General features: G+C 32.5%; 9 protein-coding genes, 1 long non-coding RNA gene and 1 pseudogene across 24 annotated transcripts; 8 read left to right on the forward strand and 3 right to left on the reverse strand.

The window, feature by feature from the left end:
* Positions 1 to 29,283: 29,283 nt before the first annotated feature.
* On the forward strand, positions 29,284 to 34,463 carry LOC107957358 (putative disease resistance protein At3g14460). Of its 5 annotated transcripts, none has more exons than XM_016892870.2 (3): positions 29,317 to 33,297; positions 33,547 to 33,939; positions 34,055 to 34,463. In XM_016892870.2, exon 1 carries the CDS (start codon positions 29,451 to 29,453, stop codon positions 33,231 to 33,233), a length of 3,783 nt encoding a protein of 1,260 aa, XP_016748359.2. In that variant the 5' UTR covers positions 29,317 to 29,450; the 3' UTR covers positions 33,234 to 33,297; positions 33,547 to 33,939; positions 34,055 to 34,463. The 5 variants fall into 5 exon arrangements, with proteins under 5 accessions (XP_016748356.2, XP_016748359.2, XP_016748358.2 ...); XM_016892869.2 differs by having other exon boundaries at positions 33,820 to 33,939; XM_016892871.2 differs by having other exon boundaries at positions 29,317 to 32,352; positions 32,434 to 33,297; positions 33,820 to 34,463.
* On the forward strand, positions 33,852 to 40,254 carry LOC121203384 (putative disease resistance RPP13-like protein 1; annotated as a pseudogene).
* On the forward strand, positions 40,248 to 41,827 carry LOC107960583 (putative disease resistance protein At3g14460). Its single transcript, XM_041111950.1, has 2 exons — positions 40,248 to 41,038; positions 41,131 to 41,827. The coding sequence occupies exons 1-2, from the start codon at positions 40,248 to 40,250 to the stop codon at positions 41,825 to 41,827; spliced, it is 1,488 nt and encodes a 495-aa protein (XP_040967884.1).
* A 207-nt stretch (positions 41,828 to 42,034) lies between these two features.
* LOC121203394 (uncharacterized) lies at positions 42,035 to 44,993 on the forward strand. 2 transcript variants are annotated; one of them, XR_005926638.1, is made up of 5 exons: positions 42,035 to 42,994; positions 43,094 to 43,321; positions 43,494 to 44,320; positions 44,415 to 44,471; positions 44,590 to 44,993. It is a non-coding gene; the product is annotated as an uncharacterized lncRNA (long non-coding RNA). The 2 variants fall into 2 exon arrangements; XR_005926637.1 differs by having other exon boundaries at positions 42,035 to 43,321.
* A 293-nt stretch (positions 44,994 to 45,286) lies between these two features.
* On the forward strand, positions 45,287 to 49,742 carry LOC107957360 (thioredoxin-like 3-2, chloroplastic). Of its 6 annotated transcripts, XM_041112364.1 has the most exons (7): positions 45,684 to 45,822; positions 46,492 to 46,690; positions 46,869 to 46,943; positions 48,216 to 48,282; positions 48,952 to 49,057; positions 49,166 to 49,209; positions 49,298 to 49,742. In XM_041112364.1, exons 2-7 carry the CDS (start codon positions 46,557 to 46,559, stop codon positions 49,400 to 49,402), a joined length of 531 nt encoding a protein of 176 aa, XP_040968298.1. In that variant the 5' UTR covers positions 45,684 to 45,822; positions 46,492 to 46,556; the 3' UTR covers positions 49,403 to 49,742. The 6 variants fall into 6 exon arrangements, with proteins under 6 accessions (XP_016748361.2, XP_016748365.2, XP_016748362.2 ...); XM_016892872.2 differs by lacking the exon at positions 46,492 to 46,690 and having other exon boundaries at positions 45,287 to 45,822; XM_016892876.2 differs by lacking the exon at positions 46,492 to 46,690 and having other exon boundaries at positions 45,287 to 45,822; positions 48,952 to 48,969; positions 49,298 to 49,500.
* Positions 49,743 to 50,667: 925 nt separating this feature from the next.
* LOC107957361 (OVARIAN TUMOR DOMAIN-containing deubiquitinating enzyme 9) lies at positions 50,668 to 57,495 on the reverse strand. 2 transcript variants are annotated; one of them, XM_041112365.1, is made up of 12 exons: positions 57,364 to 57,495; positions 56,001 to 56,383; positions 55,685 to 55,920; positions 55,010 to 55,083; positions 54,493 to 54,547; positions 53,625 to 53,699; positions 53,435 to 53,508; positions 53,294 to 53,342; positions 52,360 to 52,444; positions 51,602 to 51,658; positions 51,069 to 51,086; positions 50,668 to 50,972 (listed from the first exon to the last, which is right to left on the reverse strand). In XM_041112365.1, exons 2-12 carry the CDS (start codon positions 56,314 to 56,316, stop codon positions 50,923 to 50,925), a joined length of 1,089 nt encoding a protein of 362 aa, XP_040968299.1. In that variant the 5' UTR covers positions 56,317 to 56,383; positions 57,364 to 57,495; the 3' UTR covers positions 50,668 to 50,922. The 2 variants fall into 2 exon arrangements, with proteins under 2 accessions (XP_040968299.1, XP_040968300.1); XM_041112366.1 differs by lacking the exon at positions 51,069 to 51,086.
* Positions 57,496 to 64,479: 6,984 nt separating this feature from the next.
* Positions 64,480 to 68,091, reverse strand: LOC107957362 (coiled-coil domain-containing protein 12). Its single transcript, XM_016892878.2, has 4 exons — positions 67,733 to 68,091; positions 65,381 to 65,513; positions 65,188 to 65,302; positions 64,480 to 64,865 (listed from the first exon to the last, which is right to left on the reverse strand). Exons 1-4 carry the CDS (start codon positions 67,882 to 67,884, stop codon positions 64,810 to 64,812), a joined length of 456 nt encoding a protein of 151 aa, XP_016748367.1. The 5' UTR covers positions 67,885 to 68,091; the 3' UTR covers positions 64,480 to 64,809.
* A 2,921-nt stretch (positions 68,092 to 71,012) lies between these two features.
* LOC107957363 (serine/threonine-protein kinase PCRK1) lies at positions 71,013 to 74,304 on the reverse strand. 2 transcript variants are annotated; one of them, XM_016892879.2, is made up of 5 exons: positions 73,979 to 74,304; positions 73,020 to 73,434; positions 72,486 to 72,746; positions 72,275 to 72,397; positions 71,013 to 71,738 (listed from the first exon to the last, which is right to left on the reverse strand). In XM_016892879.2, the coding sequence occupies exons 2-5, from the start codon at positions 73,407 to 73,409 to the stop codon at positions 71,232 to 71,234; spliced, it is 1,281 nt and encodes a 426-aa protein (XP_016748368.1). In that variant the 5' UTR covers positions 73,410 to 73,434; positions 73,979 to 74,304; the 3' UTR covers positions 71,013 to 71,231. The 2 variants fall into 2 exon arrangements, with proteins under 2 accessions (XP_016748368.1, XP_016748369.1); XM_016892880.2 differs by having other exon boundaries at positions 73,847 to 73,990.
* A 5,304-nt stretch (positions 74,305 to 79,608) lies between these two features.
* On the forward strand, positions 79,609 to 82,030 carry LOC107957364 (lysM domain receptor-like kinase 3). 2 transcript variants are annotated; one of them, XM_016892882.2, is made up of 3 exons: positions 79,658 to 80,191; positions 80,489 to 81,092; positions 81,717 to 82,014. In XM_016892882.2, exons 1-3 carry the CDS (start codon positions 79,825 to 79,827, stop codon positions 81,868 to 81,870), a joined length of 1,125 nt encoding a protein of 374 aa, XP_016748371.1. In that variant the 5' UTR covers positions 79,658 to 79,824; the 3' UTR covers positions 81,871 to 82,014. The 2 variants fall into 2 exon arrangements, with proteins under 2 accessions (XP_016748370.1, XP_016748371.1); XM_016892881.2 differs by having other exon boundaries at positions 79,609 to 81,092; positions 81,717 to 82,030.
* A 29,645-nt stretch (positions 82,031 to 111,675) lies between these two features.
* On the forward strand, positions 111,676 to 114,383 carry LOC107957366 (uncharacterized). The gene is made up of 2 exons (XM_016892883.2): positions 111,676 to 111,857; positions 113,769 to 114,383. The coding sequence occupies exons 1-2, from the start codon at positions 111,791 to 111,793 to the stop codon at positions 114,266 to 114,268; spliced, it is 567 nt and encodes a 188-aa protein (XP_016748372.1). The 5' UTR covers positions 111,676 to 111,790; the 3' UTR covers positions 114,269 to 114,383.
* Positions 114,384 to 116,805: 2,422 nt separating this feature from the next.
* LOC107957367 (ATPase GET3B) lies at positions 116,806 to 122,646 on the forward strand. 2 transcript variants are annotated; one of them, XM_016892884.2, is made up of 12 exons: positions 116,806 to 117,259; positions 118,350 to 118,561; positions 118,656 to 118,718; positions 118,908 to 119,018; positions 119,206 to 119,280; positions 119,367 to 119,435; positions 119,522 to 119,587; positions 120,282 to 120,356; positions 120,467 to 120,565; positions 121,240 to 121,374; positions 122,030 to 122,179; positions 122,404 to 122,646. In XM_016892884.2, the coding sequence occupies exons 1-11, from the start codon at positions 117,070 to 117,072 to the stop codon at positions 122,165 to 122,167; spliced, it is 1,233 nt and encodes a 410-aa protein (XP_016748373.2). In that variant the 5' UTR covers positions 116,806 to 117,069; the 3' UTR covers positions 122,168 to 122,179; positions 122,404 to 122,646. The 2 variants fall into 2 exon arrangements, with proteins under 2 accessions (XP_016748373.2, XP_040968302.1); XM_041112368.1 differs by having other exon boundaries at positions 116,834 to 117,259; positions 118,374 to 118,561.
* Positions 122,647 to 144,179: the final 21,533 nt, after the last annotated feature.

Genomic DNA, 144,179 nt, shown 5'->3' on the forward strand with positions numbered 1-144,179 from the left:
ATATGGGGCCGAAGAATTTCGAGCAGTAGTTGATGATGATTCTGAACGGGCTGAATTTTGGTTAGAAAACACTACTCGGGTTCTGGAAGAATTATCTTGTACACCAGAAGAATGTCTGAAATGTGCCGTCTCACTGCTAAAAGACACAGGTTACCATTGGTGGAATACTAAAGCTTCAGTTGTTTCGAAAGAAGAAATTACATGGGAATTCTTTCAGACCGAGTTTAGAAAAAAATATATCAGCCAGAGGTTTCTCGATCAGAAAAGAAAAGAATTTCTTGAGTTGAAACAGGGTAATAGATCAGTATCTGAATATGAAAGAGAATTTGTTCGATTGAGTAAATATACTCGAGAATGGGTACAATCAGAAGCTGAAATGTGCAAACGATTCGAAGAAGGGTTAAATGAAGACATTAAACTACTGATCGGAATTCTTGAAATTCGAGAGTTTGCTACATTGGCAGAGAGAGCTTATAAAGCAGAAGAATTAAGCAAAGAAAAGAAACAGGCTGAGAGGGAAGCTCGAATTTTTAGTAAAAGGCTAATGGGAAAATCCCAGTTTTCTGCTTCAAAGAAATTGAAGAAGTATCTGAATCGTTCTACTTCAGCCATTGGGTATTCGGGCAGAGAGCGAGGTTCTCAACGCACTAATCCAAGACCTTCTACTCCATCAGTGACCAGTGTTGGTAGTGTTGGCACTTCTAAGCTGAGATGCCAGTACTGTAATAAAGCTCATTTTGGTGAATGTCGATTAAAGAGCGGGGCTTGTTACCGATGTGGTTCTTTTGACCATTTCCTCAGAGATTGTTCAGAAAGAGGTGAAAAAGAAGCTGAATAGATATCGAAGCTGAGTAATCCAGTTTCGAGAGGTAGACCACCTCGACCATCTGGTAATGTCAGTGGTAGCCGAGGAGCTACGAAAGATATTGCAGGCAGGTCTGAAGCACGAGCACCTGCTAGGACATATGCCATTCGTGCTAGAGAAGATGCCTCAGCACCTGATATTATTACTGGTACATTTTTTTTACTTGATACTGATATTACTGCATTAATTGATCCTGGTTCTACGCATTCATATATATGTGTTAAACTTGCAATTGTTAAAAATTTACCTGTTGAACCTACTGAATTTGTGGTTAAAGTCTCGAACCCCCTAGGCCAGTCTGTGTTGGTAGATAAAATTTGTAAAAATTGTCCACTGATGGTAAAAGGTTATTGTTTCCCGGCTGATTTGATGTTACTACCATTTGATGAATTTGACGTGATATTGGGCATGGATTGGTTAACCCAGCATGATGCGGTAGTAAATTGTAGACAAAAATATATTGTGCTAAAATGTCAGAATGGTGAGTTGCTCCGGGTTAAATCTGATCAGACAGAGGCGTTATCTGATGTGATTTCAGTAATGGCAGCACAAAGGTATGTCAAAAAAAGGTATGATGCTTACTTGGCTTATGTACTTGACACCAAGGTATCTGAGTCAAAGATACAGGCAGTTCCAATGGTATGTGAATTTTCCGATGTGTTTCCAGAGGAATTACCAGGATTGCCACCAGAAAGAAAAGTGGAATTTTCTATAGATTTGATTCCGGGAACTACTCCGATCTCTATAGCTCCATATCGTATGGCTCCTACAGAATTAAATGAGTTAAAGACACAGTTGCAAAAACTTGTTGACAGAGGTTTTGTCTGACCGAGTCATTCACCTTGGGGTGCTCCGGTTCTATTTGTGAAAAAGAAAGATGGGTCTTTGAGATTGTGTATCGACTACCGGTAGCTTAATAAAGTAACCATAAAGAATAAGTACCCGTTACCCTGAATTGATGATTTATTTGATCAGCTGAAAGGTGCTACTGTGTTTTCAAATATTGATCTTCGATCGGGTTATTATCAGTTACGGGTAAAGGAGTCAGATGTGCCAAAAACAGCCTTTAGAACCAGGTACGGGCATTATGAGTTTCTAGTTATGCCGTTTGGGCTAACTAATACACCTGCAGTGTTCATGGATTTGATGAACCGGATATTCAGACCGTACTTAGACAGATTTGTAGTAGTATTCATTGATGATGTTTTGGTTTATTCTCGGGATGAAGAAGAACATGCAGAACATTTGAGAATTGTGTTGCAAATTCTGCGAGAGAAGCAGTTCTATGCTAAATTCAGTAAATGTGAATTTTGGCTTCGAGAAGTGGGTTTTCTAGAACATATTGTATCTGCCAAAGGCATCAAGGTAGATCCAAGTAAAATCTCAGCAATTGTCAATTGGAGTCCACCGAAGAATGTATCTGAAGTTAGAAGTTTCTTGGGTTTAGCTGGCTATTATCGGAGATTTGTACAGGGATTCTCTATGATAGCTTCTCCAATGACTCGATTATTGCAGAAAGATGTAAAGTTCGAGTGGACTGATGAATGTCAACAAAGTTTCAACCGATTGAAAGACCTATTAACGAAAGCACCTGTATTAGTGCAGCCTGAACCGGGTAAGGAATTTGTTATTTACAGTGATGCCTCATTAAATGGTTTAGGTTGTGTTTTGATGCAAGAAGGTAAAGTAATAGCCTATGCTTCAAGACAACTTAAACCACATGAAAGAAATTACCCAGTACATGATCTTGAATTAGCTGCTATTGTATTTGCGCTGAAGATATGGTGGCATTACTTGTACAGTGAGAAATGTCATATTTATACTGATCATAAAAGCTTGAAATATTTGATGACATAGAAAGATTTGAATTTGAGACAGCGCAGGTGGCTTGAACTGATAAAGGACTATGATTTGATTATTGATTACCATCCGGGTAAGGCTAATGTTGTAGCTGATGCTTTGAGCCGGAAATCTCTGTTTGCTTTACGAGCTATGAATACCCGGTTATCATTGACTGATGATGGTTCAATCTTAGCAGAATTAAGAGCTAAACCGATATTTTTATAGCAAATATGTGAAGCTCAGAAGAATAATGAGAAGTTACAAGTTAAACGGGCATAGTGTGAGTCAGGTAATGATTCTGAATTTCAGATTGGTTCTGATGGTTGTTTATTATTCAGAGGTAGGGTATGTGTACCTCAAAATTCAGAGCTCATACAGAAGATTCTACGCGAGGCTCACAACAGTACTATGTCTGTACATCCAGGGAGTAATAAAATGTATAATGATCTGAAAAAGATGTACTGGTGGTCGGGAATGAAACGTGATATCTCTGAGTTTGTATCAAGGTGTTTAATATGTCAGCAAGTTAAAGCTGAACATCAGGTACCTTCGGGGTTACTTCAGCCAATTACTATACCGGAATGGAAATGGGAAAGAATCACTATGGATTTTGTATCGGGGTTACCTTTGTCTCCGAGGAAAAAGATGCTATTTGGGTGATTGTAGACCGATTGACAAAGTCAGCTCACTTTATTCCGGTACGTATGGATTATTCTTTAGATAAACTAGTTGAACTGTACATATCGGAGATTGTCAGGCTACATGGAGTGCCTGTCTCCATTATATCAGATAGAGATCCCCGATTTACGTCTCGTTTCTGGGACAAATTGCAAGAAGCCTTGGGTACTCTGTTATATTTCAGCACTGCATTTCATCCTCAAACAGATGGTCAATCTGAGCGTGTAATTCAAGTATTGGAAGATATGCTCCGATGTTGTATACTAGAGTTTGAAGGTAATTGGGAGAGGTATCTACCTTTGATTGAATTTGCTTACAATAACAGTTATCAGTCCAGTATTAAAATGGCTCCTTATGAAGCTTTGTATGGTAGAAAATATAGAACACCGTTATATTGGACAGAGCTTAGTGAAAGGAAGATACATGGGATTGATTTGATTCGGGAAACAGAAGAAAAAGTAAAGGTTATTCGAGATAGTCTAAAAGCAGCTTCCGATCGTCAAAAATCATATGCCGACCTTAAACGAAAATAGATTGAATTTCAAGTCGGTGACAAGGTATTCCTGAAAATGTCTCCTTGGAAGAAAGTCTTCCGATTTGGTCGAAAGGGTAAACTGAGTCCAAGATTTATCGGGCCATATGAAATCATAAAAAGAATTGGACCGGTCGCTTATCGATTGGCATTATCACCGAAACTTGATAGAATCCATAATGTTTTTCATGTATCTATGTTACGACGATATCGATCAGATTCTTCCCATGTTATTTCTCCGACAGAAGTGGAGATTCAACTGGATATGACTTACAGTGAAGAACCGGTCAAGATATTGGCACGAGAGACAAAAGAGCTTAGAAATAAAAAGATAAATTTGGTGAAAGTATTGTGGCAAAAGCACGGGATTCAGGAAGCGACATGGGAACTGGAGGAGGCAATGAGGAAACAATACCCAAATCTCTTTACTGGTAAGATTTTCGAGGACGAAAATCCTTAAAGGGGGGAGAGTTGTAATGGCCTAAATTCAAAATTATCGGAACAGTGGTTTCGTAACCACAAATCCGATTTAAAGAGAAATTTATTTCAATATTTTTGCATGAAATTTGATATGATAGGAAAATCGTATGAAAATTTGATAGAAAAATTTTACCGATTTAGTGATTAGATAGAAAAAGAAATTATTGAAGAAATTGGGTAAAAACAAGTTATCGAGACCTCTATCTCGTAAAACCGAGTCAAAAATAATTTTATAAATATTTATGAAATGTTATTAATGTGGTATTAAAATTTCGTTAGGAAATTTTAATGTTTGGGTAGTCAATTAAATGAAAAGGACTAAATTGTAATAGGTGTAAAAGTTGCTAGAATGATTAAATAGCTTAAAATTCTAATGAGAAAGGATTTAAAAGGCAATTAGACCCAAAAGTTATTTGGGCTGGACGGCAAGGGTATGAAATCAGCAGAAAAATTGATAAATTAAGGGTAAGATTGGAATATTGCAAAATTAACTAAATAAAACTAGGACTAAATAGGAAATATCTAGATTTCTCTTCATTTCTCTTCAATTCCAGCAGCTAAAAACGCCATAGGAGGGTTCTCTAAGCTGGTATTTCATAATTTTTGCACCAAATTCGGAAGATTCAAATACGAAGCTAGATCGAGGAAAGGAAAAAGTTCGGGATTAGTAGATTTTTATTGTTTACAAACAAGTATCAAGGTAAGTTCGTGTAACTTGAATTATATTCTTAAATGCTTGAGATTGTATGTTATTGATGTGAATATGATTTGAGTGCTCATTGTATGAAAATTAATGAAACATTGATATATTTGATAAAATGGGAAGAAATCTCGGTTGAATGAAAGGAAAATTCGATGGATCTCTGAAAAGGAATTGACGGTAAAAAGGATCTAGCCCGGACGGGTGATCCTATCCTGATATAGCCCTCCCGAAGAATATGTGTAAAATGGATTTAGCCCGGATGGGTAATCCGAATTAGGGTCTGAATTTAGCCTGGACTGGTAATTCAGATCCAAGCTCATTAGAGTAATTGTCGTTGCAGGGGATTTAGCCTGGACTGGTAATCCCGACAATACTCTATGAGTTTATATTACAGGGGATTTAGCCTGGACTGGTAATCCCGCTGCAAGGTTGAGGTTCGCGGGAGTGTGCTCTCTGAAATGGAAATGTGCACACATGAATATGAATTGGCGGACCCGGAATTGTACACTAAAAGTGTACCTCTGAAAATCCATCGAAATTCTGATAAATTCAACGGGATAAATTTGGAAAATAATAAGGGAATGAAAATCATGGTATTGATGAGTACATCAATCACGGTATATATTATTGGTACATGGAAATTATTGTACTAACTTGAATGTTGAGTTTGTGCATATTAGGGTAATAATGCATTGAATGGATATATGAATGTTTATTGTATTGTATTGAAAATATTAGGTAAGTATAATTCTTGTTACATGAGCTTACTAAGCTCGAAGTGCTTACCCCGTTTCCTTTTTCCCTGTTTTGTAGTGTTAAGAGCTCGGAGGTCGGATTTGGTCGGAGACACATCACACTGTCAACCTCAGGATTTCGGTATATAAAGAAACTTTATTTTGGAAATCAATGGCATGTATAAGCTAACAAAGTAAATGTTAACGTGAAATGAATGTAAAGTTAGCCATTAGTATGGTTAACAAACCTGTGATGACGTTATCTTATAAATATGCATGAATTTATCTTGAAAATATGTTGAATTGATTTGGTTGATGTGGATTGGTCTCGATTTAATATTGCAGAGAAGGTTAGATATTTATAAAGGGCTATATTGAATGTAAAAAAAAATTAATTCGTAAACTCCGGTAATGCCTCGTACCCTATTCCGGCAATGAATACGAGTAGGGATATTACACCTACATATATGTCATGTCATTGCATTCATAAAAAATAAACCATATCAAATTATTTGATAGATTTAATGGAAAAAGTTTGAACTAATGAGTGAAAATACACATTCCAAAATAGAAAAACTAGAAATGACCAAATTATAATAGAAAAACTAAATTTGTTAAAACTAAATAGTACAAGAACTTTATGTAGAAATTGACCAAATATGTATTGGTACATATTACAAATTGGGGAGGGGATGTTTGAACTCTAGTGTTAGAATATAACACCAAAAAACTTAACCATTAATTACTTCCTTATACTATTGGATATATATATATACACATAAATTGAATAGAGCTGGGTACTAGGTCCGGGATGAAAATATTTCCAATTCAGCTCAAAAGTACTGCAATTAATCAATAAAATATGTCATTGAATTATAACATTAAATAAATATTTTTTAATATTTCAAAAAAAAAAGATTTTAATATTTTGAAACTTTTCAAACAATAAATATGTTGTCCCTGGGTTTGGTGTTGAACAGAAGTATTTTAAGATGAAATAAAAAGTTAGGATATTATATATAGATGGTAATAAGTCCTCTACTGAAAACCAAAAATAAAAAGAAAATGTTTATGCTTCAATAGATTTAATAATTCGATTACTTTTGTATTTATATTTTTTCGATTCATATAATCATATTTAATGTATTATATATTATCATATTTTCTATTTTTTTTATTTTTCATGCCAATATTTTAATTAAATTTTCAACAAAAGATAAATAAGACTTTCACTGCATTTTGCATTGAAGTATACTTAAGGGGGGCGGCACAGGTCAGCCCTATATACTTAGAAATTTCACTATTTCAATTTTTATAAATTATAAAAATTTAAGTTAGTATATAATAAAATCATAGTTTAATTTCTTGAAATAATAAAATTTAAATTTAAATTTTTAAAAAATATATATAAAAATATAGACTATTAAAATGTTAAAATTGCATTTTAACTTGTACACAAATACAAAACTAAAAAGTTAAAAAGAAAGTATTTAAAAGATGATTTTATATTTGATATATCATGGGTGTATAAATTTGTACACTATTAGTGAATAGAGATGATTATTGGCCAGGTTAAGTTTGGGCCTACCTATACAATATTAATACATTTTATGGCTATCCAAGTTAAGTCTTATCTTAAATATAGGTCTTAAATTTTGTTAAACCTCTTTAAATTTGTAAATGACTAACTCAATTCCACTCTAAGTTTACTCAAATTATTTTTATAAAAAAAATACTATAAAAATAATAGATTAGGAAGAAGAAAAACTCCTCTAAAGAACTTTTCCACCTATTTATATATAGCCTTAGACAAGTGTTATTTGATTTCAGAGTTTTCCTTAATAGTTTATCGATTCTGAGAGTCAATGACGAAGCCAAAGGGTGCAGGTAAGGGCCCCAGCCCCCCCTAAAATGGAAATGTTTTCATTTAGTCCCTTTTATAATTTATAAAATTTTAAATTAGTAATTATAAAATTACATTTTGTCCCCTAAAAATAATAAAAAAAGTAATTTAATCCTTTAAAAATTATAAAGATATAGTCTATTAAAATGGTAAAATTGTATTTTTACTATCGTAAAAATATACAACTTAATTTCGTCTCCCTAAAATATATTTTTTTGGCTCTGCCACTGCTGAGAGTAAAATTAATGAAAATAAAAATAAAAAATAAAAAATATGAGATTATTCTACCAAGTTGATTCCTAACCAAAATATTTACAACGTAACTAGCATAGTAACTCAAACAAACATGGCGTTCAATACCCTTGGCGTTGTCTCCAGTCATTATTGTCCCTTTACAATCACCAAAATTTTCCTTTTTGCATAATAACGCATTCTGATATAAGTCTCTACTTTCAACCCTGACCACTACTATACGCCCATTCCATACGTCAAATGAGACAATTGGGCGAATAACACTTCGCCAAATAGATTATTTTATGACTACCTGCCAAAAATCTAGAACTCGCCAAAACTGGGATATTACATTATTAATCTGGAATCAATAATTTATAGGCTTCTCTCGAAGCCACTATGTTCAATTTTTTTAGTCCATTTAACATATGTCTATGTTCATTTAATGTCAAGATTACACTTACAAGCACCATACCTACAAGATTATGTGCAGTAACAATATATGTCTATATCATTACAAATGTAAAATCAAAGAAGTTAAACATGCATTATTCAAGTTTTATGTCCATTAATCACAACCTTTTCAAAAGTAGCAATTAACTCAATTACCCACTAATGAAGATCAGACAATGGCAAACATTAAACATGAATAACACTTGAATGAATAAATCTCACATTGCAACATGCATCCTTAGCAAAGTACCAATAATCTCATATTAGAGTTCCATAATTATTCTAGCTAATGAACTTTTGCCCATAATTGTTAAATTAACAACAATTAAATAAAACTCAACCATGGTTCAAAATAGCAAAGAAATGAAATAGAAATCAAAGAGAAAAATGAAGAGATATTGAGCCAAATAAGGGGGTTTTCCTCAAGTCTAGAGGTGATCATGGGCCGGGCCGGGCCAGGTCCAGACAAAATTTTAGGCCCATCTACTAGGCTCGGGCCCGACCCGACCCGAAATATGGGCCTAAAAATTTGTCCAAGCACGGCCGAAATAAAATTGCTAAGCCCGAGCCCGACCCATATTAATTTTTTTTCTTATTTCATTAAATAAAAAAATTTAAAAATATAATAAATCAAATATATTTAAAAACATAAAAACAAATATTAAAATAAATAAAAATGATACTAAAACAATTATTAAAACAATACACAAATTGACAATATAATAAAAAATGGTTATATTGAAATTTTAAAATGATTAAAAATAAAATAAAAAATATATTAATATATAATTCAGGCCGGGCTGGTCCGGGCAAAAAAACTCTTACCTAAGGGCCAGCCCGTTTTCTAAACGGGCCTTGTTTTTTTTGCCCAAGCCCATTTTTCGGGCCTATATTTTTACCCAAACCCTCCCATTTTTCGGGCAGGCCTTCGGGCCGGGCTGAGCCGCCCGGCCCATGATCAGCTTTACTCAAGTCTTCCTTCTCTCTTTCTTCCTCTTCTTATCTTCTTCTTTTCTGGCTTGCTTTCTTTTGAAAATTGATGTTCCTTTTTGTACCAGGTGACTCCCCTATTATATTTTTTGAAAATGGGGTATTTATATCCCCATTGTAGGCTAGGTCAACTCCTTTTCCTAATCCACTTTTGGTCTCTTAGGAGTGTTTAGGCCTTTACATTTTTTGCATAGCCCATTCTTTTTAATTCTTAGTTATCAACAGCACTTGATTAAGAGAGGGGGTTAAGCCCAAAAGCTGATATGGCATTTTTTAAATATGATGTCTCGAATTTGTTCCTATCAAACTCAATGTTGTGGTTTTGCTGCAGCATTGAGGCTTCAATTGGTGAAATTTAGTATATTCTTTTCTCCACATTTCCAATGTTCTACTAGCTACCTTCAAGGATAAAAACTCAAATTTTCAATACCTCATTTGGTAGAAATTCATTATTAAAATAAAAAGTTCAAAAATTAGCTACTTAATATAAACATAATTAAAATAACTACAAAAACACTTTAAACACTTTAAACCACTCTTATCTTGATTGAAATATAAGCTTAAAAATAATAAAATAACTCTATATCTTAGAGTTATCACATTTCTATCAAAAATAGTGGAGAGTCTTACTACAAGCATAAAATGAATGGATGATCAAATCGCTTTCATTGTAATACCCCTAACCCGTATTCATTGTCGGAATAGGGTACGAGGTATTACCGGAGTTTACGATTTTTTTTATTCAATATAGCCCCTTTATAAATATCTAAACTTCTCTGCAATATTAAATCGAGACCAATCCACATCAACCAAACGAATTCAACATATTTTCAAGATAAATTCATGCATATTTATAAGATAACGTCATCACATACCCAAAACCAGGTTTGTTAACCATACTAATGGCTAACTTTACATTCATTTCACGTTAACATTTACTTTATTAGCTTATACATGCCATTGATTTCCAAAATAAAGTTTCTTTATATACTGAAATCCTGAGGTTGATAGTGTGATGTGTCTCCGACTAAATCCGACCTCCGAGCTCTTAACACTACAAAACAGGGGAAAAGGAAACAGGGTAAGCACTTTGTGCTTAGTAAGCTCATGTAACAAGAATTATACTTACCTAATATTTTCAATACAATACAATAAACATTCATATATCCATTCAATGCATTATTACCCTAACATGCACAAACTCAACATTCAAGTTAGTACAATAATTTCCATGTACCAATAATATATACTATGATTGATGAGCTCATCAATACCATGATTACCATTTCCTTATATATATATATATATTCATATTTATCCCCTTGAATTTCTTGGAATTTTCAATGGATTTTCAGAGGTACACTTTTAGTGTACATTTCCGGGTCCGTCAATTCATATTCATGTGCGCACATTTCCATTTCAGAGAGTACACTCCCGCGAACCTCATCCTTACAGCGGGATTACCAGTCCAGGCTAAATCTCCTGTAATATAAACTCATAGAGTATTGTCGGGATTACCAGTCCAGGCTAAATCCCCTGCAACGACAATTACTCTAATGAGCTTGGATCTGAATTACCAGTCCAGGCTAAATTCAGACCCTAATTCGGATTACCCATCCGAGCTAAATCCATTTTACACATATTCTTCGGGAGGGCTATATCAGATAGGATCACCAGTCCGGGCTAGATCCTTTTTACCGTCAATTCCTTTTCAGAGATCCATCGAAATTTTCTTTCATTCAACCGGGATTTCTTCCCATTTTTATCAAATATATCAATGTTTCATAAATTTTCATACAATGAACTTTCAAATCATATTCACATCAATAACATACATTTCCAGCATTTAAGAATATAATTCAAGTTACACGAACTTACTTTGATACTTGTTCGTGTACAAAAATCTACTAATCCTGAATTTTTTCCTTTCCTCGATCTAGCTTCGTATTTGAATCTTCTGGATCTAAATAAATAAATTTAATTATCAATTTAATACATTTCATGCTCATATGCTATAATTTCTATAATTTCATTATTATTATTTATAGTTTATTCAAAGTTGTTTATTTGAGTCATAGTAACTAAATTATTTATAACTAGAGCTAGACTCATATATCTTCTTACCATAAAATTTTCAGAATTTTTGGTTTAGCCAATAAGTACAGTTTATTCTTTAAAGTCACCCCCCTATTCTGCTGTCTGACAGTTCTGACCCTTCTTCACTAAAAATTAATTATCTCTTCACACAGAATTTGGATGATGTTCCTGTTTATTTCTCTTGAAAACAGACTCATTCAGGATTCTATACATATAAATTTAAGCCCCTAATTATTTTTATTCAATTTTTTATGACTTTTAAAATTCAGAACAGGGGAACTCGAATTCATTCTGATCTTGTCTCACAAAATTTATTATATCTCAAAATTTACAAATCCATTGCTTATACCGTTTATTCTATGAGAAACTAGACTCAATAAGCTTTAATTCCATATTTTGTTATTCTTTGAGAAACTAGACTCAATAAGCTTTAATTCCATATTTTGTTCATCTTCTAATTCTATTTCTAAAATTTATGGTGATTTTTCAAAGTTAGTCTACTGCTGCTGTCCAAAACTGTTTTAATGTAAGTTGTTTATTACCATTTTTCCCCTAAGCTTTTAATAAATAATAATTTCGTCCCTACTCAATTAGCCTATCAATTGAGCTGATTTTTCTCAATTAACATTTTATTCTATCACCTTAAACTAGTTTACAACCTTTGGGAATCAAAATTTCAGCAATAGACTTTAATTCCAAACATTTTCACAATTAGGTCCTAAAAATTAATTTCTATTGAACTTACCTAATAAAATCATCTCATAAACAAATTAAAGCTTCAATTTCATTCTATTTCATCATAAACTTACAGCACTCAACCATGGTGACTTTCAATTTCATCCATGAAATCAAAAACTAATGAATTTAATAGTAGGACCTAGTTGTAAAAGTCTTAGAAACACAAAAATTACAAGAAAAAGGTAAGGATTAACTCACTTGGTGCAAAAATTATGGAATACCAACTTAGAGAACCCTCCTATGGCATTTTTAGCTGCTGGAATTGAAGAGAAATGAAGAAAAATCTAGATATTTCCTATTTAGTCCTAGCTTTATTTAGCTAATTTTGCAATATTCCAATTTTGCCCTTAATTTATCAATTTTCCTGCTGATTTCATGCCCTTTCCGTCCAGCCCAAATAAATTTTGGGTCTAATTACCTTTTAAATCCTCTCTCATTAGACACTTAAGCTATTTAATCATCCCATCCACTTTTACACCTTTTACAATTTAGTCATTATTTAATTAACTATCCAAACATTAAAATTTCCTAACGAAATTTTAATACCATATTACTAACATTTCGTAAATATTTATAAAATTATTTATTACTCGGTTTTACAAGATAGAGGTCCCGATACCTTATTTTACCCAATTTCTTGAATAATTTCTTTTTCTAACTAACCACTAAATCGGTAAAATTTTTCTATCAATATTTTCATACGATTTACCTATCATATTATTTTTCATGCAAAAATATTGAAATAAATTTCTCTTTAAATCGGATTTATGGTTACGAAACCACTGTTCCGATAACCTTGAATTTAGGCCATTACATTCATGATGGCTCAAATTGATCATCTAGGTGGAAGCAACCAAACTTCTTCCAATGACACTCAACACCAAACCTTTCAAGAAGTTGGTGAAATCAAAGTTGTTGAAGAAAGACTTATCAACTCAAGGATCTTATCAAAGATCAAGTTGAAACTGTTGCTCTGCATTGATATACATATTCAAAGCCATACATTTAGTGGATTTTATCATTTGAAGATGCTTGAAAATTATCAACCTCCAAAATTCCAACAGTTTAATGGTAAAGAAAATCTACGTCAACATGTTGTTCACTTCGTGGAAACCTGTAATAGTGTCTATATTGATGATTATCTCATAGTTAACAATTTGTTCGATCAATAAAAGAAAATGTCTTCGGTTGGTACACTAATCTTAAGCCTAGAATGGTTGACAGGTAAGAATAACTTGAACGACAATTTCTCAATCGATTCTATAACACTCGTCGCATTGTCAGCTTGATTGAGCTCACAAGCTCAAAATAGAGGAAACATGAGCCAGTCATTGATTACATCTATCATTAGAGGAATCAAAGTCTACAATGCAAAAAGAAATTATCATAATACTTTGCCATTGAGATGTGCATACAAGGCATGATTTGGGGCTTGCGCTATATTCTCTAAGGCATCAAAACGAAGTCCTTTGAAGAATTAGCTACTCAAGCTTACGACATAAAGTTAAATATGATAAATGCTAAAATCAAGAAGCACTTGAGCAAGTAGTTCACAAAGGGGGAATTTTAACTAATAATGAAGTTGTCGATCAGTCCATGGCTATAATGTGAAGCTTATTTAAGCTCAATTTGGAAGTACAACAAGAGTCAGATTGAAGGAGAGATAAGAAAAGAAAACTATCATTTCCTTATGCTGATGTTCCAAACATGCTCGAAGAACTTTTAATAGCTAAGTGAATTGATTTCCAAGAAAGAAAAGACTTGAAGAAGGCGATCGAGTAATTGATCCCAACTATTGCAAAAACCACTGATTGATTAGTCATCCTCTCAAGAAGTTCTCTATGCTGAAAAACAAAATTATGCCACTCCACTAAGAAAGGAAAATCGAGTTAGAAAAAGAGGTATCATCATCAAACTTGATAACATGTTGTAGGCCAAATTTGACCTCATGCATAAAACCCACACCCATTTTAAACCTATTTAACCCATTACATTAAAACCCAATACAATTACCCCAAAAACTAAAAGCCCAATCAGCCAAACCCAACAACACCTAACCCTAGCCCAAACAACACAAAACAAAAAAAAGAAAAGAAAAATCAGAATTTTCAAACCCTAGGTGCGCCGCATTAGGGCCTTCTGCCCTCAACCACCCTCTGCCACCATTACTGTGGCCATCATCTCTTTGCACTTGCAAAAAATAAAGAAAGAAGTGACAGCAATAATAAAAATTTCTTGTAAAATGGCTATATAAAAGCCTAGAAATCGGTTTGTACAAAAAAAAAGATTTTTGGAAATAAAAAAAAATTATAGTAAGCATTGAATATAAAGAAAAAAGATAGATTCAAATATCAAACGGAAATCTCCATAACAAATTCGGAGAAGAAGATCTACAAAGAAAAGGTTGCCTTTTTTCTTTTTATCTTATTTTCTTTTTTTTCCAAGCTATTCATAAACGCATGTATATTTTCTCTATTTTTCCTCAAAAAAAATCAGTAGAATATAAAGAATAAATATATATATACCTTTTTGAAATTTCCGGCCACCGTGCGCGGTGGCCGGCGACGAACGACAGCGAAGGTGCGGAGACTCACTTGGCCAAATTCTGGGTTTACCCAGAGAGAGGGGAGAGCCTTCAAACTTTTTTTTAAAAAACACCAAAAAATGAAAATTTTAGAAAAAAAATTGAATTTTATAAGCTTCATGAAACGACGCCGTTTTGGACTTGAACCCCAGTGCCAAAACGACGTCGTTTTATCCCTTTGCCCATGCACAGACCCGATTCGACCTAACCCGCCTTAAAATCCGTGTGTTTTCAAAAGAGGGGCTAATTGCGCTTTTAGCCCCTCCGCTTTTTATCGCTTTGAAATTAAATTTTTTTCATTATTTATAATTTAGCCCTGTAATTTATTTTGCTCTGCAATTTGGTCCCCCGAGCTGTGCTGCGTTTTGAGGGGAAGGAATAATTTCTGTTTTGGTCCTTCCAGATTACGCGTGTGTTGCATTTTGATCCTTTTCCCTTTATTTCTTTTAAATTTGCCCCAAAATTCTGTTTTTAGTTCAATTTTAGTCCTTTCTTGTTTATTTTTGTTTCTTTATTAAATATTATTATTATTTCTAATATTATTATTATTATTATTATTATATATTAGTGTATATTTTTTATTGTATATGTATATGTATATATATTTATATATAGTATTATTTTTTATTACTTTATTTTAATATTTTTATTATATTTGCTTTTTTTTTGTATTTCAATATGATCATTATTATTATTATTATTATATATTAATGTATATTTTTTATTGTATATGTATATGTATATATATTTATATATAGTATTATTTTTTATTATTTTATTTTAATACTTTTATTATATTTGCTTTTTTTGCATTTCAACATGATTACTATTATTATTATCATTATTATATATTAGTGTATATTTTTTATTATATATGTATATGTATATATATTTATATATAGTATTATTTTTTATTACTTTGTTTTAATATTTTTATTATATTGGCTTTTTGTATTTCATTATTATTATTATTATTTTATTTATTATTATTATTATTATTATATATTAGTGTATACTTTTATTATATACGTATATGTATATTTATATATAGTATTATTTTTTATTACTTTATTTTAATATTTTTATTATATATGTATGTATACGTATATATATTTATACATAGTACTATTTTTAATTACTTTATTTTAACGCTATTATTATATTATATTTGTTTTTTTTTGTATTTCATTATTATTGCTAGTTTTATTATCATTATCATCATTATTAACATATACATACACATGTGAATCTTTCATGTACATATTAGTATTTTCTATTATTATTACAAATATATTATTTCTTTGATTATATTATTAGAACATTATTTTTATTATAATTTCTTTATTGTAAGTATTATTGTATTTTTATTCTAATATTGTATTTTAATATTTTTTATTAATTGTATCGTTGTTTGCATTATTTACAAATATCTATTGCAAATGATATTATTTTTTTTAATTTCAATAAATAAGGTAACGTATCGATTTCAACACTAAGCCGCTGATTTCATCGCTATGTTGGGTGGATATCATTGGCTCATGTTAAAAACGAGATGTCCTTCTAAAAAACCAAAACTTTCAAATTCTCGTATTTCAATTGGATCGCGATTAAATATTAAATTAAACTTATATTTTTGAGAATTAAGACAACGTGTGTTTAACAATATACCAATTTTGGGCGTCGCGAGGGTCCTAATACCTTCCTCATGCATAACTGACTCCCGAACACTGTTTTTCTTTAGATTTTTGCATAAACCCAAATTCGGCCTTCATTTTTGTTCAAAAATAAATTTTCTTTAAAAAAAGAGGATTTATTAGGTGTCCGATCACACCTAGAAAAAAGATCGGTGGTGACTCATTTTCTCTTTAAAATCGAAATTCTGTTATCAAATTTTTAAATAATCACCTCAAGTAGCGACCAAAGCGAAATTTTTACGTCGCAACAGCTGGCGACTCCACTGGGGACCTCTTTTTTTGAGAGTCGAGTCTAGAATTAAATGCGTGTTGTCAAAATTTTCAAAATTCCTTGTCAAATTAATATTTAGTCGTGATCCTTAAATTTTGTTTTTGAAAAGTCATGTATTTGCATCATGGCGTAAATATTCTTCTAACTTGTTTTGTCTTGTTGTTTTTCAGCTCTAAGTTTGTATGGTTTTAGTTTTTTAGTTTAGTTTTTAAATAAAACGTAAAGGTTTGTGAGTTTCTCTCCACACACCGTGCACTTGCATTTTTGCATAACATGAGCTCTCTACCCGGGTTCTGTCCATTTACGTGGAAGTAAACGCTATGCCTTCGTGAGTTAACTCGTCCCTCCGCATAGGCTAGTGAATACTTCCGGGTTACATACGATTTATGCTTTCGTGAGTTAACTTGTCCCTCCGTATAGGCATAAGTAAATGTAATCCCTCGAATTGAACTCGATAGCTTATGATGGGCTACGACCGAGGCTTCATACTAGTCTTAGTAGACAATAGTACGAACAATTCGAGTACTTGTCTAAGACCGAAACCGCATATAGTGAACCATATGAGCCACCTATTTAGAGCCATGCCGAACTTCTATCCGTTAATAGTCACCAAAATAAGTACACGAGAGAAACGCCTCTTACCTTTCATTTCTTTTACATTTATACTTTGCAAAGGAATCGGGTCTATTGGACCAGGTAACTTAATTTGTTAGAGTCTCCATAGTTTTTTCTCTGTTCATATTTATTGTGATTACTAACTAAGGTTGTTTATTTTTATTTTTATGTTTCATCATGCATCATAGGCATCTTGATTAGGAAGGTGTTGATTAGAGATTGGTTTCTAAAAACGGGTTTCTGATGGAGGAGTCAATTACGCAAGGAACCGAGAAAAATGTCGTGGTTCGAGACTGGTTTTTGAAAACTCAGAAAGCGAAAAGGGACAGTTTAACGGAATGATGTATCTCCAATCTTCCCGAGCAACTAACTTCAAATGCTCGTCAGAATAACCTCGAGGATTTGACTCAGATTTAGAAACAGTGGGATTCAGACACTAGGGGCATCTTCACCGAAAAGTATGGGGATATAGCACACTTGATCGTCGTCAACATAGACGAACAACTGATTCAAGCCATGGTTCGATTCTGGGATCCAGCTTACTAGTGTTTCACTTTCAATCAGGAAGATATGACTCCGACCATAGAAGAGTATGCTGCCTTGTTTCACATTGACAATATACAATTCAGCAAGATATATGCGAAAGAGCCCAAACCAATGACCTTCAAGAAAAAGTTAGTGAGGTTAACGGGAATGACTGATATGTGGGCTGAAAAATAAATAAAGAAAAAGAACGAAGTTAGTTGTGTTCCGTGGTTTTCTCTACGAGACTTAGTTCAAAACCATCCAGATATTGTGAAGAGGATGGATCTGTTTGCTTTGGTCATTTATGGATTAATTGTCTTCCTAAAGGTTCTTGTGCATGTAGAAGTTGTGGTAGTGGATTTCTTCGAAAGATTAAAGCAAGGGATCAACCCCGTCCCGACTATCTTGGTGGAGACTTTTAGATCTCTAAGTTGTTGTAGGAGGAAAGGGGAATGACGTTTTATCGGATGCACGTAGTTACTTAATGTCTGGATTCTAAGCTATTTCTGGAAAGTGGAGCATACACCTTTCCACATGTTTTCAAAAACATTTGCCTCATTGAAAGCTTACCTTGAGAAAGAGTGGCCAAAGGATGTCACCGAACAGCATTGGGTTTCAGTTTTTCAGAACCTTCATACCGAAGATATAACCTAGAGAGCACCATGGATCCGTCCTTCAGTTCTATTATACAAATGTGGAAGCCAAGATTGGATGCCTTTACTAGGATTATGGAGAGGAATGGGATACGCTCCGTTAATGTTCAAAGGCAGTTTGCCTTTATTGATGAAGGCTACATGAAAAGAGTCCGAGATACTGCAAAGTCTTGGAAAGGAATTCACCTAACGGAATTAGCCCTTTATGCTGATACTATCACTCAGGATTATGACTTATGGAGAAAACGACGAGTGAATAGTCAACAAATCTCACCGACGAGTTACACTTTCCAGAATCCCTTCTCAGAAGAAATGCCATCTGAGCTAGAAGTAGCAAGACATGAATTTGAACATGAAAAAGCTAAGCTGTTACGAGATATCAATTCTTTTCAAGTGGAAAACTACCAGTTAAAGATCGATGTTCAAATTAAAAAATCTAAAACCGGGAAAGCTCAAAGAGAGGCTGAGATCGTAAGAAACAATTTAAGGGATCTTCATTTAGAAAATAAGAAATTAAGAAGCACTATAAAAACAGTAGGCTGGGCAAATCATTGGTAGAATGGAAGGAAGAATTAAGCAACATCAAAGGTGGGATGAAATTCTGGAAAGGGAAAGCAAAGAAAGAAGAGGAAAAAGCTACGCGTGCTATGATAGAGTTAAGGAAGAAGAATGTTGAGTATGAAACTGTGTCTGCAGAATTTGTAACTAGTCAGTCTGAAAGTTAAAAACTAAGAAAGAAAATACGAGATTTAGAAAATACATTGCAAGCTCAACAGCAACAGTTGGATAATCTCCTAAAAGCCCTGGAAGAAAAGAATAGTCAGTACGACAGAGACACTCACGCCTACGAAAGAGCTTTCCAAGAAAACGAAATGCAACTCGACTTTTTGATCAATGAAATTCGCAATGCGGTTATGCAAGCCGTGCAATCATCAGATGAAACCGAAGCTCTTAGTTACCAATTCCCTCAGAGTCAAAGATCAAGCATATCAAAATTCTTAGAACGAGTGAAGAAACAAAGCGATGTGGCTAGAAAATTTATGTAACTGTTGAATCAAAGATAGTGAAACATTTTGTAATATATTCTTTTGATTAATGAAATGCCTAAGTAGGGGCCATCTTGGAATCAACACCAAATTCTTGCACATTCATTCATGAATAACATTCATTTGTCATTCATCCATTCATCTGTTCCTTGCATGTACATATCACCATAATCATTCACTGAGGCTAGAACCGTATAATCCGCAGTTGCGACACTCAAAGTTTGGAATCACGCCATTCTTATAGAATGCGCCAAAAAGCTAGAATTATGGAAGTCGAGTTCAATGAGAGAATTGAAAGGATGGAAATGACCTAAAGAGAATTGCAAGAGCAGTTGACCAAGTCACAACAGGAAGCAAGAGATCTAATGTTAAGATCTCGAGAGGAATCGCTTGAGCAAAGAGATCAAATGACCAAAATGATGGAGATGATAATAGCTTTGGTCAAAAGAAAGGGACCTATGTAGAGCCCTAACACTATGGAGCCTCAGTCGAGAGTTAATCATGATCAGGATCCGCTTTATCGCCTAGGATTCACTCCACCTCATGCACATGTAATGCAAAGAGAATGTCCTCAAGGAGAACCTGCAAGCTTGGAGCAACGACCCGTACCCCCTACTCATCTAGGGCAAGGTATATTCGTATCAAACCTAGGAGCTAATCCTATTGATCCCAATGTTCCAGATTTGGATGATCCGGTAGAAATAGCCAGGTTGAAAATGGATGATCGTGATGCCCAGGACAAGTATAGGAGCTTGGAAGAAAGGTTCAAGGCGATAGAAGGTGCTGAAACCTTCTCTGCACTAAGTGTCAAAGAGCTTAGTTTGGTGCCTGATCTGGTTCTGCCTCCAAAATTTAAAATGCCAGATTTTGAAAAATATGATGGAACGAAATGTCCAAAGGCGCATCTCGTCATGTTTTACCGGAAGATGACTGGTTACGTAAATAAAGATAAATTGATAATACACTGTTTCTAAGACAGCTTGGTCGGATCAGCCCTTCGATGATATAATCAACTTAGTAGAAAAAGGATCCGATCATGGAAAGACTTGGCGTCAGCATTTTGTGAACAATACAAGCATGTATCTGACATGGTGCCTGATTGGTTAACTCTGCAGATGATGGAAAAGAAGCCGACGGAGATTTTTAGGCAATACGCGCAAAGGTGGAGGGATATCTCGGCTCAAGCAGAACCCCTATTGACTAAAACTGAAATAACGGTCCTCTTCAACTACACTTTGAAAGCACCATTTTATGATAAGTTGGTAGGAAGTGCCACGAAAGAATTCGCAGATATTGTAATATCCGGGGAACTTATAGAAAATGCCATTAAAAGTGGAATGATGGAAGGCCCCGAAAGCTCGAAAAGGGCAGCACCCATAAAGAAAAAAAAGCAGAAACCCATATTGTGGGAATTGGGAGCCACCACACTTCTAATCTTTACCCAACCCAATCACGACCTCGATATCACCTGCCTCCAAACTTCTATTATCCTCCCCAAAACCCTTACTATCAAGCACCTCCTCCTTACCCCGTCTACGCCACAGATAACCAAAGACTATTTGCCATGTTCCCACCAAATACCAGGCCTGCTCAAAACCAACCCAAAAATGAACAAAGACCGGCAAAACCCAATTATGAAAAACCTCAATTCACCTCTATCCCTGTGTCATATGGAGAGCTGTACCCAAAAATTTTGGAAAATCAATTAATATCCCCACATTATATAGCACCCCTGAAGCCTTCATACCCAAAATGGTACGATCCTAATGCCAGTTGCATGTACCACGTCGGAAACCAGGGGCATTTTACAAAAAATTATCTAGCCTTTAAAAGGAGGGTTTAAGGTCTTATCGATGCAGGTTTTTTACGACTGGAAATTCGCTCCCTAACCACACTGAAGGGAACATGAGCGCGGTGACAAAAGAAGACAGGTGGCGTGCCAAAAGTTGTGTTTCTGAAATAAAGACATCGCTGCAAAAGATTTGGGAGGTAATGGTTAAAAAGGGGCTGTTCTGTCACCACAACAGAATTTTCAAAGAAGGAAATACAAAAGTCAGTGTTTTTTGATTTTCATGGAATCGAAGGGCTTGACATCCAGTCTTGTGAAGAATTCAGAAAACTACTTCAAGACATGATGGACAACAAGGAAGTCGAGATCTTTAACAAAATGAAAGAGGTCAATGAAAAAGAAGTATGCGCTTCTGATAATCAATCATCAGGTCTCCCTTATAGTGCCTATCGACCATTGGTGATTTACTATCTCAACAAAAATTTCATAGAGTATGAGGCAAAGTACTCGTCAATTGAAAAATTCTGTTGCGCTTTGGTTTGGGTAGTTCGGAGGCTCAGGCAATATATGTTGTATCATACGACATGGTTAATTTTGAAGCTGGACCCAATAAAGTACATGATGGAATCATCTACACTCTCAGAAAGAATGACACGATGGCAAATCCTACTGTCAGAGTACGACATCATCTATGTGAGCCAAAAGTCGATAAAATAGAGTACAATAGCTGACTTCTTAGCAACTCGAACAACGGAGGAATACGAGCCATTGAGATTTGATTTCCCTAGTGAAGACTTGATGTGCATTACGGGAAAAGAATGTGAGTCATCCAAAGAGAAGTCATGGAAGATGAGCTTTGATGGTGCATCGAATACATTGGAGCATAGAATTGGAGTAGTCTTAGTATCACCAGAAGGGAACCATTATCCGTTCACTGCCAGACTGAATTTCTTTTGTACCAATAACATAGCGGAATATGAGGCCTGTATCATTGGACTTCATGCAGCTATTGAACGAAATGTCGAAATCCTAGAGGTGTACGAGGACTCAGCATTGGTAATATACCAAATCCGTGGAGATTGGGAAGTGAAAGATTCGAAATTAGTTAAATACAGCAATCCAATGGCAGGACTAATTAAAGAATTCAAAGAAATAACTTTTAATTACTTCCCACAAGAAGAAAACCAATTGGCTGATGCCTTGGCCACTTTGGCTTCAATGTTCAAAGCGAACAGAGAAACATAAATAATGTCTCTTCAAATGAGCATATATGAAGTCCCTGCACATTGTTTCAGCATTAAAAAAGAGCCAGATGGACGACCATGGTTCCATGATATCTTAGAATATGTCAATAATCAAAAGTATCCCGAACAAGCAAATGAGAATGATAAAAAAACAATCAGAAGAATGGCAGTAGGATTTGTTCTTGATGGGGACATTCTGTACAAAAGAGGAAAAGATCAAGTGCTCTTGAGATGTGTTGATGCTGTTGAAGCCAGAAAAATACTTGAAAATGTCCATGAGGAAATTTGTGGGACATATGCCAATGGTTTCACTATGGCCAGGAAGATTATGAGACTCGGTTATTACTGGCTGGCGATGGAAAGTGACTGCATTAGTTTTGTATGAAAATGCCACAAATGTCAAATTTATGGTGATAAAATTCATGTAGCCCATTTCGCCCCTTCATGTCATGGCTTCTTCGTGGCCTTTTTCTATGTGGGGCATGGATGTTATAGGGCCAATTTCACCAAAAGCTTCTAATGGACACCGATTTATTTTTGTAGTGATAGATTACTTCACGAAATGGATAGAAGCCGCTTCATTTGCTAATGTGACGAAGACTGCAATTTGCAGGTTCTTAAAAAAGGAAATCATTTGTCGATATGGTTTGCCTGAAAGAATCATTTCAAATAACGCCTTGAATTTGAACAACAAGATGATGAAGGAAGTGTGTGAACAATTTCAAATAAAGCATCATAACTCATCACCCTATCGCCCGAAAATGAATGGAGCAGTTGAAGCGGCCAATAAGAATATTAAGAAGATTATTGGGAAAATGACCAAGACATATAAAGACTGGCATGAGAAGCGACCATTCGCTTTGTATGCATATCGCACATCTGTCCGGACATCTACGAGAGCAACTCATTTCTCTCTGGTCTATGGAATGGAAGCTGTGCTACCTATTGAAGTTGAGATCCCCTCTCTACAAGTCTTAATGGAGTCGAAACTACAGGAAGCAGAGTGGGTTCGAGCTCGATATGACCAGTTAAACCTTATTGAAGAAAAACGTTTGAAGGCAATCTGTCATGGACAGATGTACCAGAAAAGAATAATCGCGGCCCATGACAAGAAAGTACAGCCAAAAGAATTCCACGAATGAGAACTCATGCTGAGAAAAATTCTTCCAATACAAAAAGACTTCCGAGGAAAATGGGCACCAAATTGGGAAGGACCATATGTCGTAAAGAAGGCTTTCTCAGGTGGGGCTTTGATTCTCACTGAGATGGATGGGAAAGAGTTACCTAACCCAGTGAACTCAGATGCTGTAAAGAAATATTATGCCTAAAAAAAGGAACAAGGTGAAAACCCGAAAAGGGCGTATTGATAAACAAAAAGGATTAGGATGAAAACCTGAGAGGGCGTCCTAATGAAGCAAACCTGGGCTTAAAGAGCAAGGCGATTTGAACGGTGGGTCAAACGGCAAGGCTATAGTATTTGAAGCATCTCTGAAAGCTCGAAATCTTCTACGTAAGAAGCCATGCTCGAAAAGATTCTTGATTAAGTAACGTGGAAGAGATCATGCGTTGAATATCTAGAGCATTTGTATTTACTGAATGTGATCCCCTTTTCTTTATGACACTTTTTTTACTATCCTTGGTTAACCTTTTTGTTTGTTAACTTCGAAATAAATAAATGAGAGGTATCTTTTTTGTACCTACTGACCATTTTCATGCATCTCATTGTATGGTTTATTTGAATAATAAATAGTAAAATGACATACTCTAAACAAAAAAAAGGTTGAGCATTACCCGGATGAGAATTCGATAAGTACGAGGCCTCAAAGCAAGGACAAAGTTCAACAGGGGGCAAAAGAGTGATATCTAAGAAACACAGATTACTCGTAAAGCTGGAGAATAGGTACAAAGCCTGAAGAGAAAGTCAAGAATCGAAGCAATGAATGCAGATCATCACAAAAATCGTGACGAAAAGAGATATGTGACAAACAAATCCAAGGCACATAGCATAATCATGTAGGCATACAAACATTTAAGACAAGCATGTGCATATTATGATAACATCATGCATGACGTATACAGGTACTCTAGCAGAGCAAGAGGTTTTGATGATATTTATACTGGATCAAGGAAAAAGATGCCTAAAGTTCCACCAAATGATATGGTTTGGTATCCTGATATTTTTATTTCTGTTTTTCAAAAAAATCAACTCATATTGCGAAAGGTGAGTTGGACCTCGGATCACACGCCGAGGTATTTTCAATTTCTGTTTTTCAAGAAAATCAACTCATATTGCGAGAGGTGAGTTGAGCCTCGGGTCACACGCTGAGGTATCTTTAATTCCTATTTTTCAATAAATCAACTCATATTGCGAGAGGTGAGTTGAGCCTCGGGTCACACGCTGAGGTATTTTTAGTTTCTATTTTTCAAAAAAAAATCAACTCATATTGCGAGAGGTGAGTTGAGCCTCGGGTCACACGCTGAGGTATTTTTAGTCTCTGTTTTTCAAAAAATCAACTCATATTGTAAAAGGTGAGTTGAACCTTGGGTCACACACTGAGGTATTTTCAATTTTTTTTTACTTTTTTTCAAAAATTAACTCATAATCCGAGAGATGAGTTGAACGTCAATTTGTATGCCGAGCTATTTTCGATGTTTGTTTTTATAAAGAATAAAGATTAGAGCTAATCGAATATATAGATTTTACTTCCCTAAAGTTGCAGTGAAGCAGGTTGAAATTACAAGTCTTATCTCTATGAAGTTGTAGCGGAACCCTGAAGTTGTAGTGGAGCGGACCGAAGGTATTAGACCTTATCTCCCTGAAGTTGCAGTGGAGCAGCAAAGTAGATCGAAGCTAGGAACCTCATACCCCTGAAGAAGCGAGCAAAGTGAAGCTACGAGTCATATCTTTGAAGTAGCGGTAAGGTGGATCAAAGCTATAAGATGTGGTGGACTGGAACGAAGCTACCTAAAGAAGAGGAGTGCCAAAGAAGTTAATACTTAATAAGACCGGGCAAAATTGGCCTTTTTTTATGTCTTTACTCTATTCCCGTTACACGACAATGAGCAAAGAGGGGCAGCTGTTGTATGGCCAATTTTGACCTCATGCATAAAACCCACACCCATTTTAAACCCATTTAACTTATTACATTAAAACCCAATACAATTACCCCAAAAACTAAAAGCCCAATCAGCCAAACCCAACAACACCTAACCTTAGCCCAAACAATACAAAACAAAAAAAAGAAAAGAAAAATCAGAATTTTCAAACCCTAGGTGCGCCGCACCTAGGGCCTTCTGCCCTCAACCACCCTCTGCCACCACCACTGTGGCCACCATCCCTTTGCACCTGCAAAAAATAAAGAAAGAAGTGACAGCAATAATAAAAATTTCTTGTAAAATGGCTATATAAAAGCCTAGAAATCGGTTTGTAAAAAAAAGGATTTTTGGAAATAAAAAAAAATTTATAGTAAGCATTGAATATAAAGAAAAAAGATAGATTCAAATATCAAACGGAAATCTCCATAACAAATTCGGAGAAGAAGCAAGATCTACAAAGAAAAGGTTGCCTTTTTTTCTTTTTATCTTATTTTCTTTTTTTTCCAAGCTATTCATAAACGCATGTATATTTTCCCAATTTTTCCTCAAAAAAAAAATCAGTAGAATATAAAGAATAAAAAAATATATATAACTTTTTGAAATTTTCGGGCACCGACGGAGGTGCGGTGGCCCACCTGACTGAATTCTGGGTTTATCCAGAGAGAGAGGGGAGAGCTTTCAAACTTTTTTTTAAAAAAACACCAAAAAATGAAAATTTTAGAAAAAAATTGAATTTTATAAGCTTCATGAAACGACGCCGTTTTGGACTTGAACCCCAGTGCCAAAACGACGTCGTTTTATCCCTTTGCCCATGCACCGACCCGATTCGACCCATCCCGCCTTAGGATCCGCTTGTTAATTGCGCTTTTAGCCCCTCCACTTTTTATCGCTTTGAAATTAGATTTTTTCATTATTTATAATTTAGCCCTGTAATTTATTTTGCTCTGCAATTTGGTCCCCCGTGCTGCGTTGCGTTTTGAGGGGAAGGAGTAATTTTTGTTTTGGTCCTTCCAGATTACGCGCGTGTTGCATTTTGATCCTTTTCCCTTTATTTCTTTTAAATTTGCCCCAAAACTCTGTTTTTAGTTCAGTTTTAGTCCTTTTTTGTTTATTTTCGTTTCTTTATTAAATATTATTATTATTTCTAATATTATTAATATTATCACTATTATTATTATTATTATTATATATTAGTGTATATTTTTTTATTGTATATGTATATGTATATGTATATGTATATATATTTATATATAGTATTATTTTTTTACTTTATTTTAATATTTTTATTATATTTGCTTTTTTTTGTATTTCAATATGATCACTATTATTATTATTATTATTATTATATATTAATGTATATTTTTTATTGTATATGTATATGTATATATATTTATATATAGTATTATTTTTTATTACTTTATTTTAATACTTTTATTATATTTACTTTTTTTGTATTTCAATATGATTACTATTATTATTATCATTATTATATATTATAGTATATTTTTTTATTATATATGTATATGTATATATATTTATATATAGTATTATTTTTTATTATTTTGTTTTAATATTTTTATTATATTGGCTTTTTGTATTTCAATATTATTACTATTATTATTATTATTATTATATATTAGTGTATACTTTTTATTATATACGTATACGTAAATGTATATTTATATATAATATTTTTATTATTATTTTATTTTAATATTTTTATTATATTTGCTTTTTGTATTTCAATATTATTACTATTATCATTATTATTATTAATATTAGTGTATATTTTTATTATATATGTATGTATACGTATATATATTTATACATAATACTATTTTTAATTACTTTATTTTAACGTTATTATTATTTTTTTTTGTATTTCATTATTATTGCTAGTTTTATTATCATTATCATCATTATTAACATATACATACACATGTGAATCTTTCATGTACATATTAGTATTTTCTATTATTATTACAAATATATTATTTCTTTGATTATATTATTAGAACATTATTTTTATTATAATTTATTTATTGTGAGTATTATTGTATTTTTATTCTAATATTGTATTTTAATATTTTTATTAATTGTATCATTGTTTGCATTATTTACAAATTTCTATTGCAAATGATATTATTATTTTTTTAATTTCAATAAATAAGGCAACGTATCGATTTCAACACTAAGTCGCTGATTTCATCTCTATGTTAGGTGGATATCTTTGGCTCGTGTTAAAAACGAGATGTCCTTCTAAAAAACCAAAAATTTTAATTTCTCGTATTTCAATTGGATCGCGATTAAATATTAAATTAAACTTGTATTTTTGAGAATTAAGACAACGCATGTTTAACAAGATACCAATTTTGGGCGTCGTGAGAGTGCTAATACCTTCCTCGTGCGTAACCGACTCTCGAACCCTATTTTTCTCTGGATTTTCGCGTATACCCAAATTTGGCCTTCATTTTTGTTCAAAAATAAATTTTCTTTTAAAAAAAAAAGAAGATTTATTAGGTGTCCGATCACACTTAGAAAAAAGATCGGTGACAACTCCTTTTCTCTTTAAAACCTGAATTCTGTTCCCAAATTTTTAAATAATCGCCTCAACTAGCGACCAAAGCGAAATTTTTACGTCGCAACACAACCATTATGATTTCTCAATAAAGCGTAGAGCCAAAAAATTTTCTTTTTCAATCCTATTACACTGGTTCCAAACGTAAGGAAGGTAGTGGATTCCATCCATTTTTACTATTGAGTTTTGACATGGTTAATAGGGTAATTATATAGTAAAAATTCATTTTCACAATTTTAATAGTTTATATATTCATAAATTTTAAAAGACTAAATCAAATTTTTATCATTTGGGAGGTAAATTGTAATTTTACTATTATTAATTTAAAATTTTATAAATTATAAAAGATTTAAATAGAAAATTTTCTATTTTAGGGTGTACCTCATGCTAACCTAACAATATTTAAAAATTAAAAAAGTCCTAAAAGCAAATAAATTTTTTATACTTATTTAACAATCGAAAGAATTTTTATATTTATTCAAAATTTTTAAAATAATTATTTTGTTTCATTTTTTTCTATACATGGAAATCCACGTTTGCAATAAGGACAACTAAACGCGCCGCATCATATCACCTTACTTTAGTCGCGACACTAAACGGTTGGGTAGCATTTTTGTAAACACATGAAACATTAGTGGCATATTTGTAGGTTTTAAAAGGTTGATTGCAAACATTCATGATAAAAAAAATAGTGGCATCTAGTGTAATTTTTTTTATTTCAAAATGTTATTTAAATAATTTTTTTAAAAATAATTAATAATGTTAATAATTAAATTTGAATTCTAAAATTTAAAAAATAAAAAATTAAATTTTTAAAAATAAAAATATAAAAACTAATTCTAAATTTGTAAGGAGTGTATTACTTATAAAAATATTTTTCCTTAAAAAAAGGGAAAAAAAACACACAGTAAAAAGGAAACCCAATTTAACATATTATTTATTATATGTTACCGACAAACTTACGAAAATAATTATTCTCGGTTACCAACAAACTTGCCTGCTGAAAACCGTTAATCAAGCAATCAGAAGTTTAACAATTATCAACAAATTAACACTTTATTTCTCCATCTTTCATCTTCTGCTTCAATTCTTACCTTCGAGTACCAGACATGGCGGGGGCCTCAGTTGGTGGAGCTTTTCTCTCGGCAGCTCTTCAGGTTCTGTTCGATAGAATGGCTTCTCAAGGATTCCTGGATTTCATTAGGGGAAAGAAACTGGAAAAGGGATTGGTGAAGAAACTGAAGCCAACGTTGATGTCTGTTAAGGCTGTGCTGGATGATGCTGAAGACAAACAGATTACCAATCCAAATGTCAAAGATTGGGTTTCTGAGCTTAAAGATGCTGTTTATGACGCAGAGGACCTGGTCGATGAAATTGCTACTGAAGCACTTCGAACCAGGTTGGAAGCTGAGGATGAAATTGCTTCAACGAAGGTAATTCGCGTTGTTTCGTCTTTCAATCCTTTCAGTAGAGGCATGGAATCTAAGCTAGAAGATGTTCTTGAGAGGTTAGAATCTCTAGTCAAGCAAAAAGAAATTCTGGGTTTGAAAGAATATTGTAGAGGGGAGAAGGCATTTCAGAGACCTCCTGCAACTTCTTTAGTGGATGAATCTGGTGTTTATGGTAGAGGCAATGAAAAAGAAGCAATAATGAAGTTGTTGTGCTTAGAAAATGCTAACGGAAATCAGCTGGATGTGATACCTATAGTGGGCATGGGCGGGGTTGGTAAAACCACCCTAGCACAATTGGTCTACAATGACAAGAGAGTGGATGAATGGTTTGACATCAAAGCATGGGTGTGTGTTTCTGAGGAATTTGATGCTTTCAGGGTAACCAAAACCATTCTTGAAGAGATCACTTCTATCTGTGATAGTAGTCAGAATCTAAATCAGCTTCAACTTAAACTAAAAGAGAAGCTGTTAGGAAAGAAGTTCCTATTTGTATTGGATGATGTTTGGAATGAGAAATATGTTGATTGGGAAGAGTTGAGAAGTCCTTTCTGTTTCGGGGCAAAAAACAGCAAGATTGTTGTAACTACTCGCAATGAAAGTGTAGCATCCATTATGAGGACAGTTCCACCTTATCATCTTAATATCTTATCCGATGAAGATTGCTGGGAGTTATTTGCAAAACATGCATTTGTTGATACAAGCCCGAGCATGCATCCAAATTTGACAGCAACCGGTGAAGCAATGGTCAAAAGATGCAGAGGCCTCCCCCTTGCAGCAAAAGCACTTGGAGGTCTTCTACGGTGTAACCTGGATGTTGATGAATGGAATAAAATATCAACCAGCAACCTGTGGGACATTACAGATGGTATCCTTCCTGCACTAAGGTTAAGTTATTATTATCTTCCTTCACATTTGAAGCGTTGCTTTGCATATTGTTCACTTTTTCCAAAAGACTATGAGTTCAAGAAAGAAGAACTCGTCCGATTGTGGATGGCTGAAGATCTTTTATTGAATTTCAAGTCAAAAGAAGAGATGGAAGAACAAGGTAAAGAGTACTTCAAAGATTTAGCATCAAGATCTTTTTTTCACCAGTTAAGCTTAGATAAATCTTGTTTTGTCATGCACGATCTAATTAGTGATTTAGCTAAATCTGTAGCTGGGGAGTTCTTCTGCAGATTGGAAGGTTGTGATAATTTATGTGAAATAAATCAGAAGGCACGTCATTTATCCAATGTCCAAGAAAATTATGATGTGAGAAAGAAATTTGAGACTTTACCTAAAGCCAAAGGGCTGCGCTCATTCCTAAGCTTAAAGTCTTTGCCTTGGCATTCTTATGTTACCAACAAGGTAATGCATGATTTGTTGTCGAAATCGAGGTTGCGGGTACTTTCTTTGGCTAAATATTGTAATATCAATGAAATTCCCAAAGAAATTAGTAAGTTGAAGCATCTGCGAAGTTTGGATCTGTCAGGATCTTCAATTAAAAGTTTGCCTAATTCTTTAAGTACGTTGTATAATCTGCAAATGTTAACTTTGTTTCGTTGTAGCAACCTTGTTGAACTGCCTAAAGATATGGGGAGATTGATCAACATGTATTATCTCAATATCAGGGGAACAATGTTAGCGAGGATGCCAAAAGGAATGGGCAAGTTGAAAGATCTTCGAACATTAACAAATTTTGTTTTAGGTGAGCAAAATGGTTCAAGCATCGAAGAGTTGGGAAAGCTCAAGCACCTACATGGAAAACTTGCCATTTCAGGTCTAAAAAATGTTGCATGTGCTAGGGATGCCAAAAGTGTCAATTTGAAGGACAAGATGAATCTTAAGGAGCTGGAATTTATATGGAAGAAGCATACTTATGGTAGTGAAGTACTTGGACAATTTGAGGCTGATAAAGAAGTTCTTCAACAACTGGAGCCTCATACAAACTTGGAGCATCTTGTAATTGGTTTTTATAGAGGCACAAGATTTCCAGAATGGGTGGGACATTCTTCATTCTTAAATGTAGTATCTGTGCACTTAAGAGGTTGCAAATTTTGCCACTCCATGCCACCGCTTGGGCAATTATCATCATTGAAATCTCTCTCCATTTCTGAATTTAGTGCGGTAGTAAAAGTCGGTGATGAGTTCTATGGGAGTGATCATGCTTTGACTAAACCATTTGGTTCTCTTGAAAATCTGAGATTTGAGGATATGCCGGAGTGGGAAGAGTGGTTTTGTTTCAAAGTTGAAGCTTTCTGCCTTCTCCAAGAGCTTAGCATAATAGATTGTCCCAAGCTAACTAAGAATCTACCGAAACACCTCCAGTCTTTAACGAAACTGGAGATTAGAAATTGCGAGAATCTTCAAAGCTTGCTTCCAAGGACAACAAGAATTCGCCAACTTAATTTACGGAGATGTGATGCACTGCGATTGGAGCCATTGCCTTGTGGGCTTCAAAAGTTGCAAATTCGAGATTTGAATATTGATGATTCCATGTTGGAGAAGATGGTGCAACACTGCAGTCATCTAAAAAAGTTAGCTATGTTGGATTGTTCTAAACTCAAAATCCTTCCTGAAGGTAAGGTACCTATCACTCTGAAAGAATTGAACATTGAAAGGTGTCCTGTCTTGGATTGTTCTAAGATCCTCTTGTATACAGCTCTTGAATCCTTGATGATAGAAGGCAAGTGTCATAAACTGGAGTCTTTCCCATTAGGATCAATGCCTATGCTAAATTATGTTTCTATTTGGGAATGTGAAGACTTGAAGTCAATCTGTGCATCAAATGGCTCTCACCAGCGTCTCTCACGTCTCAATTATCTGCATATCTACCATTGCACTAATTTTACATCTTTGGAAATTGAAGATGAATTATCTGCCACCAATTTGACCTCGCTTACACTTTGGCATTGCATGACTTTAAAGTCATTGCCTGAGCAAATGCGCTCCCTTTTCCCATCCCTTGATCATCTGTCAATACGATATTGTCCAGAGATAGAGTCATTTCCAGAAGAGGGTTTATCCTCCAAATTAAAAACTATTGAAATCGGAAGAACTGACAAGCTAATTGCTAGCATGATGAGGAGAGCATGGGGTTTGCGAACACTCCCTTCACTTAGAGGTTTTGAACTCTCAGGTGCAGAATTAGAGATGGAGTCTTTTCCAGAGGAACATATGTTGCCATCTTCTATAACATCTCTCACCATCTCTGATCTTCCAGATCTAAAGTTTTTGGACAATAAGGCCTTTCAACACTTCACCTCTCTTTGTGAGTTGATTATCGACAGCTGTCCAAAGCTCCAATCCATGCCGGAAAAGAGTCTTCTTACCTCTCTTTCTTATTTGTCCATTAACAATTGCCCCTTGCTGAGAAAACGTTTCAAAAAGAAGAAAGGCAAAGATTGGCCCAAGGTTTCCCACATCCCTGTCATTCACAATCATGGAGAGCTCATCATATAGCAAGACTCAGAAGCTGTGTGTCATAAATGTATCCCTGTGCCATTATTAAAGCAGCCAAACTCAGGTACACCATTTTCTTTTCTTTTCACTACTTATTGTAGTGTTTTACTTAATTATTTTTCCTTTTAGAAATTCTTAACCATTGAATACTGTATTCTCATCCTAGTTAACTTTTTTTGACTTTGTTATACTATTTGCTGTGAATTGCACGTGTTGTTTATTTTTACATTTCTTTTCTCCCACAAACACAGTTTTGTTGTCAGTATTGCAATAACTATCTTATTGTTGTAGTAATTTCATGATTTTGTTTCAGAATTTGATCAGTTCAGCTTCATGCTGTTAAAAAATTTTCCGCTTTACTATAATTACCTGATCAAGAGGTTCCCAATATCTAGTGGCAGCAGCTGTTGTGTTTTGATCTGCCTCCAAAAATGCACTGCTTTCTGTGAATAATTGTAATTCAAAGAGATCCAACAATAGCTTTTATCATCCGGCAAGTGTGACTAGGATGATCACGTCTTGTTGGCAGCCTCCAGGCGTTGATATGTTGATTTTTAATTCGGATGTCTTTTCCATTGGTAATCAGGGCATGCAGATTGTGGTGGGTTCTCACGAACCATGAGGGGGTTTTCTTTGCAGTGTTCTCGTACCCCTTTGGGATTTGCAATGCTGATGAAGCTGAAGTTGGGGCAATCAGGGCATCAAGGTTGATTGATGCTTAATTTTCCTGCAAATTGTTTTCTAGCCAGCCTGCACCCTTCGTTTGCAAATTTAATTCATGATTCCCCTGCAAATGAAGTTCCATTTACATGACAATGCAGGATCTCAAGTTTCAGTCCCAGAAGTACCTGCAAAAAAAATTTCAATGCTTCGAAGGTTTGGCATCAAGCTCTGTGTTCGAAGAGGTGCAATGATGAAGTGGTTAAATTTCAACTTTACAAAGAATAAGGATTTCCGAGCAAAGGCTTACATTGTTCGTACACATTGATTGGGATTTATACTAATCCGAGCACTGTTCGTTTTTCTTGAAGTAATTATTTTTGACACTGGAATCCATTGTATATTGAGATGATAGGTTATGATCAAGCATTTGGATGGCAAAGAAAACAACTACTAACCATTGGTGTCTATGTGTTGCAATTGGATATTCCAATTTTGTATTTATATAAATTATGATATATTAATCATTTGTATCATATAAATATAATGGCATTCCGTACTCTTCTTTTCTTCAAGGTGTCATTTCATATGCTACGTTCTAATTATTTTCATATCATTTCATCTTTTGTGGACACATTATAATTTTTGTGTAGTTTCCAATCAAGTTTCTGTTACAAAATATGATGAATTAATATATCAATCAATTTTTTTTGCTTTTACTTTCTTGACTTTGCTGCAAAATTCAAGCAAATTTGTTGCTTTCTTTTTCATTAATTTATATATAAAAACAAAGTCAAATAAATTCATAGCTTTAACACCGAAAGCAAGTAAAACACAATGGCTTACAACTATTAACTTTATTTCTCTTAATTTAAAGTGAAGTCGGGTTAACCCTGCTATTTCTTTTACTTTATATTCTCCACATTCATAAACTTCGAATAATGATATATAAATAGTATAGTAAATTTGAAAAGTAGTAAAAAATTAATATGATTAGCGAAAATAATTCTCTCAAATGATAAAGTATTGTGTATTTTTTAGGACCCTTACAAAGATTAAAGAGGTCCTGAAAAAAGAAAGTAATGATATTTTATTTATGAACATTTCTATGTAATTCTTTGATTAAAAGTTAAAATATATTGTATTCTTTTATCAGAACAAGTTTTTATACTCTTTATACATTTGAAACTTATTCCAATATTTATATTTTCAAGAATTTAATTTTTTTATTTTTTGAATTTAAAATTTTAAGTTTAATACTTAATACCATTAAAATTCTTCTTCTAAGTTTGATGGTGTGATATCTTGAAATTTAAAAAAAATCTACTCTATAATTATGTAATAAAAAAAACATATTTAACAAAGAATTTTCAGGATGTTAACATTTTTAAATTTACATTAACATTTTAATTAAAATTAACTAATAATATGATAAAAGTTGAGATTATGAAGAAAAAATTTTAAATATAGAGATTCATCTCAAATTTCATGTAAATTGGATCACAGGTCATTTTACAAGTCCCGTTTGCAGTGATGAAGTTCTTTCATCTTTATTGAAATTAAAGTATTTCAAGTTAAAGCATTCCCCCTCTCATCTTCATCTCATATTCTCACTCTTGCTCTCCTCTTTTCTATTTGCTTTCACTTTCACTTACTTTCTTCTGTTTCAAATCCTTCATCTCTGCAACTTTCTTCACTTTGAGTTTACGCACTTTCTTTTCCATTATTTGCAATTACTTCCTTTTCATCTTCCTTTAAACCTTTCTTTGCAAAAAAAAAAAATGGCTATGGTGGGTGAAGCTTTTCTCTCTGCTTCCATTGAGGTGCTGCTTGATAGGATTGTTTCTGGAGATGTTCTGAGACTTATCAAAGGAAATTGCTGAAGAAACTGAAGCCAACCTTGATGTCGGTGAAAGCAGTGTTGGATGATGCTGAAAATAAGCAGATTACCAACCCAAGTGTCAAAAGTTGGACTGATGAACTCAAAGATGCTGTTTATGATGCCGAGGACCTCCTGGACGAGATCTCTACTGAAGCTCTTCGGAACAAGATCGAACCCGAATATCAAACTACTGCTATGAAGAAGGTTAGTAGCTTTCTCTCTTCTTCCAATCCTTTCAAAGATGGGATGCAGTCCAAGTTGGAAGAGATCCTTGGGAGACTAGACTACCTACTCAACCAAAAACAGATTCTGGGTCTGAAAGAAAACTATAAAGGAGAAAAGGCATTTCAAAGAAGGCCTGCAACTTCTTTGGTTGACGAGTCTGATGTTTATGGCAGAGATGATGAAAAAGAAGAAATAATGAAGTTGTTGGATCCTCAAAATCTGTCTGAAAATCAGATAGCTGTGGTTCCCATTGTGGGTATGGGCTGGCTTGGCAAAACCACCCTTGTCCAATTGATCTACAACGACCCCAGAGTGGATAAATGGTTTGACCGCAAAGCATGGGTGTGTGTTTCAGAGGAATTTGATGCTTTCAATGTAACCAAAACCATTCTTGAAGAGATGAAATGTAGCTGTGATGGAAACCAGAACTTAAATCAGCTTCAACTTAAACTCAAAGAGCAGCTGTCGGGAAAGAAATATCTAATCATTTTGGATGATGTTTGGAACAAGAATTATTTTCATTGGAAAGAGCTTGCAAGTCCCTTCACTTCTGGGGCCAAGAATAGCAAGATTATTGTAACAACACGTGATGAAAACGTTGCAGCAATCATGAGGAACGTGATAAGAACTCAAAGAGAATACAATAGAGAAACGTAGAAGAGGGAAGAATTAAGAAGAGAAAATGAGAGAGAGAGAGTGAGAGATATCAAAGAAACTGCTCAATATTTTTCATAACCGTTTCCCACACACAATTTATGCTTTAAAAGAAGATAGCAGCTAAAGAGGACGTGGCACCAGCAGTTGTGCAAAATGCCCCGTTTCAATAAAACTATACGCACCGTTTCACTAAACAATCCAAACAGAAATTAACGTCGTTTTCCTAATCATTATTTTACCCCATAACAAATACCGCCACCAAGAGGAAATCCTTGTCCTCAAGGATGGAATTGAGGAAACTTTGTCTGTAGCATGGACAGAGACTCCCATGTAGCGTCTTCTGGAAAAGAGTCGACCCATTCCACTAAGACCTCTGTCACTGCTTGATTACCCTTTTTTACAATCCTTCTGTCCACAATCCGCACAGGTTCCTTTTGCATGGCGCCATGATGATCATGTAAAGGTAGCTGAGTTTGAGCTGGCTTAGAACCGATATGTTTCTTCAATTGCGACACATGGAAGGTAGGGTGTATGCGAGAACCCGGAGGTAACTGTAGAGTGTAAGCTACAGCTCCTACTTTCTTGAGCACCGAAAAAGGTCCAAAATACTTGGGGGATAATTTCTGATTAAGCACCTTGCGCACTGTTTGCTGTCTGTAAGGTTGTAGGCGTAAGTACACGAGATCACCAACACTGAAACTCCTTTCTGAGCGAAGTCTGTCAGCAAAATGCTTCATACGAGCACAAGCCCTCTTCAAATGGAAATGCAACAACTTCCTGGCAGCCTCATTTGCCTGCAGACTGCGGTCTACTACAGCTACGAATGAGACCCCAGCTAAGTAAGGCATATGGGTGGGGGGTGGTTGGCCGTAAAGTGCTTCATATGGAGTAAGTTGGATAGAAGAATGAAAAGAAGAATTGTACCACCATTCAGCAAGAGGAAGCCACTGAGACCACTGCGAGGGTGTTTCACCAGTCATACATCATAAGTAATTTTCGAGGCACCTATTCAAGACCTCCGTCTGACCATCTGTTTGAGGGTGGTAGGCCGTGGACAATAAGAGTTTGGTTCCCACCTGTCGAAATAACTCCTGCCAGAAGGTGCTAACAAAAATTTTGTCCCTATCGGAGATGATGGCGTCGGGCATACCATGAAGCTTATAGACATTGTTGAGGAATTCTTGAGCCACTTCCTTTGCTGTATAGGGATGTGATAGAGCCACAAAATGTCCATATTTAGTCAGATGATCTACCACCACTAATATAGAATTTTTCCTGTTCGAATTCGGTAAGCCCTCAATAAAGTCTAAACTAATGACAGACCATGCTCGGTCGGGAACTGGTAACGGCTGTAAAAGTCCCGGATAAGCTACTGTTTCACCCTTGCAGCGCTGACAAACTAGGCATTCTCGAATCCATTGTTTAACATTAGTGGTAAGACCTTTCCAATATAACAACCCAGTTAAATGCTTCCTAGTGGCATGTATTCCTGAGTGTCCGCCTACAGCACTCGCATGGAAGTGCTTAAACAATTCATGTCGAAGCTGACAGTCCTTTCCAACAATAATTTTCCCTCGCCTGCGCAAAAAGCGGCCATCCCATGAAAATTTTTGGTGGAGTGCCTGAATGTTGAACCTCTTGCATTATTCTTTTAAGCTTATCATCAGCCTCATATGAACGTTGCACTTGAACTAACAAGTCCGAGATAACAGAACTCGTTGACAACTGAAAGAGTTGGCCCTGGTCTCGTTGAGGTTGTCTAGATAGTGCATCAGCGGCTCCATTATTAATTCCCATCCTGTATGAAACCTCAAAGTCGTAGCCCAGCATCTTAGCCACCCAACGTTGCTGAAAATGAGTGACAGCCACTTGATTCGACAGAAATCGTAGACTCTGATGATCCGTACGTATCTTGAAATGCCGTCCTACCAAGTAAGCATGCCATTTTCTCACGGCTAACAAAACAGCCAACATTTCTTTCTCATAAATTGATAAAGCCTGGTGCCGAATTCCTAAGGCTTTACTGAAATATACCACTGGTCTCCCTTGCTGTTGCAACACAGCTCCAACCCCCGTCGCACAAGCATCAGAATCAACAGTAAATTCGAGCTGGAAATTTGGAAGCACTAAAACCCTTGATAAGAACTCAAAGATAATACAATAGAGAAACGTAGAAGATGGAAGAATTAAGAAGAGAAGATGAGAGAGAGAGAGAGATCAAAGAAACTGCTCAATATTTTTCATGACCGTTTCCCACACAATCTATGCTTTAAAAGAATATAGTAGCTAAAGAGGACGTGGCACCAGCAGTTGTGCAAAACGCCCCGTTTCAATAAAACTATACGCACCGTTTCACTAAACAATCCAAACAGAAATTAACGTCGTTTTCCTAATCATTATTTTACCCCATAACAGAACGTTCCAACTTATCGTTTAGATGTGTTATCAGATGATGATTGTTGGAAGTTATTTGCAAAGCATGCATTTGATGGTTCAAGCCCCACCAAGCATCCAGATCTGATGGCAATCGGGGAAGCAATTGTTAAAGATGTGGCGGTCTCCCTTTGGCTGCAAAAGCTCTTGGAGGCCTTCTGCGTTGCAAACCAGATGCTAATGAGTGGAAGAAAATTTTACATAGCAATTTTTGGGACATTCCAAATGATGCAACTAATATTCTTCCAGTGTTAACATTGAGTTACCATTATCTTCCTTCGCATTTGAAGCGATGTTTTGCTTATTGTTCAATTTTCCCTAAAGATTACGAATTTGAAAAGGAAGAACTTATTCAATTATGGATGGCTGAAGGTCTTTTAGAGCTTCCCAAAGACAATGGAGATCTGGAAGAACGGGGTACCAAGTACTTCAAAGATTAAAGATTGAGGTCATTCTTTCAACAATCTAAAGGAAAGAAATCTTGTTTTGTCATGCATGATCTAATTAGTGACTTGGCTAAATCTGTAACCGGAGAGTTCATTTGCAGATTGGAAGGTAGTGGCGGTGGTTCTTGTGTAATAACCGAAAGGACCCGTCATTTGTCTAATGTCCAAGAAGAATATGATGTGCGACAAAAATTTCAGAGTTTAGCTAAAGCAAAGGGTCTGCGTACTTTCTTAAATACAAAGCCAGTCTGGTACTGCTCATTTGTCAGTGATGTGCTAATGCATGATTTGATGGTGAAATCAAGCTTACGAGTGCTTTCATTGGCTGAGTATAGAAATATCAAGAATTTTCCAGAAGATATTGGTAATCTAAAGCATCTACGAAATTTGAATCTCTCAAGAACTAAAATTAAAAAGTTGCCAAACTCTTTGTGTACATTGTATAATTTGCAAGCATTAAAATTGCGTGGATGCAGAGACCTTGATGAGCTGCCGAGAGACATGGAGAGATTGATCAACATGCTATATCTTGATATCAAGGGAACAAAGTTAGCAAGGATGCCAGAAGAAATGGGTAGGTTGAAAGATCTTCAAATAGTAACAGATTTTGTTTTAGGCTGTCAAACTTGATCAAGAATTAATGAGTTGGGAAAACTCAAGCATTTACGTGGAAGACTTTCCATTTCAGGACTAAAAAATGTTGCAAGTGCCATGAATGCCAAAGATGCCAATTTGAAGGATAAGGTGGACCTTAAAAAGTTGAAGTTGAGATGGGGTAAAGATGATGATATTGATGGTGATTCAAGGCATGATAGAGAAGTACTTGAACAACTAGAGCCTCATACAAATTTGGAGCATCTTGTTATTCAAAGTTATAAAGGTACGAGATTTCCGGAATGGGTGGGGCATTCTTCCTTCTCAAATATAGTATCTTTGGGGTTACATGATTGTGAATTTTGCATATCCTTACCGCCGTTTGGCCAATTATCATCTTTGAATTCTCTCTCCATTTCCGGTTTGAGTGGAGTGTTAATAGTTGGTGATGAGTTCTACGGGAATGGACAAGCTTCAACTAAACCATTTCAATCTCTTGAAATGCTAAGCTTTAAGAATATGGCCGAGTGGGAGGAATGGTATTGTTGGAGTGATGATGCTTTCCCTCTTCTACAAGAGCTATCCATTAGAGATTGTCCAAAACTAACTAAGTCTCTTCCCAAACACCTCCCTTGTTTGAAGAAACTGGAGATTGAAGATTGTGAGAAGCTTGGAGGCTTTCTTCCAACGGCACCAAGCATTTTGGAACTTGAGTTACAGAAATGCAAAGCATTGCAGTTGGAGCCATTGGCTTGTGGGCTTCGGGAGTTGGACATCGATTACTCGGATATGGATAATTCCGTATTGGAACAAATGTTGCAACGATGCACACTTCTTGAAAAGTTATGTTTGTCGGGTTGTTCAGAAATTAGATCCCTTCCTGAAGTTAGGGTGCCCATCACACTGAAGTGATTTAGCATCTTTTCATGTGAAAACTTGGAATCTTTCCCATTAGGATCGTTGCCTATGGTAAAGCATGTTAATATTTGGGGATGTGAAGACTTGAAGTTATCAGTGCAGCTTCAGAGGGCTCTCACCACCAGCATCTCCATTATTTGGATATACGGTTTTGCCAAAATTTGATATCTTTTCAAATTGAAGATGGATTATCTGTCACCAGTTTGACCCGACTTTGGCTTTTTAGTTGCGGAAGTTTAAAGTCATTGCCAGAGCAAATGCAGTCCGTCTTTCCATCCCTGGAGGTTTTGGAAATAGATGATTGTCCAGAAATAGAGAGGGTTCCAAAAGAGGGTTTGCCCTCCAAATTAAAAGAAATTAGAATCTCATGGAGTGATAAACTAATTGAGAACTTGATTAGGAAAAGGGAATGGAGTTTGCATACACTCCCTTCTCTTACATCTTTAAATATTTGGGATTCAGAAGTAGAAATGGAGTGTTTTCCAGATGAACATCTGCTTCCCTCTTCTCTTACATCTCTCGATATCTCTAGTCTTCGAAATCTAAAGAGTTTAGGGTATAAGGGGTTTCAACACCTCACCTCTCTTTGCAATTTGTCAATCTACAATTGTCCCAAGCTCCAATCCATGCCGCCAAACATGCTCCCTCCCTCTCTTTCTCGTTTGTGCATTAAAAATTGTCCTTCGCTGAAGGAACATTGTGAAAAGGATAAAGGTAAAGATTGGGCCAACATTTCCCACATCCCTGTCATTGTAATTGATGAACAAGTCATCATATAGAAGGGGCAGTGACTGAGAAAATAAATGTTCTGGCGCAGGTATTTCCATTCATTTTTTACTTTCATGACAAATGTATTTTTATTTTTATTTTAAAAAGAATTAGATCTGCAAAATATGTTGAACTTAAGGAAACATGTTTTGATAGTCATCCAAATGAAGGCTTTTTGTTTGGACATTAATTGGATCATCTTAGAATCCAAAAGGTAATGAAGGTTATTATTATTATGCTTTTAAGGGAAGTTGGGATCATAAATGTGGGTGATTGGATAATTTCCAATCGCAGCTTTGCGTGAATGAGCTTCAACTTGGTTGTAAAATGTAAAGGGATTTTTAGTTGAATCATTTTGGCTTTCAACTACTGCCCATGTTTACTCCCACCTTATTTTATTTCTCTTAAATGTTTTTGAACACACTCTTAACATACAGCAGGCTCAAATTTCTTCTGACAATCTTGTGTTAGCTACCATGATCCGCAATCATGCCATCAACCTCAAATTCCCCATATTCAGAAATAGAGATGGGAGTGTTTTCCAGATGAACATCTGCTTCCCTCTTCACTTATATCTCTCAGGATCTCTGATCTTCCAAATCTAAAGAGTTTGAAGTATAAGGGGTTTCAACCAGGGATTTAAATAGCGGTCCGTTACCGAAATAGCGGCCGTTATATAGCGGTAGCGGCACCGTCCGAAACCGTTACTGCCGAAACCCGCTATACCTGCAGTACACAATAAGTAATGTAAAATTCACGACCGCGATACCTGCAATGACCGCAATAGCATCCGTTATGTCCGCAACCGCGATAAACGCACTGCGACCGAAAACGCGACTGCAATGACCGCAATAGCATCCGTTATGTCCGCAACCGCGATAAACGCAATGCGACCGAAAACGCGACCGCGACCGCAATTTAAATCCCTGGTTTCAACACCTCACCTCCTTTTGCAATTTGTATATCTCACTGCCCCAACCTCCACTCCATGCCGCCAAACATGTTCCCTCCCTCTCTTTCTCGTTTGTACATTAAGAGATGTCCATTGCTGAAGGAACGTCGTGAAAAGGAGAAAGGTAAAGACTGGCCCAATATTTCCCACCTCCCTTTATTTGAATTGACGGTCAACTCATTATATAGAAGGGGCAGTGACTGAGAAAACAAATGTCCTGACGCAGGTATTCCATTCATTTTCATTGACCCTCATCCTTTCTTTTTCTTCACTAATTTATTTCTTGATTCCTTTACTTTCATTACAAAAGTACTTTTTTCTACAGACAGAAACTTAAGAAATGAATAAGTAGATGGAACTTGGGATCATAAATGTGGGTGATTTGTGGGTTAATTTCCATTTCCATCTTTCTGTAAATTGGAGTTCATGGATTCTGATTTGACTGCATTTTGAGGGACTATTTCGCGATATGCACAAGGTAAAAAGGTCGAGATTTTGCTCAGAATCATCATGGCCATAAAGATATGGATAGCTAGCTACCTGATTCAATTTGGTAATTTTCATGCAATACATTTTGTGTATGTCAATTAAAAGCACTTTTTCTTCACCATTTTTAAACAATTTCTTGTTTTTGTCAACCTTGTATGCATTGCTAGGTTAGCTTGAACTTTGTATGGTTGGGATAATAAATATTGATGCTTCTCTCATTAGTTTCCATAATACAGAAACAGAGTCATTTGCGAAATGGAAGACCTGCAATCAATGATCATCAATGGTTGTGCATTGTGTTCTTGAGCTGATAAAGAAGCTTTGAAATCAGTACATCAATGGTTCCTCGGATTTTTGAGCACTATAAAGGTCAATAACAACAAGAACTGCGGTTAGTTTCCAGGCATGCAACACACAGGAAAATGCCAACATATCCAACAGAATGCATGAAAACAGATATTGAAATGCTTTTCTGATGCATATTGTTTTTCCTTTCAGCAATCTTGTGTTAGCTACTCTGATCCACAATCATGACAGGCATCAACCTCAAATTTCTTGGAATCTTCCTGAAGACTTTCTATCAATGCGTTTCTTGTAGTGTTCTAAGCTAAAAAGTTGAAGTCCTTTGTTTCAACTTTTATAATGGATTAGAAATTTTCTGTCAATAATTGATTATCATATATCATAACATGATCTTCTCATTCACAATCACCTCTTTGTTAACTCCTAACATTATTCTCTTCTTTACGTGAAATATGCTATTTAGTATGTTTTTCCTTTTGAATTCATATGGCATACAAAGGTTGAGTTGTGCATTTTTCCCCCTTTACTCAAAAAATGCAAATTAGACCCTAAATTCATATGGTGCATTTTCTCTATAATCTAACGTGTAAGGACTAATTTGCTCATTTTTTCAGTAGAGGAAACAAACTACAAAACTTAGATTTAGGTTGGGAGAGACTGATGAACTTGGTCTCAAAGCTTCAGGTCTTTTCTCTTTCAAATGCTTACATGTTCATACTACCTATATTACTTGGGCTCAAGTATGAAACTGTGAATACAGGTACGTGTCTGACACGGGTATGCTCTATTATTTTCCTCAGATTTTCATATATTAGAGAATCATTGAAGGATCATATTCCCGTATTTGTGTACAGATATGCATCTAATGTTGGACATGGTTTCTTGAAGAACGGAAGCAACTTAGATTTGAGGTATATCTCATCACTTGCTTCCTGGTGATTGAAGACATCGATGCAAATTTCAGTGTATTAGTACTATTTATTTGAGTTCCGTATTGGATCTAACATGAAAGTTTGCTTCGTCTTGAAGGTTTTGCGCCATGAAAATGTCAACTGGTCTTCTGCTGGCTTCAGCAGGGGGTTGAATGTCTTTGTAACAAGTTGGTCGAATTTTTGGATTGTGAAAGCAACATGGAGGATGATCTTATATTGTTAACTCTTCACATCGGTTTATGATTCGAAGATTGTTCTTTTCAGAACTGTCCAAGGTCCATAACAATCACCATCCACCTTCAAAAGACCATGCCAGTGCCAAGCAAGTCTTTTTCGAACATTAAAGAGCTATTTTATTCGGGCTCAAATGTAATTGTCGGACATGAATACATGCCCAATCAAGAAAAAAGGTGGAAGAAAGTCCATTTCAAACACATTGTATTGCAGACTTTGAAACTGAATTGCTAATGTGATTGAATTTCAGATGTCTATTCTGGGTTCTTATTCCATACACACAATTTTGCTAGCAATTTCAGTCTCTGTTTAATTGTTAATTTCTTGTTAGCTTACGCCTAAATTAGTCTCCAAAAAGTAGTTGACATGGTTGGAGGTTTTAAGAACATACGAACCCATAACATACATCTACATCTCCAGACTGAAATGCCCAGTCTCGGATGTGGATTTGTTATATGTACTATATCAATATATTCAAGTTTGGGGTTTTTTCTTCATTTATTTGAAGAATATTGAAGAATATATTTATACGGATAAAAACAGCTGCTCACCAACAGAAACAGACAAAAGAAAAGCCCAATCTGACAGCAGGAAAACAGTGCAATTCAATGTTGATTAATGTCTGCCCAATCTAACATTGGACCCCACGACCTCTAAAGCCTGTTTAAAATATCATTTCCTGAAAAATCCTGAAACAGGGTTTTAAATTTTATAGATTCACAAATAAAACAAACAATTCCTTTCTTGCAATGACTTCTCAATCATTCACCTTAAGCTTCTCTCCATCTCTTAAGACTCTGATAAATTCCAATTTTTCAGGAGACTGTTTACCTTGTTTCTCAGTATCCTTCTCGAAAAAAACCCCTTGTTCAAGCTTTGGGTTTTGTTTGAAGAGAAAAATATTGGGTTTTAATGAGAAAATTAATGGGTTTGGAGGGAACTTTGGGATCTTTAGTGCTTGGAGAGAAGAGGGGCAATTGGAGGAGTTGGATGATGCGCCATTGACAGTTGAATTACAGCAAATTTGCAGTGAGAGTCAGTTCGATAGAGTCATTGCAGAAGCTCAACAACTTGAGGAGTCTTTGATTATACTGTGGTATGTATATTTCTGGGTTGTTTATAATATGGTTTCTTGGGTTTGTTTTGATTTGGTACGAATTTGTCTACTTTTTGTTGTTTGTTGAATCGGAGAAAGTCAAATTTTCCCAGGAAAATGTCGATGCTTGAAAGTTTTTGTTGAGAATCTGATTTATTCATTAAATCAATTCTTATTCCCATTTAATGTGAGTATTTAGATAAATCTTTTCCCAACCCATAAACTTCATCCGCCATATTTAAACTTATGGTATCTCTAGTTCCAAACATGGATTTTTCCCATTTAATGAGATTGATCAACATTATGTGGTTTGTTTACAAAGAAAGTGAAGGGGAAATAACTAGATTGCTCCCACCCTTCATTTTTGAATTGCCCTGTGATCCTTAAAATACATAGAAGTACATTAAAAAGTTGAATATAGATGCATGCATACCTTTGTACAACTACACATACCCTTATTGGACACTTGCACTCCAGTCCGTGTAATATAAAAAATAGATTAAAGTTGGAGATATTCTGCCATTCCTGTCCTGGTAACGTGGCTTAATGTAGATGAGACTGAAAAACAAGTAGAGCTTTTTGGTTGTTTGCTATTGATTCAAGTTGGCTGGAAAATTTTATTGCTATATTCAACCTTAAATTCTCATCTATGATGTTACTTACACCTAGATGAAGAATACGTTAACTTGGACTCAGTGTGAACGTTAGATACAGGTATATGTTCAACTTTCTTTATGCTTCAAGTTTTTTCCATGTATTTGAAGGATCCTTGTTGGCTCATATTCCTTACCAATATCCATAGGTGTCAAATATGGGTGTTCAAAACAGATAATTTAAGAAAGATAAAGAGTTGGAACAGTGTAGGAAGGTATTATTGTTTCAAAGCTTAATTGTTATTTTGAAAAATACCAATACAGAATGTTGAGTTGAATTAATGTACAAAAAGCTTCTCCTCTTTGCAGAATGCAGATCAACATATTTTAGCACTTGATTTTCTTAGTAATGTATCAAGTTTGATCGTAAAACAAAGTGATTTGAACTTGTAGGATGGCAAGCTGGTGCAGAAAGTGTATATATTTGAAACCAAAATTGGAAAAGTTGGCAGCTGATTACTATCCAAGGTCAGCTAAATTCCATTTTAAATCAGCAACACTATTAATCTGATCTATCGCAACGAACCTAGTGTAGCTTCCTTGTTTCTCAAATCATTTTGGTGTATGTTACTTGAACCCTATTTTTCATGAAATATCTTTGTCCAATGTACATTCAAACGTGGATATGGGGATATAGCTCTCCAAGGACATTCTAAAAACCCTCCAAATATGTGGAAAAACCTAGAAAAATGCTGAACATATCCATATAGGACATTTTATATCCGACACTTGCCCCCGAGTTTGAGTAACATAGATTCAGGTATAGTTACTATTCTGTTCCTGCACATGTATTTGGATGTATAATTATTAACTTACCTGTAAAAAGGAGTATACTTGTAGATTTTTGGCATAAGCTGATAAATACCTTGATCAACTTCATCCATCTCCTTGTTAAATTCAGTATCTTGTATAAGTATTTAAATCTCCCTGTTCTGGCTTTAATTTGAAGTTAGTTAGGGGAGCCGAATCTTTTCTGACCATTCATTTGGACCAGGGTCTCTCTCGACTCATTTAGTGAAACAAGTTGCTTTCTAATTGTTCCAGAGAACTAGCAAACCAAAAAGTTCATTCTTAGTTTGCAACTAATTTGGAGGAATTCAGCATCTCATGATCTCATGATGTTCATTCACACGGCTTATTTCTTCTAATCCTTGTTACCACATATGATCGATGATGAAGTTGAGCAACAACTTATCCAGATTCATATAAATTAAGGGTTCAGATTGTGAGCCCTTGACTTGTTTAAGCACAGCTTTGCATTGCTTCCTTCATGTGGAACATCAGGCCATGAACTGATCCTTCTCCTTAGATAGTCCGCAAAAGCTTGCAATTAGTCCATCTTTCTGGCTTGTTGATTAATCCGGAGATGTCTTTCCCATTAAAGTACAAGGAGCAGAGTGGGAATCTCGTAGTGCCTAACTTTGAAGTTTAAACTTTTGATTTATGAATTTGTTGCATGCTGTTGCCTCTGAACTTTGCAGTATTTTCTAGGCTACTTAAATGCTTCAATTCATCAGTTCCTTTTTTTTTTTTTTTCAATTTTCCTTTTGTTTGTTGCTTCTACATCCCCAGATGATCCAATGGCTAAAAATTTATGCCGGAATTCTGCAATCTCATATGTATAAAAAATAGTCCTTATCATGTAGGTTTTGTTTCTTGTCTGAAGTTGTTCATGTATGAAATCGAACAAGCTAGCTTGGTGATTAAGGACGTTAATCTCCTTTTGAATGGTTCTTGCAGATTGCGATTTTACTGTGTAGATGTCAATACTGTTCCGCACAACCTTGTTGCTCGGGCCGGAGTCACTGTAAGTGTCACATAACTCTGACATCTGTCAGCTCAATAATTATGTTTTGAACTGTCTGTTGTCAATACAACTATGTTTTCTGTAGTTAAAACACCGAAAAATCACTCAAATCTTTGGCGTAATGTAACAATACAAAAAAGCAATTGCCTGTAATCTTGAAAGTCACAGTTGCCAAACTTGTTCTTCAATCCTTTGGGTAGAATAACATTAGATTCTAAAGTCATGTATCCTACAACCTCTATTACTCTGACTTCATTTTTTCCTTTGAAATGCTCGTCTCATTTCTGGATATAGATATGGGATATGATTCTCCAAGGACCCCTAAAATACATGGAAAAACTTAGAAGAAACTGCACACACCTATATAATACATACATGTACCCAACATTCACACCCAAGTCCGAATGATATAGCCTACAACCGTTTTTATATGAGCTCTTAAACAGAGATAGAAAAGCATCTAACATTTGAAAACTCATGTTACGAAGACAGCGATCATACCCTTGAATGTTCATGGCATTTTCTTGTTTCAACACTTACCCACTATGAGTTCAAAGGATCTCTTCTAATACATGCATGATTTGTTTTATTAACAAAAATTATGAAATTATGATTAGACTGAACTGATTACTCCTTTATGCATGTTTCGATTCATCAACAACTCTGCAGAAAATGCCAACGATACAGGTTAGTATCAATTCCTTAATAAATCAAAATTTCTACCTTGATTTCTATGTTATCGAAAAACCCGTGTCCAGCACATATATGGATACAGGTACGAGGATATGACCTACAAAAGCCCTCCAAATACATAAAAAACTCGAAACAAAAATTGAACATACTTATCTCAGATATATGCATCTGACATTGCACCCGAATTCAGGTCACATTTATTTTCCTAGAGATCCGCCTTGGCACTTTAGCAAAGTAACATTCAGCTGAACTTTAAGATAGTTTGATTTGCTTGCAGTCTTGAATACATTGGTTTTTAATCTAATAATGGTGTTTATTACAGTTATGGAGAGATAGCAAGAAACAGGCTGAGGTGATTGGCGGCCACAAAGCATATTTGGTTGTTAATGAAGTACGCCAAATGATCGAAAACGAATGTACCGCATGAGTGATAGCACTCCTTTTTAAAGAAAAATTGAGTGTACGTTACATACCTTATCTGGTACTCATTTCTGAATCCGAGTAACATAGGAAAAATTTTGATCATATACTTGAATTTATTTCTCTTTTAATGTCTTCAAATATAATGCCATGAATTGCTTGTGATTATAAGGATGCCATGAATTCCTCAGAGACTTAAAATCTGCAGATTCGCCTTTGAAACTTTTTGTTCTAGCAAAAGCAGTATACAGGTTTACATTGTGTTTTGTTTTTGTACTAGTACGTAACGATATCAATGTGTTCTGTTGTAATATTTTTGGTTTATCAATGTGTATAATATATATAAATGCTGATAGACTTCAATTACATGCATATAAATCGAATATAAATTTTAAAATTATTATTAATTAATTAAAAATATAATATTTTATCTCTAAATATAATTATGAAAAACAAAAATTGTTTAAATAAAAAAGATTAAAAATTGTCTAAATATCAAATCTAGTATCAACCAAGATCAATATATATTGATACAGGCCTATATTGACCAAAAGAGACTAAACATTCCAAAACAATCGAAATGCACTAAAATTTTGATAGAAAAAGGACTTTAAATTAGTTGATAACGATTGAGGATTAGGATTAGGATTAGGATTAGGATTAGGATTAGGATTAAAGAGAAGCATGCTAAATGGGTACCAAAAGTTATGATGCACGTGCTCAGAAAGTTAAAACCATACATACGTAGTTATGAGCATCTTGTCATGTGGAATTTTAAGACAAAGAAATTAAAATCACAAATGGAAGATGGTATGGTATTTTTGTTTTATCAAAAGCACCGTACGGGGTTCCATTGTGCCGTACACATTGTCCAGAAAAATTTTAAACTCCCTACAAATGAAGGCCTAGTCATGTATTCATTGTCAATACCAAATTTACAATCTACATGTATGTAAGGTAGCTGATTATTTCGTTAATGATATATAATAAAGGCGATGGTAATGATGTATTTTTTTGGTTGAACATTACAATCATTTAAAACCTGGTTTAAAATCGATAAAAATCCTCATAAAATATAAACATTATCTTAACATAAATATGATACATTATTAAATGTACGGTGTTAATCGTATCCAAACATGACCCTGTCGTGTTACTTACAAAATTTTCATTATATTAAACATTTCATGTTCAAGTCCAAAATACGTTAACATTCCTCAAATTCAAATACTAGTAAAAATAAATAAATGAATAAATAGAAAGAATCACGACAAACTTACAATCAGGATGCTATTAAACTACTAGCCTATCACCAATTTGAAAAATTAGAAAATAATGGAATAAATGAGTCTGGAAAGGTCATTTATAAATATATATATATATTTATATTGCATGTACAAGGAAAGAATTGAGGTACCTTTCTCCAAGGGAAACCAACTCTTTGAAAGAGACCAAAGATAAAAGGATCCTTTGAAAAGAGGTTTAGGGTTAAATTTATGGCCACCCAGATTAGCAGTTCTCCTAGCTTCAAAGCATCCACCATTTCTTCTTTTTCTTACTCTCTAACATCGGCAGTTCTGGAAGTAAAAAAAGCAACATTTGTGTCAATGCATATTACCCAGATTAGCAGTTCTCCTAGCTTCAAAGCATCCACCATTTCTTCTTTTTCTTACTCTCTAACATCGGCAGTTCTGGAAGTAAAAAAAGCAACATTTGTGTCAATACAAATATGCATCACAATTCAGTACAACATGATCTTTTCCAAAGATAAAGAACGAATTTGTAATTGGAAAATAAGTCCTATGTTATTTGGACCCAGATGAATCTTGGATACAAGTATTGGTACAAGTATGCTCACCTTTTTTGAAAGGTTTTCAATATATTTGGAGGCTTATGCCCAGCACTCAGGTTATAAATATGTCGGGCATAAGCCAGACATGGATATCTCAAAATATGAAGAGTCTGGATAACATTGCATAAGTCTATTTGGAGAAACAAAAAGCCCATGTTCGCTTCTCAAAGGAGTTGAATTATGTTGTTTTTTCTTTTTATACCAGATTCATGTTATGATGTTGACTCCAAGGATTCACCAAAATTATACAGATATTTTCAGGGTTATGTTTTCAGTTTTCATCTATATATTAAGTTTAAATTAAGAATAGCAACTGATTTTGAACAAATGTAGGTTGCTGTGTTTACTGTTTACCTTCTTCAGGATAAATTGAATTGTAATGCACCTCAGCCCAGAAACTCAAGAAAATAACTGCAAAAAATCACAAATTATAAACAAGCAAAATTGAAGCAAGTATCAAATCAAGTACATGACATAAAAATATCCAGAAAAACCATATTAGAGAAATATAGCATTATGTAATTTAATTCGGCAAGGTGCAGAGTTCCATAACCAGCTAATCTCCATCTAATCTAATGGCAGAAATGTCTAAAAAACTACATGGTACTATGATTTCCAGCAACTGCAGAAAAGTCAAAAACATATTTTATACAAATTCAAGCCCGGGGGCGGGGGGGGGGGGGGAGGGAATGCAAATTGATGATCAATTTGGACCGTGATAACTGATATGAGAATGAAAGTCTTGCAAAACTCTAACCACATCAGAAGTCCATCCACTTCTCAATAATTGGGAAACATAAACTACATAAAATTAATTTTATGCAAAGATCAAGAGCATCCAAGAATTCAACAACCTACAACGTTCACAGGCTTAGAAAGTATGGGTATACTTTTCTTTTACACATCTGAATTTCGGCTTTTTTAGTTTTCTACTGCATAAAATTTTGTATGTGCATTAAACAAGAATTGCAACTTGAGTTCAGCTTTGAAATTTTAAAATCTAATGATATACCTGAACATCTTACCTATAAGTAATGTGATCAAATATTATTGCTACTTCTCCAATATTAGACCCAAGAAAAAGAAAAGGATATAAAGCATCAAGATCTTACTTCGTTCAGACTTTTGATCATGTGGAAGGATCTCAATGTAACATGTATCCTTGAATGATGTTAATACAAATATCTTTACGCCATACTGCAATTATACAGAAAGTTTACATTAGTTATCTATTAAACGGTCCAAATCAGAATAAGCAAAACATGCTATTGCAAAAATGATGCGAGATGTGAAATGTTAAGTCTTAATTTTATTTATATATATATATATATCTGTAAGAATCACTCTTCATAGACACTTGTCAAGCATCCCATGCATGAACCTAACTATTTCACTTCATAATTAGTAAATGCCTTGGAAAAAAAAACACTCAATCCTCCGTTATTTTCTAAAAAAGAACTTGAAATTGATTGATAAAAAAATATTATTACACTATGAGCTATATTATCACCCAATCCTAATAGCCTTAAAATCTAACAAATTGAAATGAGTTTTACATTGATTATAAAGTGTATGTATAACATGGGTATGTGTTGGACTCAAGTACGTTCATTTTTTTCCAAGATCCCATGTATTTGGAGAGTCCTTGGAGGACGGACAGGGCATTTCAAGAAAAATGAGAACTTAGAGCAGCATATCCACAAATTTGGGACCATTTCCATGTTTTTAGGCAATATGAACAAAACATTGCCCTCAGATAATTTTCCAACCATTGGAAAGCATAAAACTCATTATGGTAACAAAGTTCACCAGCACAGGTAAAGCTACATGTTAATACTTCTTTAAGAACCTAAACATGCATATATGGTAAGTATTTCATAAAAAATACTGTAAAAGGAAAATTCAGTTTCATATTCTAGCAAAGTTTAAGCCCAACAGTTGTACAAAAGTAACGGTCTACATTCAAACTCTTGCAGTTCAACAAACTGGGGTAAAGAATTAAAGTATAATCATGTTAGAAATTGAAGAGTTTGGTCATTGGCATACCAAATCTGCAGCTGCTTGCAATGTAACGTGATCACCCCATTCACCATTCCTGCTTCATCAATGTAAATAACTATAATAAGCATGAAAGTATTCATAGAAAGTTTTTTAGTAATAAAATAGCACTGAAAAGAAATTTTTTACTTGTTCATTTTCTTCAAATAGTCACCATAAGCCATTGGAACATAACCCTCATACAGCTCTGAATTCGATTTAAGCTAATGAAATCGACATATCATGAGGGAAAAAAAAAGCATAAGACCAACAAATTGAACTATACACCAAAGAACAAAATTAGCTGGCTAAAGTGGAACTTATAAAAAGGCCAACCAACCTGGTAAACAACTTGCTGCCTCACAAACTTGTGGTGATCTTGAGAACGGTAAAGTTGATCTGATAAAGAGCGAAACTGGAACATGTAAAATAAGAGAAGTTAGTTAATGAACTGACAAAGAGGTATAATGAAAATTACAAGTGAGGCTCTGTGGCCAACAACTTCACTTTTGTAAAAGATCAGCATCAATCACAGAATTGAGATATAGGCCCTAAACAATGTATCACTAATTCATAACTAAAATTGGCAAAAGAGCATATCATTTCAATTGGGAATTACACACAAACCAAATGAAACCAAGAACTGTAAACTGATTCCTCTAGTTATACACTCGCATGCACACACACATATATGTTTCCATGTGTTCTAGTTTGTTAGATGTATGATCTAAATTCTCAGTAACTAACAACCAGAAGAACCACCATAGATATCGTCAAGGATTCAAAGAACATACAGAACTCTTCAACCTAGTAGAAAAGAATCAGAGGAAGACAAAAGAAAATGATGTCTCCCCATTTTCATTATTTTAGAAGTCTGTACAAATTCAGGGTCAAACTGTTCCCAGTTGAATACGTCCATTAACTTGTGAACAGTAAAGTGATTGCTAGAAGACATGATTTCCACCATCCTGAAATAATACTATGCAGACACTATAGAACTAGCATGAAGATTATAAACAGTAAAGTGTCTCAACACATTCATGGTATTAGCACAAAACTTTTTCAATAGTACCTTCATCCAATGTGTTTATGCCTAATTAGTGCGGCTTCCAACCAATGTGTTAGTATCTATATCTCACGAATTCAGAAGAGAAAATACTTGTGCATATGACGTATCTTTTTATTAGAGAAATAAAGTAAAAACCAACCTGACAGTTACCATCACCTTGAACCTTATTCTCAACCAGACCATACAACTGCAACCTGAATGATAAAATAATTAGTCCTAAATTTAAAATGCTATTAAAATCAAACATTCACAAGAAGGAAGAATAGAACCAAATAACATTACTGCAAAAGTATTTCTTTTGAGAAAAGGGAGAAGTGGAGATGCATTTTGGTAAAACAACTGAATGAGATAACAATTTGGCTAAAGATACCGTTGAAAAATGGTTGAGGAAAGGGAAAAAAGAGCAATTACTTTACCAAAATGGATCCCAATACAAGAGTTCAACTATTTTACAAATTTACAAGAAAAAACTCCTAAACAAGTAATTTATCACTGTACTTTGAAAAAGAAAAAAGGAATAAGGTGCAAGCCCCCCCCCCCAAAAAAAAAAAACCAGTGGAGAACTAGGGTGATAAGGTTAATTGCCACAAAATAACAGAATAAAAAAAATAGACCAAGATGCCATTAGCTATATAAAGGAAAATTTCAAGCCAAACCTATCAAGCAGCCTTTGATGGTCAGATGTCTCTTCATCAACTGATGGTATTACTCCATTAATTTTAGGTACATGCTGCACAATGCAAATCACCAAATTAGGAATGTCAATTCTCATCCAACTCATTGTTATTGGGTTAAAGGTCAAGAAATCACATCCATATGCACAAATAGAATTTTGCCTTTATTAGTTACATCCATATAAGGTAGTGGCAAACCTTGAAACACCTCAAGCAGTGCCAACTTACTAAACACTACTAATGCTAAATTAATGTGAAGAAAATATATCAAAGGAGTTAAATTCAGCATGTGATAAACAGAAATCTTTCCATTCCCAAAGTATTGTGTACCAAAAGCATAAACCAACTCAACTAAATTTCATGACATTCATCATAAAGTTTGGTAATAAATTCGCAAAACTGATCAATTAAATTAAACATGTTAAGCACATACTTTTTTTTCAATGCGGAGGGAGAAAAAGAAACATGGGAAAATCCTAACTAAAAACACAATGACTTCATCAAAATTATGATAAAGATAAAATCAACTAGATATTGAAAGCAAATTATGTGGCAAGTGATGCTTCCACTACCATGCAGTGGAACTTCAGTTAAAAAATAACAAGAAAATCCTTCAAATCCTAATAAATAACACAACTTTCCAAGACTCGTACTCACAGGAATAGCAACCATGTCATTCAACCTCTTCTCTACTTGACCATCAAGATCAGATGACTGATCTATTATATCAATACGCAACATATCTTCACCAAGAGAAATTTTGTCACCCATGCTGGAGGTGCCACTTTGTTCACATCTACTTAGGATAGAATCATCTAAATCGCACTTCCCCTGATTAACTTCATTTCCGTGTCCCTGGTTATGATCTATGGTTTTTTGGTCATCTTCATTATCTACACAATTCAACACTTTTACATTAATAAAAGCCAATATAATAATTAAGTCAGAATGGCAACTTCAGAAGTTCCACTACCAGGACTATGTTGCCTTCCTGTAAAGCCAACCCAATCTTGAGTAAGAATGGAATCTTGGTTAGGATTGTTAAATCTGGATGCCTCTGCAGCAGCAACTCGTGAAAGTTCCTCTTGAAGCGCATGTGCAATAACCGCATCATTCTCTACATTTACAAGTTCAGGTTCATGATAACCCTCTCTAATATACCCAGTTTGGCTACTGTCTTTTTCATACTGAGTAACACTTCCACTGGCACCAGAGTGGCTGAATACACAAACTTGTAGGTCTTGGAGACCCCATCGAACAACATCAGGATCTATATCACATGTAAGCATTATTAAAACCTATAAGAGAACAGCGTCCACTTTCCTAACTGAATTTGTATACTCCCCAAAAGAAATTCTGCAGACAATAACATAAAGTAAATTAATCATAATTAGCACATGATAATATAAACCATCCCAAATAATAATAACAATAACAATAATAACAATATGCAAAATGTCCAAAGAAACTAACTTAGTAATTTCTTAACATAGACTCGAGAAGCACAAATAACCTAAACCCAGAAAAAGCAATCATTGCGTGCAAGAACAAAAAACCCTAAAGAAATAAAAACACAACCAATTTCGGAACTCCAAACTCTAAATTCTTAAAAGGGAATCAATGAAAATTAATGTATACAATTAATCTTAATCTCAACATTTAATCTTTTTCATCATGTCTTTGTATTTGACTATTTTAATCTCATTCGAATAAGAATTGTGATGAATTACACTTTAATAATAATTAATGAATTCTTAAGTCCAGATTTATGTCTCCATTTCAATAGTATCACAATATAGAAATTACAATATAATCTAATTAATATATATAAATATATATTTTTTACAAATAGGAGATTTTGGATTTAGATTCTTTTCATTTCTCACAGTCTCATTAATCATTCTTTTCCCCACATCTTTATACTACAAGTTCTACAATTAAAAAGAGACAAATCAATTCCACCATATTTTCTAATATCCTTCTCAATCCGATTCTTTCACAGATTATTGAATTAAATACCATTAGTTTTGCCTACATATCTCTAAATATAGCATGCTTCAAAGGTTCCAAACTTCAATCTTTCTTTTCTCATTCCAAACAAAAACTCATTTAATGTTCTAGGTTTCTATCAAATTTACGAAAACTTCCAATATCGGAAACTTTAAGGGATAATTTTTAAAAAGAAGAAAGAAAAAAAAGGAACTGAACAATGAATGAACAAAGAATCAGAAAAAAAATGGTGAAATTGGGGATTAAAAATAGAATCTTGAAATAAAAAACGAAATGAAATTTAATCTGAAAAAAAAGAAAAAGATAAGTAAATAATTAAAAAATACCTGAAATAAAATGATAGAAGCAAATGAAGAGAAACGTAAGCATGGAGGAGAAGCCGAAGCCAAAGTTAAGACCTTTTATACTTATCTTCTTTTGGAGCTTTACCGACCCGACATCGCTCCGACTTATTATTTTATTAACGATTTCTTTTTTATATCGATCAAAAAATAATTGATAAAATAATTATTAATCAAGCAAACTCAAATCCCAAGTTAATATGTTGTAGACAGTAAATATAAATAAATTTAACAATGTAAATTTTGATATTACTCACTGTAGTACATATAAATTGAGGATTTTGTATTTTATTTTAATTTAATTATTTTTTATTTTTGTATTTTTTGAATTTTAAATTTTTAGTTGTAAATAAATTATATTTATTAAATTCATTAAAAATAAATGGTCTTTATTAAATTCATTAAATTAAGTTACATTGTTTTTAAATATTGATATAGTAAATTTATGTAATATCGTGTCATGTCAACTTATTATTTATAAATATTACTCAAAAAATAAAAATGGTAATAAAATTGACAACTGTTGTTTGCATTAAAATTAAAATATTGAAATTCGAGAAATATAATGAATAAAGATTATCCAATTGAAGAGTATGAACTGAATTTATAACATTACATATAATATAGTAGTAATAGTAGAATTTAGTCAAATGGACTACTACCATTTGGTTAGAATTAAAAATTCAAGAGTATAGGGAGTGAAATTAACCAATTCAAAAAAATACAAAAACTAAATTTGATCAAATTAAAGTATACGAACTAAATCCACAACTTATGCAAACTACATGGTCTAATAGCAGAATTCGACTATTTTGAAAAACAAAGATATCAGCTAACACAACAATTAAGAGGACATGGATTTGTGTGTGCTTAAACATATTTTTCTGCTTATGAAATTGTAAAAAATAGAACGTCAGTAATGACAATATATCGGAAAGAAAAAAGAAATAAAAATAAAGAACATACAGAATTTTACGTGGAAACCCTTTCGGGAAAAAACCACAGGCAAATGAGAAAAAAATTCATTATGTCGAATTCGAATGATTATAAGAGGAGTTTCGACTACATCTATTTATATGTTGAAAAAACCTAATTCTAATCAAAGTCAAATAGATTATGCTAATAAATGTTAAATATATTTTACTCATAAATACTAAATCTTCTAGAAAGAAAATATATTTTGTTTAACTTGACTTACAATCAATCTCTTAGAATTTGGGTCACATAACTCTAACAATCTCTACCTTGACATGAATTCTCAATGAACAAGTTATTCACCTCTTCCATAAAACCCCTTAGGGTTTAACTTCAACAATAAACACCAACCAAGTCTAAGCAATGCTCAAACTTGGTTATAGGAAGTGACTTAGTAATCATATCTACAAAACTTCATGAGTACTAATTTTGCTCACAACAATATCACCACGAGCAATAATATCACAAACAAAATGATACTGAACATCAATGTGTTTTGTTCTCTCATGAAACATTTGATCTTTTTTAAGGAAGATGGCACTCTGACTGTCACAAAATACTGTACTGATTTAAAGGTCTTCATTGAGTTCACTAAAGAGCCCCTTCAACCAAATGACTTCTTTACAAGCCTCAGTAATCGCAATGTATTTAGGACACCCAAATATCTTTAAATCCGAATAGTTAGTAGGATTACCAGACCATACCTTTTGTGGAGTCTTTTTCTCAATAGTAACGGATAGAGACCGGTTGATCAAAAAACATGCAGTAGAGGTTGCTTCGGCCTAAAATGACTTTGGTAAGTTGGCATTTGACAACATACATCGAACATTCTCTATGATCGTTCTGTTCATTCGTTCCTTAATGCCGTTTTGTTATGGAGTATGATGAACTGTCAAGTGTCTCATGATCCCTTCTGACATGCACAGTTTATTAAACTCGTCAGAATAGAACTCTAAGCCATTGTCTGTGCAGAGGTAGTTTATTTATTTTCCCGTTTGTCTTTCAATCATAGTTTTCCAAGACTTAAATGCGAAAAACACATCGCTTTTCTGCTTCAAGAATAATGCCCAAACTTTTCTAGAAAAATCATCAATAAAAGATAGCATATAATTAGCTCCACCTCTCGAAAGCATTCTGGATGGGCCCCACAGATAACAATGAATATACTCCAATGTTCCCTTCGTGTTATAGATTCCTCTAGTGAATCTAACTCTCTTTTGCTTCCCAAAAATACAATGCTCACAGAACTTTAGTTTGCAAATTCCTTGCCCATCAAGAAGTCTTTTTTTGCTTAATTCTGTCATGCCATTCTCACTCATATGCCCTAGGCACATATGCCAAAGTTTAGTAATATCATCATCTGACGAGGAAGAGGAAGCGACAGCTACATCACCAGTAATAGAACCCTGCAAAACATATAACTTGGCAGTTTTTCTCTGCCCTTTCATCACAATAAGAGAACCTTTGGAAATCTTCAAAACCCCACTTTTAGCTATGTATCTGTACCCTTTTGAATCAAGAGTACTCAATGAAATTAAATTTATCTCCAATTGTTGAACATGTCGCATGTCACTAAGTGTTCTAACAACTCCATCAAACATCTTAACTTTAATCGTTCCAACACCTCTAATTTTACACGAAGCATTATTTCCCATCAAAACAACACATTCAGACACTATTTCATAAGTTGTAAATCAATCCCGATTAGGACTCATATGGAAGGTGCAGCCCTAATCAATGATCCACTCATCGCTCACTTTAGAATTGTTTATAGAAGCAACTAGAAGTTTACAATCGTTGTAGTCTTCTACAACATCAGTTTCACTAGATTTTTCTGGTTGTTTTCCCTTTTGATTCGCAGCCTCCCTTTTGATCTTGTTCTGTAACTTATAGCACTTAGATTTAATGTGCCCTTTTTTCTTGCAAAAGTTACAAGTTTTACCTCTGTTTGAAGACTTTGATTTACCTTTAAACTTACCGCGAGGATTTCGTTCTTGTGTCCTTCCACGATTATTATCAGCATTTCGATCTTGTCCCCCATGAACAATGAGACCCTCTCCCTAAGAGTCGGGTTTAACCACAAAATGCTTCATCTTATCATACGATGTCAAAGAATTATAAACCTTATCAACTATGAGAGACTCGCAGCTATATAAAATTGTGTCTCTAAAGGTTGAATAAGATAGAGGCAATGAACAAAGTAGAATCAACCCTAGATCTTCTTTATCATACTGAACCTCCATGGCCTCCAAGTTTGAAAGAATTTCTTTAAACACTGTTAAGTATTCGTGCACAGACGCACCTTCCTCCAAACGATGAGCATAAAGACGCTACTTCATATACAACTTGTTGGTTAGAGTTTTCGACATACATATTTGTTCTAACCTCTTCCATAATGCAGCGGCGGTCTTCTCCTTCATCACATCTTGCAAAATTTTATTAGACAAATGCTGATGTAATTGTGCTAACGCCTTTCAATCCTTACGCTTATTCTCTTCATGCATTAATGTCGAAGGCATCTTATCTATCTCTTGCAGGGCATCCTTCAGATCCATTTGCGCAAGAATTACTTGCATCTTAATTTGCCACAACGTAAATCTGGTGTTGCAATCCAACAGCGGAATTTCATACTTCAAAGATATCATTACCGTAGTCGAGATGAACAACCCAGAAGCTCTGATACCACTTTGTAAAAAATAGAATGTCGGTAATGACAATATATCACAAAAAAAGAGAAATAAAATAAAGAACACACCAAATTTTACGTGGAAACCCTTTCGAGAAAAAAAACCACGAACAGAGGAGAATAAAATTTACTATGTCAAATTCGAATGATTACAAAAGGAGTTTCGACTACATCTATTTATAGGTTGAAAAAACCAAATTCTAATCAAATTCAAATATATTATGCTAATAAATGCTAAATATATTATACTCATAAATACTAACTCTTCTAGAAAGAAAATATTTTTGTTTAACTTGACTTGCAAGCAATCTCTTAGAATTTGAGTCATACAACTTTAACAAAGATTATAGATAAAAATAAACATTTATTAAAAATTAAGAAATACATTTTAATATTTTTCTTTTATTTTGATTTTTCGAGAAATCTACAGTTTAAAGTGAGTATCTTAATATAATAATGATACTATTGTATAGATATAATAATTGTTAATTGAATATTAGCTCAATTGATATATGTAGCAATTTAAAATTTTAAAGCTGATGATTTGAGCTTGATTTAAGAATTTATTAAATAATCTAATAATTGTATAAAAAAAAACTTCTCTTTTAAATTTTTTTCATTATAAATTTTAAAATATTTAAGAAAAATAATTATTAAATATGTTTGAAGTGTTATTATTTGTTTGATCTAATAAGTTGGACTTGTTAGGGTCAAGCATTATGCAAATTTTTTTAAATCAATCTAACTCAGATTGAATTTTTTTAATTAATAATAAAAATATTTTATTCCATTTTAAATTGATTTTTAATAGTATATTAAAATTAATATATAAATAAATTTTAATTTATTTTAATAGCAAAACCAACAATTACTAGATAATAGTTATATAGTTGTATACAAACATATTGGCAATCTAATGGGAGTAAATTTCAATATGACATTTTAAATTTGAATAATTTGATAGGTTTAATTAAAATTAAAATGAATATGAGCCATGATATTTTTTAAGTTAAATCCGATTCTTTTGGAATTATTATTTAATTAATAAATTTTTTTATTTAAATTTAATCATAAGATATAATTATAAAATTTGGCTTAATGCACATTTTAGTCTATAAAATATATTGTTTTTTTTACTTTGATCCTTAATGTTTTATTGTTAGTCCATTCAACATTTAAGAAAAACTGGTTAGGATATCCGGTGCTGTAATGAGTATCATCATCTGAAAAAAAAAAAACCTAAAATCTCTTTAAAATATATATAAAAAAAAACATAATTGTTTTAAATTTTTTTTAAAAATTAGAAAAATTATTAGAAATTGTAAAATATTATTAGAAATAGCAAAAATTGTTATTGGATAATTAAAATTATTATTTAAATATTTTAAAAAAAATTATCCAAATTGAGCATCTAAAAAATCTACCAATTATTGAATTATAAAACAGTTATCATAGGTGGTATCCTTCAAAGAGATAATGATCTTATATTCAAGCTCTAGTAAATGTTGTTTGCAAAATTTTAAAACATTTTTTAACTTTTAGTAATTTTTATATTTTATATTTTTTTTGTATTTTTGATATTTTAAAGGATTTTTAAAGTTTTTTGAGATGAAGATGTCACAATGGTGTCATTATATGCACATGCCAACATATGATTGACTAAATATTTTAATAGTTGGGTTTTATCATCCAAAGAATTGAATCAGGAATCCTTAATAACATTAAGGATTGAATTGAGTCTAAAAAAAGTTTAAGAACTAAAGTGATAAAAATGATATATTTCAGGTAGTAAATTTGTGCATTAAACCTAAAAGTTGTATAGTATTTTAATATATTTTAAATTGTAAAAAAAGAGAGGAGATTTTCAAACTTAAGAGATAAAATCTAAAATAATAAAATTGAGTAGACAAACCTAATCCAATCCGAAGGAAAACAATAAAAAAGAGAAGGTTGAAAACTAACAATACGTTAAATATTAGGAAATGGGTAAATAAAATGCAAAAAACAACATGCCATTGCCAACAACTTCCTACTTAATTATTGTCGTATTCCCTTCTTCAGAGAGAATTTTAAGGTATTTGTATTCCACCATTACATATAATATATAAAGAGAGAGGGTGTGTGTGCGTGTGGACGATTGTCAAGCGATAATGAAAATGGGTCCATGTCTTGTTTGCCATTTGCTTCCATATTGAATGTTGTTGTCAAGAGAATGGAAACTTAGGAGTGAAGGTTGAAATTTCCCAAGCTACAAACAAATGCATTCCATACTTTTTTAACTTATCAGAGATGATGTATGCAAATCTAGGTGTGGACTCCTTACTGGCTTCACTATTGTTACAGGTCAAAATCAGGGAATTCTGTCCAAAATAAAAAAGAAAAGTCAAAATCAGACAATTTTGTCAAAAGAAAATCATATTGGAAAAAGTAATAGGGACTTCTAAACTTCAAATTTTGAAATTATTGTTGGAAACATTTTGTCTCAATTATAATACTAAATTTTATTTCGATATTGAGTAGAATGTTTCGTTTCAATTATAAATCCTACCAATTGATTTTGTTCGTATTGATCAAAATATAATATACCCACTAGTAAAAAGATAATTTTAAATTAAATTTTTATTATTTATTTGTACCAAAAATATTTTAAAAATTAATTTTTTATTTTTTATTTTTGGGTTTGTGGATAGATTAATTGTATAGTTGAGATGATATTATTATTTAATTTATAGAATATTTTTTTATTTGTTTGATGATGAATTGTATTTATCAAATTTATTAAATAATATTTTATATAATTGATGAATTTTTATTATAATATATATATATGATGATGATATTTGTACTGATGCCACCAATATTTTTAAAATATTTTCTTTCCCTTCAATCAAAATTTTAAAAATGTCATGAATTTAATATTTGAGATTTATTTAATTTCATTATTTGATATTTGTAAATATTATATATATATATATATAAAGTTCTTCAAAAATAAGAATAAATTTGAAATGGTGCATTAAAATAGACGGATATCAATACCAGTAGAAAAATAAATTAGCTATCAATACAATACTAACTATCTTCATCTTAATACCATTCAAACTTTAATTATTTTCATTACAATACTAACTATCTTCATTTGAATACCATTCAAACTTTAACTATTTTCTTCTGAATACCATTCAAACTTGAACAAAGAGAAATTATTTTATGTATCCTCCTTATCACATAATCCTTATCAATTGAAAATAAACATATCATATTGTGTTAGTCCAACTGTCCATATAATGTGAAAAAAAAGATGGATGTGTTTATTTTTAATTGGTAGAGACCATAAATAATGTGGTAAGGATGATTCATAAAATAATTTTTATTCAGTACACTTGTGGCTAAAAATAAAAACTCCAACACAAACTAGCATCAATTTTAAAAAAAAAAAATTGTCTAAAGCTCTATCCTCGGAAAGTAATTCGAAACACAAATTGTGTTTGCTACAATTTCAGAATTCTGGTGAAGAAAAAAGATTAGGCAAACATGGATCATACAACTAAGTTAGAAATGTACCATCTGGGGCATAAACTAAACATTATATTTCAGTCTCAGAATGATTTCAACATTTTTTTTTCTAGTTGGCCAATTCACACTATTGAATAACAGAAATGCAACCTAACAACTGACAACTGTTTCACTGCTTCATTGGACAGGCATTCATTCTCAGTAGGTTAATGGCCGGAGTGATCTGACACGTGTTCGAGTTCAATATCGAGTTTCTATTCTTCAATGGCGTTTCCTCCTTCATCTAACTGTTTTTCTTGTTCTTGTTGCTCTGAAATGCATAATAGTTGACACCATTAAACCATTTAGTATACAACTATATATGAAAGCTAAAACAATGAAAAGACAAGTAAATAAACACCAAGTTTCCTTTTTTATATTCTTTTCATACAGTACAATCGCAATAAATGTAAGCTAATATTACTTGGACTTAGGTGTAAGTGGTGGACACAAGTAAGCATCCGACAGAGATGTGTTCAATTTTTTCTAAGGTTTTACTTGAACTTGGAAAGTCATATCCCCATACCTATGTCAAATGTGTCCAACATCAGTGTCAGCTAATATATGTAACAGAAATAGTTTGATTTGCTTACCCATAAGTTTGAAAATAGCCTTCTGTGTGCGCCTTTCAAGCTTATCGAGCTTCTTCTGCACATCCCTTCGAAGATCCCAGTTCGGTTTCTTGGGAGCAATGTTGACAAATGGATCCTACACCAATCCACATTTAGAACAAGTAGAAAGGAAAGCAGTTTTCGGTTAAATGAGATATTGAAGATAAACAAACACCTCTTTTTCTTCAGATGCTGGAGGTTCTGCTGCAACAGGGTCTTCAAATTTCGGCAGCACTGGGGGAGCAACCTTTCCCTCCTGAAGCTGTTTATCATGAGGTACATAATTTCGAAACTTCATACTGGGGTTACTGCAGAACAAAAAAATACAAGCAAGGCATACGTGTTAATGATCAAAATTATCAGTGAAATAACCACAGGCAAACATCCATCTAAACAGACATTGTGTATTTGTAATATTTTCAAATCACTAAGCTAGAAAAAAGATCCCGCCTTTCTTAAAATCCCGGGGGGGGGGGAACCAAGGACTGTACCCCCTTTGCAGAATTTCTCATGAAGTGGAACAAATAGTAAGAAATAGGATCAGATTTATAACATCAAACCCCTCCAAAACCCCAACTTATTCAGTTTCTGCAAATTGAGAGCATAAGATGGAAAGGATAATTATCATAATATATTATCCTTTTCTTTTCATTTTTTATTATGACAGGGAATATGGAAAGGTGAAAGGATAGGGAACCTTTCAATCCAATGGTTAGGTTGCACAACATTCTTACCCATAAGCTATAACACTCGGACTTAGATGTAAGTGTTGGATATAAGAATGTTTCTAACATAGGTATGGTCAGAATTTTCTAAGTTTTTCCCTGTATTTGGAAGACTTTTGGAGGTCATACCTCCATATTCCACATCAAACACAAGTATAGGATATTGGTACTTCAAGAAAAATGAAGAGAGAGAGTAACATAGCCCATAAGTAAAATGTTTTCATGCATGACTTGGAAAAGGGTATAGCTGCATAGGAAAGAACAAGTTAAAGTCCCTCCATTCCTTCCCCATCCTTACCCGAACAAGCGCAGTGCAATCTTTTTCAGATAATCCAAATAAATGAAACCTTGGCTTCTTCTGTCCCCACTTCCCTACTGTTCCTCCTTTACATCTGCTTTATTTTCCCTTCTAATTCTCAACATTAGGTTAGGGCAATTCTAGTAGGTTCGTATTGACTATTAAATTCAAGAAAGTAATTTTCATCAATTTTAACTTCATATTCATACTGACCATTCCTGCATTCTAAAACATCGATATTTCAAGAGAATGGAAATCTATTATGTACCAATTTCCATGCCCTAACACTATTTTAGCGCCAAATTGGGGGGAATGGGAATTGGCATGGCAAAGTCATGCTAGGCATACAAAAGACAAGTTACACACGTTAATTTTTGAAAATTTCAGTTCAAGGGAAGCAAATAGACAACCATTGAAATATAAATTCAGCAAGTCATTTTCAAAAACATAAAATTTATTTGGATGTATAGGAAGGTTGGAAACGGAAGAGAATCAAGGAAGAACAGTGCCCATCTATTTCAAGAATGTTATTGGAAGGGAATGAATAAAAAGGGTTACCTGTCCCATTTAATACCTAAAAATCCTACATATGTCCAACTTACAAAAGTTGAGATTATTTGAAGGAATAGGATCATTGCCTTATTCATTTATTCTCCTTTTGACGTAAATGACTGTGCTCGATTGCGAATGAAAGAAAAGCGGAAGGATAGGAAACTTTTCTCCAAAAGTGGAGTTAAACAACCTCATTCCTACTACCTTAGAATGGATGGTCACTGGATTAAAAAGTCCACTAATCCACATGCTACTTAACAAGCAAAGTCTCTTTATAAACAGACAAGATTACTGGTCTCTTCTACCAAAGGTCTATCTTACCTTCCTCTTTGCTTTTCTAGTTCTCAAAAGGACACCCAAAACCAGCAGGCAGGCACTTAATATGGAAGTAATTTTTCACACCAAGTCCTATTTGGTGTTGTAAGCAAGTCAAGCAAGTGATCAATCAGAAACCCAGTATCTTAATACTTGAATTAAACAACTCTTAAGGCTCAAAGAAATATGAGAATCCAACATAATCAAGCCAAATGAAGTGGAAAAATCTCTTAAGGCTCGAGTTTCTAACATAATGTTTCTACTCAGCTTGAGCCTTTTAAAACCCTAGGTACATCAGTTAATTATAATTATGATTCATGCTATTTCTATACCCTTGGCGCAAAACAGCCAGATTTTTACAAGATAAACAGAACCCCATCATGAACCCAACTATTAAAACATAATCCATAAAAAAAAGAATGAAAAAATTTCTGGGTTGGAAATTAAACAAAAGATGTAAACTTCTACGAGTCATTCGTATACCCATAGTGCAAAACAGCCATATATCTTCACGAGATAAACAAAACCCATTGTTAAACCAATAATTAATACATAATTCATCTTAATTTTATGCTTAAAAAAGAAGAAAACAGAAAATTATAAAAAATAAATAAAAGATGTAAGCTTTTGAACTTACTTTTCTTCATTAGTATCATCCGTTTGATTCTCAGCAGCTTGAGAAGAATCTTCATCTGGGGCATTCAACAGCTCCTGAGCTGCTTTAAGAGCTTTAAGCCTCTCTCGACGTGACGCAGCTGCTTGTTCTATCGATTCCTCTTCGGTAGCCATATCCGCTGGTTTGAGTTGAGGCGATTCAAGTCGAGTTGGGGTTTCTCTGTTTTAAATAGGATTTGCGTGATTTAAACTTCGGGCAAATTTTATTGGGCTTTTTTATACAAATCCGAATAGTAAAACCCAGTGTTTGAATCTGAATTTTCCTTTAGTTCAACGTCTCCCAAGGTTTTTTTGTTTTGTTTTTAAATTGGATAAACTATACCCAACAGTCCTTAAATTTATTTAAAATTATATTTCAATCATCAAACTTTCAAATCTTACAAAATTATCACTAAAGTTATCAGGTTGTTTTAAAATGATCACCCAATCGTTAGATGTGTCAATGGGTAGCATGTATTTGATGTGGCACGATAAATATGACACATATTTTCCACTTGTTTTATCACATAATTATATTATATTTATTATAGAGATAATATATTTTTTGGTTCTTGAATTGGATAATTAGGTCCACTTAGGTATTTATATTTTTTTTTATTTTGGGTATTTGAATTTGACAACTAGATCCATTTTGGTCCCTACATTTAAATTCCATCAATATTTGATACTGTGACTAGTGGTTTTGGAACATGATTGGATTCATTGGCTAAATCGATTCAATCATGGTTTAGTAATTAGAACATTGTATGTGACACTCTAAAATTACACTAAGTCATCACTAAAAAATTTATATATATATATTTTTTTAATTATCAAGTGATGATGTGTCACAATCTCATAATGTCATATCATCAAATTTTTATATTTTTCAACCAAATGAATTTAGTTGTCAAATCAGGTGTCAAAATGGATAAAAAAATTATAAGTATCAAAGTGGAACTAATTGTCAAATTCAGAGCAAAAAATAATATAAACCCTTTAATATATTATTTGTTTAAATTGATTATTGTGTCTTATTAATTTTTTATGTTTATTTATTTGTTAAAATATTTATATATTCATTTACCATTTCTTTTTCAATTAGTTCATTGAATTAAAAAGTCTTAACCTCATTAACCTTAACTTTTTTTTTAATGAGGAATATAAAGGTTCATTTGTATACAGAGTTTAGGAAGTGTTAAATTGTGTTGATTACGTTTAGTTTTATGGTTTATTGAAGAATCTGAGTGTTGCTTTAAGGGTAAATCTGTTGAATCTTGTTTTTTTTTTTTTTTTTACTTTCGATTGGTTCAACAAAGGCTTTCATATTTACATGATAAATTTTAAGATCTTTTTTGAATTTGAGTTTTGTTGATATTTTGAATCAACAGATATGGAAATTTAAGGGAGATAACTTTAATCCAACAATCATGAAGAAAACCATGCATCTTCTTAAGATGTTTGTAAATCTTATTATATAAGGTCCAACCTCGAATTTGATCATTTTAATTATAATTATATTATAGAGATATAAAGAAAGCTAGAGATATAATGGAGATGTCTGGTAGAGAGAATACAGCTTTTTTTTTTTTTTTTGAAGCATGGCTTATTAAAGAAAGCTCGCAAGGAACAGAGAAATGGGAACTCTAAAAGAGTGCATTTTCCAAAATCCCTTGAAATTTCTGTTTATTTATTGACATATGTGATTGATGGATTGTGTAGAAATGGAGTTCCCAAGGAGATGGATGCTCCGTTTCTCAGCTCTTGGATCAGAATTTTGGTCCTAAGTATCAACAAGTTTAAAATGATATTATTTTGTTTTGTGAAATGATGTTGAATTTGTAGGTATATTTGTCTATTTTGATTTTTTTTAAAATTTCATTTACAATTGTCTAACTAAAACATGGTTCTGTATCTGATATTTGAATAAACATTTGGTTTGTAATATATTGGATTATAATTTTTTATTTTTTATTTTTGTAGTTTGTAAATCCATTTTGATTTTGGATCTTTTAGGGATTTTTTTATATATATTTGTTCATGTGCATAATATAAATATATATGATATTTGAATAAACATGTGAAACTACGGATATGATTTGTTTGATATGAAGATTTTATTTGAGTTGTAAAAATAATATAAAAATACACATTGGTCTATGATTATTATTATGTAAAACATATGATTATAGTGAAAAACAGTAGCATGACATGGTTGCTATCTGCTTAGTCGATACAAAACTATTACGTGGATCATGCATGTTCCATATTTGTCATTATGGTTTTTGCCATGTGAAATGTATTTTTCTTATGAAATCTTGCATGCCTTGTTATCACTTGTCGGCGTAGGGTTTAAATTAAAAATTTTGATATAATATTAATATTAAATAATATTTGAATATCACTTCTTTAATTAAGACACTTTATTTGAAGATAAAATGTTGGATGATTTTTACTATTGTAATTCATCATGATAGATGTTGACGCAAGTCTCAATAAAGAAATAGTTAAAGAAAGAAAATATGATTGTGTAAAAGAGGTCGATTCACCAAATAAGTAGAGAGTTAAAGAAATACAAAAAAAAAGGAACAAGATTGTTGTGGAGTCTAATAAGAAGGATGAATGCTAATAATAAGGACACAAGGTTGCTAGTGAGGAAGAAGATTTTTTTTTTCTTATCGTCTTGGATAGTATTTATAAGAGGTACCTCTTATTTGGTAGTGGTGATGTGACAAAGTAGTTATCATCATGGAGTGAATGTGCATAGTGGGACACATTCTATTGTTTCATTTGAAGGAGTACAAGTTGTTATATTCAGGTAAGTAAAGTGTTCACATTGATAAACAAGTAGCCAAACCATGATAAGCAATAAGCCTAATAAAAGGGGATGTTCCCTCTATCAACAAGTAATCTCACAACATGTGGTTAATTTAAGAGATTGAACAGTTAAGAACGGCTCAGTTAGTAAGAGGTGGAAAACCGTCTTCAAACATCTACCTGATGCCTTTTGGGAATGTCACGTGTCCAACCCGAGTGAGGATGAATACCGGATAACTTATAGGAATGATATTGCTTAGTAACATATTAGCGTTTGAAATATGTGACAAGTTACATTTTCCTGATCCACCGAATACCGGGAACTATTAGGCTTTTAAGAGGTGATGATGATGTTCTACTTATGGTAAATAGCATGCCGAGGGATCATTGCATCCACATTTATGTAGAGGAAAAACCTATATCCTAGAAACATACAAGCATGAAAATAGACATACAACCCTATAATGATCCTCAAATACATTAAAAAAATGAATAACCAATAAATGTTGGATGCAATGTGTCTACCCACCTTTGGATCACAACACAACCGTAGCCAACACTGTCCCGAACCCGATTAACTTATCTCAAGAAAACCTTTACAATGGTTTTTACCAAGACAGTAATTTACAGGTTTCAACGAAATTGAAACAACGACTTCTTAAGTCTTAACAAGTTGTCACAATCTTTGGCCACATCAAACACCCTTTATCCCCAGCTATTAGATCCAACAGCCTTCTTCTTAAGCTCTCTGTTTTCGACAATTCAAAATTGGTGTTTAGATTTGAACTCTTTAAATCCGGTTGGGGGCTCACCATTTCAGCTGATTCAACAATCCCATCCACCATTTCCAGAACTTCACTCATTTTGGGTCGCAATTTAGCTTGGCGTGTCAAGCATTTATTGGCCACTGCTGCAAGTTTATGAGCCGACTTGAGCGAATACTTGCCATCAAGCCTAGGGTCAATGATCAACCTGAACTTTTTTATATTGGAGATGTGTGGTCGCACCCATTCCAAGAGCTTTTCCTCACCTTTGGGACGGTTCCGATCCAACGGACGCCTACCGGTTATGAGTTCATAGAGGAAAACTCCATAGCTCCAAACATCACTTTTGATTGTAAGGCGTCCTGTTTGAATGTATTCAGGTGCTGCATATCCGATGGTTCCTACAACCTGCTCATAATAGAACACAAATTTATACATTCCATGGCATTTAAAGCATTGTAACAACCATACATACTAACAAAAGATTGCTTAGGGTGGATCAGCTCTTTCGAGAGAAGTCTTCGAAGTGTCGTCCACTAGGTAGCCGACCTGACCCCCAACAACTGAAGGAATTGTCCCCTGAGGAGGGTTTTTGTCCCCAGCCTCTGTAGAGAGCACTTATTAGGTGGTTGTACACTCACGTAGAGTCGAGGTGCCCCTCTCCATGAACCATACACAACTCTCCACAAAGGTTGGGGATAAAAACCCTCCTCGTGGGACAACACCTTTGCTTGTGGGTGATTCAGTCTGCTACCTAGCGGACAACACTTCAAAGACTTCTCCCGAAAGAGCTAACTTCCCCTCAACAAATATCATCTGTAACAACTTTTTTTCAGCCTCTTTCACGTATTTAGAGGATCATATCCTTATAGTCATATCTACAATATAGCAATCTAAAACAACAAAATATTATTTAAAATAATTTATAGCTACTTTAAACCTACCGCAGTTGAGACGTGGCTTAATCCATCTGAAGGCCCTAATCTGGCCAACCCAAAGTCTGAAAGCTTAGCATTCCATTGTTCATCCAACAGTATATTTGAAGACTTGAAATCTCTGAAGATAATCTATTGCAATCATATCTTAAAATACACTTCTTATACATACATATAATGTGTAAAGAAATCAATTTACATCATATTACCCTAAAAGTACCTGAAAATCCATTCCTTCATGGAGGAAAGCTAAGCCTCGGGCAGCATCTCGGGCAATTTTCAACCTGGTTGCCCAAGAAAGAGTTGTTTGAAACCGAGCTGACAAATGATCCTGCACACTTCTGTTGGGCATATATTCATATATCAGTAGTCTCTGTATTCCTCTTTCATCATCCTCAGCACAGTAACCCACTAATTTCACCAGATTTTGGTGTTCAACTACCCCTAAAACATTTACTTCTGTCACCCATTCTTTGTGTCCCTATAAACAATAAGTCGAAACAATATACTCAGGCTCAGGTGTGAGATTTCGGATATTGATATGTGCCCGAGATTTATATGTTCAATTTTTACCAAGTTTTTTAGTGTATTCGGAAGTTTTTGGAGGATCATATCCTCATATTCATATCAGAACATACTTCAAGCAATATGAGCAGCTAGAGAAATATAGAGTACTAGGTTAAAAGAAATCAAATTGTGAAGTTTCAGAAGTCATTTTTGTACCAACGATTTTAAAAAAATGCAGAAAGCTGACCTGAAACCCGCTTCTACTGAGCTGTTTAACAGCAATATCAATTTTCTTGTGGGAATCTTCAGAACTTCGGATTAGACCCCTATAAACAGCACCAAATCCACCTTCACCAATCATCAGGGATCGGCTGAAGTTCTTTGTTGCAGTCTTCAACTCCAAGAATGTGAACTCTCTCAGATTACTTCGTCTTTGAGACATAACAGCAAACGAGTTCTTGGCTGTGGATGAACCTGAGCTAAAATCCGAGACATTCTGGGAATTTGATTCAGACCCAGATCTTCTCACATCGTTATCTGTTGACATGGAAACAGGAGAGGTGGACTGAATTGAAATGGACTTCGTAGTTCTTGGTTCATCATTTTTCACTTTACTATTGAAATGAAAGCACTTCATTGCCGCAAAGAATCAAACAGCTTCACTGCATTTTAACAGGATCAACCAAAATTTATTTCAGATCAGATGAACTTCTTGGTGAAGCACATAAAGTAATCAATGCAAAATTACAATTTCCAGGAAATATTCAGAACATGAGACAAAACATCACGATGAACTCAAACGACAGTAAAGCTTAAAAGTCAAATATGATAGCAAAAATCCAATGTTCTTTGTCTGCATTTTGATGTTTCCAGCAAAATTCAACCACCATGGCCTAAATCAAAAAAGAATTCATCTTTTACACGTAACAGTCAAAACCCATTTTCTAGAACAAGTAAATCTTGAAGAAAAAAGATGTAAGCTCTTACATCTGCTACTATGAAATTCAACATGTTGAACTTTGAAAGATCAAAGAACAATCTAAACCATTTTTGTCAGAAGGGAAACAAACAAACCTTTTACTAATGTTCTGCTTCAAACAGCCAAAAAAATAAAATCAATAACAAAATGCTATATTTTACAGGTTATGAAATTAAAGAAATATCAAGAATGCCAAAAAGGTAAATTGAAAAGGAATTGTAGCTCACCAACTAAGAACCCTCCAAAAAGAAGAGCTATAATAAAAACCAAATCAGATTATAGCATTATTCTGTGTAGGACTTCAAAAAGAAAGGAAAGTAGTTATTTAGAAGGTGGAAGGCTGGAAGCCATTAAGGCATTAATATAGCTTAAAGGCCATTGGCTTTAAATTGTTTATTACTTTATTTACACCATAAATTCATAGTGAAAAGCCAAAAAGACAAACCATAAGTCAAAATTTATGAAATCTATTGTTGTGTAAGCATAAGCTGTTTTGTTCAATCATTTTAATATGAGGAAAGTCAATGGATCATTGTTTACAACTTTTATGATTGTTTTGAATTTCCATAATTAATATGATTGTTTTCTCATATCCATGTCCATCATCACATTCTAGCCATTTTTTATTGCTTTTGGAAGTTTTTAATTAATATAATTCAGTCATTTATAGCATGAAATAATTGTTATATAGGAGGAAAAAGTAATAGGAAAAGCCCTTGTATTTAGGAGTGGATTGCATTTTGATCCTTTTAGTGAAAAAATGAGAAAATTAATCTTATACATTTCAAAACATGCAAATTAACTCTTTCATTAACTTTTTTTTTCTATTAATTGATGATTTGACACTTTAATTTAAATGGTTAATTACTAATTTGTTCTTTGAACTATAGCTAAAATATCATTTTGATTTTTTTTCTTAACAATAATTCTAAAAAATTGAAAAAAAAAGCTAAATCATTAAAATTTATTTGATGATGTGGTAGTGGTGGACCAATCAATAGTTGACATGTGTCAATTAATATTTTTTATTTTTGTGTAATCTTCTATTTATTTGTTATTAAATTCTAGCCCAATGACATGTTCACACGTGGTAATATAATTTTTTAAAAATAAAAAATAATTTAAAGTCATTAAATTTTTTTAAAAATAAAATAATTAAAATCTAAAAGTATTTTTTAATATTTTTAAAATCAGAAAATAAATTTCAAAACACCTCAATCTTCTTCTTGACATACTCACAAAATTCAAATCAGAAAGGTGAAAGAATGTGAAAAGATTAACAATGAATATTAAAAAACCCAAATACTAGTTGAACAATGAGGAAGATGAAGCAATACGATGTTGTTGTTGTTGTTTTTTTTTTGTTAATATTCCAGATTTGTAAATTGAAATATTTTACTTTTTTTCAAGATTTAATTATTTTTAAAATGTACCTTTTTATTTTAAATATTTTTGCCCAGATTTGTAAAAATAAAATTTACTTTTTAGAATTACTGTTAATAGAATTTTTAAAAAAATTAAAATGATATTTTAGTGATAGTTAAAGGACCAAATTAACAATTAATCATTTAAATTAACGTGACATGTCATCATTTAATAGATAAAAATTTATGGAGGGCTAATTGGCATATTTAGAAATATATAAGGGCTAATTTAATTATTTTTCAATAAAAGGATCAAAATGTAATCCACCCCTAAGTACAGGGGTTTCCCTGGTACTTTTACGTTATAAAGAATGTAATGTGGTGAAGCTCTGCTGGCAACATAAATAAATAATAGGGTTGAAAAAGAATGATAAAATAAAAAATTGATTGGAATTCGTATGGTTCAATTTAGTTTCTATTAAATATAATTTAATTTTAATTTAGATAATAATGAACTTATTTCTGCTTTTAATTTAATTTTTTATTCATAAGTTAAGATAATATTGTATAGTAGTCACTCAACTATTAGTAAATTTTTTTGTCCACTCAACTATGAAAAGTTATAAATTAATCATTCAATTATTTAATTTTATCTTTTTTGTCACCAAATAGATTTTAAAATTAGCATAATAGCAACTTTAACCCTCAACATTTATACATCGTGTAAATTTAGTCTTAATTTTGGAAATTCCAACCCTTAACATTTACACATTGTGTGTGTGTGTTTTTTTTTACAATTTTGCTCTCTTTTTTGTGATCTTTTCACCTAAAAAGCTAAAAAAATAAATTTATAATCTAAATTTAATTGAATATATATATAAAAAAAAGAAACACTTCAAAATTCAAGATTCTAAATTTCATCATTTCTCATTCTTTTAAAATTAACCTTCAATGTCACAAAAAAATTATAAAAAAAGACCAAATTACATAGTATGTAAATGTTAATGGTTAATTCTTTTAGAACCAAAACTAAATTAACATAATTTTTAAATATTAAGGATTAAAATTACAATTATATACACCATTAAATATAATTTACCCTTATATATTTTTTTATTTCATATCCAATTATGCGACGTGAATATTTAAAATAAAAGAAATAAAGATTCAACACCTTCAAAAATAAATAAATAAATAAATAAAGATTGGACAAGATAGTTTATGCAGCAACCTGTCAATTATGCTTTAGACACAAAAAAATTGTCTTAGATACAGTGAATAAATATATACACTATAATAATATCTTAACCATTTATTAATTTTAAAAAATCATCTATATTTTCTTAAATTTTCCATTTCATAATCCTTTTGAATTAGTACTTCAGTATTTTCTTTTTCCCAATTAAATATTTATTTTTTTAATATATTATACTTGTCAAATATTTATTGATTGTTTGATGTAAATATCAAATTAAACATTAAAATTAAACTCAACTCTAAAATATTATATTAACCCAAAAAATTATATATACTCATGTATTAGAGTAAAATGATATTTTTATAATGGACCGACAAAACTGTTAATATAAAACATGATATGTTGATTCGAATTATTGCAAGTTACCTTGTATTGTTGTATTAAACCCAACACAATTTCATACTTATTTGTTGATTAAATGTAGCAATTCGGATTAAGCTACAATCGTATGGTGAATATGCCCATCATTTATTAACATCTAATATATAATAATATATAATACTATAATATAAATATTAAAAAAACACATATAAATTATCTTTGTTTTAAAAATTTTAAAAAAGGAAAAAAAATTATTAGATATTAGATTTAAAATAATATGTTTAGAAAAATTAATATGAGTGAGTTGAAAATGAAATTATGCAATATTTGAAATTCATATTCTAAGACGAGCTAAACTTATGCAATTATATATAAGGTTAACCCAAATCCAACTCATGAAAGCCTCTAGGCTCTAGTATTAATGCATTGATTTTTTGGAAAATGAAAAAATTATAATTTAATGTCAACCTATGGATGTGAATTACTGTATAATAAAAAATAATTTTGTTTAAATTTAATAATTACGTATGAAGGAGGCATTGGCTTAACGATAATGTTAATATTTGAAAATATTGAGATCCTAAATTCAAGTCTCATAGTTGTGTAAAAACTTTTCATATTTAATTTGGGTTTAAATCTCGCTATGGATAAGTGTTGTTTGGTAAAAAGGTCTCTTCTATCTCTTTCAATTTTGATATTAAGTAATTTTGTCCCTCTTAAAAGAAAAAAAAAAGAAAAAAGAAGAACAATTTAGTTTCTCTCAATTTTGAATTTGAGCAACTAAAAATAATTAATCATAGTGTTCATTTCTTTCATCAATTTATCCTACTTTCGATTGGTATAATAACCTTTAATGTTTATACGTTTTGTCAAATTTGTCCCGATTCTAAAAAATTTAACAAATTTAACCCTAAATATTTACACATTTTATCAATTTAGTTCTAACTGTAATTTTTTTATATCCATTGAAGGCTAAATTTATTGAATTGTTTTGAATCAAGACCAAAATAACAGATTATAAACGTTAAATGTTAAATTTTTTATCATATCTATAAAAAATAGGATAAATTGACAAAAATAGGTAAATTTATTATTAATTATCTTTAATTGTTCACTTTTAAAATTAACGGGAACCAAATTTTTTCACTTTTTTAAAATCAATTTGCTCAATATTAAAATTAGGAGGAATTTTTTTACCGTAATATTCAAATTTATTATAATTTAGACTTAGGTATATACCTTATTTTCAATATGGCTCAATAGTTTAGTTTTTTTTTAAACAATCTAATTACAAGTTTTAATCATATCTGTTTTATTTTATACAATGTCTAAAATTACCTATAGCTCTCCCTCAACTCATAAACGAGAGAATAATACGCTTTAGTAGACTCGAACCCACGTCTTCCTATATTGACAACAATACCAATACCAATCGAACTGAAACTCGATTCGTTGCTCAATAATTTAGTTATTATTAATAGAATATCGATACTCTTTTACTTTGATCCTAATTTGTAATGATAATGGTTTGATTATTGTTATAACTGTTCTTTTATTGTTGTTGTAAATTTTGAGAGATTTATTATTCGTGATTTTACATATAGTTATAATGAAATTTTATTTAAAAAAATTATAAAAATATAAATACTACAACTAAATTTGAATTTTATTTTATCCATGAGTAGATTTGTTTAAAAATAAATTTAATAAATGCGGCAAAACCAAATTTTGTTTTGTTTTCTGGTTATGAAGAAAATTTGCAATAAGATAAAATCAAATTGAAATTCTTTTTTGGATGGTTCCAACTTTAAAAGTTGGCTTTTTTTATAAAATTAACCAAAAAAATTAATTAATTACATAAATGAATTTTTTTATTAAACACGTAAATAATTTAAAATTTACAGTGAAAGTTGGTAGAGTCAAAGAGTTTGGCGCCACCAACATACCACGTTAGCAATTAAGATAAAAAAATTATTTTTTGGTCAAGCCATATAGAATGACGTCACCTGTATAAATATCAGGAAAATATTATAATTTCTAAAAAAATAGGGAGACTTTAAAAAAAAATTATTTTTTGGTGGAACTAAATAAGTTGGCGCCACCAGTTTCAAATGTGATTTTTTTATGTTTTTAAAAATTTTAAATATATTAAAAAATGTTAAGTATAATTAATTTTAAAATTTTAATATACTTAATATATATTTTTAATAGGTGAAGACAAAAAAAATTTCTTAATATATTTAAAATTTTAAAAAATTTAAAAAATAAATATATTAAAAATTTAAATATGTTAAAAAAATGTTGATTATAACCAATTTTAAAATTTTAATATACTTAATATATTAAAATATATTAAAATTTTGGACATAATAAATTTTTTTAAGTACAACCAATTTTAAAATTTTAATATATTTTTTAATAAGTAAGGAAAAAAAACTTTCTTAATATATTTAAAATTCTAAAAGGAAAAAACCAAAAAGGGGTGGGTAATTTGAAAACTGATGGCGTCAATTTATTTGGCTATTGTTGGCGCCAATTTATTTAGCTCCACCAAAAAAAGGAATTTTTTTTAAAGTCCCTCTATTTTTTCAAAAATTGTAATATTTTCTTATTATTTATACATATGATGTCATTTTACATGACTCTATTAAAAAATTAATTTTTATTCTAATTACTGTCGTTGTAGGTTGTTGATGTCAAACTATTTGGCTCTACTAACTTTTACTGTAGATTTTAATCATCTACGAATTTAATTAAAAAATAAGTTATTTAAGAAATTAATTAATTATTTTAGATTAGTTTTATAAAAAAGCCTCAAAAGTTTTAATCTACAAAAATCCACGTGTCTTCTGACAAATCTAACACTAATTTCAAATAACAACACTTTCAATCGTGAAACCGTACCTCATTTGATAAAGACAACACTGCAAACCCAACAAATCATTTTAAACAAAAACACAGATTGCTTTCCCTTTTTTATCCTAACCACCGCCGTCAGCGCCACGGTCACAACCACCGCAAACAACCAATTCGCACCTTATAAGTTATAACCCACTAAAGTTCTTATGTAAAAACCCAAACTTTCCCTTTGAAAAACAATAATTTTTTTTTTTTGTGTTTTTGCTTCCTGATGTGCAGATCTAAAAAAAGCACAGATGTAATCCGACCAAGATCATCAAATTCAAAAGGACCATCTTTTTCACCTTCATCTCAAAAACCCAAAACCTCGAAATCTTCATCTTCTTTGTCTCAACCATCTTCCTCCACTTCCATATCCAACAATTCAGTCCTTTCTTCGGGCTACTTCGATAAGAATTCTTCATATTACAACTCATTTTCAACCCAAGCCTCCAAAAATCTCTCATCTATCAGAGATTCTCTCCCTGAAAATCCCCATATCTATGATTTCTCAGACATATGCTCGGCCACCAATAACTTCCGGTCGAACTGGTTTTCATCTTCTTCGGCTTCGTCTTCATGGCTTTGTAACCTTCAAGGTAAACAAGTTGTCATTTTCCAAAGGAAAATGAGACGTCCGATTGAGTTAGCTGACTTGGTTCACAAGTTATCAGTGATTTGTAGGAGCCACCATAGTAGCTTGATCAAGCTTTTGGGTGTTTCCTTATCAGGGAATTATGTTTATCTTGTCTATGAATATGTACATGGAGTTAACCTTAGGGATTGTTTGAGAAACCCCAAGAACCCAAGTTTTACTGTACTTTCTTCTTGGATTTCTCGTATGCAAATTGCTGCTGATATTGCTTCTGGATTGGATTATATTCACCATTGTTCAGGTCTTGAAACTAGCTTCACTCACAACCATATAAAGATCACAAGTATCATAGTAGCTGAAGGTTCATTAATGGCTAAAATTTGCCATTTTGGCACTGCTGAATTATGTGGGGAAGTGACAAAAGATGAGGAATCATCAAAAACTCTAGGAAGATCAAAGAGTAAAGTTATGAAAATTGAAGGAACAAGGGGTTACATGGCACCTGAGCTTCAATTCACTGGTTTAGTGACTCAGAAATGTGATGTTTATGCATTTGGGGTTGTGATTCTGGAGCTGTTGAGTGGAAAGGAAGCTTTGAAGTTCTTGGTTGATGAAGAAAGTGGAGGGTACCAAAGAGTGAGTGTTATAGACACTGCTAGGGAGGCTGCAGCCGGTGGCATTGCAGGGGTGAGGACTTGGATAGATAGGAGGTTGAAGGACTCTTTTCCTGTGGATGTAGCTGAGAAGATGGTGTTGGTGGCATTGGAATGTGTCGAGGAAGATCCAAAGAAAAGGCCTGATATGGACAAAGTTGCAGGGCAAGTTTCAAAGTTGTATTTGGACTCTAAGAATTGGGCTGATAATATTGGTTTGCCTACTGATATATCTGTCTCAATAGCTCCAAGGTAAATATTATACCTGATTTGAGTGTTAGATACGGATATGAACTATTCTTTTTCGAAATTTTCCTTATATGTGGAGTATACTTGGGGGAACATATCTCCGTTTTATACTCATGTTCGAATATATAGTCGGATATGAATGGGGTATTCGAATATATGTTGGATATGATTGCTTTTAAAAAAATGATGGGCAGGATTATGTGGAAATCAGGCATAATTGATAGCTGCTTTTGGTTATTTGATGAGCAAATTTTTTGGGGTTTTTCCATTTGGTCAGTAAAGGGAGTTCTTGAAGTTATTTTTTTCCCCTTTACAGTTCTTGATTCCTTTCAACAATAGGTATTTGTATATGTTGTGAATATTGATACAGAAGTTTAAAGTTGGAGCTGTTTTTGGCAGAGATTTTGGTATATAATTGTTTCAAATTATATTCATTGTTGATTTTGTTTCAAAATTCACATCCGAGTTGATTATTTTTATACAGGGATAGTTGTTTGGAATTTGATGTATTATATTCGAAACTCTTTGGTATTTAAGATCTTTCTCAGCTTGTGATCTTCAATGAAACTTCATACTAAAGACTCACTGTTTGTCTCATTGTCTTGTCCCGAAATTAATGGAGTGCAGACGGTTCTTAGGAATTGATGTAACATCACCAAGCCATTGTCCTTTTCTTTTTGGTTCAACTCAACATGCCATTGTCAATGTTGTCATTAATCTATTCGAAGAGTTTTCTGAATTTCAGTTGGCTGGTATAAGACGTTCTCTCATTAATGCTTGACTGCTTTCAGACCTTATATACGGCGAAAAATACTATTGTCTGGCTCCTGCCATCACTGTCCCCTTTCAGACATTACTCTACACCCAGAATCTTCATTTTTCTATTGAACATGTTTGAATATATTTAATGATCCTTTAAATAAACGAAAAAAAAAACCTTCAAAAGTTTAAGTATATTGGATGCATATCTTATTCAACATTTACCTTAAATTTGAATAACATAAACACATGACAATTAGGGGATAGTAAAATTCAATTTAACTCGAAAAAAATTGAATTTCGAGTTATTCGAATTAATCAGGTTGTTAGAGTTAACTCGATTTTTTTTTTGAATTTCGAGTTTAAATCGAGTTTAATTTTTAAATTCGAATAACTCAAATAATTTAAATAAACCGAATATCAAATTATAATATTTTATATTTTTATCTCAAACCTCTTTATTTTCCACCCAAAACTTTTACACTTCTACTCTCCTCTCATCCCACCCTCTTCTACCCCAAACTCATCCCCCATCCTCCATTTTTTTTGAATATTTCTCCTCCAAAATTTTACTCCCCCATTTACTTTCCCCTAAAATTTTACTCCCCCAACCTCCAAAATTTTTTATTTTCTTCCTAAACTTTTATTCCTCACCCTTTACCTCCAGATCAAAAATTAAATCATCTAAAAAAACTCCTAAAAGTAAATAGAAATAATTTTATTTATATCTACTATTTATATTATTAAATTAAATTTCACATTTTGTACTATTTATATTATTGAATTGTTTAATCATATTGAATCATTATAAATTTTTGTTAAAATTGAATGATTGATGATGTCATAAAATATTCGTGTTAAAATTTTATGTTGGCATTAATTTAATATTTTATCTTTAAAATAAATTTTATTAAAAAATCACATTTTTTTACATTTAATATATTTTTTAATTTCAAAATACATAGTGACAAAAATCAGAAGATAATTGAAGTAACTAAGTAAGCAAAGAAGCTAACCCGTATATAAAAGATTAATAAATAAATTATAAGGGGATGAAAGTTAATAACAAATTTGATTACGGTGGGTGACGCTAATTATAATGATCTAATTTTTTTTAATTTAACTTGAACTTGAACAAATATATTCTATTCGATTCAAATTCTATCTCACTGGACTCGATTTGAGAAAAATTTTAAATCAAATTAGGATAATAAAATAGAATTTGTCAACTCGATTAATTTAAAATTTTTTCATTCGATTTAATCGAACACTCACCCTTAATAAGAGCAATCCATGTTTTGTAGTAAATGAAAAGAATCATCTTTAGAAGTCTAAGTTGACTTGTTGAAAAATCAACTTTGTTAGTGCAGCAAGTCTAGCTCAGGACAGATATTTTTACATGTATTTAGATGGAGCCAAGGACATATAGGTTTAAGTACAGACATTGAGTTTGGATAGACAGTGCGTTTATTTACGATTAGTGTAAAAATAGAGGTGGTGGTAAAATTAGATAATGTAACGATATTGTAGCGTGAGATAAAAAATAAATTAAACGCCCCGCACCGCACCGCCGCCCCAAACCCACCCTTAGTTTAGTTATCATACTACATGAAGTACCGGATTGCGTTCATCCTACCATCACGGAAAGAAAATAAAAGTCCAAGAAAGTCCAAGTTAGATTGTAAGATTTGACATGTCTACAAATAAGAAATAAGGTAAATGGCCACTTCTTGTCATTGACATCTATCATATTGCTTAAGACTTGAAATGACAGAGTTTCCTGACTATAGATTAGTTGCATGAATTGAAGGTTGGTGGGGTGGATTTAGAACTAACAATGGGTAAGGTTACGCCGGGTTGAATGAAAAATTTTAAGTACCTTTTTTAGGTGGGGATGAACAATTTAAGCTTAATTTAGATTAAAAATATTAAACTCGAGATAAATTTAACCCATTTGTATTAAATTTGTTTTAGATTATTATTTTTATATAAAAATAAAATTTTAAAATATAATACATCAAATATATTAAAAATATTAAAATAAATATTTTTTAATAAATTAAAAATACATTAAAAAAGTTTTGATTCTTAGATAACACTAAAATAATTACAATTTAGCAAGCAAATGCTCTAAAATAGCCGCAAGTTAACAATAAAACAATGATTATGTTATGAATATCTTATTAAGTGGATGTTCATCAAAATTAAGATAAGTTTTGATATATTTTAAATTTTAATAGTCATTAGAAATAGATCTCTATTTTATTTATACTTCTTATGTCTATAAATAGAGACTTTGGAGAAACTTTGCAAATATTCTGTTGATCAATAAAATTCGCTCTCTCTTTTGCTCTCTCATTTTCTTTGCTCTTTATTCTCTATCTTTTTATTTTATAACAAGTTATACAATATCTAAATAATAACAATAAAATAATAGTAGTATAATAGTGAAATGACAATAAAACAACATTAATAAAATAATTGATTCAGGCTAAGTCGGGCTTAGGCAAAAAGATCCTACTTGAGGCTTGGCCTGTTTAGTAAACAAGCATTATTTTTTGTTTGAGCCTATTTTACAAACCTATATTTTGTCTAAACCTTTTTTACTTTTTTTTAGGGTCTTAGGACTGAGCAAATAGCTCACCTCATTATCAGATCAGATGAATTGTGGTTGAAGGATTCAACATTTATTGAACCCTAAGCGCTCAAAAGTCATGATCACATTTTCTTCCAACTGCAAGAATTTCTTGTTAGTGACATGTGTATAAGTGATTTACTTTTATAAGTAGTGTGCAAAAATTATTTTATTTCTTTAATTTTTAAAGTAGAGGATATCATTTGAATTGTAGGTCTTGCATAAAAAATGATATCAATCGAACTAAAAATCAAGTAGTTCTCCTAATGTTTATTTAATTAATTCAATTATTTTAATTATTTGATTTAAATTAAAATAAATTTAAATTTTTTTAGTAAGGGGAGAGAGTAGGTTTTAAATTCGGGATTCAGCTTCAACAAATGACTTAATAACAATGCAAGCCCCTAGTATTTAAATTATTTGTCAATTAAATATGATATAATGACAAAGTAAACACATAAAGCTATAAATAGAGATAAAACTCAAACTTATATATGGGTTTTGATTCAATATGCTATATTGATCCTGTTGCTAAAATTTTTTGAAAATTAAATAAGCATAAATTGCATGTATATAATTACATAGATTCAAAGTTTATATATACTATATTTCACAATAAATTAAAATTCATACGTAATTTTAAGATTTAATTCTTGTAAATATTAGTAAATTTTTAAATTGGTAACATAATATATAATAATATATCATGGAAGGAAAGTTTCTCTCTTTTGGAAAATTAATTTTTAATGTCAAAAGCATTGTAACCAATTTTATGTGTTTATTTTTTAGTTTGTTTTAATGTGTTTTAATTACTATAATTATTGTAAAATAATCTTTTTATTTAATTTTTAAACATAATTATAAGTATATTAATTTATTTATTTAACAATTCAAATATTATAATGATAAAAATATTCAGATTATAATTAAATGATTTCTATCATGGTCAATGTACAATATAATTTTACTTTATATAATTAATACAAATCATTGGAAATAATAAAAATTAAACATAAATAACATATATAATTACTTTCACAATTAAATCATTTGTACAAGTTATAACTTTTTTTTTATATTTTGTGTAATCAATTTTCTTCTTTTCTTAATAGTGAATAAATAAATCATAATGTCCAATTCAAAAAAGTAGTAACAAAATAATAATAAAAAATAGACAAAAAGGGCAGTATCGCAAGAGTAGGATGACGACAACGATGGTTGATGATGGTGGTGGCATATCCTCGAATGGGGATAATTCTACCAAAAAAGTTCGATTCAAGGGGATGGATGTGGATATGAATAGAGAAGCGGTCAGCAATTCGAGTGGTGAAGTGGCTGTTGATCCCTCTCTAACTCCTGTATGTATTGGAAAGACAAAGTGGTGGGGAGTGGCTCTTCTGTTCGAGGACGAGACGAATATCTAGAGTTTTTAGATGGTGATATTATGAAATCTACCGCCAATGGCTTACCGATGATCACTTTTTTTCCGAAAGGATTCAAAATATTTTGGTGTGAGAGATGGCGAACACTGTTGTAGTGAAGTTATTCGATAAGAATATGCCGTATATGCTTTTTCAAAATAGGATCACTAGTCTTTGGAAGCCCTCACAATAATTTAATCTCATGGACGTCGTAAATGGCTATCATCTGGTTAGATTTCAATGCCGAGATGATTATGAAATGGATCTTACTCAGGGGCCATGGGTTGTCTTGGGGCATTATCTCACAGTTCAACTGTGGATGCCAGAGTTTAATCCACTCCAACTTTTCCCGAAAAACACTATAGTTTGGGTTCAACTTTCTAGTCTGTCGGGGCTTTTTTACAAACGGAAAATTCTGGAGTAAATCGGCAGGTTAATCAGCAAAGTTATTATCACACACAAATTTATGATTTTCTACTAAAGGTATTTCTACAGAAATTTTTTGTGCAGATAATATTATTAAATTTCTATCTATAGAAAATGGTAAATGCTAATATATAAAATTATTTCCTAATAATATGTCTCCATGCATTTCAGGAAAACATAATATTTTAGGAATAACAAATCTAACATTATTTATATAGATTGGTGTATTTCTAGCCTTAAATCCTATTATGGTTTCGTTACCATCTATTCCTATGACTCTAATTGGATTTTTTCTTGACATTTTTTCTATAACTATTGGTGGTAGCTCCAGTGTCTAATAAAGCATGTAAAGAATATGTTTTATATTCTCTAAATTGAAATGTAATTTCAATATACGTATAATATTTTCTTGGTTAAAAATTTGAAAATGTAATAACATCACTATTTCCAATTTTCATCTGTTGAATAATTGCTGAGGTTTGAATTTCTTCCATTCCAGTGTTTTTAGAATTTCTACTAGGTTCAGTTGGAAAAATAGGTATTTGAATCGTTTTCATTCCTATTGGTGTTGAACCTGTACTTATATTATCCTCGTCTTCCCCTGTTTGAGTATTTGAGGGTAAAACTAAATTATCATTTGTATTTGTTATAGCATTATTTTTAAAATATAATCTATCTCTTGACGTCATATAGTCTATAGTACTTACAGGTTTTGAAGCACTAGCACCACTTATGTAACACCTCAAAATCTAAGTATTTATTTATGTATGTTGTGTCACACAACTGTGTATCTGTTTCAGTAGTTAAGTGTTTTGGGCGTGTTTGAGAAGTTTTAGGTTCAAGCCTTGGCTTATGCAAAAATTTTGTTCTTTCTTGAATAGGCCCTGTTTCTAGTCAATAGGCTTTTTAAATAAATATGGGGATTTCATAACAAAAAGAGATTGCTAGCCTAGTGGTAAGTGGTGTGTGGAGTGTGCCTGGGGTCTAAGGTTTGAGGCTTGGCAATGCAAAAGGAATATTTTATTTTGCTACAAGTGCTGTGGAAGTGTCCTAGGTTGACCGAAATTGAGGTGTTTGAAAAGTGTTTGAATGGGCGATTGAGGAGATAATGGTGGAGTGATTTTAGGAGGATTATGTGGGATTTGAAGGTGGTAGAATTGTGCCAAAATTGGGTAGTAGGTACATAGAATTTCGGCTAAGTCAGCCTTCCCTCAAAATTTTTGGTTTTGGAAGCTCTTTCCCTTTTTGTAATTGGGACTTTTACTCCTGAAGTGCTGAAATTGCGCTAGAAACTTTGTTTTTCTCTTTTTCTCTTGTGTTGTGACCGAATATTGTTGACCACTCGGGTAGCGTTCACTTTAGGTATATCTCGGGTTACTCTTCTTTGTAGAGCCTCTTTGGATTGACTTCTCTTCTTCCCTACTCTTGTAGCAAATTACTCCTTCTCGTGTTTTCCTTTTTGCCCTTAACCGAATACCATTCTTCCTCTCTTATTCGGTTTTCATTAATCACCATTTCTTTTTGTTGATACAGTTGGCCGAATACTCCCTTCTCTGTCTCTTAGACCCTTCGACTGTTGCTAACCGATTCTTATCATTCTCTTTTTGTTCGCTTACCGAATACCTTATTCTTCTTCTCTCCTCTTGTCATCATTCCATCTTAATACTTTAACCGTTACTGCATATACCTCTCTCCAATTTGTTTTCGGGTTTTGCAAGTGTTTTCTGATAAATCAGTAAGTACACATGACTCCCTCTTGTTTCTCTCCACCGGTATGATCTTTCGCCTAACATCTTTTTTTCTTTGCCGATTACTGCTAGGGGTGCGCCTTTTTCTGTGTACTTTCGACTTGTGTGGGTGAGGGTCGATTGTTCCTTTCTCTCAATCTGAACTCTGCGTTTTCGGTAAGTGACCTTTTGACGAGTTCAAAACTGTTCGTTTGTTTGTTGGTTGATAAGGCTTGGTTGGTATGCAGGTAGTCTCTAAGGCATAAGGATTAGGCTCTTGCAACGAAGTAAGTGGGCAAGTCTAAATCGACTGATCTAGGCAAGTGTTAGGTAATACTATGGATAAGGGCTTTGATTAAGATTCGTTCCAACTTGATTGTTAGGCTACTAACTGAAGCTTTTGTTGATATAGGTTGGAGTGCTCATGGTCTAGTTGCGCATTTTCACAATCAGGTATGTAATCACACTACTATAATCGTAACTCGACAAAAGCTGGAATAGGTAGTCGTCGACCCTACACGAGCGTGCGCTCGCTCGTGTGATAATCTAAATGTATAAACGTGGGCGTTTGATCGTAGAAGCCACCATGAGCGATTTCATGGGCTTAGGCCTGTATTATGGGCCTTGGGCCCATTTTCACTGATTAACTGTTAAGATTGCACGGGTTGCTCGATACGACTGTGGACCTACTGATGGGTCGGTAAGCATACCTAAACCTTAAAATTTATAAATGACTATTATGCCACTATGAGGTAAATAACTATTATGCCCCTATGAGATGTATGACTGTATTGAGCATGCCATTTTATATATGTTGAATACATGCATGATATTATGATATGTTGCATGGGGATGGGTTATTATAATTGGAGGAAGTGTACTGTACTGGCAGCTCTGCTGCAATTTCTGTTTAGTGCCGCAACCGGTACTATTTTTGGTGTATAGGGATGGGTGGGTTAATTTTATCCCCACATGGTGTGTAGGGCTGGACGGAGTGGTTTGTAGAGGCTGGTTGGATAAGATTTTTTATTACATATCTGTTCTATAACCACTATTGAATTAAGCTAAAACCCACATTGATTTTGATACTGTAATAGGCTAAGGCCCTAACTGAAATTAAACTGTTACTGAAATAGGCTTAGGCCCAGACTGTAAATGCCTACTGTATAACTGACTATTGTTAAGGGATTACACATTGAGTTTTCATAAACTCACCCTTCTGTTTTCTGCGCAGGTAATCATTATGTGGATCGGTGCTGCGAGGGACTTGAAGATGGCCACACAACCTCATTTGCTTCCATTTTTAACTTTTAAATTTATAAGTAATTTAATTTGGGTATTTGTTTTGTAATAAGGCCTCTTTATGTTTTTATTTTAATTTGAGATTTATTTACTTTAATTTATATCTGTCAGTAGTAGGCCATGGATTTCCATAAAAAGTGCTTTTCCAAAACACCACGTTTACACAACATGTTTGAAAGCTTCCACAACAAATATTGTTTTAAAGTGTAATAATTATCTAATATGATTAACGTTTTGCTAAAACAACTCGAGTTTTAACAATGAACAAGATATCCTAAAAATTTCATTAAGATCACAAAAAGGTTTTAATATAGAATGGATTTTCAACGAAATTATGTTTTCGAAAAACACTTCAATGTGACATCGCAGATTCGGCCATAACCTCTAGGCCGGGTTTGGGGTGTTACAACTTATTCTATCTATCATCCAGTCTCTTGGTATTGATAGATCTTTTAAATGTAATAATTTTGGTTGAATTTCTGTAGTAAATTTATTAGGTTCGAAAAGTTCAATAATTTTATTATTTATTTCTTTAATTTCTACTTTTGCAGTATTAGTATATTCATTAATAGAAGTCCAACTTATTGCCAGATCTTCTGTTAAATCATTTATTTCAGAATTTTTTTTCTGAATTCTTAAACATAAACACTCTTCCATTAGAGGATCTGTAATAGATATAAAATAATCTAATTTAATTTTAAAACTTATTACACCAGTATGTAAATTAGATTGAATACCTCCAATAAGTGTTTTTATTGAATTTTCAAATCTTTTATCTAATAAAACTGCTATTATAGGTATATCATAACCTTTTCTAAATAAAGCTCTAATTGTTAATGTAACGCCCCAAAAATTCTAAGTATTTATTTTTGTATGGTTGTGTTACATAAATACATGTCTGTTTCAGTGGTTAAGTGTTCTGGGAAGTGTCTGAGAAGTCTTAGGTTCAAGCCTTGGCCGGTGCAAAAGTTTTGTTTTAAATGGATAAACCCCTGTCTCTAGTCAGTATGTTTTTAAATTAATGATGGTATTTTGTGTCAAAAAGGGCCTGCTGGTCTAGGGGATAGGTGGCGTGTTGTTGTTCCTTGAGGTCTGATGTTCGAATCCTACTTTGTGCAATGGATTTTATTTTACTGTGAGTAAGTGGAAGTGTTTTAGCTTAGCCGAAACTCTAAAGAGTTTGAAGGGGGTTCAAATTGGATGGTTGAGAGATTAGAAGAGAGATTTGAGAAGTAGATCAAGGGATTGGGGGAGTAGTGGTGCCGAAATTGGATTCTCCTCAATCATTTAGCTTGTCTTTTGTTTGCCATTTTGCCGAATTAGGAGTCTCATTTTGGTGAAGAATCGGTCATAGCTCACCTTTTTGCCTTTGGTGTCGAAATTTTACTTCTATTTTCTTTTCTCTCTGCTTTTCGTTTTATTGTTTTCTCTTTTTTTGGGGCCGATTTGTGCTAAGGATCATTTAGGTTTTCCCGTTTTTGGTTTATTCTGATTTTTCTCTTCATTTCAACCCTCGTACCTACCGATTCTTTTTGCTTCTTTCTTTCTCTCTCAAGCTTTGGTCGAATACGCTCTCTTCCCTCTCTCAATTCTTACCTATTTCACCTTGTTGTTGGCCAAATACTTCATCTCTATTCTTTTGGCTTTTGGCAAGTTTTCGCTCTCCTTATCTTACTTTGTTAGGGTCGAATACCTTCTTTTCTTATAGCCGAACCTTACCTTATCTCCAAAAATCTCTCCCTCTCCTTCACTACCGAATCTCTTCATCTCCTTATTGGTTATGTTCCTCTCGGTTTCTTGGGTGCTTGGCTTGCGTTCCAAGGTGTAGGCCGATTGCTTCCTTCTTCTATCTTTGGTTTTGCGGTTTTGGTAAGTGGTATGCATTTGATTCAAGCTATTTGTTTGAGCATTATTGATTAATAAAATTCAGTTGAAATGCAGTTAGTCGCCAATGAGTGTGTAATCAATATTTGTTAGCGGTTTAAGTGGGCCGAGCCACATTTGTTCTATTAAGGCAAGTGGTAATCTTCTTTTTGGGATAAGTAATATAAGAGGGGTCGTGTTAACTCTATCGTGAAGGGTCTAATGATGCGTTATGTTTGAATATAGGTTTGGAGTGCTCGTGGATTATTTGTGTAGCTTTTGCAAACAAGGTGTGTACAAACGTAACCCCAACTATAGAAATTGACAAAAGGCGAAATAAGTGAATATTGACACCATACGGGCGCACTCACGGCTGTGTAAGTGGGCCTTGGGATTAAACATGGGTGTATTGTCGACATGGCTGCCCGTGAGCGATTTCTTGGGTAAGGCTATGCTAGGCCATAATGGGACGAATTGGACCGCGTAGGCCCCACGGGCATGTACGCCCTACACAAGTAAACTACACAGACATGTGGAGGATATTGGGTCTGGCTGTGTATACACACAGCCAAGGCCATTATAGGCAGTGTGGGCCACAAGAGTGTGTGGGCCCATATGGGCCCGTAATATAGGTCGTGGGCCCATTTTTATTGTTTGACCGTTAAGGTTGTACGGGTCGTCCGGGATGACTGTGGACCTACTATTGGGTCGGTAAGTTTACCTAGACCCCTTAATTGATAAAATGACTGATATACCCCATTTGATAAAATGACTGTTATACCTTTATGTGGTAAAATGACTGTTATGCCCCTATGTGATGTATGATTGTGTTAAGCATGTCATTTTAGACGTATGGAGTACACGTATGATATTATGACATGACATGACATGATGCATGATGTATTGCATAGGGTTGGGTCTTATTATTTGTAGGAAGTGTACTGTACTGGCAGCTCTGCTACAAATACTGTTTAATGCTGCAACTGGTATTTGGAGTGTAGGGATGGGTGGGTTGATTATATTCCCACATGGAGTACAGGGTTGGACGGAGATGGAGTGTAGAGGCTGGCTGAGTAGGATATCTTGATTGCATATTGTACTATTACTATCACTAAGATGGGCTCAGGCCCAAACTGATATAGATATTATAATGGGCTAAGGCCCTAACTGAGACTGAACCATTGCTGAATTGGGCGTAGGCCTAGACTGTATTTGCACTATATGGTTGTTTGATATTGGACTACACACTGAGTTTTCGTAAACTCACCCTTTTGCTTATCTGTGCAGGTATTCCCCAGGCTTAGGCAGATCGATGCTGCGAGGGACTCAAAGGTGACCACACAACTGCAACTACTTTCATATTTGCTTTATTTTTATAAGTAATTTAGTTCTGGGTATTTTACTGTAACAAGGCCTTTGGATTTTTATTTTTAATTTGGGGATTTTTATATGTTTTGAATTATAACTGCTAGCAGTAGGAAAAGACGTGGGTTTTCAAAAAGATGAATATTTTCAAAAATACCATGAATATGCAACCTATTTTAAAAAGCTTTCGCAAGAAATAACGTATTAAAAGTTAAAGACATTTTAATGTGATAACTTTTTGTCAAACGACTCAAATTTTGAAAATAAATGACACGTCTTAAAACCATTTCAAAGATCACACAAAGAGGTTAAATAGAGAATGAGTTTTTCAATCGATATCACACTTTGCAAAAAAAACACTTCATTGTGACATTGCCATATTCGGCCATAACGTCCAGGCCGGGTTTGGCGTGTTACAGTTATCATAATTATACCTAAATGTATATATCTAACTTGACGATATTTCTTCCTAATTCTTTTAATTTTATCTTTAGTAAACAATGAAATTTCTATTAATCCACCTCTAGTATCTTTAGCGACTATATTGCCACTAATTTTTCTATGTGTCTTTGACTCCGTATCTTGAATTTAGAAATTTTATATATTTCTTCTATAGAAATATGATTTTTATTTATTTTTTCTATCATTTCATCAGATAAGGCTTTTTCTTCTTTGATTAAATTTCCTAATTTTATATCCTATTATTTAGATTTAGGAATTTCTTCTAATTGGTTTTTAGAACTACTTCCTATATTAAACATAAATATATATTCTTCATTGTCTGAATTAGAATCTGTTTTTGATATTAATTCATATAATATTTTTTCGGGATTTATTTCTTCTTCTAAACATATGTCTAAATCTTGTTCTTCAAGAGTTTTTATCATTTTCTTTGCATTTTTTCCTTTATTAGGACAATTAGTTGCTATATGACCTTCTTTGTCACATATAAAACATTTACATATTTGTCTTTTAGATTTTTTAGAAGTTTTTCTTCTAAATTTTTTTCTTTTTATTATTATAACCAATATATTTTTTTTATTTTCTGGTTTCTATCAAACTAGTTTATATCTTCTATTTTTCTTTCTATTTTTTTATAAGTTTTAGGACGTATTGATTTACATCCAAATTCCTACTCATTTTCTAAAATTTTAGTACAATGTTTATCACTTAATTTATTTTTAACTTTTTTAAAAGCTTTAGTTTGTAAACAATGTAAAGTTATTATTTCTTTTGCAAAATTTATCCTATTACCTATAGAATCTAAATTTAATATATGACTCTATTTCCTTATACATATTTTTTATACTACGATACTTGGAGAATAAATATCGTAGTGTTCATTGTAAGTTTTTATCTTTAATTTACAGTTCAGTTAATTCTGTGGTTATTTATCTTAAAACCCATACATCTGTTATTTTGTTTTACTTTTGCCTGTTTAAGTCTGAATGAGAGACTTTAGGCTTTTGTGTGTGAAGACATAATAACATAACAGACGGTCTTAGGTACCATAGATAAATAATATGGAAGAAACAAATTGTTTATATAAAGATAAAACATGCAATCATACTATGCATATAGACTCTAGGAATGAAAATAATATTTCGGCCCTTAGTAAAGGATTTAATAGTTTAATGGATATAACCTCTATATATTTTAATAAATTATATAAGAAAGTTAATAAAATTAAACAACAAGTTAACAATTTAGGAGAGGTAACTGAATTAGATTTAAATAACGAATCTAAAGAAGTATTATCCACTATAAATAATAAATTAGATCAGGTTCTTATTAACAAAAATATAGAACAAGAAATGGATATAAGTCCTTTATACTATGGTTGTCGAAACCATTTTTTTGAAAACGGGAATCAACGTTGTTTTAAAAACGAAAATGGAGTTGCCACCGATCCTTTTTACTTAGGTGTGATCGGATCACCTAAAAATTTGGTTATTTTAATAAAAAATTTCTATTTACTAAAACAACGATTTTGGTCTATGAAACTCGAGAAAACGGGTTCGGGAGTCGGTTACATGCGAGGAAGGATTAGCACCCTCGTCACGCCCAAAATTGGTACCAAGTTGATTAGTTAGTCTTAATGTCGAAAGTTGAAAATCGAGAATGAGTTTATAATACGATCCTTTTATTAATGTTGATTTTTAAAAACACTTGAATTAGAACAAAATAATTGCTAAAGATTTCCTCGTCTCGAGATATCGGAGTATCACATCCCGTAAGTTAGGACGCAATGCCATGAACTCTCGAGTGCAAGTTTGTCTTTAATTTTAATTGGAATCTCATGTATTTTAAAAACTCGAAAGGATATTTGGCTATTTAGAATCAATGAGAAAACCGAAACCCCGTAAGTTAGGGTACAATTCCTCGATGTTCCAAAATGCGACACATTGCCTTATTTTGAATTTTTTTTTGTTTTTGAACCATAACGTACGATATTTAAACGACGTGTGTTATTTTGTTTAGAATAGAATAAAACGGTCTATATTGGATAAGTACATGACCTTTGAAGTGACTTTAATGAAATGAGAATGAATGACGATATCGAACATGGCATAATAATTTACGAATAAATATTACAATAATGAATCACAAAAACATGAAAATACGAATAAAGAATTATAAACAAATGTGTGTTATCTTTTTTATACCAATTAATTGATTAAAAACAAATGAAGTAAAATTATATACAAAAAAAAACAATTTAAAGTAAACAAGGTAAAAAGTTTAAAATAGATAACAAACGAAATAATTAAAATTTAAAACACATAATACAAAAGAATGGTTCAAAATAACAATATATGGAAAAGATTTGACATAAATAAAATATATAACAATTTGAAATAAAATAATATGTAAAATAAATTAAAATAAATAATACTCAAAGTACATAAAGATAAGATCCTAACAAAAACTATAAAAGAGTTCAAAACAAATAATATATAAGAGAGAAACTCCAAATAAATGACATGTATAAAAACCGTTTAAATAGAAAATATATGTATATAAATAATCCAAAAAATTAATATGTATAAAAATTTATAATAAGAGGGCATATAAATAATTTAAAATGAATAAGGTACAATAGTTTGAAAATAAATAATTTATGTAAAATTTAAAATGAATAACAGTTTAAGTATATATATAATATGTAAAACTTAAAACAAATAACAAATAGAAGATTTAAAATAAGCAATAGAATAGTTTAATAATATATAAAACTATAACAAACTAAATATAAAACTGTTTCGAATAAATAATGCGTATAAACATGAATAAATAAAACGGAAAAAAATAAAAATAAAAAAGGATAAAAGGATTAAAATCGAGCTAATTAGGGATTAAATTGGAACAAATGTTAAATTAAAAGCGAAAATTACAACAAAATAAGAACACGAGGTAAAATGAACATGCGCGCGAAGTTTGAGGACCAAACGGGAAAAAAAACCAATTCCTGGACATGTGTCCATGTTCCAGCGCACCAGGACTGATTTGAAAAGTACAACAAATTTTGTGGCCAAATTTAAGAAAGTAAAAAAAAAAAGAAAAAGACCAAATGGTAGCGCGCCACAAAGCGGAGGGACCCATTGCGAAAATAACCCAAAAATTAAATAAAAACGCAGATCCCCTTTCAGTGAGGGTTGGGTCATGGGTCAGAGGCCCAAAGCGACGTCGTTTTGGCCTCTGAACCCAATCACCAAAACGGCGCCGTTTATACAAGCTTATAAAAACCAATTTTTTTTTACAATTTCATTTCTGCTGCTTTTTTAAGAAAAAAGATTTTGGAACCCTCCTCTCTTCTCTCTGCTAGGGTTTCAACCCTAGCTTGGCGCCGTCGTCGGTCCGCCTTGCCTCTGTCGCAGCCCACCGTGAACAGTGATCGTAGCCGCGCAAAAAAGGGGATTTTAAGTGTTGTTTAAAACGTTTAAAAACCAAGCTTCCTCAAACCCCAAAAAAGGAAAAAAAAAGGCCCTTTTTTCTTTTGAAATCGACTACGATGACGGAGAGGAGAACTCCTATAGTCGACCACAGGGCGTTCGGGTAAGGTTCTCCTCCTTTTGTTTTCTTTTATTTAAAATCGATTTGGAATAGAAAGAAGAAATCGAAAAAAGAGAAAAAAACAGAGAAGAAAATAAAAAATCCACCTTTTTCTTTTGTTTTTGCTATTTTTATTAATATTGTGCGTAAAAAAAAAAGGAAACCGATACAAAAATGGCCATCATTGTTCTTATAGACTATTACAAAATTATTTGTTTTTTTTTCTATTTTTGTCATTTTTTCTTTGTCTGCTTCTGTCTTGCGTGTTTGCTTCATTTCGCAGGTGTCAGATGAGTGCTAGGCGGTGGCGTGTGGGCAACGATCAGCGGTAGGCATGCTGGCCTAGGTACGGCGCCTGGCTTAGGTAGCTTTAGGGTTTTTTTTTGTGTTTGTTTCTGATTTGTGCTGTGTACTTTGGGCTTGGGTTTTAGGTTTTTGGGCCTGCTGGGCCATTGTAAAATGGACTTTTTATTATTTACTTTGGTTTCTGGTTTATGGGCCTCGAGCAAAATTGGGCCTCTACAGTTGTCCCTCTTAGCTCATTGTTGTGTAACGAGAATGGAGCAAAGACTTTAAATAGGGCATTTTGCTTGGTCTTGCAGAATTTTGACTTCTTCGGTGCTTTTCTTCTTCAAGTAGCCTCATTCTAACCCACTGTATCCTCAGAGGTATAGGAACTGTTGCTTTAATCCACTCCACTGCGACTACTTGTAGCTTTAACTTGTTCTACTGAAATTGTAGCTTGATTTGCTCCATTACAACTTCCAGGATATAAGATCTACTATCTTTAGTCTGCTCCACTGCATCTTCAGGGAGATAAGACCTGTAACTTCAACTTGCCCCACTACAACTTCAGGGGGATAAGGCTTGTTTTGATCTGCTCTAATGCAACTTTAAAGAGATAATATCTATTTATTTATAGCTTCAATCTGTTCCACTGCAACTTTGAGGAAATAAGATTCGCTATCTTCAGTCTGCTCCACTGCAACTTCAGGGAGATAAGATCCAACATGGTAGATTTGATCTGACCTACTACAACTTCAGAGGTATAGGATTTGTAACTTTAATCTGCCCTACTACAACTTCAGAGAGATAAGATTTGCTATCTTCAGGCTGGTCCACTGCAACTTCAGGGAGATAAGACTTGTAACTTCGACCTGCCCCACTACAACTTCAAGGGAATAAGGTTTGTGGCTTCAATCTACTCCACTACAACTTCAGGGAGATAAACTCCACCATGGTAGATTTGATCTGTCCTACTGCAACTTCAGAGGTATAGGATTTGTAGCTTTAATCTACTCTACTGCAGCTTCAGAGAGATAAGATTTGCTATCTTTAGTTTACTCCACTACCGCTTAGGGAGATAGGATGGTGGCTTAAATCTGCTCTACTGCAACTTCAGAGAGACAAGATTCGTCGTCTTCGATCTGTTCCACTGCAACCTCAGGGAAGCAAGATCTGTAATCTTCAGCCTACTCCACTACTTCTTAGGGAGATAGGATGGTAGCTTAAATCTGCGCTCCTGCAACTTCAGGAAGACAAGATTTGCCGTCTTCGATCTAATCCACTGCAACTTCAGAGAGGCAAGATCTACAATCTTCAGCCTACTCCACTACTACTTAGGGAGATAGGATGGTGGTTCAATTCTGCTTCACTGCAACTTCAGGAAGACAAGATTCGCCATCTTCGATCTGCTCCACTGCAACTTGAGGGAGACAAGATCTAAATCTTCAGCCTACTCCACTACTGTTTTGGGAGATAGGATGGTGGCTTAAATCTGCTCCACTGCAACTTCAAAGAGACAAGATTCGCCGTCTTCGATCTACTCCACTACAACTTCAAAGAGGAAAGATCTACAATCTTCAACCTACACCACTACTGCTTAGGAAGATAGGATGGTGGCTTAAATTTGCTTCACTGTAACTTCAGGAAGACAAGTTTCACCTTCTTCGATCTGTTCTACTGTAACTTCAGGGAGGCAAGATCTGTAGAATTGGTTTTATGTATCTATGATTAGGATGCTATGATCAAAATGAATCAAATGCTCCTAACTAGATGTGATGCTTATGTCAAATAATTAGGATGCTATGATCGAAATGAATCAAATGCTCTTAACTAGATGTGTTATGAATGATATATGAATGCAGAAATGAAAATGATCCATTTTTTAAAAAGGCTTAAGGTATCATTCTCGTTGTTCATCAGGATATTATCACTGACGTATTACGCGGCCATCTTGTTCGGCTGGTATTCTTGACAGGAAAGTCAAAGAAACAATCACATTTTGCTCAGCAAGCTTGCCCCACTATAATTTCAGGGTCCCTTCCACTGTAACTTCTAGGGACATAAAATTTCTACCTCCCACTGTAACTTCAGAGGAATAAGGTTCACTATCTATCTTGCTGCAACTCGGAGGTATAGGATTTGTATCATCTTCAATCAATTTGATCTGTCACACCATTCTCTGGGTGTAATGACCTGTTGTATATGCTCGATATTTGCATGAATGTAGAGTATCATTTTTCCTTTCTCGAGAATGATCTCCTTTTATACTTAGGTTGACATTGCTCATTATTTGTCGAGGTTGTATCACTGACGAAATATCTTGCCTCTTCATTCAACTGATATCTTTGACAGAAAATTCGAAGAGATAGTCGTAATTTAGACTCCTCTTTCTCAAACATTTTCAACCCTTAGGCTTGGTGAGCTCTAAATGATGGTCCTGTTTCACGTTCCTATACTATTTAGAAGCTTCCAGATTAATATGCATAACTTCTTTTGTGAAAGTTTTATTAGTCCATTAATCGTTATCTCAATGCTTGAAAAAGATCAAAACAATGGACAAGAAGGAAATTGATTAGGGGCGTAGCTCGAAATAAGTATATTAATCAAAAATTGCAAATGTAATAAAAAGGCAATTAACTCAACATGAATAAGTTAATCAAAGATAGCAATGCAATAAGAATGAAGTTTATTGGGATGTATCTTGAAAAGAATAAGGTAATCAAAGATAATAAATTCAAAAATAGAAAAAAATAGAATCCAGGTGCCCCAGATATTGCAGCTTGAGCTTCTCTGTACCAACTTATTGGTGACCTTTCTGAGCTCAATATGTGTTTAGGGGATCCGGAGTACTTTGTCGATTCCCCAAGACGTAGCATATTCCTTTATTGTTAATTCAGGCATAGTAAAACTATTGTCTGCCCCATTTTGATCCAAATTTGAGCCGCCTTTTTTGGGTTTTCAACTCAAATCCCCTTTAGTCTTAAGACTCCCTTTGCGGGTTTTTGCCATGGCCTTTCCCCCTTTTTTTTTTTCAAGGCGCCCTTTGCGGGTTTTCACCTTGGCCTCTTTCTTTTTGGATAGAATACTCATTGACTGGATTTGAATTTATCGATTTGGGCAAATATTTGCCATTCATTTCGGTCAACATCAATACCCCTCCAGAACAGGCCTTCTTTACTACATAAGGTCCTTCCCAGTTTGGCGTCTATTTTTCTCTAAAGTCCTTTTGTATAGGAAGGATCTTCTTCAATATCAAGTTCCCTTCGTGGAATTCTCTAAGATAAACCTCTTTATCGTAAGCTCACATCAGTCATTTCCGGTGCATTGGACCTCGACCGATAGCTTTTGACCCTCTCTCTTCAAATTCAATTGATCCTATCAGGATTGGATCCATTCTGCCTTATCCAACCTCAACTCTGACAAGACTCGGAGAAAAATAATCTCATCTTTAAAACTGATTCTATCTCATAAACCAATGAGTAATGTGTTGCCCCAGCTAAGGTCTTGGCAGACGTTTGATAAGGATAGAGGATAAATAGTAACTTCTTTATGCCAATTTTTACAAGTCTCGGTTATCTTCCACGGTCCTTTTTGTTGTTTTATTTTTTTTTACTTTTTTGTGTGTTTTTTTTTAAAATTTGAATTTGATAACTATCGACCTTGTAATATTGGCATATGAAGCTACCTTCACCTTCTTAGTGAAGTAACCGGCGACCACAAGGATGAAGCGGTATTGGCCTGAAACTTTTGACGAGATCGATCCCTTAACATTTGTGCCCTACATATATAAAAAAAACTATGAAGAAATGGATGAGGCACATGAGTCTCGTTTTCCTTAATCCGGTAATTATGGTATAACTGATGCAATCCCCTCCATGGTGGACCAGCAGTACCCAAACCTCATAATTAGCCTGGCCATTATCATGTGCTTTTCGAACACCCATAGCATCCTCATGTCTTAGTAGCTTAGGCATATCTTGATGCGATTATGCGAAAAAATCTTCGAAATGGGAATAACTCAATGATGTCTGGCTTTGTTTTTGTGGTGAGCTATGCTTTGATCTTTATTTCTTTCTTAGGCTCGTAATGCTACCGACCCTTTGTAAAATAGGATCTGTTTTTCATTTGTTCTACCATCCTTGTCAAATCAAGAGATAGACTACAATCTCTATCATCTTCAAGGTCCTTAGATCCCTCTAGACATATATCTTGCTCAAAAAGAGACTCGGAGTCAGTGACAGTGTCGCTTATGTCATTGATATCTAGGGACCTGCTGAAGGCAGATTCCAAAGAATAAATGATTCTAAGGATGATTATTTGTATGGTATGATCATGAATGAAGAATAAGTTTTTGAAAGAAAGTCCAAAGAACAAAGGAATTTAAGAACAAATATTTGTACAGTATGAAATGAATAAAAATAAAGGAATATTTGCTCAAGAAAAGGCATTTTATTGAAATAAAGATTTTAGATACAAGCCTAATTCACAAAAGGATTCTTATTGCTTCTAGGCTTAAAACAACAAGCGTATTTTGAATATTACTCTAGATTGGCTCTAAAAATACAAGATCTCTTCCACAGTCCTATTGTTCAAAACACTTCCAAGTATGCAAAAGTTTGGAGACTTTTACTCCTCCGTTCCCTCTTCGGATATATCATTCAGATTCCTTGATATTCCTTCCAAGTTTTTGACTTGTTCAAGGTATTGTAACTCTTTTGCCCTCACTTTCAAATTGCATTTACTGCATTGTCGGAGCGATTTGGTTCTGAGGAATCGTCAAACTTCACAACTCCCATTACAATGAACCTTTCGACCAACTTTTTAAATGTAATACAGTTTTCGATTGAGTGTCTCGTTATTCCCGCGTGGTTCTTGTATTGAGCATTCTCATTATACCATTTTAGAAACGGAGGTTGCACGGGTTTCGAGTAGAACGGAGACACCACATGTATATTAAAGAGATTCTGAAACAACTCCTTATATGACATTGGGATGTGTGTAAACCGGAGTCTTTCTGTATTCGGCCTCGAGTTAGATTCCTGCCTCAAAGAGCCTTGATAACTAGTGGTTACAATCCTTGGCTGGCCTACGTTAAGCAATTTGGAGGGCATGCTCACGATGTTCACTTCATTTTCGCTGTTTCTCGGGGTTGACCTTTTAGCGCTTTCTCCCGCATCTATCTTTCCACTCCTGATTATGTTTTCAATCATCTCGCCGGACATTACTATATCTGAGAAGCTCATAGTAGCATTTCCCAACATATGGGTAATAAACGGGGCTTTTAGAGTGTTGACGAAAAGCATCGTAGTTTCTTTCTTCACAAGAGGTGGCTAGACTTGTGTCGCTACCTCTCTCCATCTTTGGGCATATTGCATGAAGTTCGCATTTTACCTTTTTTCCATATTCTACAGTGTAATGTTTTCGGGCACCATGTCTGTCACGTGGCCATATTGCTTCATGAAAGCCTATGCCAAGTCCTTCCCTGATTGAATTTTGGCGCGGCTCAATTGGCTGTACCATTTGGCAGCAGACCTAGTCAGACTATCTTGGAAGTAATAAATTAACAGTTGATTGTTATCAACGTAACCTGTCATTCTTCGGTAGAACATCGTGATGTGAGCTTCAGGACAACTAGTCCCATTATACATTTCAAATTCTAGAGTCTTGAATTTCGGTAGGAGCACTAAATCTGGAACCAAGCTGAGATTTTTGGCGTCAACCCCGTGATGGTAATCAGCATTCTCCATCGCTCTGAGTTTTTCTTCCAACCATTTATATCGATCTTCGAGTTGTCTTGGCAGTTCAACCTTTGCCTTTTCTATTCCTGCCATTTCGTCTAGATCAGGAACTTCATAATTGGTTAGACCATTCCTTGGGTTGGAACCTGAGCCCGTCGGGTAGTTCATGGGTGCCGAGGTACCGGCCTGATATTGTTGTGATCTGATAGCAATAGGTACATCTTGCGGGCATGTCTGATCGTTTATCGGGGTAAAACCCGGAGGGTACAGAGGTTCCTCATTGTCTTCCCCAACATTGATCATGGAGTTTTTTCCTTTTCCTAACCCCTCAGCCAGTAATTGGGACAATTGATTCATCATATTCCTTTGAGACTCTAGTATCTGGTCCCTCAAATCTTGTTGGATCTTCGCTAATTGCTCTTGTATTTGCAGTTGTAACTGGTCTTGCATCTCTTTCTGAAGTTGTTCCAGTCTTTCCAATCTTTGATCTATATCCTTTATCCTTTTCCTTGTACTATAAAGGTGCGTAGTCGCTTGACTTTTGTTGGTTCCCAGGTTAACTGAAATAATTTTACCTAATTAGGGTTCTTTTAGGGAAAGTCTAATGCAAATAATGCAATGCAAATGCAAATGCATGGAATGAATGCAAAAGAAAGGAATGCGTTGATTCTGAATTCAATTTCATTAGAACAACTTTTCTAGAAAACAAATTCCTTTACATAAAACGGATTACTTATACGGCCTTTCTCTTATATTCCAAGCAAAGACACCTATCTTCCTCTTCATATCCGGATGTTGTCGAGTCTTGCGAATTTTCTAAAAGATGTCCCCATTAACTCATTTTTGCTTGATCCAGGCTGCGACTCGTTGCTCACTTATCCCCGCAATACTTGTCAGCTTCTTTAAGAAAGTCCAGATGTGATGGCTCTTGAATAACTTTTTTCCGTTTTAATCCTTGGGCAATGAAGCAAAGTCATGTATTTCTTCATGGGCTATCTGCCTTCTTTCATTGTATTTACTTGGACCATATTTAGACAACCGTGTTATAATCTACTTTATCAAGAAATTCGTTTTCTTATGACAAACTGTTCTATTTAGCAATCAAATATGAATCAACACCTCCTTACTATGATGATGTAATGCAATGCAGTTATAAGCAAAGCAAAAACAAAACACGTTAGTACAGGAGGAATAAACAAAATAGAGTACCTACCTAGGTGACCACTAGGGGTTCGGAATGGCTCTACCTAGGGTAAGCTCCTAGGTCTCTCTATATGTGGCTCGGTTCTAGAGTAAAAGGTACTTGAACTAGTAGATTCCTCAATCCTCACTCATTATAGGCTCATATAGAGCGAGTTCAGTTCAGGGGGATACATTTCCCTATGGCTGCACGGAGATGAAAATCTCACGAAGATATAGGTACGGATGTATCTCGAAAGCAATCCACTAGCCCATGCGGAGGTGAAAACCTCACGAAGGCATAGCTTCTGACTCCCACTTAAAAGGTGTGACCACAACGGTCATGCAATGCAATGTGTGAGGATATATACATAAGAAAAACCCGAAGCAATAAAGAAAATAGAAAAAATAATATAAACCGTAAGAAAAACGGATGAAATGCAATGAAAGGATCATAAGTTTAAAACGAGTTTTCAATTTTCGGCAAAGGACAAAAATCAATCAATTTATGGCCTCTCAAGTCTCCAGCGGAGTCGCTAAGCTGTCGAAACCATTTTTTTGAAAACGGGAATCGACGTTGTTTCAAAAACGAAAATGGAGTTGCCACCGATCCTTTTTACTTAGGTGTGATCGGATCACCTAAAAATTTGGTTATTTTAATAAAACATTTCTATTTACTAAAACAACGATTTTGGTCTACGAAACTCGAGAGAACAGGTTCGGGAGTCGGTTACGTGCGAGGAAGGATTAACACCCTCGTCACGCCCAAAATTGGTACCAAATTGATTAGTTAGTCTTAATGTTGAAAGTTGAAAATCGAGAACGAGTTTATAATACGATCCTTTTATTAATGTTGATTTTTAAAAACACTTGAATTAGAACAAAATGATTGCTAAAGATTTCCTCGTCTCGAGATATCGGAGTATCACATCCCGTAAGTTAGGACGCAATGCCATGAACTCTCGAGTGCAAGTTTGTCTTTAATTTTAATTGGAATCCCATGTATTTTAAAAACTCGAAAGGATATTTGGCTATTTAAAATCAATGAGAAAATCGAAACCCCATAAATTAGGGTACAATTCCTTGATGTTCCAAAACGCGACACATTGCCTTATTTTGAAATTTTTTTTGTTTTTGAACCATAGCGAGTACGATATTTAAACGACGTGTGTTATTTTGTTTAGAATAGAATAAAACGGCCTATATTGGATAAGTACATGAACTTTGAAGTGACTTTAATGAAATGAGAATGAATGACGATATCGAACATGACATAATAATTTACGAATATTACAATAATAAATCACAAAACATGAAAATACGAATAAAGAATTATAAAACACAATGACAATAATCACACAATGTATATTATCTTTTTTATACCAATTAATTGATTAAAGACAAATGAAGTAAAATAATATACGAAAAAAACAATTTAAAGTGAACAAGATAAAAAGTTTAAAATAGATAACAAACGAAATAATTAAAATTTAAAACACATAATGTACAGCCCAAATTATGCCCGGGCTAAAACAAAACCCCAAGACCCATTACAACTCAAAACCCAATTACAAAATCAAACCCTATTCCAAATAAACTAAACCTAAAAACCCATTAGCTCTAACCCAAACAAAGCTAACCCAAACCTTCACAGGCCCAAGTTCTTGACCCAACTAGCCTGACTTAGGGTTTCAGAAAAATTAAAACCCTAATCTACCCCCAGCGCCGCCAACGTCCCATCGCTCATGCCAGTCACCTACTCCACCTGCTCCACCGCCCGCGTCAGCACCGCCTACCCGCCTGCAAAGATCAAAAGAGAGGGGACAGATAATGATAAAAAAATATAGCATGTAACTTGGCTTTAAAAAGCCAAGCCGAAACCAAAAAAGGGGGATTTTTTTCTTTTATCAATACTAGATTAAAACACAAAGCAGTGATTTCAGTGATACCAAAGAGCGATTCTAGCAAAATCGTAACATAAGAATCAGCAACCAAAGATATCAAAGGCCTAAGGTGATCTTAGCCTTTTTTTTTTTTCGAGTCTATTCCTTTATACGTTGTACATATATATAAAATATAAAACACAAAGAGAAAAAACCTTTCAAAACGTAAAAAAAAAGAGGAAGGAAAAAGGGTTTTTTTACCTCCGACCGTCGTACAAGGCAGTCGTTGGCGACGGAGGACGGCAGCGGTTCGTCAGATCTATGGCCGGAGCCCTCACCGGCGTGGGGGGCCTCTGGAGAAGAAAATAAGAGGAGAAGAGAATTTTTTTTTTAAAACAGAGGAAGAATGAAAATTTTTAAAAAATTAGATTTAAATAGCCCCTCAAAACGACGCAGTTTTGGCCGGCCTTCTTAATGCCAAAACGACGTCGTTTTAAGCCTATGACTCGCGCCTTGACTCGACTCGCTCCAAGGATCCGCGTGTTTTTGATTTCTGGGATATTTATGCGCGCGGTCCTTCCGCTTTTTTTTATTAATTTGCAATTAAATTCCTTTTAATTCCTAATTTTGGCCCAGAAGATTACTTCGGATTTCAATTTAGTCCCCCTTTTAAACGCGCATTTTAGAGGGTGGGGGTTATTTCCCATTTTAGGCCCTCTATGTTTTTTGAGATTTTAAATCGATCCCTTTCTTCTTTGTTTATTTTCAAATTGGCCCTTAACTTTTACTTTAATTTCAATTTAGCTCCTCTTTTTGTTATTTTCAATATTGTAATTAAATTAATTAATTTAATATATTATTATTATTTTGTTAATATTACTATTATAATTATATTTTATTTTTGTGTTTATTTACTTACTGTTTTGTCATTAATTCATTAATTTATTATTATTAACATATTATTATTCTTAATGTATTATCATTACTATTATTTTTATTTTTATTACTATTATCATTTTTTTAAATTATTGTTACTATTATTATTATATTGTTATTATTACTATTATATTATTGTATTATCTTTTCCTATTACTCTTTAAATTATCTCATTTTATTTTTATTCCCTATTCATTGCATATTATTTATTTATATGTCTTTTTACATCATTTCAAATTTAAAGATTTTATTCCTTACGTTATTACCATTAATATTATTATCATTACTATCATTTCTTAAATAGTTCTGCATAATATTTATTCATTTACTACTAGTTCTTTTTTAATTTAATTTCAATTTTTTTAGCTTATTTATTATTTTCTTTTCTTATTATTCGTTTGATGCATTTATTTTATCTTTGTTTTTATCGTTATCATTCACATTCGTGTTTATGCTTATTTTGTTATGGCTATCAATTTTTATTTGTTATGCATTCTTTATTATCTCGTTTCATTACGAATTTAGGTTTTATCCAACCCAATATCAATTCTTCCATAAAGGCAATAATTCGTATTTGGAAATTTGAGAAAATCGTGCCCTAACTTATTGGGTTTTGATTTTTCTCATTTAATCTAAATAACAGAATATTCTTTAAAAATCACAATACGAGTTTAAAAAAATGCTTATTCTCGGAGATACGAGATGTGGTGCCCTAACTTACCAGGTATGACATTTTGTTCCCTCGAAATAAGATTTTTCGCAAGTAAAGGCAATATTCGGTGTTTGGAAATTCGAGGAAACGTGCCCTAACTTACTGGGTTTTGATTTTCCTCGTTCACCCTGACTAACCGAATATCCTTTTGAAAAGAAGTTAAAATACACAAGTTTTAAATAAAAGGCAAGCTCATTCTCGAAAATTCAAGATGTTGTGTCCTAACTTATTAGATGTGACATTTTATCATTTCAAGACGAGAAGGTCTTTAACATTCAAATGTTTCTACAAAAAGAGGGATCGTATTTTAAAGTCTTTCAAATTTTCAATTTTCAACACTAAGACACTAATTAATCAACTAGGTACCAATTTTTGGGCGTATCGAGGGTGCTAATCCTTCCTCGTGCGTAACCGACTCCCGAACTCATTTTTTGATTTTCGTAGACCAAAAATTATCGTTTTAATAAGTCTTAACTTTTATTAAAATGATTAATTTGAGGTGACCCTGGTCACACCTCATCAAAAAAAGGGTTGGTGGCGACTCCCATTTTTTCGTTTTCGTTTTCAAAACTAAAGTCGACCCCGTTTTCAAAAAAAATGGTTTCGACACATAATACAAAAGAATGGTTCAAAATAACAATATATGGAAAAGATTTGACATAAATAAAATATATAACAATTTGAAATAAAATAATATGTAAAATAAATTAAAATAAATAATACTCAAAGTACATAAAGATAAGATCCTAACAAAAACTATAAAAGAGTTCAAAACAAATAATATATAAGAGAGAAACTCCAAATAAATGACATGTATAAAAACCGTTTAAATAGAAAATATATGTATATAAATAATCCAAAAAATTAATATGTATAAAAATTTATAATAAGAGGGCATATAAATAATTTTAAAATGAATAAGGTACAATAGTTTGAAAATAAATAATATATGTAAAATTTAAAATGAATAACAGTTTAAGTATATATATAATATGTAAAACTTAAAACAAATAACAAATAGAAGATTTAAAATAAGCAATAGAATAGTTTAATAATATATAAAACTATAACAAACTAAATATAAAACTGTTTCGAATAAATAATGCGTATAAACATGAATAAATAAAACGGAAAAAAATAAAAATAAAAAAGGATAAAAGGATTAAAATCGAGCTAATTAGGGATTAAATTGGAACAAATGTTAAATTAAAAGCGAAAATTACAACAAAATAAGAACACGAGGTAAAATGAACATGCGCGCGAAGTTTGAGGACCAAACGGGAAAAAAACCAATTCCTGGACATGTGTCCATGTTCCAGCGCATCAGGACTGATTTGAAAAGTACAACAAATTTTGTGGCCAAATTTAAGAAAGTAAAAAAAAGAAAAAGACCAAATGGTAGCGCGCCACAAAGCGGAGGGACCCATTGCGAAAATAACCCAAAAATTAAATAAAAACGTAGATCCCCTTTCAGTGAGGGTCGGGTCATGGGTCAGAGGCCCAAAGCGACGTGGTTTTGGCCTCTGAACCCAATCACCAAAACGGCGCCGTTTATACAAGCTTATAAAAACCAATTTTTTTTTTTTTACAATTTCATTGCTGCTGCTTTTTTAAGAAAAAAGGTTTTGGAACCCTCCTCTCTTCTCTCTGCTAGGGTTTCAACCAAAATCCATTTAATAAAAAGCCACCAAAATTCTTATTAATAAAAATGATAAATTCTATAAAACTTATAAATAATATTAATTAAATTAATATTTTCTTGCCTCTTACAACAGTATTCCGGAAGGAAGTTATAACACAATCAAGCATTGGTGTAAGTTTAATTAGAAAGACCTTTGAAATAATCTTAAAAATTGTATAGAGAAGGCTGATGATGGGCCCGTAATATGAGAGTAACACGGGTTCTGTTGATCTCTCTTGGAATACTTCTCTTGTTGAGATAGTCCCTCGCATAATTAAACCACATTTATCTTCTTCTTTTTTCAGCCCATCTTAACAAATAGAATCTGCAATTTCATCCATCTAATTTTTCTAATTTATAATTTCAAACAATAATAATATATTTCCAATACAAAATCTTTCTATCTATCTCTGGACAATATTTCAATTCTTGGCAACAAAAGTAGAAAATAACATTACTATTTTAATGTTAAATTATGTTATTAGTCTTTGACCTTTGTTAAAGTTGCTAATTTAATTTATGTACTTTAATTTAGTTATTTTTAATTTATTTACTTGTCAAATTTTAAAATTTTCATCTTCGTGAAATAATAATCATTAAATTTATTAAATTCTATTATTTCTAAAATTTGATGAGCTAAACATATTAATATATGTATAATGTTATTTCAGCTTGTTATTTCCACGTATTATTTTCTAAAAATCTTTAATGGATTAATGATGGTTATCTGCATCAAGATTAAAATTTTAATTTTTGAAAAATGTAAAGTTGTTGAGACCTACAAAAACAAAACCTACTTGAAATAGATGAATTAATAGAAAGCGACAAGTAAAGTTGTATTCACAAATATTGGTAATAATTTTATTTATTAAGCATAAAAAAGAAAAATAAATTTGGAGGGAGGGTTATAAGATTGAAAACTAAATTAAAAACTAAACTTAATTTCAAAGCTTTAAAGGAATAAATAATAATTAAAGGTTTTGGAAAAATAAATGGGAAAAACTTTAAACAAAAGTAAATTATTCATTTGATTCATTGATTCGATCATCGACACAATGGTAATTTCAATGCCTTTAATAAATTAATTCTAGTTGTTAAACTAATACTAAGTAATCAATTTCTCTGTACTTATTCGGTAATCAAAAGGCAATTCGTTTGAAGTTACTTCTCTAACTGATAACATTAAGAACTAAAAAGACCTAATTTGAACCAACAAACTCACCTCAACATGGTTCATTTAAGCTAGACCACACATCCATATCACATAATTGTAAACTACGACATAAACGAGTTATATAATTTGTCACTAATATTAGAATGAATTAAACATTTATAGCTTTAATTATTCTAATTGACAAGTCAATTATTTCAAGCTATCAAATATTAACTAGATATTCAATAAACATGACCAATTATAATTAAAACAGAAGATGTATGAATACCAAATAACAAAGAAGAATTAAAGTGCAAATTAAGTCTCACAAATCTATTGAATCAAATTTCGATTAACTTTCAACTAAAAAAGAGGGTTTAGAAAATTAAGAATGGTTATGTCTCATCCCTCCATGTCTTAATTTAATAATATCTATTTATAGGAAAAAAATAATATATGAGAAAAAAATACAAAAATACCCTTAATTAAATATGCAGAATTTTTTTATGTTTCTTAACAATTTTTGCGACAAACTTCCAAGTCATTTTTATACACATTCCTAATATTTTTTAGGGGTTGAAGCCTTTAAATAACTTTAGCTAGACCTTTTAACTCTCTTTGAATTTGTAAATTATGAGCCCAAAATAGAGTTTTGTAGCTTAAGTTATATCTAAAATATTGAAGCTACGCTTGTGTTGAAAGTCCAATCTATAAAAATTTGTCAAAAATAAACTTTAACCTCACTTTTCTCTCATTAGTCATTAAATCAAATATAAAAATAATTATGAGGAAAAATATCACAAATAATTGAGAAATTACGCACTTGTAAAAAAATATAAAGACTTAAAATGATTCAATTAAAGAATATAAACGAATCCATAACAGTGTAGATATTATATGATTGATAATTGAATTTAATTTAACAAATTTAATTGTTACTATTTTAGCCAAGACTAAATTTTCCAAATTCAAAAAGTACAAAAAAAATTAAATTAAAGTACATGAAATAAATCTATAATTTTCTCAAAATAGAAGAACTAATAATTGAATTTAATCATATATTAATAGATTGTATACATCTTTACTAATTAATGCTTAGCGAAATTGCTGTCACGATAAAGATATCAACTCAATTGGAAAAATTAAAAAATCATTTCATATAAAACAATAACAATTTTTTTTTTTATTTTTTATATTAAATCTATGAATTTAAAACAAATGATAAAACTTAAATCTAATACATCAAAATCACTTAAGCCTCAAATTTGAAATTTCAACCATATATGATTCAATTTATATATATACATATTTTATAAATATATTTCAAACATAAATTTTTTTACCTGATGCTCCATAATCTGCTGAATTTGGCAGAAAATTAGAAAAAACAACAACAAATAAACCAAAATCATAAAAGAAAAAAAAAATATATATATATAATGTAGAGTTAAATAAATAACTCAATTCATAAAGGAAAGAAAAATTTTACCCAAGAAATCTACAAATATATAAATACACCGTGTCCAAATTCCGAACTCGGTTCCTCAGGTTCAAACCATTCATTTGGCTTCTGTCGGCTAAGGATGTCTCACTTTCGGCGGCTTCTTTCTCTTCTTGCTCGAAATCAACCTCAAGCCTCTCTTTTCAAAGGTAATTTTTTTTTCTCTCTCTACTTTTTTCTTAATCTTCCTCTGTTTCTATTACTCAGGTTTTCTTTATACGACCTGAAACTCTGACGCGGGACTTCGCAATTTGTGGTTTCTTTGGTTTCGTTTCAGCTTTTTCAATTATTAGAAAATTTGGGTTTTTATTTTTTTTTTGGAATAAACTGATAGGCCCTTATCATAAACTTTGGGTTTTTCTTGCCTTGCATTTTTGAGCATGTTTTGAAACGAAAGGAAGTGAAATAGAAAATATTGATACTATGTTTCTAAAACAGTATGATATGACGGCTCACAGCTATATTATTCGAATTCGGGTGTGAATGTTGGGTAAGTTTTCCCATTTATTTAGATAGGGATCCTCAGCGGGTCATATATTTCAAGAAAGATGAACTGTTGGAGCAGGTTGTAGTATTCCTGTAGCTAGCTGATTATTTTGATGTTAAGTGTATTAGAATCCATTATTGCTATGCTTGTGAAAATTTGTTGTATTCTTAGGATATCTGTAGGAATCATGTCTTGTAATATAATAGCATAGCTGGATAGACAAATTGAATGTTTTAATAGTTTAATACCAGGATATTGTGAATTCGAGCGAGATTCTAATGAATCTATGTTTGGTTTATGAAAAATAGAAATTTATGCAAATGTGAAAGCCTTCGTTGTCAAGGAAATAGTTTGAATATATTTAGTAGTTCTGAATTGTATGAATGCAGATATTGTACTTAGGCACATCTCTACAGCTTGGGGCTTAAATAGTTCCGCATGATTAGTTTCGTTCATAGTTTTTAGCTTGTTGCCTAGTCTCGTTAATAGAATCCTTATCCAAAAAAGAAGAAGAAGCAGAAATCTGTTATTTAGAATTTTTTGCCGGGACTTCCATTCAAAGATCGAAATGTTGAGGGTTTTGGTGAAAACTAGCTGTTACAGGGGTTAAGGTTTAGTTTGTCAATGTTAGAATTTTCGTGTCCGTTTTGAGACAGTAATAACTATTTTAGTGAAATGGGTTGATGTTTTCTTCGAAAGTATGTTTTCTAGTTGAATTAAAGGGGTTAACTTTCCCTAGTTTTTTCTAACCTAGGCATGTAGCAGATTCTTTTGAGGACATGCCAACTGATAATTGAAACAAGTTTATGATTTAGTAGTGGTTGTCATGTTTGAAATCTTCTGATCACCAAGACTTTAGGCCTTATTTTCTTTTGTCGTTAGATATGGCAAAAAGGTTATACACATTGACCATAGCCTATAACCTTTGATATTCTTTTTCTTATCTTTTTGTACCCATGTTCGACACTCATGCTGACAAATCCATGGAATCTCCAAATACTTAGAAATCTTGGAAGAAATTAACATATCCATTTCGGACATGGGTGTTCAACACTCACACACTAGTCTGAGTAACATTGGCTTATAACCCCTTCCCTTCCCACTTTCGCCCACAATATATGAAAAGGAAAATATTGGAATAGAAATTTGAGCTCATTTATATATATATGTACATGCATGTATCACTTCGATTCTCATGCAAACATCGAATGTCTGTAAAATTTCAGAGTTGGTTAGATTTCACTCGATGGTTGCCGAGTAGCAACTTACATGACTTTTCCATTTTTGTAATAATGAACTCAGCACAAGATCATTGCATTAATAGTTAGACATGCTTTGGTCATGGTATCATTGCAATCTATGTTACTCAAACTTAGGTGTGTCAGATATGGATACAATTGACTGTTTTCTACTTTTTCCTTATATTTAGAGGGTATTTGGAGGGTCCTATCTCCATATTCTTGTCTGAAAATGTGTTGTCCATAGGTACTTTAAGAAAAATATTGAGTCGGAGCAACATAGATTGCAATTCCTTTTGCTTTTCTATTTATGAATGTTAACTCTTTGCTTGCAGAACCTCTTTCACCAGCCATCTCTTCTGCAAGTGTATCCTTCAACAGTAGATATGACTTTTATAGAAGATGGCTCCAAACTCAACCTGATCCTTCCGGCCTGGCTATTGACAACACCGAAAACCAAGAAGCCGACAGTTTAAAGCCTGCTTCTTGCTCAGCTAATGTACCTTCGGAGACAAACGATTCTGCCATGAAGCATACTGCTATATCTAACTTGAAAACATCTGCAAGGCACGATCTTGCCATGATATTCACGTGCAAAGTCTGTGAAACGCGATCAGTTAAGACAGCTTGCCGTGAATCATACGAGAAAGGTGTGGTTGTGGTGAGATGTGGAGGATGTAATAATTTACATCTGATTGCAGACCGGCTCGGTTGGTTCGGTGAACCAGGAAGCATAGAAGATTATCTAGCTGCTCGTGGGGAGGAAGTGAAGAGAGGCTCAGTTGAAACCCTGAATCTAACTCTTGAAGATTTAGCTGGAAAGGGAGCCCTTTAACTGAAATTTCGTGGCTCTTGTAAACAAACATAGTTCATATATAAATGGTTAGATTTTCCTTTTTGGTGTTTATCAATTTAAATAATTGATTTTAGATGAGATTTCGATTTTTTTTAATGAGGTGTGATTTATTTTCATGAATATGTTTATTTATTATTTATTTATAATAACAATGAATTTGAAAAAGAGTTTAAATTTTGGTTAAAATCGAATTAATCGATTGAAGTGATCTAATTCGGTTAATTGGTCGGTTAACTGATTTAGTTTGGTCGAAGGTCAGTTAAAGATTTTTTTGAAATTTTGGTTAACAATTAATTCGGTTCGAAATTGGATAATTAATTGAATTTAATAAATAATATTATATATTGTATGTGTTAGGTTATTACTAATTCTGTTAATTTGGGTAAATGAACACTATGGATTTATTTATTTTTGATATGTTTTATGCTTGTTTAAATAAAAAAACATACAAATTTCTGTTAATTCGGTTAACCGATGAAATTAATCGAAATATTTCGGTTAGGTTAATATTTTTTTTGAAAAAAAATTAATTCGGTTAACGATTAAAGAATTAAAAAGTTTGGTTAATTTGATTAATACTAGTTCGGACTGATTAATCGTTTAAATATCTCTAATTATAATTGATTAATTTATCTTTAATTATGTACCTAATTCTATTAAATGATAAATTTTTCGAGTTTGAGTCGACAGTAATAATTAGCATTATACCAATATCGACCATATTGATTGATACATACTCTTTCAAATTTATACTGATAAATATATCTTATTTAAAATAACAACGTGTTTCGAAATTTATGTCAATATCAACCTTTATTGGTACTATTGACACAGGATTTTGATATTTTAATTCAATTATTAATTTCTTTTATCTTATATTTTTATTCTATTATAATTACACTAAAAATAAAATATAATCGTTAAATTAACTTATTTAACCTGCTTAATAATTTTAAATTTTTTATTTACAAATAAAAATAAAAATAATTACATTTAATGAGATCTATTGCATATATATAAAAATATATTTTATTAACATAACTAGAAATTAAATTATATACATATGAAAATATTTAAAAAATATCAATAAATTCAAATTGTTATATTAAAAAGTTGATATGAATACATTAGCAGAATAAAAATGATTCCCTCACGATATGATGTTGACTATCTCAATTAAATGTCAGATTTCATCTCATACAAAAAGGAAAAAAAAAATTATTAAGTTCCAAATTGAGTTTTACATTTTTAAATAATTATGTGACATGAGTTAAAAAGTGTTAAAAAATAACAACAATTATATTTGAATTTAAAAGGGGTGTTGCCAACCAAAGGGCAACACCTTTTCTCCAAGCCACTTTTTACCTTTTTTTTTAAATTTTTTAAATATATTTTATATTTTTTAGTTTTATATTTATATTTTTTAGTTTTTATAGTTTTATTTTATTTAATAAAAATATTTAAATTTTTTTTCATTACTTTTATAAAATTTTAATATTTTATAATTATAAATTTTGAATATTTAGAATAATGACCAATTTGATAAATTTGACATAAAAAAATTAAGGTAAACTATTTAAATAGTCATTTAAAATTTTTTAGCGAATTAATTTTTTTTGTCATAAAATATTTTTTTGTTAATTTTGTCACTCCCTTTAGATGAATTTTTAATGCTAGTCCCTCCACTATTAAACATTCTATTTGGTCACCAAATAGAATGCCGATATAGCCTTCTTTTAATTGGTATAATAACAAATTGAACCCCTAATATTTTACACATCTTATCAAGTTTATTTTATTTGTAAAAAAATTCAGTATTATTTACCTTCAATGTTTGCACATAACCAACTCGGCCATTACTCTAAATATTCAAAAATTTATAATTATAAAATATTAAAAAAAGATAAAATATAAAATTAAAAAAAATAAAATAACTCAACCATTTTTTTAAATATATATTAAAAGTTTTGGTGACCAAAACAAAAATTCGCAAAAAAACTTGAGTGATTGTTTAAGTAATTTATACTAATGTTTTTATGTCAATTTTACTGAAAAATTATCAAGTCATTATTCTAAATATTAAAAAAATTATAATTATAAAATGTTAAAAAAATTTTAAAATAATGAAATTTAAACAACTGAACCGTTTTTTATTAAATAAATAAAAACTATAAAATATAAATATAAAACTAATAAAATTTTATAAAATTTATTTTAAAAAGCATATAATTAAATTAAAAAAAGAGAGTAAAAACAACTTAAAAGGGTGCCTTGGGACACCCCTTTTAAATTCAAATATTATTATTTTATTTATTTTTATTAAAATATCATTTTTATAAATAGTATCACTTATGACACCGTTTTTTACTGTTCAAAATAATTCATTCTTATAAATAATCTGTTTTTCTTTTATCAATTTTCATAATTATTCTAAAAAAATGTAAAAAACTTTAATTAATATTTTAAAAATAAAAATTAAATTAAATACATATATGGCACTTTTCTAATCCTCATACCCCTGCGGCTACCAGCAATATATCAAATATTATAAATTTTTAATTTGTTACTTTTTCAGATATAATCGAATTTGAACACTCCTGATTCGAACAGCCGGTCTGTGATTTAACGTGCTCGTCCGGTCCAGAAAAATTGGTAGGCGAAGTGAGCGACGGTGATTGTCTATTCAATCCAAGTTTTCTCTGTTTCAATACAAAGCACCTCATTTACGGTTTTTAACTACTTAGACCAGATTGAAGGGGGAAAAGAAAGAATAGTCAAAAATGGCGAAAGCTGTAGCTTGGCATGCTTCATTTACTTCATATTCTTCTTCATCATCGTCGTCTCCATTTCCAAGAAATCCCATGGTACCAGTTGGTTTTTCTCTTTCACTTTCACCCAGAATTCATACTTTATCTTCAGCTTTTCCTTCACTTTCCATCAAACCAAAAAGGCCCAACAGCTCTTTTGAAGGTAATTCCATACCTTTTTTTTTCTTCTTTCCTGGATTGATTGTATCTTTCTTGGGTCTTACTCTTATTTTTCAGGAAAAAGGATTAATGTGTGTTTGAAGTTCTTGTTAGTTTATTCACTATTTTGTTTACTGTAATGAATTTTTGGGTTTTAAACTTTAAATTTATAAGTATTGAAATTGTTAGGTGAAATTTTTTTAATAAATTAGTGACGGTGCAAGAAAAGAAATATGCTAGTTTTAATGGATGACTGAAGAAAATTACCGGAAATTGAAAATTGTGATAGCACTCCCCCACGTTTTTTTCCCTTCCTGTTTCAGGCCCAGTAGTATACTCATTCAGCAATTATGCCATGTTATACGGATTTGGGTATGAGTCTAGAGTTATCCAACATATATTACCGTCTGAAGTTCTTTCACATATTTGGATTCTTAGGGGCTCATATCCTCGAGTTCATGTCTAAGTTGGGAGCAGCATAGATAGAAAGTGAAAGTTCGTTCTTGCTGGAATAATTTTGGTATCAGATTCAAGCATGTGTTCTAGATTGGTATCTTCAATTTTGTTATAAGTTTTTCACTTATTTGGAGGATCCTTTGAGGGTCATAATCCTGTGCTCATGTTAGATATGTGTCAAGACACGAGTAATTCAAAAAAGTGAAGAGTTGGAGCAATATAGATAGAAAGTGAAAGTTAGTTCTTGCTGGAATAATTTTGGTGATGAAGTTTTTTGTAGCTAGAAGGCTTTTCTTTTCTGAAATTTTATAGGAGGTAATAAGATGACATAGTTGAGCTTAGTGTTTTCGAGAATTGTGTTCAATGGAGTAGTGCTTCAGGCTTATGTTACTCCGACTCTTCATTTTCATGAAGTATCAATGCATAACACATATTCTGACATGGGTATGAGGTCAGATCCTCCTAATATGTGGAAAAACTTAGAAAAAATTGAGCATACCAATGTCAGACATATACCTGTATCCAACACACACTCCCCTTGAGTCTGAGAAACATAGTTTTAGGCCATCAGGGCATATTCTTTCTATGAAACCTAGTTTATGGCTGCTGAAGGATTCATCTCTATACTTTTGTGACAGTGAGATCTGTGGCTGCTCCTGCAGAAGATATTGCCGGGTTTGACGAAATGGTTTCTGGGACAGAACGTAAGTATTACATGCTAGGCGGCAAGGGAGGTGTAGGGAAAACAAGTTGTGCTGCTTCACTAGCAGTTAAATTCGCAAATAATGGACACCACACTCTGGTGGTTTCTACTGATCCAGCTCATTCCTTGAGTGATTCTTTTGCGCAGGTTTAACCCACTCCCTCATTTTTTTTATTCTGATGCTTTTGTTCCTGCAATTATCTTCGTTTGAGCTTGGTCTATGTGTTTATCTTCAATTTAGGATTTGACTGGAGGGATGCTAGTACCGGTTGAAGGACCTGACTTTCCATTGTTTGCTCTGGAGGTATGCAGAATAAACTTCCTAATCAAGTGTCCGTTAATTTTCTTTAGGACATTCTTTTGCATTTGTTGCACATAATCCTTGAGTTATGTATTTTGTAGGAGATAACCATCTGCAAGTTATTGTTTTGATGGGTTTTTATTGCCTTGTATGCTTGGTAGTTTGTATGTTAAATTTATAGCTTTGTCACAGATAAACCCAGACAAGGCTAGGGAAGAGTTTCGAGATGCAACTAAGAACAACGGTGGAACCGGGGTCAAAGAATTCATGGATGGCATGGGCCTTGGGATGCTTGTAGAACAGGTGAAGCTTTATTTATAAATTTGTTCTGTGTAGTGCCATGGATGACCTCACTGCTTAAGTTTTGTCCTAATCCTTTCCTTAAGCCGCCTTTCTTGAGTCTCGAGGTCTTGGCTTGTTTATTCCTTCTAGTTTTCGGGTTTTATAAATTTATGATTTCTGCTTCTGATGTTTCTTCTATCTGTGGAAGTTAGGAGAGCTGAAATTGGGAGAGCTACTTGACACTCCGCCTCCCGGTTTAGATGAAGCTATTGCTATTTCGAAGGTAACATTATGTTCCCTGCTTATTTCCTTGTTTTATCTCAACTTTTGTATCTTAGGCTGTATACTGATTGCAGAAGCTTTTGCTAGGTGATGCAATTTCTTGAATCACCGCAATATAACATGTTTACTCGAATAGTTTTTGACACTGCACCAACGGTGAGTGATGAGTTTCTTCCTATTTTGTGGCACTTCACATTCGAAATCAATCCAATGAGCTCTAAATGATGGGGAGTTCTTTTCAGGGACATACATTGCGACTTTTGTCATTGCCGGACTTCTTGGATGCATCAATAGGCAAGATTTTAAAGGTGAGAATGCCAACATCTAAGTTACTCAGACTCAAGTGCGAGTGTCTGATACAAATGTGTTTAACATGAGTATAAAAAATGACAGACAAGTAACATCTTCCTTGTAAAAGAAATGAGCTTATCGTATTTTTTTGCTTCATTCTTATCATACTTAGAGATGCTTTTCAATTTAAGATAGATGATGTTTCATGTGGTTGTGACTCACACAGATGGCATGTCTAACAAATTTTGCATGTGAAGCTAAATTACTGGTCTTGGACGTGAATGTTGAATATGAGTGTATATCTGACATGGGTATATATTTATTTCTTTTTAAGTTTTGCCCATGTATTTAGAGGAGTCTTTAGAGGGTCATGTCTTCATACCCATGGCCTTGTATGTATTGTGCTTAGGTACTTTAAGAAAAATGTAGAGCTGTAGGCTCGTAACAACATAGATGTAAAGCCTTCCATTCCTCAAGACCTGTGAGGTTGAGTTGGTTGGCAATATAAGCAAATGGTTGTCCTTGTTTGACATAGTTGTACTTATAGATGCCTCATAAATCGAATCATCATGAATCAAATTGATCATTTATATGAATCCGGAACTAGCTTTATATTTGAGTCTATATGTGTTGTGTGTTTTCTTATCTAGTTCTGAAGGAACTAATTTCCTTCTACATTTTTTTTCCCTTCACTGTCATTACCATATACAGCTTAGACAGAAGATTGCTTCAGCCACCTCCGCCATAAAATCTGTTTTCGGGCAAGAAGAAACCAAACAGAATGCTGTAAGACTTATATAGATTAACATTGGCATCTTGTTTGTTTGTTTGTTTGTTTGTTTTTTTAATTAATTTATTTTATTTTGATACTATTTATCCATATATTATTCATGCAGGCTGACAAGTTGGAGCGATTGAGGGAGAGGATGGTAAAAGTGAGAGACCTTTTCCGTGATGCGGATTCTACAGAGTTTGTAATCGTCACAATCCCAACGGTATTGCCATTTACAATTGTATTTCAGTATTCCATTATTTAGCATTGTTTACATAGGCCTTTCCTTCCATTATACATAAGGATGGCAAAAGCTCAATCTGCCTAATGGATTTTTCATTGATCCTTTCCGAATAGAGAGGGCCTCCTTTTTTCCTTTTTTTTTTTTTTTTTTTTGAAAAGCAAGGGTGTGGTGGAATGGAGTTGTTTTGGTAAATGCTTGTTATATTCCACACTTTGCCTTTTGAAATTACACTTACCCCTTTAAAATATTCTGCATTTCTTCTTACATTTTTAGTATAAATATTAGATTTATAAACTAAAATAATATATATTACAACATTTTATCTACATACCAAGTACTTTTTTTTTTTTGGTTCAATCATCTGCATACCAAGTATGTTAAACAATTTTATATATCAAAAGTTACATTCATGAATAAACTGTAAGTTAATTTTTTACAAGATTAAGTAAAATAATTAATTAAAACTGAGGTAGGGCATAGTGGAGCTGCTGCAGGTGTAACTGATATTGATGGAGATAAAGTTTTCCAACATTCATGCAAGCGTGAGTCTGATGTAGATAATTCAACCCTTGCCACATCCCACTCCACTCCATTGTGGTTATGGTGATTGTTCATTGCAATTAAGTTGCTTACATTTATGTACTTTTGCTTAGGTGATGGCAGTTAGTGAGTCGTCGAGGTTAAGTGCCTCCTTGAAGAAGGAAAATGTTCCTGTGAAGAGACTTATTGTTAATCAGATTCTTCCTCCATCTGTCTCTGACTGCAAGTTTTGTGCAGTGAAAAGGAAGGTATTCATCTTTTACTTTCATAGGAAGGTTATAAGTAGAGTTGGCAAAATAAGCAGAATTCATTGGATTTTAAGCTGACCCTATGTTAAAAGGATGATTATTTTTATCAAAATCAGGTTTGGGTTTCGGTTGGGTTTCTATTTGACTTGACCTTATAGTGACAGGTTTTCTTTTGAATATCGGTTTCGGGTTGTATTGTTATTATTAAAAGTTTTGGGATTGGAGTGGGTGTGGTTTAGTCTTTTAAATAAAACTTTGTCCTGACCTGGTATATTTACTAAAATACCTCTCTTTAAATTGTGACTAATTTTATATGTTTTAGGTAGGGTTTTTTTATATAAATTTTTTTTATGATACTTGTTCATATGGGGTTGATTTAGTCTTGGAATTGGGGCTGGGGTGATAATGTTAAATAAAATCTGGTTCAGGACAAGTTTCGGGTACATATATGTAGAGGTCAGGTTGGGGTAAGCAAAATAACGCGCTGTCTGCCTTGTTGCAAACCTGAAAATTTATAAGCCTTCATTAGTATTGTGACAGGGGTGACCGATGTTCTATAAATTATTGAATGCTAGAACTGGGAATATTAGCATCGGCATCCTTCTTTTTGGCTTACTATTCCCTCAAATTACTCATTGTTGGTCAAATATTTCAGGATCAGATGCGTGCTCTTGATGTGATTCAGAGTGATCCAGAGCTATCGAGCTTGAAGTTGATCCAGTCACCCTTAGTTGACATGGAGATTAGAGGTGTTCCAGCACTTAAATTTATGGGTGACATTGTTTGGAAATAAGCCATCATTAAGGTAATCCTCTCTTCTGAACTTCCTTTTATCAATGCAAAAACTGTTGAAGAAATTTTAAAATATATATTAGTTTTATTATTAAAATTTCTTATAGTAGCCTTGTTAAAAATGAACATATCTGAGCTGGACTCGTATCCGTATCCAATACTAGGATCGGAATCAGAGTAACATAGCTGTTGTGCAATCTGATAGTTATGGCAGGTTCATTTAAATAATGAATGTAGGTCTGGAAATTTGGGGCAGCCATGAAAATGATATAAGCAGCATTGAAGAAGCTTGGGATTTTGGATAACGGAAGTGTCACAGCTTACACGCTTGAAGTTGGATCATGTAAAAGGAAAACCTTCAACTTTTGTACAACCCCAGATTATATGTGTATGTATACATATATTCAATTTTTGAAAAGTTTCTATATGAAAGCAATGATTTAACAGGCATAATCTTCTTGATTATTGATTGAGGATACATATGTGGATCTAAAACTCAATTCTTTTATTATTCTTATGCAACTCGGATAGGAGAAAATGTTGATGTTGTGATCTAAAAGTACCGAAATGTATAGAAATATTATATACATACGTAAAATCTAGACTATATAAAGTAAAAGATGTTACGCATTTGAATTCATGTCTTTCAAATTGTTATAACAACAAACTTGGTTAGCATAAAACCACATAGTGAATACCATAATACATTGCCTGATTCTTTTAAACCCTTTTGGTTTCATAAAATCTTTCAAGTTTTTAAACTGAAAATGATAAAATAGGAGGGCCTGTTTTGACATTTTAAAAGGACTTAAATAGGTAGATTGGATTCTTATCTATAGATATATAAAGAAGGTAAACTAAAAAATAGTTATTTTTATATTTTAGTCACTTATGTTTGAAATGATACGTTTTAGTCGCGTTATCGTTTTGTTACGAAATGGTTACTCTACCGTTAAGCTCTGTTATCTCCTTAACGGTAGTCCTACGTGGCAGTCCAAATGAGTTTTAAACGCCAACTTGAATGTCTTACGTGGTAGTTTAAATTAGATTTATTTAATTAAAAACTTATTTCCATCCCAACAACTGGACATTCAAGTTGGTATGTGATCTCTCTGTAACAAAACGATAATATAAATGACTAAAATGTAACATTTTAAACATAAGTGATTAAAATGTAATTTGAGGCAAATAAAAGTGATTATTTTTATAGTTTACCCTAGAAAAAATAATTTTGATGATATTGACATGTAAAGACTTTTTTTCCCATCAATTTAGTCCGCTCCATGCCCTAGACAATTTTATCATTACAAAAATCTGACATGGCAATCATTTAAACGAACACCGAACTCTACAACTATTTGGTATTGAGATTTGAGCGGCAACAAGGCAATGACAAATTGTGATTTTAATTTCTCAAAGAGGTTAGTAAACAATATTTTTTTTATTTGGGATAAAATTTAAAATTATATATTAATTTTGGTCTAATATGCAATGTTATACATGAACTTTGATCTTGTACAATTTTATATATGAAATGACTTGATTCAATTTTCACATGCGACTAACATTGTTATCAATATACCATTACTTTACATTTACATATTGTATGCCTAAATACTTATACTTATCCAATGTAAAAATAAATTGCTAGTATTATTTTTTTAGATGTGTACGATTGAATCAAAATCAAAGTTTCATGTATATAATTGCATCCATTTAAAGTTCAAAAGTTTCATGTATATAATTGCACCCAATTAAAGTTCATATAACAAATTACACATTAAATTAAAATTAATGTATAATTTTAATATTTATCCCTTTTTATTTATCGTATGTGAATGACCAATGAATCTAGGTGGTGGTACATTTTTTTGTGAATATTATTTAAATTTTTATATATATTTTAAATGATTTATTTAGATATTTTCTTTGATATTTTTTAGATGGAAAAAATGGTAAAAATATTTTTCAATCCCTCTGAATTTTGAAATTGAGCAAATTGATCCTCTAAAAAATCAAAGTAATTTAATCTCTACCAATTTTGAAAGCAAGCAACTAAAGATAATTAATCATGATTTTAATGTCTTCTGTTAAATGTACATAAATTTGATTGGTATTATAGTAAATTTAATTTTGGTGTTTACATATTTTGTCACTTTGCCATTGATTCTAAAAAATTCAACAAATTTAGCAAATATCGAGGCTAAATATGTTGAATTAGGAGCAAATTGATAAAATATGTAAATTTTGAAGTCTAAATTTGTTATTATACCCATCAAACTTTAAGCAAATTGACAAAAAACATTAACTTGTGATTAATTATCTTAGGTGTTCACTTTCAAAATTGATAAAAATTATATTATTTCGATTTAAAAAAAATTAATTTACTCAATTTTAAAATTAAAAAAACTAAATTTTTTTTTACCAAAAAATCTACATTTAGCACTTTTTAAACCCAATTAGAGTCCAGCCTGGATGCAAAATCTAAACATTCTTATAGAAAAACAAACAAACCGAAAATTTCAGATTTTCCATTAACAAAAGAAAATAAAAAACCTCTCGATTGAAAACAAATGTTAAACTCCATAAATATTTATTGTTGTGTAAATAAGATATAACAAATTGTGTATTCTATTTACATTTAGCTCCTAATATTTATCTTAGTTCCATCTTTGTTAAAAAGAGTAAAGTTAGAAAATTCTTTTAGGGGTCAAAATTAAATTTTATATTTTTACGATAATAAAAATATAATTTCACTATTTTAATAATTTTTAAGAGATTAAATCAAATTTTTATAATTTTTAAGGCCAAAATATAATTTTATTATTAAGTTAAAATTTTATAAATTATAAAAAAAACTAAATAAAAAATCTTAAATGAAAGCGAAATTAACTATGATAATTTAACCTACTCATGATTCATTTCAATTTCAATTAGAGTTAGTAATTTGTAGTAATTGATTTCATTACTATAAATCACAAATATAACTTCAATTGACAATTTTTGAATAGAAGCCGACAATGATTTTTAAAAAAAGAATATTCAGCTTAACTGAAATTATTGTTTATTTAAATTGAAAAATGTAAAAACAATTTTTTATTTTAAACAGTGATATATAAGTTTTTAGACCTAACCCCAATCAGATATATTTTCAATGTCCACTTGTTATTTGGGAATAATAGTTTCCTAAAAACAACCATAAAATATTATAAACTATTTCAAAAAAAAGGGTAAATTATCAAAACTATTTTAAAAAAAAGGGTAAATTATCAAAATAAACACTTTTGTTTGCCTTAGTTTACATTTTAGTCACTTATGTTTGAAATGTTACGTTTTAGTCATTTACGTTATCTTTTTATTACGAAATGGTCACTCTGCTATTAAGATATATCACCTCCCAAATGGAAGTTTGATGTGTCAGTTAAAATGAGTTTTAAATGCCAACGTAGATGTCAGCTAAGATGAGAAGAGTTAATTTTTTTTATGAAAATAGAATACAAAATTTTGCCCCAAAACTCAATTTTCTCCAGTTTAAAAAGAAGCAACGGTTGGAATTTTTTTGCAACCATCAAAGAAGAGAAGTGCAGAATGATAGAGAAGTAGAAGAAGAAGAAATGGATGCACCAACCTTTAAACTTGCTTGCTATTGTGGTTGTTCACAATACACAAATAAACAAAGATAAATCATATCCTTTTTGTATGTCACGTATACATAAAAACATGAAAAGATGGACCACCTTTTTGAAAAAAAAACCATAATATCTTAACCCAAAATTGAGGTAAAGAACCAAAAAACTCATTATTTACTGTAATCCATGCTTAGACCCTCCATTGAATCGATCCTTTGTTCTTTCATTTTGAATAAAAAAATCCAACAGATTGATGGAACACTCAATTTGATTTCTACTATTTTGATACAACAAAGATGACTATGAAAATGAATGGTTTTTTCCAGTAAAAATGGAAACGAAAACTAAAAGAAAAAGGAGATCAATGGTTTTTTTTTCCAATTCAAGGATTAATTTGATGCATTGGGTTTTGATTATTTTGGGAAACTAAATTAACATTTTCCTCTAATTAATTAAAAAAATCAATTAATTTACTTGGCTAAACATCCACGTTGGCATTTAAAATAAATTTTAACTGGCATGTCGGACTACCGTTTGGGAGGTAACAGATCTATCTTAACGATAGAGTGATCATTTCGTAACAAAATAATAACGTAAGTGACGAAAAAGTAAAATTTCATACATAAATAACTAAAATGTAACCTAAAGCAAACAAAAGTAACTATTCTGATAATATACCCTTTTAAAAATTGATTGAAAGTTTACAATAATATCCATAACATTCACGACCACTATAAATATTACGGACTGAAACTTCATTACGGCTGCAGTTTATATCAGCCTGCCCTGACCCAATTTCTGCGTGTAAAGACTTGGAACTATTCAAATCAAACAAGCTTTTCTTCATCATATATATATATATATATCCGATGACTGTTTAATTCAATCTGAAAAAAAGGAAAAGAAAAGTTACGTGTGAAGAAAAGCTTAATATCCACCAACTTTCATGCATATCTTTTATCGGTCGACAGGTTATTCATACTTCATTTTTTAAAATACTTTTGTATCGTGTTTTAATTATGTCTACAATTATTGGATCTACGTAACTAAATACAGTATGAATCCAATGAAGATATATGAATTCCAACTTTTAACAAAAGTCCCCTCAAAAGTCAATAATGGCAAACAAGTTAAAAGATTTAGATACCTCAATCCTCATCTATAAATACCAACAATTATATATCCATCCTCCATTCAAATATCATAAACAAACCAAAAGCAGAAAAGATTGTGCATCAAATACTGAAAGGAAGAGAAAAAGATGGCCTCTGATGAATGCCAAGGTATTTAACAATGGAATGTTTCTTATGATTTAAATAACAGCAATAACTTGATGTTACCGGTTGTTATTTTACGGTAACTACTTATATCACAATCAATTGTGATAACATCTTCTAATCCAATGCGATAAAAATGTATTTACTAACAACTAACACAAAATCTTGTGTATGTAGGGAAAAAATCGTGGCCGGAGTTGTTAGGAACCAATGGGGAGACGACGGCGGCAACAATAGAGAGGGAGAATGTTAATGTGAATGCTCAGATAATATCGGATCAAGCAGTTGTTCTCGCAGTTGTTGATTGCACTAGGGTTTGGGTCAAGGTTAATACTGATGGGATTGTAGCGACGTAAAAAAAAATTAAAAATTTTGGAGGGGTCGCTAATTGTGGCGATTTAGTTAAAGTTTGATTTTGAAGTAAACAGGGAGTCGCCACCAGTCCTTTTTATAGATGTGATCGGACACCTAATAGATCTATTTTTTAAAACAAAAAAAGGCAGAGTTTGGGTCTACATCGAAATCCAAAGAAAAAGTAGGGCTCGGGAGTCGGTTACGCGCGGGGAAGGTATTAGCACCCTCGCAACGCCCAAAATTGGTATCTCATAAACATATGTTGTCTTGATTTTCAAAAATGCAAGTTCAATATAAGATTTAATCGCGATCCAATCTAAAAGACAAGAAATTTTAGTTTTTTGGTTTTTGTGAAGGACATACCGTTTTAACACGAGTCAATTGATGTTCACCCAACATAGTGGTGAAATTCGATGACTTAATGTTAAAATCAGCACGTAGCCTTATTTATTAAAATTAATTAAAACATGGGAAAAAATATTTATAAAGCAAGAGTTTAAAATAAATCAACGAAGCAAACAATGACATTATTAATGAAAAATGTTAACATGAGACACTAGAGCATTAGAAAAACAATAACAATGATATTTACAAAAGAAATAAAAATAAAGACAAATCATGAACAAATACAAAATACACATAGTAATAATAATATAAGATAATATGTACATAAGGTAACATAAAAATATATACAACTAATGATATGAGAGATACGTACATAATGTAAAGTTAAAAATAATGTGCATAAGATAGTTAAAAATAATATATATACATGTATTTATAGGATAAAATGTAAAATGTAATATAGCTTAAAAAATATATATGACGTATATGAAGATATAATATTAAAAAGATACGTATACGTAATGTATATACACAATGGAAACATATATATTATAGTACTAAAATATTTACATAGTATATACACATTGGGAATAATAATAAAAAACTTATTAGATACTACATAGATATATACCTATATATATATACTAGAGATATATACATATATACATAAAACATATACTAAGATTGACAACAATAGTAATAAAGATAAAAACATATACATAAAATAGTAATAATATATATAACTAATAAAAAATAAAAATAAAGAAACATGTATGATATGTATATAAACCTATATGATATATATATTTATATTAGAAACGATAATAAAAAAGGACTATCCGTACGCGATATAGATACGAACATATATATAAATATATATAATGGTATTAGAAATATATATAGTAATGTTAGAAATATACATATAATAGTTCAAAAGATATATAACTAACAATATTAAAACATATACATAATAATACACATAAAATATTAAAAACATATATATATAATACATATGAAAGAATATATACATATATAATATAATATTAAAATATTTACATAATATATGCATGTTAAAAATAACTAATAATAATATTTCCCAAGTACATAAATATATTAAGTACATATACATACATACATGTACGTAATAAAATATATACTACCACATATACAAAATATAACAAAGATAATAAAAATATAAAGATTATAATGAATAATAATAAGCAACAGAAAATGGAAAAACAAATAATTTGAAAGTAAAGCATTAATCTAACAAAGAGGACTCAATCGAATTAAAAAACAAAGTTTGGGGCTAATTTAAAAGAAAATAAGGGAGGGGAGGACTTTTTAGAATACGTGTGAAACTATGAAGGACCAGATAGGAAATTTTCCCAAATCTTTAAAACACACCGCATTAAACGGGACTAAATTGAAAACAAACTATAGAACACGGGATAAATTCTAAAATAAAAACAACAGAGAAGGACCTATTTGAACACGGGCAAAACTAAGGGGAATTAAAAACGCAATATTTCCCACTTTCCAAAACGCTGCGCAGTAAGAGAGGTCAAATTGCAAAGTGAAACAAATTATGGGGCCAAATTGAAAATGAGAAAACTTGATTGTAAAACCCCAGAAAAGCGGAAGGGCTGGAAGTGCAATTCGCCCTTCTGTTAGAAAACACTCGGATCCTAGGTCGGGTCGGGTCGGACTATGGTGAAACGACGTCATTTTGGGGTTAAATGGCAGCCCCCAAAACGACGTCGTTTTAGGGGGCTATAAAAGGCCCAAATCCTTTAAAAAAATTTCATTTGTGCTGGTAAGAAGAAAAAAAAAGAGGGAGAGAGGGGAGGGAATGATTTCCGGCAGCAATGCCGGTCACCGGTCGGTCACTGGACCACCGTCCGTCGCCGGCGCCGGTCACCGTACACGGTGGCCAGAAAAGGTAAAATTTCAAATTTTTTTTCTCCTTTTTTATTTCGCTTGTTTATCTTATTATTTTTGTTATATTCTTATATGTATGTGCGATAAAATGGGTTTTAAAACGAAAATGAAATAATAAAAAAAAGAAATAACCTTTAGTTTTTCTTAGCTTCTGATTCTTTGATCTTGGTATCCGATTTGCTTGTATGCTATGCTTGTGTTTGAATACTGATTAGACTGTTGTTTTGAGATTGAATCTTGTCTTATTTTGTGTTTTTGAAACTGCCAATAAAAAAAAAGAACCCCTTTTACATTTTGTTTCATGGCTTTTATAGCCTGTTTTCACTGTCTGTTTTTTTCTAAATTTGCTATCTGTGTGCTTCCTTTCATCTTGCAGGGGATGGGCACGGTGGAGTAGGTGGCCAGTGCTGGTGTCAGAGGGTAGTGGGGGTAGGTTCGGCGCAAGTGGGAATAAAGGTTAGGGTTGTTGGGTGTTTTTCTGATTTGGGTCTTGGGTTGTTTTGGGCTTAGGGTTAGGTATTGGGCTAGTTATTGGGCTAGGTTGGTTTAGGTTAGTGGGTGTGGGTTAGTATCGGGCTGAGGGTAGGTTTGGGTAGTGGGTTTGGGTTTTGTAAAATGGGTTAAGGGATCTGTTTAAGGTGTAATGGGTTGGTTGTTTTGTATCTGGGCCAAAATTGGCCTGTAACAGGGATCGTAACCCAAGTTCCGATAGTTGGTTAAAAATAAATCTAATAATTCATGTTGTGTTTTAGTTATTCTTTTTTCATATTGTATTTGTATGGTACAATATTGTCAAAAACTGTAAAAGGGCTTTTACTTGACTAACAAGTCATTAGTTTGTTATTATAGTTTGTCAAATTAGTTTTAAATAAGTTAAAGGGATTACAAATCTCAATTTAAATAAAACAAAGCCCAAAAGTAATTGTATCTGTTTAATTATATTTATGTAATTTATTTTAACTTTGGTATGCTTCTCAACTCTCTCAATGCTTTTAAATTTTCAAATAATTTTATTTGGTTATATATATTCAATGAATATAGAGATTTAGTAAAAGTAAATTTTGTTTTAGGTAAGCCTTCTATATTTTTTATTGCATCAAAATTAATTCTTAATCTTTAATTTGTATTTAAATATACTTTTTCATTTTTCGACATTTTAATTTATTTACAAATAAACATTTCTTTTAAAGTGAAAATTTATTCATTATTCTATGAATAAGATTATATAATTCGAGAGAAAAAAAAAACAAACACTCATCATCGCGGTGAATGACAAGTTCCATCAACACGACAAAGGCCTTAGCCCCCAACATTAATAAAACATAACAGCACGTTGACAATTGACTTTGTCATAACTCAAGCACAACATATTTGAAGTGATTGCAAACACGATCACAATAAGGAAACTGGTCTCAAATGATCTAAAGTGACGGACATAATCGACAAGAGAATCGAGCATCCATTAAACTGGAGAAGATAGTGACAAAACTATATCTAAAATCACTTGCAAAAACAAGACTAAAAAATTTGTACAAGACAAGACAAAAACTTTTAGAAGTGAAAACTTATTAAACATTGAGAAAACTTAAATAACACGGGTCCAAATCAAATCTTGAAATGATTTATCATTCTGAAATACTCCCAAAACAAAAACAAAAATAAATTAAGATATCAACAAAGAGCCATAGTTTAAGTATTTAAGGCCAACTCATTTTCTAAGAAGAACAATGGGTGGTTGATGAAAATTCAGTTACAACTTGTGAAGTTAACAAAAATATTCACAAAAAAATATTTGGAAACTGAAAAGAAAAAATGCACATCGAGAAAAAGAGAAATTTTTAGCGGTGCTAATATTACAAGAAATTAAACTATTGATACTTTTTGAAAGGTAAAAATTCTCTAAGTCAATAATAATTTACAGAAATGCAATCCCTTCTTTTACGAGAATTTTTGAAGTTAACATCTATATTATTTTATTAAACAAAAATAAGGTTAACATCTATATAATTTTAAGAAATGTAATCTCATTTTTTTTAAACATTTTTGAAACGTTATAAAATAAAAATAATATTTTTATTAAACAAAAATAAGGTAACTTTTTCCCCACATCTTTGTGAACCATTTCAAAAATTTGGAATACCTGTTTAAATTTTTTTCATGTGAATTTCAAAATATTTAATTTTGTTAAATGCATGTGTTACTATTGTAGATATATATATATATTTATCTTTTTTGAAAAATTAATAAAATGTTCACAATTATAAATATAATTTTTTTTAAAATTAAATTTATCCCAATATACTTTATTTTTTAAACGAAAATTATCCCAAATAATTTTAAACAGAAATTGAAAAAATGTAGGATTGTAGTTCAATAATTAAAAATTACAAGTTGGAGAGCTAAAGTAAAAAGGGCTTTGAATTTTCTTAAAGTAAAAAGTTCCTATTTTTCCATTTGCATTTAAGTTAAAATCAATATTTTACAATCTAAGAAAATAAAAAAATATTTAATTATAGATTTAATAATTCTTTGAAATCTTGCAACAAATTTAAATATTTTAAAATCTATTTTTTACGAATACTAAAATATAATATTTAAAAAACTGAAATTCTGATTTTGAAACAATTCAAATGTAAATATGTTTTCCTATCTTTAAAATTTATATTCTTTTTAATTATTAAATACAATAAATAAACTTTTTAAAATGTATTGTATTTATTAAAAAATTATATATTTAAATAAAATTTGGAAATCTTTTTAAACAAATACTGTTTAAAACTAATAATAAACATAATTGATATTTGTTTAAAAACACAATTTAACTTTAAAAAATATATATGAAATTTAAATTATTTAAACACGTGTTAATTTTTTTTATAAATACTAATAGATAATTTAATAGTGTTTAAAAATAGAAATAAAAAATTAAATACTAGTTAAAACTGCTTGCCAACAATTTTTTAATATATTGTAAAAAAATTCACTATAATGTTTGTTTAACATATTGTTAAAATACTATTTATGTTAAACTAGTATTTAAACAATATAAAATAAACGAATATTAACAAACTATTACAATATTGAATCCACTTAATTAATTAATTAATTAATTTCAAATCTAATTTCTAATAAAAAATATATTAAATCCAGTTAGATATTAATATTTTAAGGTAAACCATAAAAATAGTCACTTTTGTTTGCCTCAGATTACATTTTAGTCACTTATGTTTGAAATGTTACGTTTTAGTCACTTACGTTATCATTTTGTTACGAAGTAGTCATTCTGCCATTAAGTTCCGTTACCTCCCTAGCGACAATTCTACGTGATAGTCCAAATGTGTTTTAAATGTCAACTTAGATGTCCAACTAGGATAAGAATAGTTTTTTCAATCAAAATGGAAAAGAAAACTAAAAGAAAAAGGAGACGAACAATTTTTCTTTTCCAGTTCAAGGTATAAATAATTTAAAATTTTTAATTAATTAAAATTTTTTAATTGAAAACCTATTCTCATCCCAGTTGGATATCCAAGTTGGCATTTAAACCCCATTTGGATTGCCATGTATGATTGTTGTTAGGGAGGTAACGAAGCTTAACGGCAGAGTGATCACTTTGTAACAAAATGATAACGTAAGTGACTAAAAATAACATTTCAAACATAATGACTAAAATGTAACCTGAAGCAAACAAAAGTGATTATTTTTGTGGTTTACCTATTAAAAAACTATATAAATATCTTTATATCAATCTTCACATTTCTATTAATTCTTTTTATCAAGACTATTCTTAGTTCATTCTTTTTATCAAGAAAACCTCATAGATTTTGTGAGTTCCCTAACACCAAATAAAACCCTATCCAGAAAATCCACAATCTTCTTTTTCTCAATTTCATCTGTGCTTAGGCATCAAGACTGGAAATCTCAATTTGACCTCCGTGGGAAAGCTAAGTGCCCCTATTTAGTAATGCGCCCTCTTTTTACGTGTACATATAGTAGAGCTGAGGTGAGCTACTAGGGTGAGGTTCAAGAAAAGCAGAGGCCAGCCTAAAACACCAATTTCACCTCCAAACAATGGCTTAACTGTTAAAAGCCTAGTACCCCTTGCCTACGATGTGTTCAATGTAAGGGTTACATTAATTAACAATCTCAAGAAACTCTTGAAGGTGGTGAAAGTTCATTCTTGCGAGTATATTTTTTCCCTTTTCTTTATTATTACAAATCATTTTCTTATTATAAAATAAATTTCGATTGCTAAAAGGAAATTGTAATATAATAGTTTATAACTTGTGTTGTGTTTGTTTTACAAAGAACAATGTAAAATATAATATATAAAATAAACTAAAAAATAATCTTACCCGTTAATGTAGAATTTCTCCCAGCAAGTTACTTATACGATCATACATTGTTGGAAGCTAACCAAGAAGCTGTTCTCGGTTTTTACACAATTACCCTTATTTTTCCTTAATTTACAAGTTTTTGAAAAAACTAGTTTGTATCCTCTAGACATGCTACCTTCAGAATGTCGATGTTGGAGGGATCTATTACGAAGCCCTCCTGCACACTCAAGGTTACAAACAAATGATAATGTATTCTTCTTTTTTTTTAAAAAGTTTTAGTCGTAAAATATTAGTCTCTTATTTATATTTGGTTTGTTTTTACAGGTGTTTACATGTGCAAAATGGCTAGTGCTAACGAATATGATCCAGTAAGCTATCCTTAAATATAAATTATCGAAAATATTTGGTACTTGTTTTTTTTATCAATATTCTTATAGGCAGCTTGTTAGAGTACATCACTTGTGTAAAATGAGTTTGTTAAGCTGTTAGTAATCTGTTACTCATTCAGTTAGTCGCAGTTGTTTTTTAGTAATTGTGTATAAATACATTTGTTAAATAGTAGTAAAGATTCAAGCAATAATCAGTCACATTCATTCTCATTTTACTAGTTGTAATTCTATATACTTATATGGTATCTTTCGCCTAGATCCTGGAGCCTTATTCTTTCTGCGCATTCATGGCTAAATCCACCGAATCCATATATGCTAATAATTGTAATCCCTCTACCGTTCCACCAAGGTGTGATCTAGCCAACTCCATCAACTCTGACTCTGGTAAGGCTCGGTTAATCCAGTGCTTTCCTAGACATCATATAGTAAAGCTTGATGAGGGAAACTTCATTCAATGGCAACAACACATAAAGCTTATTGTCGAAGGATACGAGCTTATTGGATTTATTGAGAAAACTTTACCTACTCCACCACGTTTTGTGCCATCTCCAGAAGGTCAACTGGTGCTGAATCTAGAGGCTTCATTGTTTCATCAACAAGACAAATTGCTTGCGTCATGGTTATTGTCCATGATTAGTGGTTCTCTTATTTCTTGTTTCACAAATGCGAAAAATTCTTGCGATGTGTGGAATACTGCGAATCGCTTGTTCGCTGCTATGATTGGAGCCAAATTGTCTCGCATCAATCATGAATTGCATTTGATTAAAAAAAGTAATCTTACTATTAAAGAATATCTTTTTAAAATTCAGAATACCTGTACTGTGAATGAAGCTTCAGGGCATTGGATCTCAGAGGCTAAGAAGGTTGAGATTGTTTTTGCAGGGTTATCGCTAGAGTATGATGTCGTTCTCACCCTTGCATCTTTCTCATCGAAGCCCCTTCCCATACAAAAATTACTAGATGTACTGTTAGAGTATGAAAGTCAACAACAACGAGTGGTGCAGGAGACGTCGTATCAGGTTAATCTGGTAGAAATGAATCCTCCTTCGGTGGTGATAGACTTATTGCACGGTGGTCACTCTTCGGCTTGTGGCCGTGGGAGAGGTTTTAAAGCTTGCGTTCAATGTTAGATTTGTGGTTGGTTTGGTCACTTGGCATAACGCTTTTACTATCGTTTTAACAGGGAGTATGACGACCCCTCTTGGTCGTTGGTATTTTAGGCTTTGCCTGCATGGGCTGTGGGTGTGACAGATGGACGAGGGCCGCACGATTTGGCTATTTCTGGTGCTTCGATTCAGCGCAATGTTACAGTGCATGGTGGGTTTTTCCCTCACCCAAACATGCCAGGCCAATTTGGTGCTTCTCCGACGGCGGCTCCGACTTGGTTTCTCATGGCCGATGGTGGGGTTTGAGGCAGCAGAAGCAGCTGTTCCTAATGGTGACAACATTAAGGTTTTTCTCAATAATTTCCCTAATGGTCCTTATGTTGGTGTTGGACCAAATGCCACTTGGGCCTTAATAGGCCGAACGGTGATGGCCAAAGCATTGGGTCGAATGATAATTTTGTGAGTTTTGAGAGCCCGAATGGTGATAGGCCATTAGGTGTTGGACCAACTATAAACAACATGGGCATTAATAGGCTGAACGGTGGGCCAGTAGTCCCATAGCTAGCGAAGCCTAGGGCATGTGTCCATCATGGGCCAAATACTGGGGTTAGGGGCTTGGTTTTGAATTTTGTTTTTGAATCTTCATCATGTGTTGGGCTTCCACGAGTCCCTGATGCGCCTAGGTCGAAATTCTCGAATCACACTGGGTTAAATGTACATACAACTCAGTATGGGTCCAATTTTAATAGCACTGGGTCAAATGTGAAGTATGGGTCCAATTTTGATAACGTCGATTCTTATGTCCCTATGCTTGTAGGAAATTTGTCTTGGTATTCTAAGTCGGGAGTGTCACATCATGTCTATAAGGAGACCTCTATTCTGAATGAATCCACATCATATTTAGGTACAACTCATCTTTTAATAGGTGATGGGACGCATGCAAAAATTAAATGTGTCGGGCATTTTACATTGGCTACAAATAATAAGCTGCTTCATTTGTCTAATATTTTATATGTGACAAATGTACGTAAAAACTTGTTGTCTATTTCACAATTTGCTAGAGAAAATAATGTCTTCTTTGAATTTCACTTATTTCATTGTCTGGTTAAGGATATTTAGACTTGGGACATTTTTTTTGCGAGGCCACACTTGTGATAGGCTTTATCAGTTTTCACCAGTTGCTCTTGTCAGTGGCAGTGTTTTTTCATCTATTCATAATACTGGACTTTAGTCGAGCTTCGCTAGCTGTGATGTGTTTGAACTTTGGTATCGTCAACTTGGTCATCCCTCTTCCCGTATAGTTCATTCGGTTTTAGATAAATGTCATATTGTTTCAAATAAAGGTTCTCTTGATCATATTTGTACTGCTAGTCAAAAAGGAAAATCTCATAAGTTTCCATTTTCGAAGTCTATTACTTAATATACTTACTCTTTTAATTTGGCTGTGTCCAATTTATGGGGACCCACGTCTATTGCATGTGGTAGTAATTAGTACTACATCTCGTTTTTTGATATGTTTAGTCGCTTTACTTGGTTATTTCTCATTCAGCGAAAGCCTTAGGCCATTAATTATTTTACTCAATTTTAGAAGATGGTTAAAATTCAATTTGGAAAAGACATTAAACAATTTCAAAGTGATTAGGGTGGCAAGTTTTGGGCGTTCACGTTAGTACTAGCACAGTATGGTATTGTTCATAGGGTCTCGTGCCCACATACATCGGAGCAGAATGGTGTGGCCGAATGAAAACAAAAGCATATTGCTGAAATGGGTTTTACACTTCTTGCTCAGGCAAATATGTTTATAAAATTTTGGGGTTATGGTTTTACTTGTGCTGTGCATTTAATAAATAGACTACCCACCTCAGTCTTAAAAGATAAGTCTCCGTACATGATCCTCTATGGCAATGACCCAACTTATAATCATTTGCGTGTTTTTGGATTTTGTTTTCCTTATCTTCAGCCTTTTCATAATCATAAGCTGAGGTTTCGATCTCAACCATGCACGTTTTTAGGACACAGTCCTCAGCATAAAGGGTATCAATGTCTTACATCGTATGGTAAGGTTATTATTTCTCGACACGTTGTATTTGATTAACGTTAGTTTTTGTATCTCGAAAATTCTGTGGTTCCTCACGAGTCCAGTGGGTATATCTCCATGTATGTTCCTATTTTGAAGTCTCTGATTGATAGGCTGGCTGAGTTCCCAAGTTCTGTTCTTCTGTCCTATGACTCGTCGTATCTAGCGACCACAGTGGAAGATTTAGATTGTTATAGTAACACTGATTCTCGTGCTATAATAGAACTAACTAATTAACCGATTGATTTGGGTGTCGTAGGTTGTAGTCAAGGCACTATGTCTACTATGTTGGAGGATTCGAGTCATACCACTCCATCTCTTTTTTCCATACCTCCACCTATGGGTAATATACATCACATGGTTACATGATCCAAAACATGTGTTTTTAAACCCAAAGCTCTATTTGTTGAAGTTGTTGAACATGAGCCACGCACGATTGATGAAACCTTTGCTCATGAAGAATAATGATTAGCAGTACAAGCTGAGTTTGATGCATTGATTAAAAATTGTACCTGGGAGTTAGTTCATTTGTCACCGGGAAGAAAGACAATTGGTTGTAAATGGTTATTCAAAGTAAAAAATAATTCTGATGGTACTGTGGCTTGCTGTACAGGTCGATTAGTGGAAAAGGTTGCTCTCAGGTGCCAAGGTGTGATTTTGAAGAGACATTTAGTCCAGTTGTTAAACCCGCTACCATTCAGACTATTTTGTTTGTTGCTGTGTCCAAGAATTGGCAGTTGCATCAGGTTGATGTTAACAATGCGTTTCTAAATGGTGATCTTACTGAAGAAATGTACATGCAACAACCTCCTAGATATGTACAACATGGTGTGAATGTAGAATCTTTTGTGTGTCGATTGATGAAAGCATTGTATGGGCTACGTCGGGCTCCTTGAGCATGGTTCGATAAATTGAAACATTTTCTTCTCTCGTTGGGTTTTGTTCTCTCAAAATTTGATGCTTTACTGTTTGTTCGGGTTACTGATGAGTCGAGTATATATGCATTAGTGTATGTGGACGACGTCGTCATTATGGGAGACGTATCTGAGAGTATTAATGCATTTGTCAAACAATTACACATTAAGTTTTCTTTTAAAGACATGAGAGCTCTTCATTATTTTTTGGGAATCGAGGTCGCTTAGTCGGCGACTGGGAGTCTTTATCTCTGTCAATGAAAGTATATTCTTAATTTCCTTGACAGATGTTATTTAGCAAATGCGAAGTTTGTACACACTCCCATGGTTAGTTCTTCTATGTTGTCTAAGAATGAATGAGTTCTACTTGACTATCCTACTGAGTATAGGAGTATTCATGGTGTAACACCCCTACCGGAGTTGGGTTACGGAGCGTTACCAAAGTTTATAAATTAATTTTCAAACATTTCATTTCATCTAGCATTCATATTAGAAACAAATCAAAATCATACATATTTTCCCTTAAACGAGCCCTCGAGGCCCAAATTGCACATTAGAAACAAATAGGGACTAAATCAAAAACTCAGAAAATTTTTCGAAAATAGGCCATTTTACAAGCCATATTTCTCACCCAATTCTTTGTCAATCTATACATGCCATTATAACTAAAATCAAAACATTTGAAAGTACCGATAGAATCGATGGGTAGTGTGATACAACTCCGACAAGCTTCCAACCTAATTGAGCTTCCGATAATCTGAAAAGTAAAGGAAAACAAATACATAAGCAATGAAAGCTTAGTAAGCTCGTATAACTTTAATCATAATACTTCGTTTCAAATATGAAATTTAAACATATCAATAATAATCCAATATCGATACCACAATACTCATGAAGTTATATTTAACAACTCACTAAGTGAATAAATCTACAGTATCACTTATACATATAATTCCTAGCATAGTAAGATAGTGAATAAATCTACAGTATCACTTATACATATAATTCCTAGCATAGTAAGATTTTAAACAACTTTAACTCTTCCAAAATTTCTTTATTTTCATTTGCATTTCTTTATTTTCCACACTCATTCCATATGCATTACACACCGATCATAAGCATATGATTCAACCATAGCTACAAGCTAATGCATTTAAACATGGACCCTTTTTTTTGAATTAATCACATGATAACTCATTTCATAAGAAATTGCATAACTTAAACCTTACCACTCTTTCATGAGCATAAACATATTTTCATTTGAGTACTTACTATTTTAATGCATCTTATAATTAAACATATTACCATTCAACCAGTAATTTGGCACTTGCCTATGCATCAAACAAAAACACTTGTTAGCGTACTTGAACATATTTCATATAATTTCAACATCAATAACCTTATTATCTCAACATGTAACACTTGAATTTATTACTCGTCTCAACTTACATAATTTTCGTGTTTGAACATATCAAGATATTGATATATATATTCATCTCATGATACATATCATCTTTTACTGTTTCTTCATATTCATATATCATCCAAGAAAATTCGCGATTCGAAGAACAACTTATGGATATGAGTACAATCATTTTCAGAAGCCCGAAGGCTAAATTGAAGCACATAAGTGCTAAATAGAAACCCGTAAGGGTTGAAAAGAAGCTCATAAGAGCTGAACGGAAGCCCATAAGGGTTAAACAGAAACTCATGTGAGTTAAAAAGAAGTTCGTGAGAGCTAAACGGAAAGTAAACACGAAAGTTTGCAACAAATGCTGAACCTCGGTTTACTTTGGTAATTTGCCGTCAATTCATCCTTTGCATTTACCGTCAATTCATCTTTTGCCATAGAACGATTGTACTCAATCCCACATTCCACTCGTTTCGAACATTCAATTCAATTTCATAATTTAACAATATTCCATTTTTCAACAACATGCTATATACATAATAATTTAACAATATTCTATTTTTCAACACTATACTAAATACATAATATCATTCATCATTTCAATATAATTATTAAACTTAAACCATACGAACTTACCTGAATTAAATTGTAATAATTGCAGGAGTTCAGAGACTATTCCGCTATTTTTTTCTTTTTCACGAGTATCAACGGAATCTTGATCTAAAATATAAAGTTACTCATTCATTAGCATATATTTCAGTTCCAATTCATTTCACAATTTATACCCTTCAATTTTTTGAATTTACACAATTTCCTCAGCTTCTAAAACTTTTACAATTTAGTCCCTTAACTAGTTAAACTATCAAATCAACCAATTTACATTATGGTTTCGGAAGAAACTGCAAGATACATTAGGTACGAAATTACATTTCAGCACTACTTTCCATCCGCAAATAGATGGTCAGTTTGAACGGATCATTCAGATACTTGAGGATATGTTGAGATGTTGCATTCTCGAGTTTGAAGGTACATGGGAACGATACTTACCTCTAATTGAATTTGTGTACAATAATAGCTATCAATCGAGTATCAAAATGACACATTACGAGGCTTTGTACGGTTGTAAATGTTGTACACCATTGTATTGGACTGAGCTCAGCGAAAATAAGATACACGGGGTCGATTTGATTAGAGAGACTAGACAGAAAGTAAAAGTGATCCGTGAAAGTCTGAAAACAGCGTCAGATCGTCAGAAATCATATGCGGACTTAAAACGAAAAGATATAGAGTTTCAGATCGGGGGAAAAGTATTTTTAAAAGTCTCGCCGTGGAAGAAAATACTCAGATTCGGTCGTAAAGGCAAATTGAGTCTAAGATTTATTGGGCCGTATGAGATTATTGAGGGTATCGGGTCGGTTGCGTACAGACTGTTTTTGTCACCTGAGTTAGAAAAGATCCATAATGTATTTCATGTTTTGATGCTTCAACGGTATAGATCCGACCCTTCACATGTGATTAATCCGTCAGAGGTTGAGATTAAGTCAGATATGACATATGAGGAAGAACTGATTCGTATTCCGGCTCGCGAAGTTAAAGAATTGCGAAATAAGAAAATTCCGTTAGTGAAAGTACTATGGCATAAATACGGAGTTGAAGAGGCAACGTGAGAGCCTAGGATGCAATGAAAGAACATTATCTGAACTTATTCACCGGTAAGATTTTCGGGGACGAAAATCCCTAAGAGGGGAGAGTTGTAACAGCCCGATTTAGACCTTATTCGGAATGATGGTTTCGGGATCACGAATCTGAGTCAAAAAAATATTTTAAAAATTATTTTCTATGTTTATTATGTGTGAATTTATATTTGTGAAATTTTCGTGTTTTAATTTTGTCGTTTGAGTGCTCGATTAAATAAAAGGGCTTAATCACGTAAAATTAAAATTCGATAGTTTAATGTGTAAGGGCCAAATTGTTGTTGTCTTTATAATATGAAGCATTTATAATGCAATTAGGCCATAATTATAAGTGATGGAAAGTTGTGGACAACCATATTAAAGATATCATATTAATTTGTAAATGTTATAATTGTAAAATGAATATTAAGTTATGTTATTATAAAACATTAAAAAATTAAAAGCCATAAGTGTTCATATTCTTTGCATGGCCGAATATAAAAGAAAAGAAAAAAAGAAATAAGGGTTCTATAGGTTCGGCCATTGTTGGAGCTTAATCAAGGTATGTAACTAGCTCGATTTTTGATAATTTTTACGTTTTTGATATTGTTGCTATGTTATCTATCAAGCCCACGTCTCAATTTTTGAATTTGATGATGATTTTGTATTTTGCCATTTTTGAAAGCTTGTGATTTTTTTTATTTGATGATGGAAAATAAAAGAAATGTTTTCGATTAACATGTTTTGTATTGGAATTTTTGATGATTTTGAGTAATTAGGACTATATTGAAAAAATAATAAATTGAGGGACTAAAATGTGAAATAAATGAAATGTATGGATTTGTATGAACACATGGAACATTCGGCCTAAGCATGGTATATGCAAATTTTGTATGTTTGGTGTTTTGTGCAATTTGGACTAAATTGTAAAAAGTATAAAATGTCAGGGGTAAAATTGTAATTTACCCATTTATGTGTTTTTGGACCAAAATGAGTGAAAATATGTTTGGATGAGTTTAATTTAAATATGTTTAGATCAAGAACCAAAGAAATCGGATTTGGATGGGGAAAAGCTAAAGTTGTCGATTAGCCGTCCTGTTTCGATTTTCATCGCCCGAGGTAAGTTTATAAGCAAATAAATATTTCTTATTTTAAATAAATATGAGTTTTATATGTTGAAATGAAATATGTGAAAATATATGTGTTATCCAAATGTAAATAAGCTTGGGAGCTATGTTTACGAATTCGTTTCGACCGAGTTACGACGTCTAAAAGACCTGTGTGAACCTTAGGAATAGCTAGGATACATATGTCATGACATAGGATTCAGATATGTGATGTGCGAGTAAAACCATGGCATCGATATATGTGTGCGATTAAGACCACGTTTAATACGTTGGAACCGATATGTGATTCCGATATATGTGTGCGAGTAAGACCCTGTTTGGGACAGTGGCATTGATATGTGATTACATGTAAGACCACGTCTAGGACATTGGCATTGCATGATATATGTGATTATCCGAGTGTCATATCCAATTTCGAATGGTTCAACGGGCAACAATAAGTTGTGATGGAATGTGTAAAAAGAGTAAAGGTGATCAGGTATGTAATAACCTATTTCTTATTTGAAATAAGGTAAGTTGGTTACTTTATTTGTGTTGCAAATAAGGTATGTGTGTATATATATATATATGAAATGTGTATTCGGCTAAAGGTTTATACAGTGATATTATAATGGTGATTTATATGCAAACATAAATAAGTAATTACATTCGGTCTTATGAATATGTGAATATGAATTTACGTATATTATATCATACAATAGTACCATGGTTTTGAAATTTAATGATACTTGAATAATAGATATTCGGCCAAGGTAAAATTGTATATGGAAGTATATGTTATATGAATTTTTGAGCTTGAATATAAATGTAATCATGATGGTGTAAACTAGTTTGATTAAATTGAGTTGATATTGATATTTAGTTATTTATTTGCTTATGATTTACTAAGCTTTAATAGCTTACTGTGTGTTATGTTTGCCTCTGTCTTATAGATGCGAGATCTAGTTACGAGCTCGGGGATCGTCAGCGAAGCTTATCACACTATCGACTGTTTTGGTACATTATAAGTTGAATTTTGAACTTATGGCATGTATAGGCTAGATTATAGTTTGAAATGCTGGATTTTTGGTTTATGTATATATATAAGCCATGCGAAAATGGCTTGTTTATTTTGTTAGAAACAGTTTCAAGGTTTGAACAACCTATGAGTATGTTTGGTTGTGGTTTTAATGTTTTGGTCAATATGTGTTTATATATGTGAATCATGGTTGATATGTTCTAATGGTGAGGAGGTTATGCCAAAGTATATGTGTATGGTATATTTGGTTTAAAGTGAAATTATGGTTATATGTTTTTGTTGAGCGAATTACATGATTAAAAAGTGGGATATACGTATTAGGTAAATGATTATTATTTGAATTGTTGAAATTAAGTAAGGAAAATACTTGATTGATGATTCGGCATTTGTACATATAAATATATTTATGCACGTGATG

Source organism: Gossypium hirsutum, chromosome A05 (genome assembly GCF_007990345.1).
Source record: "Gossypium hirsutum isolate 1008001.06 chromosome A05, Gossypium_hirsutum_v2.1, whole genome shotgun sequence".
In the NCBI taxonomy this organism is placed as follows: Eukaryota; Viridiplantae; Streptophyta; class Magnoliopsida; order Malvales; family Malvaceae; genus Gossypium; species Gossypium hirsutum.

Coding starts and splice junctions, on each gene's coding strand:
- LOC107957358 (XM_016892867.2), top strand. CDS start 29,451: ATGGCGGGGGCCTCAGTTGGTGGAGCTTTTCTCTCGGCAGCTCTTCAG.
- LOC107960583 (XM_041111950.1), top strand. CDS start 40,248: ATGAATGCCAAAGATGCCAATTTGAAGGATAAGGTGGACCTTAAAAAG. Junction 41,039..41,130: donor AGGGTGCCCATCACACTGAA/GTGATTTAGCAT, acceptor GGGGATGTGAAG/ACTTGAAGTTATCAGTGCAG.
- LOC107957360 (XM_016892872.2), top strand. CDS start 45,476: ATGACTTCTCAATCATTCACCTTAAGCTTCTCTCCATCTCTTAAGACT. Junction 45,823..46,868: donor GAGTCTTTGATTATACTGTG/GTATGTATATTT, acceptor TTGAACTTGTAG/GATGGCAAGCTGGTGCAGAA. Junction 49,210..49,297: donor CGCCTTGGCACTTTAGCAAA/GTAACATTCAGC, acceptor TGTTTATTACAG/TTATGGAGAGATAGCAAGAA.
- LOC107957361 (XM_041112365.1), bottom strand. CDS start 56,316: ATGCTTACATGTGATATAGATCCTGATGTTGTTCGATGGGGTCTCCAA. Junction 53,700..54,492: donor AAGGTGATGGTAACTGTCAG/GTTGGTTTTTAC, acceptor TACATGTTCCAG/TTTCGCTCTTTATCAGATCA. Junction 53,509..53,624: donor GGCAGCAAGTTGTTTACCAG/GTTGGTTGGCCT, acceptor CGATTTCATTAG/CTTAAATCGAATTCAGAGCT.
- LOC107957362 (XM_016892878.2), bottom strand. CDS start 67,884: ATGGCTACCGAAGAGGAATCGATAGAACAAGCAGCTGCGTCACGTCGA. Junction 65,514..67,732: donor GATGATACTAATGAAGAAAA/GTAAGTTCAAAA, acceptor TTTGTTCTGCAG/TAACCCCAGTATGAAGTTTC. Junction 64,866..65,187: donor GGCTATTTTCAAACTTATGG/GTAAGCAAATCA, acceptor TATGCATTTCAG/AGCAACAAGAACAAGAAAAA.
- LOC107957363 (XM_016892879.2), bottom strand. CDS start 73,409: ATGAAGTGCTTTCATTTCAATAGTAAAGTGAAAAATGATGAACCAAGA. Junction 72,747..73,019: donor TCAGTAGAAGCGGGTTTCAG/GTCAGCTTTCTG, acceptor TATTGTTTATAG/GGACACAAAGAATGGGTGAC. Junction 72,398..72,485: donor ATGAAGGAATGGATTTTCAG/GTACTTTTAGGG, acceptor TGATTGCAATAG/ATTATCTTCAGAGATTTCAA.
- LOC107957364 (XM_016892881.2), top strand. CDS start 79,825: ATGTGCAGATCTAAAAAAAGCACAGATGTAATCCGACCAAGATCATCA. Junction 81,093..81,716: donor TCTGTCTCAATAGCTCCAAG/GTAAATATTATA, acceptor AATGGAGTGCAG/ACGGTTCTTAGGAATTGATG.
- LOC107957366 (XM_016892883.2), top strand. CDS start 111,791: ATGTCTCACTTTCGGCGGCTTCTTTCTCTTCTTGCTCGAAATCAACCT. Junction 111,858..113,768: donor TCAAGCCTCTCTTTTCAAAG/GTAATTTTTTTT, acceptor CTTTGCTTGCAG/AACCTCTTTCACCAGCCATC.
- LOC107957367 (XM_016892884.2), top strand. CDS start 117,070: ATGGCGAAAGCTGTAGCTTGGCATGCTTCATTTACTTCATATTCTTCT. Junction 117,260..118,349: donor GCCCAACAGCTCTTTTGAAG/GTAATTCCATAC, acceptor CTTTTGTGACAG/TGAGATCTGTGGCTGCTCCT. Junction 119,436..119,521: donor TTTTTGACACTGCACCAACG/GTGAGTGATGAG, acceptor AGTTCTTTTCAG/GGACATACATTGCGACTTTT.